General features: G+C 46.3%; 2 protein-coding genes across 2 annotated transcripts; both read right to left on the bottom strand.

Annotated features, from left to right (window-relative positions):
- Window positions 1-91,705: 91,705 nt before the first annotated feature.
- On the bottom strand, window positions 91,706-135,935 carry MRPS6 (mitochondrial ribosomal protein S6). Its single transcript, XM_088160508.1, has 3 exons — window positions 135,665-135,935; window positions 105,763-105,902; window positions 91,706-92,361 (listed from the first exon to the last, which is right to left on the bottom strand). Exons 1-3 carry the CDS (start codon window positions 135,707-135,709, stop codon window positions 92,181-92,183), a joined length of 366 nt encoding a protein of 121 aa, XP_088016634.1. The 5' UTR covers window positions 135,710-135,935; the 3' UTR covers window positions 91,706-92,180.
- On the bottom strand, window positions 114,449-125,377 carry SLC5A3 (solute carrier family 5 member 3). Its single transcript, XM_088160507.1, has one exon. It carries the CDS (start codon window positions 122,080-122,082, stop codon window positions 119,929-119,931), a length of 2,154 nt encoding a protein of 717 aa, XP_088016633.1. The 5' UTR covers window positions 122,083-125,377; the 3' UTR covers window positions 114,449-119,928.
- Window positions 135,936-143,659: the final 7,724 nt, after the last annotated feature.

The raw sequence follows: 143,659 nt of genomic DNA, 5'->3' as shown, positions 1-143,659 counted from the left end.
CCATCCCTGGAAATGTCCCAGGCCAGCTTGGACAGGGCTGGGAGCAGCCTGGGACAGTGGGAGGTGTCCCTGCCCTGTGTCCCTGGCTGGGCTTTAAGGTCCCTTCCAGCCCCGTTCCTGCAGTGACTCCACGATCTCCTGGTTTTCTTGACCTTGCAGGATAATTAGAATCCATCATTCCCCGCTGGGAAATGCCTGGATTTGTTATTTCTGTCACCCATGGGATGTCATTACTTCCTGTCAAACCTGTGTTGCCTCAGAAATTCCAGGTTTGTGTCTCATTGAGGTGGGAACAGCAAAAAAAAAAAAAAAAACCAAAAAAACTCGGGGATTTTATGGACAGTGACAGGAGACGAGAAATGGATGCAGAGCAGGGATGGCAGGATTTCAGGATTTCAGGATTTCAGGAGAAAATCCTGCAGAGCAGAGCTGGCAGCAGGCAGGGCTCTGGGATAAAACAAGGAAAGGGGAGTCTGAAAACAAAGAATTCCAGACTGCTTTGGGCTGAGAGCGACCTTAAATCCCATCCAGTCCTACCCTGTCCCACTCCCACTGTCCCAGGCTGCTCCAAGCCCTGTCCAGCCTGGCCTTGGGCACTGCCAGGGAGCCTGGAAGTGCTCTGGGAATTTTATTCCTCCCCACCCTGCCAGGGAACAATTCCTGCCCAATATCCCATCCAGCCCTGCCACTCCACAGCAAAATCAGCTCCAGATACAAATCCATGAGAAAGGAGGATCCATAATCTCACTTATCCATGGAACAGCAATGTCTGTATGTTAAAGGTGATTTTGTTCCCCATGTTCTCAGATTTTCCAGAACACAACCTCTTCTTCTGCCTCTAAATTCTGCCTGGATTTAGGATATTTTTGGGATATTTAGGATATTTTCAGGACTTGTTGAGTTTGTTTGGCTTTCTGGATTTGTGGTAGATACAGGGAGACCTGGCCATGCTTTTGTCCATCCCAGAGGTTCCCACTGTATCAATACTTCCAGAAAATTGTGCCTGACTGGGATCTTGCATTGCCTAGGACCTCTCCTGGCAGAGGAACCTCAGAGTTGTGAGTCAGAGCTGAGATGCCTCAACAAGTGCTTCATTCCTGCTCTTCCCACATAATGAAAGTGTTTGGGAAATGGTGGCTTTGCAGAATGTCCTGTGTCTCCCATGCTTCTGTGTTCTCATTCCAAATATCCATATTGTCATGCCCAGAAAACTGGAGAAGACAGGGAAGAGATTTCTATGGCTAACAAGGACATTCTGGGAGATTTTTCCATAATCCAAATGTGAAAAGTGATATTGAGATTTAAGGAACAGGAAAGGAGAGACAAAAAGTGATGGAAGCAGGGATGAGGGAATAGGAATTGTGAGGAGGATGGGAAGAGCCCAGGTCCAGTGGAGGAGCCATGGGCAAGGTGGGCAGGGAATTGGTTTGGGCAGAAGGATTTGGGCTCCTCTGGAATCTCATTTTCCACCAGGGAATGTTTGCTGTAAAGGAACGAGGGAAAAGCAAAGGAGGGGCTTGGAAAGCCTTTTATTCCAGAGGGGGTGGATCTGCTGGAATTTCTCCCTGGCAGCAGCAGGAGCAGGGCAGGGATTGTCCCCCAGGGCAGGGATTGTCCCCAAGGACAGGGATTGTCCCCAAGGGCTGGGATTGTCCCTAAAGACAGGGATTGTCCCCCAAGGGCAGGGATTGTCCCTCTGTGCTGGCACTGAGACCCTCGAGGGCTGTGTCCAGTTGTGGCTCCTGCAGGAGAGCCCTGGAGGGGCTGGAGGTGCCCAGGGCAGGGAAGGGAGCTGGGAAGGGGCTGGGGAATCAGGACTTCATGTGAGCAGGAATTTCCCCATGGAAAGGGAGCTCAGGCCTTGGCAGGGGCTGCCCAGGGAGCTTTGGAGTGCCCATCCCTGGAGGTGGCACCTGGAGGTGGCACTCAGGGTGCCAAGGTGGCCATGGGGCACAGCTGGGACTGCAGGGGCTGGGAGGGCTTTGCCAGCCCCGGGGATTTGGGATCCTGTGACTCAGCAGCCAGGCAAACAAACAAGTGAGGGTTTGTGTTTGCATTGCAGATGGACACAGGGAAATCCAGCTGCTCTCAGCCTCCACAGCTGTTGGATCCGAGCCTTTCCCGGCTCCCAGAGTGATGAGGTTTGGCCGGAGCTGGATCCCAGCAAGGAAAGGGTTAACCCCACACCTGTGGGCAGCTCCTGAGGTGTTTTTTCCCCTGAACACATAATTAAGCCGTGAGCTCATTTACAGCCCATAATGAGGTCATTATGATGCCACCGGGTCGATTTTTGCCAGAGCTGGCAATCCCTAATCTGCTTCCTCTGCAGCAGCTCCCAAAGGAAGGGAGAAACCCAAACACCCATCCCAGCTAACAATGCTTTTATTTGCACTGCTGGGGCCCCAAATTCCTTTGTTTATTCCCCCTCTTTCTGATGGGTTTTCCATAACAAGGAACACGCAGGAGATGCAGGCAGCACAAATCCACTCTGCCTGTTCCACTCCTTTGATTTTCTCTCCATCTCCTTGTTGGCTTCAGCTCCTGGAAAGCCTTAACTGGGTTCCTCCAGTGCTGAGACTTTTTGTGGTTCCTGAAGGGGGATCAAAAAGAAAATTCCAGCTCATGGAAAGGAGGACCCTGTAGGCAAGTGAAGACTGAAAGAGGAACAAGTCCCTCATGGGCTGCTGTTAAAGCAGATTCTTTCTCTTCTCTGGATTTATCTGTGGCACATCCTGCCCAGCAAGAGAGAAGAGGAATAATCTCAGAATTCCAGCAGAACCAGCCAAGGTGACTGTTGGAATGGCTTTGACCACTTAACTCCCTGGTGGGAACCCTCTGGAGCTGCAGATTCCAAGAGAAATGGGCACTGCAGGGTGGGGAATGAGGGAATCCAAAAATGGGAAATGTCCCTGCTCCATCCTTGGGGATTTTGGGAATCCCAAATGGGGAAATGTCCCTGCTCCATCTGTGGGGATTTTGGGAATCCCAAATGGGGAAATGTTCCTGCTCCACCCCTGGGTTTGTGTGGCTCACGTGGCCAAATCCTGGTCACATCCAGCCCAGAGTGGCCCTGGCAGTTGTAGGGTCCCTCCTGCTGACCCCACCTCACCTGCAGAGGGACTCTGGGATCTTTGGGATTTGTCCCAAAGCTGGGAACAGCTGGACTGGGACTCCGAGGAGCCCAGCAGGACATGAGGGATGTGCTCCCACCTGGGATGTTTGTCCTTCTTTGGGCTTGGAACTGTTCCCAGAGCCCCTGACCAGCACTGGAACTCCCCAAATCCTTCTGGAGATGCCTCCTCATCCTCCCTGAGAGCCAGGAATGCTGAATTTATCACTTACACCCCACACACGAGCACTAAATCCATCTTTTTCACCTGGACATGAGGGAGATCCACGGCCCAGCTTCCCTGGAAAAGCAAAACACATCCAGGGTCTCAACAAAACCCTTTTTGTGCTGCTCTGCTCCCTGACCAAAATGAAGCAGCACCTTCTTGTCCAGGCTGACATCCAGGCAGCTGGAAGCTCTCAGGAAAACTTGGGAGCTGCCAAGTCACCATTTCCAGGTGGGAAAGGGGCCATTCCCAGGGGGGAAAGGAGTGACAGATAAATAACCAAAATACCAGATGTGTGGCAGCCCTTCAGAGCAGGGAAACTGAGACTCCTGGGGAGGAATTTCAGCTGCAGCAGAGCTGCTCCAGGAGAGCTGGAGATGGATTTGGACAAAGGCTGGAGGGACACAGGGAGTGGCTTCCCACTGCCACAGGGCAGGGCTGGATGGGATTTTGGGAATTAGGAATTGTTCCCTGGCAGGGTGGGCAGGGCTGGCACAGGGTGCCCAGAGCGGCACATTATTATTAAACACTTAAAATACACTTTAAAAAATATCCTATGGATTTATCCTATCATTTGTAAATATCCAATAGGCAAAGGATCCTGTATTTTAAAATATATTTATATCCTCTTTATTCAGTATGACCTGAGTCCACGAAATAACCAAATTATTTTGTTACTGCATCATCTGAGCATTGCTGCTGCTGCATCTGCAGGCTTGGAGCCAGCTGGGTTTATGTGGCACTGGTGGCAGCACAAACTGGCCTTTGGAAAGATGGAACTTCTCTCCTTATCCTGCAAATTTGGTCAAGAAAACTCCACATTTAAAAGGAGCCAAAGCTGCAGCTTCAGGAATGACTGGAATGTCCCCTCCATGCCCCGAATTCCTTTCACATCCCTCTAGGTTAGAATTGTTTAAATTATCACTTTAAAAAGTGCTCATCTCAAAGAGTATCGTTGAGATGCCACCTGTGAATTGTGATTCCCATTTTCTGGATGGGTTTGAAGTCCTGGGATGGGAGCTTTGTTTGGGAAGTTCACCCACACCAGGAGCTGGCTGTGGTCCCCTGGTGCAGGAAGCCACCCTTGGCTTGGTGGCTGCTCAGGAGAGGAAAAACCTTCCAGCCCTGCTGGGCATCCCTTGGTCTCATCCTGCTGCTAAATCCCCCTCTGGAAAAGAAACCTCCCCCTCTGGAAGCTGATCCTCCCGAAAATCCCACGGGACTGGTGATCCTGGAAGTGCCAATTGGGGTTTTGTTATAGAAGGAAAGCAAAATGTCTTTATCTCCCCCCTCAAATAACATCATCAACGTTTCCACAGGATTGTTTGGATCACAAAATCCAATTAAAGCAGGCAGAGGTGTTGGACTGAGGGCTGCTGCCCCCGTTCCTGCCAGCACCTCCCAGCTCCCTTCCCTGGAAAAGCCAAAATTCATTTCCCCAGGTGGGAGCAGCTCCTCCCTGGAGGGTGGAGGAGTCCTGCAGCACCATCCCAGCATCTCCCTGTTCCCACATCCCACACTCCCTGCAAGCTGGAGCTGCTTGGAGATTTCTCTTTGGAATTGGAAGCAAATATTGCCCTGGGTGTGCTCCCAGCACAGCCACCAGCAGCTCCAGGAGTGCTCTGGCTGTTCTTCCAAACGTGATCCAGGGGCACAGCCAGATCCTGCAGAAGAGGAGGAGAAACCAACTGGAATTGCAACTGTATGGATACAGAAAGTCCTGGGTGGAATTTCACTGGAAACCTCTGGGTCTGAGCACCAGGAGGAGCTGCTGGCAGCACGCTGGAATTCCAGAATTCCAGCAGCATCCCAGCTCTGGGTTATGTGAAGCTCCCTGAGGTGTTTCCCAGCATCCAGAGCCTCCTTTTCACCCTGGAGGAATTTAGTGATGGGATTGTCCTGCCCCAGATGTGGGAAAAGGGAAAGGGTGGAGAGAAAAGAAGGGCAGGGCAGACAGAGAACCATGGAATTAGTTGGGATGGAAAGGATCTTAAAGATCACCCAGAGCCAGCCCTGCCATGGCAGGGACACCTCCCACTGTCCCAATGTCCAACCTGGAACTGAACATTCCAGGGATCCAGGGGCAGCCACAGCAAATCTGGGAATTCCATCCCAGGGAACAATTCCTAATTCCCAAAATCCCATCAAATCCTACTCTGAAGCCATTCCCTGGGTGCTGTCCCTCCATTCCCTGGGTGCTGTCCCTCCATTCCCTGTGTGCTGTCCCTCCATTCCCTGGGTGCTGTCCCTGCATTCCCTGGGTGCTGTCCCTCCATCCCTTGGCAATTGTCTCTCTCCATGGTTCCTGCAGCTCCTTCAGGCCCTGCAAGGCCACCCTGAGCTCAGCCCAAAGCTTCTCCTCTCCAGGCTGAACAATCCCAGCTGTGCCAGCCTTTCCTCCCAGCAGAGCTGCTCCATCCCTCTGCTCATCCTGCTGCCTCCTCTGGGCTCTCTGCAGCAGCTCCAGCTCCTCCCCAAGCTGGGACAGGGCTGGATGCAGGATCCAGGTGAGCTCTCACCTGGCTCTCACCCAGGGTTGGTTTTTGGGCCATTTCTCCTCAAGACCTGCAGTTTATTTCCCCTTTTATTTTATTTTACTGCCTGGCACCAGCTGCAGTTCTCTTTTTCCCGAAGTGCACCTGGATTGGGAGTTCCTAATGAACAGGATTTTTGTTGCTCTTGGCTCAGGAACGTGAGCAGCTTGCTCCAATATTTCTCTTTTTTTTTTTTTTTTTTTTTTATGTGAGTTTAATAAAGTTTGTTGTCTGCTCAAGCTCTGCTGTTGTCTCCTCACTTGTAGGGAAGTGGGAAGCTGTGCCAGGAGTTTTCCTGTGGAGGTCCAACAAAACCCTGAGCCACGGAGCCAAGGAATAACGGGGCCCCCATGGCCCTAAAGCAGCACTGGGAGCCTCATTAAAATTGATCTGGAATTCAGCAATTAATCAACACTCACCCAAAACAATGCAGTCAATTAATCAGGCACAAAATGCCCCATCCAGATCACAGGCCCAAGCTTTGGATAAAAACCAAGCCCAAGAGAAACTCTCAGTTCTTGGTGGATAGGGAAGGACCAGGATGTTTCAGCACATGTAATTAGCAATTAATTACTCATTAGAATTGCCCCACCAAGCAAACGTGGAGCACATCCAAGGGCTCTCATTCCCTTTGGATCACTGGGCCCTGATTTCATTTTTAAAAGCCCTTTTGGGATGTACAAAAGGCAAAGAGCTCCTTCAGGCCCAGGGGCTGTGGGGGTCATTCAGTGGGATATCATGGAATTATGGAATTCCTGAGGGAAGGGACCCCCAGGGATCATTGATCCCACCCTGCCCTGCCCAGACCCCCCCCAAAATCCCAGCCTGGGCATCCCTGGCAGCTCCTGGAGCTCTGTGCCCATTCCCTGGGGAGCCTGGGCAGTGCCCAGCACCCTCTGGGGGAAGAGCCTTGCCCTAAAATCCATCCTAAATCCCTCCTGGCACAGCTCCAGCCTCTCCCTGGGTGCTGCCAGAGATCAGAGCTGTCCCTCTGAGGAGCTGCAGCCCCAGGGAGCTCTGAGTCCCCTCAGCTCCTCTGCTCCCAGTCCTTGAGGATTTTCCCTTTCCTCGGTGGAAAATCCACCCTTCCTGCACAAATCCCAAAATTCCTGGGGATTCCAGACACCACATCAGGCAGAGAGAGGAGGGACACGTCCTCCATGGACTGTCCCAAGCTCCCAGGGCAGGGCTGGATGGGATTTTGGGCAGGAATTGTTCCCTGGGAAGGGGCTGGGATGGAATTCCCAGATTTGCTGTGGCTGCCCCTGGATCCCTGGAATGTTCAGTTCCAGGTTGGACATTGGGACAGTGGGAGGTGTCCCTGCCATGGCAGGGCTGGCTCTGGGTGGGATTTGAGGTCTCTTCCAACCCAAACCAGTCCATAATTCTGTTTTTCTTTTCTTCCTTTTGGAAACTGAATTCTCTGGCATTTTTTTGTGATTCCCTGTTCATGCCTGGAGATCCAGGACCTGCCAAGATCAGCCTGGGCCTGGATTTTCCAACCCTGATGGGGTGTCCATAATTCTAATGTCACCTTTCCATTCCATGCCCCACTCCTGTGATGCCTTTAGGCAAAGCTCCCCAGAAATCCTCCAGGCAGGAATTTAACCCATGAGGGCTGGAAAATAGACACAGATCAAGTATCTCACCCCTAAAAAAATCAATTCATAATGGGAAAAAAGAGGAAAAGAAAGGAACTTTGCCCCCTGGAATGTGAACCCCTACTCCCATACTCAGTGGCAGGAATTCTGTGGGAATCTCTGCTGGGTGCTGCCCAAATTTCGGGTTTTCCATGAAATCTGATTGCTATTCAGGAATTTCCTTGCAAAATCCACATTGCCCTGGAGAGTTAAACCAGGAGCACCCAGGAGCTGCTGCTTCAGGAAGGATGAGCTTAAACATTGGGATGGCTGGGTGGAATTCTTGGTGAAAATGGACTGTGAGATCCCATACCCAAAAAAATGAAAGCAAGCCAGTGCCAGAACTGGGAATTAGGAATCCTTCTGGGGAAAACCTGCAGTGCTGAGGAGTGCTGCTGGTCCTTAGGGGAATTCAGCAGCTGGGAAAACTTTTCCTCCTTCCAAAGGCTGAGTTTTGGATCTGGGATCCCCCTGGACCACCCAGGTGAGCCCAAGGTGCCTTTGCAGCCTCAGGGTTGGCACCATGGCCCCCCTAACCCAGGGAAAACTGCAGGAAAGGAGCTCAGCCAGCTGCCTCAGGGGGCTTTTTTATGTCCCTGCCTTTCAGATGGACACCAAAAAAAAAAAAAAAAAAAAAGGCAAAAATAAAATCCTTGGCCCCTCCTTTGTGAGGAGAACAGCCTGGGAATATTTATTATTAAAAGGAGTGATGGAGCAGTTTCCATTCTTCCATTGTTCCTGCTTTTTTCTTCTTTTCTCCTTGTAAAAATACCCGAATAAAAGCAATTTATTAAGAACTGGCCTCGCTTCAAAATAGTTCCCCTTAATGTGAATGCTCTTAGTGACACTGTAAAATTTATTTACAGTTTCTCTTTTTGCTCATTGTTTGGATGGACCATAGGACACCAATAAAAAAAAAAATCAAGGAATTATTTATCCTAAGCAGATGGAGCAGATGGAGCATTGGTGATAAGCAGCAGCTGGGCCTGATAAGCTGCCTTTGACTCGGGGTTTTCTTCATTTTTTGGAGCATTTTTTTTTTTTTTTCTGTCATCCAGCTCTCTTGGTATTAAAGGGAGGTTAAATGTGGAAATCTAAGTCCATATTACTGAAAGAGTGAAGAATAAAGGATGAGCATCACCCTCAAAGTGCTCCCTGAGCATCCTTGTGACTCCTGATGCCTTTCCCCACTTGGAAAGAAAAGCAAGACTGAAAAATAAAATCACAAAACCAAGGAGGGTTAAAAGCTCAGTGTGGAAAACCCCAACAGAGTGAGCAGGGAGTGGAAATCTTGCCTGGATTCACCTCCAGAGATGCCAAATAATGGAATTATGGAATATCCTGAGTGGGAATAAACCCCCAGGGATCATTGATCCCACCCTGCCCTGCCCAGACCCCCCCAAAATCCCAGCCTGGGCATCCCTGGCAGCTCCTGGAGCTCTGTGCCCATTCCCTGGGGAGCCTGGGCAGTGCCCAGCACCCTCTGGGGGAAGAGCCTTGCCCTAAAATCCATCCTAAATCCCTCCTGGCACAGCTCCAGCCTCTCCCTGGGTGCTGTCCCTGTGCAGGCAGTCAAGGACACAGAATTCCCACCTACAGGAGTTCCATGCTGGATTCATGATCCCTTCTCCCAGGAAGGAGCCAGGCCTGGCTGTGGGTGGTCTGAGTCACTCATCCCTCTCCAGCCAAGGACATCAGAGCAGGATCCAGCTGGACACTCCTGCCCACAATCCCTTCCATTGATGTCATTTGGAATATCCTAGAAAGGATCCATTGAACTGCGAGGGGAAGAAGAGGTGGATGGAAACAGAGAAAACAAAACTGCCACAATCAATTTGGTCACAAATTGTCCCGGGGAGAAAGCTGGGCCAGGTGCAGGGCTGTGATTAGGATCGAGTGTTGGGAATGGCTCCAAGGGATTCAGCTGAGCTGGCTGCGGGGGCTTTGGGGGCTGCAGACAATGAGGAAACTCATTCATCCTCAAACCTTCACCTTCCTGGCACATGAGTCATGGACTGGGGAAGGTCAGAGCCCTGGATTCTTGGAATAGAACAGAAGAACGAGATTATTGTGGGCTGAGACCCATCTTGGGATCAGCAAAGGGATTGGGATTGTGTCCCTGTGCCCCCTCAGGTGTGACCCCACCTGCAGAGCTGCCCCAGCCCTGTCCCAGCTTGGGGAGGAGCTGGAGCTGCTGCAGAGAGCCCAGAGGAGGCAGCAGGATGAGCAGAGGGATGGAGCAGCTCTGCTGGGAGGAAAGGCTGGCACAGCTGGGATTGTTCAGCCTGGAGAGGAGAAGCTTTGGGCTGAGCTCAGGGTGGCCTTGCAGGGCCTGAAGGAGCTGCAGGAACCATGGAGAGAGACAATTGCCAAGGGATGGAGGGACAGCACCCAGGGAATGGAGGGACAGCACCCAGGGAATGCAGGGACAGCACACAGGGAATGGCTTCAGAGTAGGATTTGATGGGATTTTGGGAATTAGGAATTGTTCCCTGGGATGGAATTCCCAGATTTGCTGTGGCTGCCCCTGGATCCCTGGAATGTTCAGTTCCAGGTTGGACATTGGCACAGTGGGAGGTGTCCCTGCCATGGCAGGGGTGGCTCTGGGTGGGATTTACCATCCCTTCCATCCCAAAGCATTCTGGAATTCCCTGACATTTTGAGTCCTGTTTCAAAGCACTGGGAGTTCCCAAGAGAACCATCAGGGTCAAAGTTGGCCTTTCTGTAGAGCTCCAACCATGCCAGAGGAGGAAATCAGCAGCTGGGACCAGGTTTTTGAGGGAGAAACAGGTGAGAGCAGGAATCCAGGTGTGTGCTGATATCCCTGACACGGGAGATGCACAGGAGGGTTTTGTTGGGAAAAGCAGGAGTGGAAAAAGAACCCAAAACTGAGAATTCCAAAGTGTTTTGTTTTTTTTTTTTTTGTATCCCACCTGCTGGCAATTCCCAGCTTGTCCTCCCAACAGAACTGGCTGGGAAAAGGTGTCAGGACAATTCTTGGGTAGAAAGAGCTGATAAATCTTATTAAAGACAATCAAAGGGGAAAAAAGGGATCAAATTATTCTAGATCCTTCCTCCTCTCAGGAAAGCAGGGAACATCCAGAACAGCTTCCAAATAATCCCTTGGATTTTCACTCCCCTCTTCCACCCCTTTGGTGTGGGGGCACTGGAAGGATTTCACTGCTTTTTTTTGTTATTTCAGTTGCAAGAAAATTCCCTGTGAAGGAAAAAAAAAAAAGGGTGAAAAGCATTTCAGATATTCCCAGCTTCTTATCTCCTTGGAAAAATTTGGGAGAGGGAGAATGGACCCCGGGCTCCTGGGCTGGATCTTCTTTCCTGAGGCATCTTTTGGTTCTTTTCCTCAATCCTTTGTTTGGGAGGCATCTCCACCCCTTTGGGACAGGAATTCAAACCAGAGGCTTTTCCCAGAATATTCACATTTCTGGAAGCTTCCCTTCCCCAGAGGAGAAGGAATCAAAACCTCAGGGATTGATTTAGAATTTTATGGAGCTGAGCCAGAAATTCTGAAGGAAAAAAAAAAAAAAAAAAAAAAAAGTTTTGTGTGGCCATAAATCAGCTGAGCTGGTGGATGTGAAGAGACAACTGATCAAAAGGGCAGGATGAGTGGAATTTCTGGGAAAGCCATGGAAAGAAAAATGTTTCATTTTTAAGAGTTGTTTCTTCATCATTTGGGTCATTCAGGTGCTTTTCCCTCAGGTGCTTTTTGTCCAATCTTGACTGATGGGGAAATATTCTGGAATTTTCTTGTCTCACAACGTGTTCCATTTCCATTGGGATAATTTGGATTGTTCAGCTGGAACCAAAGCTTTTGGCTTTTTGGTTTTTTTTTTTAAGTGCCCAACTCTTGGAATTCCAGTAATATAAAAAAGCTACTTCAACAGATTGAAAATGTTGATTAAACGCTGGGATAATTCCAATAATATTGGAAAAGCACAACCTTTGGAACTGGCAGGAATCCCTTCTTCCAGAGGTACATGGATGATTTCCATGCCTGAGTTTTCCAGCAGATCCTGCACAGAAGGAACAGAAATTCCACACTGGGGGGAGTTTAAAAGGCTCCATCCCAAGTCCCTTTGTCCTTCTGGCCCAGGAATTACTCGGAGTGAGTCACAAATTTATCACCTCCAACAGCCCAGTGCATCCAATCTTGGAAATGAGGGATTAGGAAAATCACCCAGCTCATCTCTGCACCAAATTCCCAAGCCCCAATAATTTTGGAGAGTTCCTGCCTGAGCTCCTGAGAGCAGAACTGCAGCCACTTTTCCTTTATTTTCCCCCATTTATCCCCTTTTTTTGTGCCTTTGATGAAATTTAAAAGGAGGAGAGGCAGTGGCAGCTGAACGTTTGAACACCCCTGGAATTCTCAGGATGGATCTCATTAACAAAGGTCTAAAATAAACCCAGGGATTTCATCAGGGGAATATTTATTCCTATTTATTCCTGCTCCATAACAAAGCCAAGAGCAGACCTTTCCTGCCTGGGAGAGGTTTTTTTTTTTTTTTTTGGAGCAGGATAATTCCCATGGGATGAACTGCAACAGGGGGATCCCAGTGTTTTTGTCACCCTCTGTGCTATGGCAGAGTGGGAGAGAGGGACAAATTCCTGCTGCTTGGAGGGGAGGTTTTGTCACTGCTCAGTTATTTCCTGACCATCAATCCCACCTACAGCCTTGGGAATGTGGGATCTCAACCAAAACCTCTTTGGAAGTGAAGTCCTTGGATTTTCAGGCTTTTCTGGGGAGTTGTGGCCCTAATGGAACAAAAGAAAAGATTCCTCACACTCCGAGGAAACGAAAAAAAAAACAAAAAACCTTTATTTACTTTTCGTGTGTGTTTACAGAATTCCAGCAATCACCTGACCCCATCACCAGTCCATCAATCCTCTCTTCCTCCAAAGAGAAATGCAAACCAATCATTATTGTTGGGAAAATTAATCCCCAAACACCAGGGGTTTTATGTCAAAAAAGGAGACAGAGGAATCCTTTTTGCTTTATTGGAATAAAGGCAGAGGCCATGGGACATTCCCCTGGGGTCTCTCAGATTTTTGGAGGCCTCACCTCCTTTTTATCCCAATTTCCCACCCACATTTCCCTCTCTCTTTCCCCATGGGCTGAGGTCCTTGAGAGGCACAGACTTCCCTAAGATTCCCCTCGAATGTACAACCCTCCCTTTTCATTTTTAATTCTTACAGAATTCATGGCTTTCCCCCATTGCTTCTTTCATCTTTCAATATCCAATTTCATTGATCAGCAAACCTTCAGTTTGTAAAAGGCAAATAACTTTTTTTTTTTTTTTTAATTCTTCAATCAGTGCAATCCATCCCATTGTTTCTTTTCTCTCTCAGTGCTGGATTTATCTCCCAGCAGATCCAGAGCTCGTTTGGAAAGACAAATTCAACATTGCTCTCATTATTTACAAGAAAGAGTGTGAGAAAATGTTAAATAAAAATAAAAAATCTGTCAACACCCAGAAGGCTGAAACACAAGGACAAGAGGGGAGGGAGTTTCACTTTTGCCAAGACAACCTGACCTTGTTTTATTCCAGCTCTCCTGGAGTCCTTTGGGACATTTTGGGAAATTGGGATGGACATCCTGGAGGCTGGACATGATTCCCATGGGATCAACCCAGGCCAGAATTATCTCCAGGCTTTGGGAAAAATCTGCTGCTCTCCAAAGGTTGTGAAGAATCCTAAAAAAAAAAAGCTGAAAGGTTCGTGAACTGCCCAGAATTTTCTGGAATTTTCCAGGAGTTCCCACTGGCTCCTCCAATCCTGAAATCCCAGCAGGAGAAGGGCCCTTGGATCTCCTGGATCACCCTTGAAATTCAAATAACTCCTGGGTTTTTTTTGCATCACTCCCAATTTTTTATTTAATTTTTTAATTTAAAAAAAAAAATTAATTATTTTTTAATTTTTATAATTTTTTTATTCTGGAATGAGCAAATCACAAATTAGGAATTCAGACTGGGATTTCTTCCTTCCCACTGACAAAACTTTCCTCAAATTATTGCCACAAATCCACCCAGAGCAAAACATTGGAATTAAAGAATGAAGGAAATGAACCTACTCGTGGAGGCTTTTAAATTATTATTATTATTTATTTTATTTTATTATTATTAATAGATAAATATATAAAAATATATTATTAATCATACTTTTCTATTATTATGTTCCAGTGTCTCCTGGGAACTTTTTCTTCTTCCCAAGGATTCAAAAGAAGGTCCTGAGACACCTGAAAAAGGAAGGAAAATCTGATTTAATAATATTTTTAATGTTTAAAAATATTCTTCTCGTTAATAAAGTGCTTAAAAATAGGGAAAGCAACCCCTTGGGAATTGCAAGGACATAAAGAACAATTTGGAATGGGCACCCTCAAAGATCAGGGCAGAGCTTTAATCCCTTAAAACATGGATTGCAGGAGGAAAATTTTCTGTATCATCTCTCCCTGGAGGGAAAATGTGGGATGTGATTCCATCTGGGACAGAAAAATACTAAAAATAAAAATAAAAATAAAAATAAAAATAAAAATAAAAATTAAAATTAAAATTAAAATAATAATAATAATAATAAAAAAGCTGTGTCTGTCTTCCTTCTATATATTAATAATTCGATTTATGGCTCTTTTTAAAAATAAAAGGAGTGACTTTTAAAATCGTGTGGAAATTTGAAAATATTCCTTTAATTGGTTTTTAGGGTGTGGAATTCATGTGGAATTATTGCTAAATTATTACAAAATATTACTAATTATTACTAAAGAGTTCTCAGCCAGGATGGCTCTTTATTTTTTACCAAATTAAGGTGGATAAAAAGATGAAAAGCCATCATTTGATAATTGACATGGAAAATAAAATACATTCCCTGTGAGTTGAAAAGAGAGAATGGGAATATCAGGCTGGAATAAAAGGGATTTTTCCTTAATTTTTCTTTTATTCTTCAGAACTTTGCATCAACTCAAGCAGCAGGAATGGCAGCGAGTTCCTGACACTCCAATTTTCCAATTATCAAATCCTTTTATCACTCCCAATCCAGCTGAAATTGGAATTTTTTTTCCCCTGTAATTTATTTGCAGCAAACCCAAACATTGAGACCTGGAAAACCCCAGAGGCCAAAGGGAAAAGTTGGATTTTACCCAAAGGGTGAAACAAATCCAGTTGATTGGAAATTAAACTCAGAGCTGTTTGTTATTGGGAATTGTAAAAATGGGGATGTTTCACTTTTTCACTTCAGGGCAGTCAAAATATTCCTGTTTTTTTTTTTCCCTCCCTCCCCCCCTTTTATTTTATTTTATTTTATTTTTTTTTTAAATCCTATTTGGGGTTTGTTTGTGTTTTTGGCTGAAGGGATTGGGTGAGTTTGACATGACACTTCATGAAGGCTGTGGGAAGGAAAATAGAAGGAAAAAAAGGGCCTGAGAATCATCCAGGGGTTGGCAAATAACTCTTGGAATGACAGGGAAGATGGATAGGCAATAGGAAATAACCCAGACTTCCCAGGTTTGGGAATATTTTTAATTTTTATTTTTAATTTATCTGTCTCCCAGTTTCCAGCACACACTCATTCCCAAAATCTCATCCCTGACTGGGTGAACAGGATCCTGAATCACCTCCTTGCCTTAGAGATGCAATAAATTCATTTTCCTTCTCCCAAAACCCTGGAATGAAGGGATGAATTTGTCATTAAATTTGGGGTTTTTTTTGCTGGGAAAAAAGTGGGGAGGAATGGAAAGCCGGGTGGGGAGATATAAAATGATATTAAAATTATATAAAATATTAGAAATCGGTTATAAAATAATTATTAAAATTCTAGAAATCATGTAAAAAAAAAGAAAGATGATACAAATTCTAGAAGTTCTGTAAAAAAATAAACCGTGAGGAAAACGGAACGAGAAGAGGCCCCACAAAAAAATCAGGAGGTGACAGAAAAGATGAGGGGACAAGAGGCAGAAATTGTCACCTGAAAACAAAATCCCTGCCCTGGAGCTGTCAGTGGAGCCAAAACACTCCTCCAAGTTGTTTTTAAGGAAATTTTGAAAGGAAAACGTTTGAAAAATCCCAATTTGCTCAAGGTCTGGATGTTCTGGAAGCTTTTGATTGGAAAGATGGAAAGAGTTTTAATTGGCACAGTCAGAATTAAAAATCAACCAAACAAAAAAACCCAAACCAAAGAAACAAATAAACACAAACACCTCCCTCCCCCCAAAAAAACCCACAAAACAACACCCCCCAAAACCCCAAAACAAAACAAAACAAAAAACCAAACATTTAATTTCCAAGGATTTTTATCAATCCCAGCTCTGTAAATCTCAACTCTGTGAATCTCAGCTCTGTAAATCCCAAAAATCCCAGCTCTGTAAATCCCAAAAATCCCAACTCTGTAAATCCCAGCTCTATAAATCCCAAAAATCTGTAAATCCCAACTCTATAAATCCTAATTCCAATTCTGTAAATCCTGACACTAAATCCCAGTTCTGTGAATCCCAGTTCTGTAAATCCCCAAAATCCCAACTCTGTAAATCCCAATTCTGTAAATCCCACAAGAAATCCCAGCTCTGTAAATCCCTTCTTGGTAAATCCCAAAAATCTCCACTCTGCAAATCCCAACTCTGCAAATCCCAGCTCTGTGAATCCCAATTCTGTAAATCCCAGCTCTATAAATCCCCAAACCCCCCACACTAAATCCCAGCTCTGCAAATCTCAACTCTGTAAATCCCCAGCTCTGAAAATCTCAAAAATCTGTAAATAATGTAAATCTCAGCTCTGTAAATCCCCACACTAAATCCCAACTCTGTAAATCCCCACTCTGTAAATCCCAGCTCTATCAATTCCAAAAATCTGTAAATCCTAACTCTATAAATCCTAGAAATCCCCACACTAAATCCCAGCTCTGCAAATCTCAGCTCTGTAAATCCCGCTCTGTAAATCCCAAAAATCTGTAAATCAATGTAAATCCCAAAAATCTGTAAATCAATGTAAATCCCAGCTCTATAAATTCCAAAAATCTGTAAATCCCAGCTCTATAAATCCTAGAAATCCCCACACTAAATCCCAGCTCTGTAAATCCCAACTCAGTGAATCCCAGCTCTGTAAATCTCCACACGAAATCCCAGCTCTGTAAATCCCAGCTCTGTAAATCCCAGCTCTGTAAATCCCAGTTTTGTGAGTCCCAGCTCTGTAAATCCCAGTTTTGTAAATCCCAGCTCTGTAAATCCCAACTCTGTAAATCCCAGTTTTGTAAATCCCAGCTCTGTAAATCCCAGCTCTATAAATCCCCTCACTGCAAATCCCAACTCTCCAACCTCTCTTCTTTAAAGAGGAACCCCAGGGAGGAAGAATTTGGAGAAGATTTGGGAAGAGGGAAGGCTGGGATTGCAGGGAGGGATTTTGTGGAATGTCCCTGCCCCTGGAAGGAGGTGGGAATGGATGATCCATCAGCCTAAATCATTCAGCAGTGATCCTGGAAAAAAAAAAAAAAAAAAAAAAGAAACTGGGACCTCATCATTCCCTGGGAGCTTCCAAAGCAAAATGTGCAGGGAAAACCCAAAATTTATCAGGGTTCATCCTGCTGATCCCACCTGGAATAAAATACAAGAACAAACTGCTCCCTGCTGGATTTTCTTTCCTTGAAATCCAGGGTGGAAAGCAGCAGGTAACATTTTCCTCTGGTGGCTGGACACATCTCAGGGAAAGAGAATTCCTTGGTGTTTCTGAGGAATTTGAAAAGATGACTTCTGGGGAAAAGGGAGCAAAGAATTCCAGAAGAGGAAGGAACTCCGTGGAAACTGCTATCAAATCTCTGCCTTCAGCTATCACACGAGGGAAAAAAAAAATAACCAAGATAGAGGAAAAAAAAGGAATCAGTTGGAAGCAGAATCAGGAACTGAGGGGGGAAATGGAGCAAAATGTAAAGAGGGAAAGGAGTGCAGGAGGAAAAGGAAGGAACAGGGATGAAGCAGGAACAGATGTGAGGAATGAATTGCTGGACAATGCCCAGAAACATCTGAGAACTGGGAAAAGAGGCAGAAAAAGGAAGGGAAAGAAGCCAAGAAGCACAAGAGCACTGTTTTTATCTCCTCGGGATTTGTTTGTAGCTCTTCTGTCCACCTGCCTTTGCTCTCCAGAACCACTGAGGAATTTTGCTGGAAGCTGCAGCCACCAGGGACCAATTCCCACCTCCAGGAGCTTCTCCTGGTGTTAATCCCACTCCTGCCGTGGTGTCCCCACTCCTCCAGGACTGCTCCGTGGAGATTTTCCCTGTGCTGTGGGAGCAGGAGGAATCCAAACCAGCTCCACTCCTGGCTAACAATTAATGAATTAACATTAATGAGATGTGGGCAGCAGGCACAGAACCAGCTCTTCCCTGCATCCAGGTTTTTTTATGTCCCGAATTCCTCGTCCCCTTTAGCAGGACAAGGGAAATCTCCTGGGACTCTGCAGCTGGAGAAACATCCTGACACACAAAGGAACTTCTTTATTTTCCCTTTGAATTCTGCACATTTGTGTCTCTGTCAAGTAATTCCTCATCCCAGTTATTCCAGAGGGTGGAAATTTTTTGTTCCTTTTGAGGATTTTCCTCAAGCTGGGAGATTTTTTTTTAGCCTCTGTAGTTAAAAAACCACCCAAACACACACACACCCACCCCCATAATTTGGGATTTAATCATCATTGGAGTCATGGAATCACTGAATGGCTTTGCAGGGATGTTAAGGATCATCCCAGCCCAGCCAAGGCAGGGACACCTTCACTGTCCCAGGTTGCTCCAAGCCCTGTCCAAGCTGGCCTGGGACATTTCCAGGGATCCAGGGGCAGCCTCAGCTTCTCTGGGAAACCTCTCAGTTCTCCCCAAACCCAATTTAAATTAAATTTAAATTGCTTTCCACCAATTTCTTTCCTTCCATGAGGCCTCAGCTCCCCCAGAGGTGACGAAACACTTGACAAATTAAAATCAATCTTTTGAAGAGCTCTCAGCTCCGGGTGCTGGGCCTGTTCACTTCTTTGCCAGAAGTGTTTATGGGATAAATGGGATTTAAAAAGTACAGCCTGAAAATCTGGGCAAAAAAAAAATAAAAAAAAAAATAAAAATCCTTGGATCTCCAGGGAGCCCCTGTGTGATCCTCGTGCTCTCCTTGCAGAGGGTTTGTCCTGGAGCTGTGTGACACAAATCTGTGAGGAGCAGGATTCTGTGTCTTTCCAGGTGCAGCTGGAATACTGCAGAGCCTTCCTGGGATTCATTAGCCCAGGTGTTAACGAGTTTTTGTTTGCATTGCACGTTCAAGACACAATTCCAGCCCTGCTTGTAAGCCAGGGGTTAAAGTGAGTCTGTCATTTTGTGGGGAAATGAAATTCTGGTTTTTCCTCCAGGCACTTCAAAAACCCTTCCTCCCCTTCCAAGGACTTTCCTGACACTCTGGAGGAGATCATGCAAACCAGATTTGCATGGAATCATGGAATGGGTTGGGATGGGAGGGATTTTAAGGATTTTAGGGATCATCCCATCCCACCCCTGCCATGGCAGGGACACCTTCCACCATCCCAGGCTGCTCCAACCCCAATGTCCAACCTGGAATTGAACATTCCAGGGATCCAGGGTTTGGGAATTCCATCCCAGCCCCTCCCAGGAAACAATTCCTAATTCCCAAAATCCCATCAAATCCTGCTTTGAAGCCATTCCCTGTGTCCTGTAAGGGTCTGACAGAGAGACAGAGGCTTCAGGCAGCTCTGAAAATGCTGTTTGTGGCACAGCCCAGGTGACAGCAGTTGGGGGTGCTGGGGGAGCCCAGAGCTGCTGGCTGTGGCCAAGCCCTGTGTCCTGGAGCCCCTCTAGCTCTGGTTACAGTGCATTGGGAACTTTTCATTGCAGAGCATCTGAATCCATGGCTGCCAATCAGCATCACACCCAGCACCTTTTCCATGGACACACAGCCCATCCAAACTGCTGAAATCACCACATTATGTCAGGGACAGCCAATCTTTGCAGTTAGTGGTCACATGGTAAACTTTGGGATTGTTCTGCTGTGGAGATTTCTGAGATCTTTTCTCCACTTGCAGCATTGGCTTTCTTGTTTGCCCGTGAAAATCCTTTTGTTTGGTAAAAACATCTTTTGTTTGAGGTGCGTTTATCCTTTGCTCTAAGCCATAAAAGCCCCTCCCAACTCACTTTGCTCTTTGCCTGCTCGTTCCCCAGTCAGACTGTGGTCACTGCACTGCAAAGAGAGAGAAAGGACAGCAACACACACAGAGCTCTTTGGGGAAAAAAAAACCAATTTATTGTACAGCCAGCCCGGATTTAAAGTGTGTCAGTGCAGCCAGGACATGACAGGAGCTCATTGGACAATTGGGAAAAACATCCTTGGGACAGCACCTCAGGATGTGTCCCACGGGAAAGACACCAGGGGTTAATGTTGGTGATGAATTCCACTCTGTTTGTCACCGTGTTGTCACCCTGGGAGACTCCTCCCTAACTGAAGCTGCAGTCAGCTTGTCAGCCTGGGAATGGAGCTGAGAGTCAGGAGAAATCCAGGCCTGGAGAGAATTCCCAAGCTGGAATTCCCCAGCTCTCTGAATGTGTGTGTCCACATCAGACTGGCTCAGCAATTCTGTTCTTCCATATCAAAACTTGGCTTTCATTCCTATGGAACCTTCTAATTAAATCGAATTAAATTCTCACCTTTCCCAATGTCAGGAAAATTAATCCACAAACACCAGAGGTTTATGTCCAAAAAGGAGACAGAGGAGTCCTTTTTGCTTTATTCGAATAAAGGGAGAGGCCATGGGACATTCCCCTGGGATCTCTCAAATTTTCGGAGGACGCAGCCTCCTTTTTATCCTATTTTCCCGGCCGCATTTCCCTCTCTCTTTCCCCATTGGCTTAGGTACTTGAGAGGCACAGACTTCCCGGAACGCCTGATACCTGAAATTCCCCTCTAATGTATAACCCTCCCTTTTAATTTTTAATTCTTATAGAATTCATAGTTTTCCCCCCGTTGCTTCTTTCATCTTTCGATATCCAATTTCATTTATCAGCAGCCCTACAGTTTGTTTGTAAAGGCAAATATCTCTTTCCATTCATCAATCAGTGGAATCCATCCCATTGTTTCTTTTATCTCTCAGTGCTAGCCTTATCTACAGGCTGATCCACAACTCATTTGTAAAGACAAATTTAACATTCCTCTCAATCCCTCCTCTTTTATTTATAATAATTGTCTTTACAAACTTTAGCTATCATTGACTTAATTTCTTGTTCCTGAGTTCTTTTTGGTTTTGTAATTATTTGGAGTGACATCAATTTCTATCCTTTTGTAACCATTTCTGGATCAGTAGGCGTGGCTATTACCTGCATTCCTTTGATCACATGTTGAATAAGTTGTACTAAGCAAGGGATCGTGCATGGTAAAAAGATTAGAGTTGCTACAGCACATAAGAGGAAAAAAAGTAATTGTTTAACCTATAGTCCACCAGGTAGCCAAGAAAACATGTCCCATTCCCATAAAGGTTTTTGCTACTTTTTCTCCTAAGGTCAAAACAATTATTTTCCCATTTTTGGCTCCAACCTAACTGATAATATAAAGGTAACATTATTAGGAGAAACATTCTGATTGTGTAATCTAATTTCCTAACTTAATTTTTACTTTCACGTTGTCTTTCACACCACTTGTGGCGAGTGAAGGCACAGAAACGGCTTAATATAAAGAAAACAATGACAGCAAGGGTTGGCCCCCAGTGCCTGGAGATCTGAGAGGAGGGATGCCCACACAAACTATTTCAGCAGGCACTCTGTGGGTGGGCACACGAGGCTTCCCCCGATGTCGACGCACTGGCTGCTGCTCCAGTCCACTCCTGTGGAGTGTCAGTCGCGGCTTCCCGTCCTTCTCCTCTAGTTGAGATGTCCAAATCTCTGGGGCTGCAGAGACCTTGGCCCGAGTGTGATGGGTCCACCCGTGTTCAGCTGTCTTGACGGCTATTTCTGTGGTCAGCAACACCTGGAAAGGTCCACGCCACTTGGCCACCAGTGGTGCTTCTTCCCACTCCTTAACCAGGACCCAGTCTCCCGGTTGGATGTTGTGAACAGCAAAAGTCCAAAGGCAAGGTTTGTGCCAGCTGAGCTTCCTGTCAAAGAGATTTCACAAGAGACAGTATCCGAGCCATATATTGTTTTAAATACACATCATTTATCTTTATCCCCCCACTCGGCTGAGAATTACAAGGGTAAGGAATTCCAAAGATCAATTCAAAGGGAGATAATTGAATATCTTCCCTGGGTCTGGCTCTTATCCTTGCTAAAGCCGGGGGCAGGAGCCGTACCTACGGCATCTTAGTTTCTATTACCAGCTTCAGGAGATGTTTCTTTATTTCTCCATTCATCCTCTCAACCTGGCCCGAACTTTGTGGGTGCCAGGGGGTATGGAGGTTCCACCGTATTCCTAAAGCAGTCATAACTCCTTGAAGAATTTTTCCTGTAAAATGAGTTTCCCTATCTGAATCTATCGCTTCCACCATCCCTTATCTTGGAATTTTTTTTTTGTTCCAAAAATATTTTAACAACTGATCCTGTAGTTGCTGACACAGTTGGAAATGCTTCTGGCCACCCGGTTAATTGACATACTATTACCAGAAGATATTTAAATCTTGCCACTCGAGGCATTTCAGTAAAATCCACCCGGCATCTCTGGAAGGGACGTACTGCCCAACGCCTCCCTCCCCTGGCCAGTTTCTTTGTAACTTTGTTGTTGGTTTTAGCACAAGTCAAACAGCCTTCAGTGGCTCGCTTTGCCAGACTAAAGAGACCAACAGCAGCGTTCATTTTGAGGAAGGCTTCTGCCAGTCCTCGGGAGCCCCAATGACTCCCTTCATGAAGTTGTTTTAACAATTGTAAGGCTAGAGCTTTTGGTATCCACTGCTTACCATCCCTTGTAAACCAATTATTTTCTCTTTTCTCTGTCCCACTTTTTTTTTTTTAATTATCTCAAGTTCCTCTGGTGGAAAAGAGAGTTTCTCTGGCAGCGGTGCAGTTACTGGGAGCAAAGGCAGGATCTTAGAGACTTCTGGCAACAATTCAGCTTTGCGAGCTTCTTCATCAGCCAGTCGGTTTCCTATTGCCTCTTCCGACCATCCTGCCTGATGCCCCTTAATGTGGATTATCGCCACCTTTTTTTTGGTAAATTCACTGCCTCCAATAGGCGAGAGATTAAGTTCTCGTGAGCTAATGTCTGTCCTCTGCAGCTTAATAAACCTCTTTCTTCCCATAGTTTTCCAAATGCATGTATTACCGCATATGCATATTTAGAATCAGTAAAGATATTTACTGTCTTGTCCTGGTATAATTCACAGGCTCTCACAAGCGCATACAGCTCTGCTGTCTGAGCTGACCAGGTGTGTGGTAACCTCCCCCCTTCCTTTAATTGTTTCCCATTCACGATAGAGTATCCTGTAAATCGTTTCCCTTCTACCACCTTGGAGGACCCATCAATGAACACATTCTCTCCCTCAGGCCAGGGAATATCCCGTAGATCTTCTCTAACCCGTGTCTGGAGGTCTATAACCTGGATACAATCATGGATTTCTTCCTGGCCCCCCTTTTCTCCAGGGCCATTTAAATAAGAGGCTGGATTAAAAATTTCCCCACCTTTAAATTCTAAATCCTCCTGTTCCATTAAACAAGATCCATACTGTAATAATCGAGCACTCGTCATCCACTTAGAGGCTCTCTCAGTTAACAAAGCTTTAATCTGATGTGGGACTTTAACAATGAGATACCCTCCCCTTGTCAGCTTTCGGGCCTCAGCCACCATCAGAGCTGTGGCTGCACAGTTCTGCAGACAATGGGGCCAGCCTCTGGCACCGGGTCTAACAACTTAGAAAAACAGGCAACAGGCCTCCGTGTTCCCCTATGCTCTTGCACCAAAATTCCTTTAGCATGACCCTGTTTGACATCCACATATAGCTGAAATTCTTTTTCTGCGTCTTGAAGAGCCAAGACTGGGGCCTTAACCAATTTGTCTTTTAATTTCTTAAAGCTTTTTTTCTCCTTCTGGTGTCCATACCACAACATTAGGACTGTTTTGAGTTAAAAAGTTATATAAAGGTCTGGCCACCACAGAAAAATCCTAGATCCATGCTCTACAGTACCCCACCAACCCTAAAAACTGCCGTAACTCCTTTTTAGTCTGGGGTAATGGTACCTGTAAAATCCCTTGTATCCTTTCTGGATCAATACACCGTAACCCTTCGGACAGAATGTGTCCCAAATATTTGACCTTCTTTTCTACCAACTGTGCTTTCTTTTTGGATACTCTAAGTCCCTTTTTTGCAAGAAAATTAAGCAGCTTTACAGTAGCCTCTTCAACCACCTTTTCCTGTTCCCCTGATAAGAGCAAATCATCTACACACTGCAACAACTTGACTCCTAAGGGTGGAGTAAACTCTCTTAATATTTTCTGCAAAGCTTGCCCAAACAGAACTGGTGACTCTGTATATCCTTGAGGGAGTACTGTCCATGTCAATTGTTGTTTTATCATTTTCCCTCCTTCCTCCTGTTCCCACTCAAAAGCAAAATACTGTTTACTATCTTCTGTGATTGGACACCCCCAGAAAGCATCCTTCAAATCCAGTACAGAATAATACTGATGTGAAGAAGGGATTTGATTTAGGATTGTGTATGGATCTGGAACTGTGGGATGCCTTGGTTTGACAATCTCATTTATTATTCTTAAATCCTGCACCATTCTGTAAGTTCCATCCGGTTTCTTAACCGGCAGGATAGGGGTGTTATAGGGAGACATACACGGGTTTAAAAGACCTGCTTTTAGCAGGGACTCAATAACAGGCTGTAACCCCTTCTTTCCCTCCCTTGAAAGAGGGTATTGCTTTTTAGACACCACTTGTCCTGGTTGCTTCAAAGTAATTTGGAGAGGCTCTATGTCCAGTTTCCCATATTTCCCTGGAGCTGCCCATACTTCGGATTTATTTTAGCATAAGCCTTTTCAGACATTTTACACAAAGATATCACAGTTTCGGACTCCGTGTCACTTCGTACAATACTAATTTGCATTCCATTCTAGCCATCAAATCTCTTCCCAGTAAATTACAATCACAATTAGGAACAAACAAGAATTAATGCAGTTCAAATCTGTCCCCCACATCTATTAACAGCGGTTGAATAAAATGCACTCGCTCATCCTTCCCGCTTACTCCTTGAATAACCAAGGATCTTTTTGACAATTTCCCCCCCTTAGGTATAAAATTTAAGGTGGACCGAGAGGCCCCCGTGTCTACCAAAAAACACACCTCCTCTCGATCCGGACCCACCTTAAAAGTTATTAAGGGCTCTTGAGTGGTGGGTCTTTGGTATAATAGGAGCCCCTGACACCCCTAACAATCCATTTCTTTTATTCTCTGGACTTCCTCCTCCTGAGGGTCCAGTTGTTTTTGCGGACACTCGTTTTTCCAATGCCCTTCTGCCCTGCAGACAGCACACTGGTTCTTCCCCAGCCGCTGTTTGGGTCGGCTGTCCCCTGCCGAGGAGGGAATCCCTCTGCCACTTCCTTGTGGCCGACCCCGTCCCCTCTGTCCCTGGGGACCCCTTGGACCCTGTGGTTTATTCCTCTGGGGCTGCAAAAACTCTGCCATCATCTTTGCTTTAGCTTCTGCCTTTTCCTCATCCCTTCTTACACATATCTGCTGCGGTTTTCTAACCAATTCCTTTAGAGGCTTATTTTGCCACTTTTTATCTTTTTGTACCCCTTCCGTATATCAGGCCAGGTTTTAGTAACAAATTGTACTTTAAGCAATGTGTTGAAGGCTGGCCCTTCAGGATCCATCCCCCCGTGCTTCCTCAAGGCATCTCTAATCCTCTCCAACCAATGAGGGCTTTCCTGTTTCTCCTGTTCTAACGACATAGCCTTAGCTATGTTGTTAGTTCTGGGAGCCGCAGACTTGATTGCCCTGATCAAATAAGCACGGCAATCACGGTGAGCCAGACTGGCCTGGTTATTTGGGTCCCACTGGGGGTCTGCCTGGGGGATGGCATCACCCACCGTAGGTGCATTGGGTCCAGCCCCCCCTGCTGCTTGTGGATGTTCATCCTCCCACAGCTGCCGAGCTTTCAGCAAAATCATTCGTTTCTCTGATGACTCAAACAAAATTCCCAAAAGAAAATCCCAATCCTTCCATGTATAATCCGCATTTCCCAAATATTCCTCTATCTTTTCCCCCACCCCTATGGGATCATCCAAATATGGGGGTAATTCTTTTTTTCAACCCTCTTATATCCTGGGTAGTGAGTGGTACAATTACAAACCCAAATCCTCCCCCTTGACCCCCCCAAAGGAACTTGACAGAGTGGCATCTGGTGTACCCCTGTCTCTTGGGGGGCTTCTGATGCCCTAAACTGAGTTCCTCTTCTAGTTCTGGGGGGTGATACAACATGCTGCTCCCCTCCCCCTACACCATTATCCTTTTCAGGTGGGGCTGTAGGAATAACATTTCCCTGATCCCCTTGCTCTGAAAGTTGAGGATACAGACGACCTGCAGCTGGCTCTGGGTCAGCTAGCAACACTGGAGGACAAGACGGGGGAAGGTGCTGAAAAACATTCCAATCCTCACCACTTTCCTCTAAATACCTTCACAAAATTCGACACAAATGAATTTTATCTGTTCCATAAGTAGCCATATAAGTCCCCTTGCCAACTTATACTCTGGCCACACAAAATAACAATATTTTACCATAATTTCCATAGTTACTTCTGGGTGAATATACAATCTTTCCCAAGACCTCAGCATTCACCCCAAGGGACTCTCCGGGGGTATTATGGGATCGTCATCCCATTTGCCGGGGCCCCTTCGCGGCTTTACCTTTCCAACCCTCTCTGGGTGCCCCGTTTTACCTGTGCTACCCTCCATGGGTGCCCTCCCAGGTTTACCTGTGCTACCCTCCATGGGTGCCCTCCCAGGTTTGCTCCCCGAAGATCCCATTTTACTCACCGGTGAGATTTTCAGTGGTCCTTCCCTGCGGACTCTTCATGGACCCCCCTGGTCCGCCACTCGTCTGTCTCCTGGACAGTCTCGGGAACCCAATCAATCGCCCGGTGCCGGCCGGCACCAAGGGGAGCTGATCACCCAAACTGGGTGAGGCGCCTTCAGCTCCGCTCGCCGCCCGCCGCCCCGGACGGTGGAAAGATCCCGGACGAGCCCCCAAATTGTCAGGAAAATTAATCCACAAACACCAGAGGTTTATGTCCAAAAAGGAGACAGAGGAGTCCTTTTTGCTTTATTCGAATAAAGGGAGAGGCCATGGGACATTCCCATGGGATCTCTCAAATTTTCGGAGGACGCAGCCTCCTTTTTATCCTATTTTCCCGGCCGCATTTCCCTCTCTCTTTTCCCATTGGCTGAGGTACTTGAGAGGCACAGACTTCCCGGAACGCCTGATACCTGAAATTCCCCTCTAATGTATAACCCTCTCTTTTAATTTTTAATTCTTATAGAATTCATAGTTTTCCCCCCGTTGCTTCTTTCATCTTTCGATATCCAATTTCATTTATCAGCAGCCCTACAGTTTGTTTGTAAAGGCAAATATGTCTTTCCATTCATCAATCAGTGGAATCCATCCCATTGTTTCTTTTATCTCTCAGTGCTAGCCTTATCTACAGGCTGATCCACAACTCATTTGTAAAGACAAATTTAACATTCCTCTCACCAACATCCCTCCTGCCTTGTCCCCAGTCCCTCCCCAGCTCTCCTGGAGCCCCTTTAGGTCCTGGAAGGGCTCTGAGCTCTCCCTGGATCCTTCTCCTCTCCAGCTGAGCATCCACGTGGGCCAGAATCCCCCTGAGGGGACAGGACCTGTTTCCATCTCCAGAATTTAAACAACATCAAAAATGAGGAAAATCAGCTTGGCCCCAAACCCCTCGTTGTGTTTAATTAGCCTGTTAATTACCGAAATCCTTTTATCCGTGAGGAATATCCCATCACTTTTATGTGAGGGTTTTATAATTTGGAAGATCCTGTTTAAAAAAATGAAATTAAAATGAGCTGGTTTTTTTCAGGGAATTGTCCCATGCTTGGAGATGTTTGTGTGTCCTGCTGAGCTGCTGTTTGTGAGAATTATTTGCTGCCTCCAATGCCAAATAAAGCTGTTATTTCTTATCTCTGATGAGAATTAATTAAAATAAATCAATAAAATAATCCCATTTTCATCCTGCTCTTCTCCCACAACCAAAAATGATTTAAAATGTAATTATTTTATGCAAAGCATTGCTGTAAAAAATAGACTATAAATAATAATTTAAAAAAAACGAATTTGCAAAGACTTTTCAATTTTCTAAACTTCCTGATTCTGCTGATTTCTCGGAATCCACTTAATTTTTTCCTTAGGGGAGGAAATTCAAGATATATTTCAAATTTCTAAATTTCCTGTCACCCTAATTTATAAAATATAAGTTAATTTTCTTAAAATCATTACAGATGTCTGTGATATCAATAATAAACCACTGGGTTAATTACAGAAATGGCTGCATAAATTAATTTTAAATGAAATTTTTATCCCACTTTTTAAATGGAAACCACACTTGTGTATTCACTGACTCTGCATTCTCACTGCAACCTTTTGAAAGAAACTGGACAGAAATTTCCAAGATATTCAATTCCCCCAGAATTCCATGGCTGGCAGGGAAGGAAAATCTTGAATTAATGTGAATAACTCCAAGGGATTGTCAAGAATCCCCAAAAAAAGATGGAGCAGGGAATAAAATTCCTTCTCTGTTTTCAGGATAAAAATAATTTCTTTGTGTCTCTCCATAATTCCCCCCCTTTTTTTTTTATTTTTTATTTTTTAACAGAGCAGAATATTACTGAAAGTCCCTGTGATTGAAAAGTTCATTTTGGACTCCAGCACCAACATATCAACGTTTTCCATTGTTGTTTCTCTTGGAGTGGGAAGGAAATTCAGTCATTCCCAGGGAACTGGGTAAATTCTGGGATGGAACAAGAGATTCCTTGGATCCCCTCCCTCCTGCTCCTTTTTTTGGGATTGCTGATGCCTCCTGGGCAGAGAAGTGTCCAGCTTGGATTAGAGCATGGAATTCTTGTGGAAAAAAAATAATAGAAACAAAATAAAATAAAGTAAAATAAAATAAAATAAAAATGAAATAAAAAAGTAAAAATAAAAAATAAAACTAAAAAATGAAAATGAAAATATAAATATAAATATAAATATAAATATAAATATAAATATAAATATAAATATAAATATAAATAAATAGACCCAGCCTAATTCCAATATCCTCAGGGCTAAAAAGTCCTTAATTAATCCAGGGCAGAGTTGAGGCATCTGGAACTGAGATCGTGCTTATCCCAACAATGGGAATCTCCTCAAAAGGTGTTTGGGAATCTCCTCCAGGGATATTTGGGAATCTCCTCCAGGGATATTTGGGAATCTCCTCCAGGGATGTTTATCCCAGTGGGAGTCTCTTCAGAATAGAGAGGAAATTTTGGATGAGCCCAGGAGAGGGCTGGCAGCTGCTTTGGAACAACAAATCCAACTTTTAATATTCCCTCAGCTCAGCCTGTAGCTCCTTTGAGTTATTCCAGCGGCCAGTTGGAATTTCTGGGAATTCTGAACTCTCAGAACAAGAGGCTCCTTGGTATGTTTAAAGAGGGATTTATTTAAATACTGGGATGTTGTTCCTGACTGGGAGAGGGGAAACTCAGCACAGAACCCCAGACTGGGATTGGGAGAGCCTTCCCTTCCCTTCCCTTCCCTTCCCTTCCCTTCCCTTCCCTTCCCTTCCCTTCCCTTCCCTTCCCTTCCCTTCCCTTCCCTTCCCTTCCCTTCCCTTCCCTTCCCTTCCCTTCCCTTCCCTTCCCTTCCCTTCCCTTCCCTTCCCTTCCCTTCCCTTCCCTTCCCTTCCCTTCCCTTCCCTTCCCTTCCCTGAACTTCCCTGAACTTCCCTGAACTTCCCTGAACTTCCCTGAACTTCCCTTCCCTTCCCCAGCTGTTCACCCAGCTGTGGCAGTGATCCTGATCTCTGTGGGGATCTCTGCTGTTCATGTTCCAGCTGTTCACCCAGCTGTGGCAGTGATCCTGATCTCTGTGGGGATCTCTGCTGTTCATGTTCCAGCTGTTCACCCAGCTGTTGCAGTGTTCTTTATCTTGCCCACAGCCCATCCTCCCTCCAGGAGATCTCTCCTGTCCATGGCCATGCAGTCCCAGGGCAGGGCTGATCAAATTCCATCATCCCATTGGGAGATGCTCCAGCCAGGGCAGGAGCCGAGCATTTCCTACCCAGATCAAAGGGGAGATTTGGAACAGCAGAGCAGCCTTTTCCCACTGCATCCCAGAGGAAAACCAGAGCCTTGCACATCATCCCTGCAGCTTTGGAGGAAAACTGCACCTTGTGCAGGAGCCCTGCTCCAGCAGAACCACATCTGGCACTGCAGGAGGATGCAGCCACCATGGAATGGGACTGCACCAACCCTGCCTGACTGACGGGGGCACCTTGGATTCTCACTCTGACACTGCTTTTCTTTTTTGTATCACTGTATTTTTATTTTCATTTTCCTAGTAAAGAACTGTTATTCCTATTCCCATATCTTTGCCTGAGAGCCCCTTAATTTCAAAATGAAAATAATTTGGATGGAGGGGGTTTACATTCTCCATTTCAAGAGAGGCTCCTGCCTTTCTTAACCAACACCTGTCTTTCAAACCAAGTCACCTTCCTTCCCTTCCTTCCCTTGGATAATTTTGCAGGTTTTGCTTCCAGGCCTGTTTTCCTTGGATTTTCAGGAACTGAGGATGCTCAGCAGCATTTTTATGAAATGAAGTTAACGGCGATATTTTATTTATCTTCTTTTTAGTGCTGTTGCAATTTCCCTCTTGGACAAATGCACCAAAGAATTATTTCTTAGTGGGACGGGATAATTCCATGCAGGAACTCTGTTCCAGAGGAAAGGTTGAGCCCAGAGTTTTATACAACACAGTTGGACTGGTAAAATACCAAAATTCGAGATAAAAATTATGAGTTTTGCCCACAAATTATATTCATCTGTACATAAAAATATTGGATTTTGTAGGAATTTTGTCCAGCTACAAAATCAGGCTTGAAAAAAGACTAAGAAGAATTTCAGAGTCTTTTATTTCATTTAAAGGCTCACAATTAGCCCATTTACCTAATAAAACTATCCTTAGTGGTCTCCCATCTCTTCCATCCCAGTTTTTTACCATTGGGCTGCTTCCCTGGGCTACTCCAAAAAAAAAAAAAAAAAAACCAGGAGTGAAATTGGAGTTATTGTGTGGTTTTTTCTCTATTTTTCCATTTTTTTTTTCCTGGTGTTAAAGCCCCCAAATTGCCTCGAGCCACAAAGGCCAGGCTTTGGCAGGTTAGGGCATATGGCTCCTCATTCCCTGTGGGAATACAGCCAGAAATTCAGCCAGAAAATCCAGATTCCCCTAATTAACAACAGCCAAACATTTGGCTAAAAAAAAATCAGGCGGTTTTTTTTGCTGTTGTTCGTTTTGTGTTGTTTTGTGTTGGTCTTGTGTGGCTTTCTACCCATTTATCTCTCTTTATTTTTTAAGGGGAAAAATAAAAAAAAAAAACAGGAAAAAACCCACACCACTCTGGGATTGATGGAGCAAATGATGTTGCAATTATCCTAATGATGTCCTTGTGATTTTTTTTTTGGAAAATATTTGGTTTTCACTATGACCCTCCTTGGATTTGCCATGGATTTCAAGAAGAATTGAAATAAATTTCATTGCTTATAAATAATCATTTGGGGACTTTTTTTTTTTTTTTGAGGGAAGCCAAACCACTCTTAGATAGTCCAGAAGAGGCCACAAAATTGGGGATCCCACTGGGAAATTGGGAAGGCTGGAGTGCCTCTAATAAAGAAAAAAATGAGAGAGTTGGGGTTGGAAAAGAAAAGGCTCCAAGGAGAATTTCTGCACTTCCAATCTATGAAGGATGTTCCTAAAAAAGATGGACAAAGCCATTTTCCCAAGGATTGACAACAAGCAAATTTAAACAGGACATGAGCAGGATATTTTTGGGGATGAGAATGGAGACACTCTGGAACAGTTCCAGCTGTGGCTGCCCCTGGATCCCTGGAATGTTCAATTCCAGGTTGGACATTGGGGACAGTGGGAGGTGTCCCTGCCATGGCAGGGGTGGAATCAAAGGATCTTTGAAGGCCTTTTCCAAACCAAACCATCCCAAAAAAACCAGAGTCTCCCTGGGATTGCCACAAAAAAGGGAACATGAAAGGTTGGTGTTGCAGTTTTGCTTTAACTGGGTGGAAATATTAATTTTGTGTAGTGATTCGGGTTTATTAATTTGAAATTTTTGGGGTGTGGGATCGGATTATCAGTAAAAATTTCAAAAATCTTTGCAAACTACCACATTTAGGAATATGACCAAGAGGAGCAGCTGAGAGGGATTTTAACAGCCCTGATTACCTTGGACATGGATAAACTGGGACATGGATAATCCTGGGCATGGATAAATCCTGGATTTCCTCCTCCCTGGCCTGTCAGACCTGCTCCAGGTCATCCCTTCCCCTCCCTCTCAGCAGGACACAGGTGACTACCAGGCAAAGGTGGAGCAGGTGGAAAGCTCTGGAATGTGCAGGGAGCTCCAAACCACGGCTGGGAAGGTTCCTTCACACCCCAGTGGCAAAGAAACCCCAAAACTGCTTTATCAGAGCCTGCAAGGATGGAGCTGAGCCCATCTGAACATCATTCCCTGCTGGAATTCCCTTCTGCACCGTTCCCCTTCCTCCTCAGTGACCTCCTCTTCCTCACAGAGCAGAGTTCCAAGCCCAGGAATGATTCAGCAAATCAGGCAGTGCAAATTCCCAGCTCCTCGTTGGATGTGGAGAGCAAATGTTATTCACATTCCCAGTAGTTCATTAAAAAAAAAAAAGCAAAAAAAAAAAAGCTAAATCAAGATGTTGCCGGGCTTTATTTTCAGTTTGTTGCTTCCAAAGGCTTAATAAGAAAATGTTGGTTTCCTTAGGGATGATTCACTCAGGCTTTGGAGGCTCTGGAAGGGACAGAGGCAGCAGCAGTGATTTGTGAGCTCTGGAAGGGAAAGGCAGCAGTGGAGTCCTGATCCCAGCCTGGAATGCTCCTAATAAATAATCCTGAGCTCCAAGCCAAGTCCCAGGAGCTCTCCCAAGCTCTCCCTCCACGGCAACCCCATGGGCCCTGGAAGAACCTGGCGAGCTCAGCTCTCCCTGCCCTCCTGCACAGCCTGGCTGCCAGTGCTCTGGAATAAACCCCTAAATCCCTTCCTTTGTCTCTTCCCATCATAAACCCCTAAATCCCTGTGCTTTGTCTCTTCCCATAATAAACCCTTAAATCCCTGTCCTTTTTCTCCTCCTATGATAAACCCCCAAATCTTCTCTTCTCTTCTCTTCTCTTCTCTTCTCTTCTCTTCTCTTCTCTTCTCTTCTCTTCTCTTCTCTTCTCTTCTCTTCTCTTCTCTTCTCTTCTCTTCTCTTCTCTTCTCTTCTCTTCTCTTCTCTTCTCTTCTCTTCTCTTCTCTTCTCTTCTCTTCTCTTCTCTTCTCTTCTCTTCTCTTCTCTTCTCTTCTCTCCTCTCCTCTCCTCTCCTCTCCTCTCCTCTCCTCTCCTCTCCTCTCCTCTCCTCTCCTCTCCTCTCCTCTCCTCTCCTCTCCTCTCCTCTCCCTCAGAGGGGCCTGACTGGGCACCTGCTGAGGTCACAGGAATTTTCTCCCAAAAAAGCAGGAATTTGGTCCCACTCCTTTGTCCCAGCAAAGGCTGTGCCCTTCCCAGTAGGATCTGGGCACTTCTTCCATTCCCAGCTCACCAGGCTGGGGTGGAGCTGGATGATTTTCAAGGCTCTTTCCAACCCAAATCATTCTGGGATTCTCTGATTCTCCTTCCCTGATGCATCCCAACATCTTCCTATTCCATGTGCCCCTGGATCCCTGGAATGTTCAATTCCAGGTTGGACATTGGGGCTGGGAGCAGCCTGGGACAGTGGGAGGTGTCCCTGCCATGGCAGGGGTGGCTCTGGGTGGGCTTTAAAGCCCCCTTCCAATCCAATCCAATCCAATCCAATCCAATCCAATCCATTCCATGATTCCAGCCTCAGTGATCCTGGGATTTTGGGATTCAGGAGTGACACACATTGCTGTGCCCATCCATGCCTGTGGCCAACCAGGAACATGGAAACCCATCCTGTCCCTGCCTTCCAGCCCCTGACCCAAAGTTCCAGAACAAACCCCAACCCTCATTTCAGCCTCCCCATAACCCAGGTGGGGATTTGTGGGATTTTTTTTTTTTTTTGGGAGGGGGGGAACCCAAACCAAACAAGTTATTCTTGCAGATTTGATGAAAGGTTCTTGGGCCAAAGGGTTTTGCCTGAAACCCAGGAATTTTTCCTTCCCTGCTCCAACTCCAACAGCAGCCAATTGTGTGTGGTTCGTGCTGTTGCTGTGAACATTCTCTGGCTGTACAAGAGCAGGGCTAATTAAACTCTCACAGCTATACATTAATTAATAATCACCATAAATAATCATAAAAGCATCACTCTTTGATGGCAAGACCTGACCGATTCCAGCAGGGTTTGGCCCAATGGAGCATTCGAAGAATTTGGCCAGAATCTGCTTTTTTTGCCAACCTTTAAAGGAGTTCTTTCCATGCTAAGCATGTTTTTCTTCAAGAGATTATCCTCCTTCCAAGCCAATTAACTGCATTCCAACAAAAACAGGGAGAATTTGAAATAAATGATACCAGGCTGTTCATAAAGAAAGAGAGAGGGGGAATGAGAAGACAATTGAGAGTCTGAAATTGTGGTCACTTAAATCAATCCCCTTCTGTGCACAGCTGAAAACGTTTTCTCCCCTCAAATCCTGACATTTTACCACAGGAGAAGGAACAAGGGCATTAAATCTTCCAGGGGTTTTCACTTGTTTGGGTTTCCAGAGTGGCTCTGGTGCTGCCTCACGTTCTGAATGTTTTAAGAAAGACATTAATTACCCAATTCAGGGACAGAACAATCAGGGGAAAACAGAAAAAAAAAAAAAAAAGAAGGAGAGCACAAAAATATTCTGAGCTGGAAGGGACCCACAGGATCATTGAGAGCAACTCTTGAGTATGGGGATCAAATCCAGTCTTTTGTGGAATCACAGCTGAACAAAGTGCAGGATAAAAACCTGCAGGAATTTGGGAACAGTAGCTGAAGGGATCCCTCACCTTCCCAACACCTGAAGTGAACCCAAAAAATGACACTGGGGGTCTGGCACAAGGTGTTCACACAGCCATGACCCAGGAGAGGACACCAGCACTTGGATATTCCAAAAGGAATTTGGATATTCCAAGGGAATTGTTCCAGGAGAGGCTGGGATGGAATTCCCAGAGAACCTGGATCCCTGGAAGTGCCCAAGGCCAGGTTGGACACTGGGGACAGTGGGAGGTGTCCCTGCCATGGCAGGGGTGGCTCTGGGGGGGATTTAAGTTTTCCCCCATCCCATTCCACGATTCCATGAACTCTCTGGTGGCACCCAAAGGAGCTCCTGGTGTCCCCTCTGTGGGACACAGAGCAGCTGCCTCAGGAGTGAAATTCTTCAGGAAGCAGCTCCCAGAGGAATTTGAGCCACAAAGAGGATGAGAACCAACCCCAGCCTGGAGCACTGAGGAGAAAGAGGCCACTGGAAACTCTGCCAGGCTTTTCCATGCAGGTCTGGTTGAGCACAAGGCAGATGCAGCTGGATTCCCTTCCCAAAGCCACCAGGCTGAGCTGGGAGCACCCTGGAGTTCTTTTCCAATGCCTTCCCATCTCCAGAATTCCCAAAGGTGCAGCATTTCCATCGAGAAACGCTGCCAGAATCCTTGGGAGAGGATTCTCACCTGGCATGGAGCAGGTTTGGATATCAACACTCAGCTCTCAGGGTGGATTTTTGGGACTTCAAATTCCCATCCTCAATGGAGAGCTCTCTGCTGCTCTCCCTTTCCTCCTCCCCTGTCACATGGATCCACCAGGACTCCTATCCCCATGTCCAAAAGTTGCATCCAAACAGGGTTTTAAAAAGTTTTCCAGGTCTTTCTTAGGTGAAATCCCAGCCTGGTGTGTTCCACATCCATGCTGTGAGGAGCCCCTCTGGAAAGGGGAGGATTCCTGCTGCTGTTATTTCCATTCCCTCAACACTCTCAGGGTCCCTTTATTTTAGGAATTGTCCAAACAAATTCTTTCACCAATCCTTCCCTCGGGGGCTCCTCAAATAGGAGAGCCTGAAATCCTTCAGGCTTGTCTGGCCCTCCCACTTCCTCCAGAACATCTGCTTCCATCAGGATTTATGGATGTGAGAAAATAGCTGCAGTTCCTCCTGGCTGAGCCTGGGTTCCCAGCAGCTCTCCCTGAATTCATCCATGGAGCATTCCCAGCTCCAATCCTGGCTGGGGTGGCCACCAGGATGTTCCTCGCTGGGATTTCCCTCATTGTGGCTCTGCAAGGGGAGCCACGTCAGGGCCAATTCCCAGTTCTGGGCAGGAATAAACTGCAAATCCTGGGAGAAAAAAAACCAAAAAAAATAAAACAAAAACACATCTCAGGGGTTTTACCTCCCTGCCAGCACAAAGAAGGCACAGTGAGGAACAGGGAACATTCTTGGAAGTGCCCAAAGCCAGGTTGGATGGGACAGTGAGAATATCCCTGTGCATGGAACGAGATAATCTTCAAAATCCCTCCCAGTCCAAACCATTCCATGGCTCTCCAAGCTCTTCAAGCCTCATATTTTATTGGTGGATTTCAAGCACCTTTCCCTGTGCTCCCCGTGCAGGAGCTCAAGGTCCCCAGGCTCAGCTCCCAGCTCAAAGAAGAGCTCCCAGATCTGGACACCCAAACTTCTCTTCAGCACCTTGGATTCCAGGGAATTTTCACTCAGGAACCCCTGGTTCCCTCTCTTGGCCAGCCTGGAAGTTCTAACAAAGCCTCTTCTGGCCAATTTTTCTTCATTCCCACCCCAGCAATTAGCTGGACAGCCTCCCTGGATTCCTGCATTATCCTCTTGTTTGCTGAGGCAAATTTAATCAAGTTTCCAGGAGAAAACATCTCCCAGACCAAGCTCCAGTTGCTTTTTTGCCTTTGATGCCTCCCAGGAGCAAGTCTGGACTAACAGAGCTCCCAGCAATTGAATTCCACCTTTTTTTTTTTATTTTTTTTTTTTTTTTTTAAATTTTTTGTCTGCTTCCCTTCCCGGGGAGCTGCTCCAAAGGGAGTTTCAGTCTCCCTGGCAAATTCCACAGCTGTGTGAAGAGTTCTCAGCCTCCTTCCACATCTGGGGCTGCAAATCCGAGCCCAGCTCAACATCCACAGATTGCTTCATTTATCTTGGAAAAGCTCCTGGAACCTAAATTTTCTCAACTCCTCACTTCTGATGTGCCCCCCCACCCTTTTTTTAAATTTTTTTTTTTACTTCTCCCATCAAGAATTGAAGCCAAATATAGAGATTTCTTATCTAAATAAAAAACCGGGCCACAAATCATATTTTTGAGTTTTTTTCCTTCAAGCAACTTGTGGGGTTTTTTTTTCCCCCTGAGCAAATTCTCTCTCACTCTTCGAATCAGTTGCTCTTGGGCTTGTTTACAGCAGGAGGGGGAAAAAAAAAACCCCAAAAATCAGTGACAGCTTCAGAGAGATCCTTTTGTGAGATCCTATTTACAAACTGTGCCCACCAAGTCCTGCTTCCCAGGAAAAAAAAAACAAGCAGGAACCAATGGCAGAAAATTCCTGCTCACAGTTCCTGAGTCTCCCCTTCTTGTCAGTCCTGTTTGTTTTTTTTTTTTTTTTCAGGACACATTTAACTATTTCTGGGGGTTTCTTGCTTTTTCTCTTGCTTTGGAGGAATGAAATCACCCCACTTATCTATTTTTTTTTTTCCTCCCATGGAACTTCCTCCAGATCAAAGCTTTTGCCTCCAGGCCAGAAGGAAAACCTTGCTCTGAACAGTTCAATATTCTGCAAAATCCAGCTCTTCCTCCAGCCCTTCCATCCCTAAACTCAGTTTTAATCCCTCAAACATTTCCTGGCTTTACACAAAACAACCTGATCACGATCCAGGGTCTGACTGGGCACAGCTTGGGCATGAACCTCAAAAAAAAAAAAAACAAAAAAACCAAAAAAAAACCAACAAAAAAACCTGGATTTGAGTTTCTGACACACAGGAATTAAGTTTTGTTGGCTTTTTTGAGATTTGAGTTTCTGACACGCAGGAATTAAGTTTTGTTGGCTTTTTTGAGATTTGAGGTTTCTGACACACAGGAATTTCTGTGTGCCCCAAGTGGGGCAGGGATTTTCCTGATTTCTGAGTAGATCAAATCCTGCACCTGCCTCTGAAATCAGAACCTCTGCCAAGTTTTCTGCTGCTCCCAAATCCAAGTCTGGAAAATCAGTTTTTGTTTTGGATAGTTCTTTCTGTGGTTATTTCTGGAATATTTCTAGAAAATTTGGAATAAAAAGGGGGAAAAAAAACCCCAAACCCCAAAGTGCTGCTGGAGCAGGGAGGTGGCACCAGGTGACCACTGGGGGCTCTTCCAATCTCCCCCATCCTGGGATTTTCTGCAATAATTTTTTTTTTTTTTTTGCCTTCAGAAATATTCCTCAAATCGTGCATCAAACCCTCGGTCAGGATTAGGGAATGTTGGTTTTTCCCAGAGAAATCAGCAATCCCTGAGCCAGGCTTTTCTCACAGACAACTGCTGTGCATTGCAGGATCCATGCCAGCCTCCAATAGGTGTTTAAATTTGGGCAAGAAAATCGAAATTTATTTTAAAATCGTATTTAAATTAAGGCAAGAAAGTCGAAGTTTCATTTCTTTAAAAACTGTATTTCAATTAAGGCAAGAAAGTTGAAATCTAATTTATTTTAGGGACTGTCTTGAAAATACAGGCAATAAGAGTTTCGATTTAATTTGTTCTAAAATTGTATTTTAATTTGGGCAAGAAAGTTGCAATTTAACGTATTGAAAAAATAGCATTTCGATTTGGGCAAGAAAGTTGAAATTTAATTTATTTAACGACTTTATTGAAATTTGGCCAAGCTGCCTCTGCTGGAAGAGATATTTCCCACCCAAACTTTGGAAGTTCCCATTTCCAGACACTTTTCAGCTGGCTCAGTTCACCCACAAGCCTCAGAAAAAAAAAAAAAAAAAAAAAAAAAAAAAAAAAAAAAAAAAAAAAGATAATATTTCAACTGGGCTTGTATTTCTTCTTTTTTTTCCCTCCAAATTTCAGGTTTATATCACAGAGATCTGGGGGGAAAAAAATAAATCTTCAGGGGTTAATAAAGATGGAAACGTCCTCACCTGGCTGAATTCCAACCCAAGAGCTCCCCCAGACCTTTGTCACCTCCTCACACAAAGCTTCACTCCCAAATCAAATAATACTCAATCAAGCCCCTTGGAGGACTCTGAAATAAATAATTTGCAGCATTTTAGCCCAAAATTACTGCTATTTACTCCCTATTATTGTTCAAACAACTCCCAGGACATCACCAGGGTTTTATAAACACAAAGCAGGGAGATCTCAGCCCATAAAAGCTCCGGATGGGAACAAAAGGGAGCAATAAATGAAGGCAGGCTCGGGAGTGGGGGCTGAGGGAATGTTACAGCCACCATGGATCGTTTGGTGGAGCTGTAAAAAATAAAATCGTGCCTTTCTCCGTTGATATTTCTGGCTTTTAACGCTTGAAAAGATTCTTCCTGAAAGCTTCTGGGTTTATTTGCAGGGAAACATTTGCTCCATCAGAGTCAAGAGGCTGCAGGATTGGCCTCAAGTCCCTGTTTTAAGGAGAATTTCCAGCTTAGAGCATCCAGACTCTTGGGAGCAGCCAGGGAATGCTGAGCCCAGGCCAAGCCCAGGTTGTGTCCCAAGGCTCTTGGAGTGGAGCTGTCCTTGGAAAAACCCTGCTCTTGTTTCCCAATTGTCAGGAAAATGAATCCACAAACACCAGGGGTTTTATGTCAAAAAGGAGACAGAGGAATCCTTTTTGCTTTATTGGAATCAAGGGAGAGGCCATGGGACATTCCCCTGGGGTCTCTCAGATTTTTGGAGGACTCAGCCTCCTTTTATCCCAATTTCCCATCCACATTTCCCTCTCTCTTTCCCCATGGGCTGAGGTCCTTGAGAGGCACAGACTTCCCTAAGATTCCCCTCTGATGTCCAACCCTCCCTTTTCATTTTTAATTCTTACAGAATTCATGGCTTTCCCCCATTGCTTCTTTCATCTTTCAATATCCAATTTCATTGATCAGCAGCCCCACAGTTTGTTTGTAAAGGCAAATCTTTTTATTTCCATTATCAATCAGTGCAATCCATCCCATTGTTTCTTTTCTCTCTCAGTGCTGGATTTATCTCCCAGCAGATCCCCAGCTCGTTTGGAAAGACAAATTCAACATTGCTCTCACCATCAACCTGGCTGAGGAGGGAAGGGGATGGAAAGAGGGAGATTCAGGTGAGAGAGGAGAGAAAATATTCCCTGGAAGAGTGGCCAGGCCTTGGGCTGAGCTGCCCAGGGAGGTTTGGAGTCACTGGAATCATCCCAGAGCAGGCTGGATGTGGCCCTTGGGGACAGGGTTTTGGGGGATGCTGGGATGATCCTGAAGGGTTTTTCCAACTCTGGGATTCCTGGAATTCTGCAGAGTCACTGCCCTGGGAGTGTCACCAGCTCAGCCCTGTCCTTACCACAGCAGTGACAAAAAAATCACCTTTTGCAGTAACAGATGGCAACGATTTAAATTCATTTTAATCCATAATATTAAATGGCCTAAATATGGTAATTCAATATGGTCAGATGATCTTTTCTGATTAGAAATAAGGTTGAATCCTGAATCCTGCAGCTTGTGACACACATCCCCTTTTCCCACAACTTCCAAGGCCACCCTGATGTCACAGCTTGCCCTCAGGATTGGCCTGGGACAGGGATTCTTCCCTAAATTCCAAAGATTCCCTCAGTGCTGGGATAACCACAGGGATGAGGAAATACGAGCAGGTCTGTGCAGAGCATGGTGGTGACCCCTGAAATTCCCCAGTCTGGAGATGATTCCCAGAGTTTTCCTTCCAAAAAAATTCCATGACAACCTCCCCTGTCACCTTGGTAGAGTGGTCCTGCTGATTCTCCCAGTGATGGAATCACAGAATTATGGGATCATGGAATGGTTTGGGTCGGAATGGACCTTAAAGCTCATCTCATCCCAGGCTGCTCCAAGCCCCATCCAAGCTGGCCTTGGATGCTTCCAAGGATCCAGGAGCAGCCACAGAAGATTGGTCAAAGCTTCTCTTCCCCTCATAAAACACGAGGTTGAAGCTCCCCAGTACTCCAAGGGCTGCTGGAATTCTCTTTGGAGAGCCTGGCCCAGAGCAGGAGCTTTTCCAGAAGGGTGAGGTTTATCTCAGCACTTCCCTGCTCCAGAAATCAAAGCAAAGTGGAGCAAACCCATCAGGGAGGAATCTCTGCAGGGTTTGGAGCAAATGAGGGCTGGGAACGACCTGGGAACAAGGCAGAGCTGCCACGGGCACCAGGTCACAGAAAACAGGGACACCACAGTGGGATGGAGAACACACAACCACATCAATTCCTTTCTCCATCCCAGTCTTCCCCATTTCCCTTTCCCAGTCTGCAGGTGCCCTACAGGTTTGCCCCCCACCTTCCCCAAGGCCAGCTCTGAGCAACACCCAAGCCCACCCTGGGGCAATCAAGGATCATTCCAGGTGGGACACGTGGAAATATTTCCATGGTGGCAGCCGTGCTGAGCACACAGCCCCTGGGAGAAGCAGGGCTACAAAGATTTTTGGCAAGAGAGTTTTTAGTTCAAAACCCAGCACGGTCCCAAATCCTTCCTTTGGATCTGTAGGAGCTCATTCCACCTGCCTGGGAGGGCCTGGGACACTCAGGGCAAAGTTCTGGCAGTTGGAGAACATCAATAATTCAAAACCTGTGTGTGACTCACGCTGCCCAACCCATCCCCCTAAGGTTACTTGGACTTAATATTCACAGAAGGCACATTGTTATTTCTTCTTCCAAAAAGTCATGAATAATTTACCATTCATTACCCAAAAACTTCTCTTTTTTTTTAAATGATTTTTTTTTAACAATTGGCTTCGTCCAAAAGAATGAGAAAGCAGAGAAAATGTTCATTTCCCAATCTCTTCTTAGTTCATTGTTGTTGAACATAAAAGTATCCCTCAGAAATCTTTAGCTAGCAAAAGATGACATTTTTGGGGTTTCATTTGAAGAACTGCGTTTGTTTGGGAAGCAAAATTCACCTCTGCTCTGAAAAAAAAGTGACCATGGGGGGAAAAAAAAGGCAAAAAAAAAAAAAGCTGGATATTTGGACAGAGCTCTGAGGGACAGGGTGGGATTTTTGGGAAGTCAGTTCAGGACTGGATGATCCATGTGGGTCCTCCCCATGGCTCAGGATATTCCATGATTCTAAAGGAATGCATCAGAATTCCTCAGGCTACCAGAGGAACACGAACTGCTGGAATCTTGTTTCCCCTGCTTGGCAGAAGTTGACAAATCCTCCAGAATTCCACGTGGGATGATTGGAAATGTCCCAAGCCAGAGCAGCTTCCTCTGCCTGCTGCATGGCCTTGGGATCAGGTGGGGTCTGGCACCTGCTGGGTTTATGTGTGGGAATCACCCCTGATCCCACTGGGAGTCATCCCTGATCCCATTGGGAATGGCACTGGTGCCACTAGGAATGGCACTGATCCCACTGAGAATGGCACCTGGTCCCACTGGGAATCACCCCTGACCCCACTGGGAGTCATCCCTGATCCCACTGAGAATGGCACCTGATCCTACTGGGAATCAGACCTCATCCCATTGGGAATGACACCTGATCCTGCTGGGGATTACATCTGATCCCATAGGAATGGCACCTGTTTCCCCTGGAAATGGCACCTGACCCTACTGGGAATGGCACCTGATCCCATTGGGAATCACCCCTGATCCCACTGGGAATCACACCTGGTCCTGTGGGAATGACACCTGATCCTACTGGGAATCACACCCAATCCCACTGGGAATGATACCTGATCCCACTGGGAATCACACCCAATCCCATTGGGAATGGCATGTGATCCTGCTGGGAATCACATCTGATCCTACTGGAAATGGCACCTGATCCTACAGGGAATGACACCTGACCCCATTGGGAATGGCATGTGATCCCATTGGGAATCACACCCAATCCCATTGGGAATGGCATGTGATCCTACTGGGAATCACACCCGATCCCATTGGGAATGGCATCTGATCCTACAGGGAATGGCACCTGATCCCATTGGGAATCACACCCAATCCCATTGGGAATGGCACCTGATCCTACAGGGAATGGCACCTGATCCCATTGGGAATCACACCCAATCCCATTGGGAATGGCACCTGATCCTACAGGGAATGGCACCTGATCCTACAGGGAATGGCACCTGATCCCACTGGGAGTGACACCTGCAGCGTGGGGCCTGCAGCAGTTCCCACACAAACTGATTTTCATGGAATTGCTCCCCCTGGCTGAGCTGAACTCATTTCCCAGAGTTTTCACTGTGGTGTCCAGACAAGTTGATGGCTTTGGGATGGGATCAGGGCCCTGTTCCACCATCACTGCCAGCCAAAAATCCCCCCCCAAAAAAGAGTCTTGCCCTCAGCCCCCAGGCTTATCCCAAACCTTCAATTCCTCCTGCAGGATTCCTGTGGGGAATCCAGCTGGGATGCTGCCCTGGTTCAAAGACACTTCTCCTTTTAGAGGGAGAGTGAACCTGGAGCAGTTCCCAACCCTGCAATCCATTGTTCAGAGCATCCCAGGGAGGGCATGGGAGCACTGGAGCAGGGAAAGGTTTCATTCCCTGATTCCTGCCAGGATAAAACGATCCTGGGACCAAAAGCACTCCTGGCATGTTTATCTGAGTTTGCCTCCCTTCATGGATCTAGTCTCAGATTTTTAAATTTTTCTAGGCACTTAAATCTGACCTACCTCTAAAATTTTAGCTGCTCGTTAATGAGCAAATTAATTGATGTTCACCACTGCTTGACACAGCCCAGGGAGGATCTTCCCCATGATTTTCCCTGTAAATCCTGCAGGAAGGGAAGGAATAGTTGTACTGGTTTAAAAACAAGACCAGTGGGAGACTCCAAGTCAGAATTACAATTTAATAGGAAAAAAAGAGGAAAATAAAATACATGCAATAGTAGAAAAGAAAAGCAGTGGCAGGGTCAGAATCCAAGCTGGCACTCTGCTGGTCAGGGTGGTGGGAGCAGCCCAGGTGAAGGGATCTGGTTGGAGCAGTGATCCTGGAGAAAGGCTCTGGTTTTCCTCTGGGATCCAGTGGGAAAAGGCTGCTCTGCTGTTCCAAATCTCCTGGAATCACGGATTCATGGAATCCTGGAATACTGGAATCACAGAATCCTGGAATCAGAGAATCCTGGAATCACGGAATCATGGAATCCTGGAATACTGGAATCATGGAATCCTGGAATCACGGAATCCTGGAATCACAGAATCATGAAATCCTGGAATCGTGGAATCACGGAATCCTGGAATCCTGGAATCACAGAATCCAGGAATTACAGAATCCTGGAGTCCTAGAATCAGGGAATCCTGGAATCCAGGAATCATAGAATGATGGAATCCTGGAATCCTGGAATCCTGGAATCACGGAATCCTGGAACCTGGAATCATGGAATCACAGAAGCCTGAAATCACAGAATCCTGGAACCCTGGAATCACGGAATCCTGGAATCATGGAATCATTTAATAACAGAATCCTGGAATCCTGGAATCCTGGAATCCTGAAATCCTGGAATCCTGGAATCCTGGAATCACGGAATCCTGAAATAATGGAATCCTAGAATCACAGAATCCTGGAATCCCGAAATCCTGGAATCATGGAATCCTGGAATCCGGGAATCCTGGAATCCTGGAATCCTGGAATCCTGAAATCATGGAATCCTGAAATCACAGAATCCTGGAATCCTGGAATCACAGAATCCTGGAATCCAGGAAACATAACATCGTGGAATCACAGAATCCCAGAATCCTGGAATCATGGAATCATGGTATCCTGGAATCCTGGAATCCTGGAATCATGAAATCACGGAATCCTGAAATCACAGAATCCTGGAATCCTGAAATCATGGTAAACTGAAATCATGGAATCATTGAATCCTGGAATCCTGGAATCATTGAATCATGGAATCACGGAATCCTGGAATCACAGAATCCGGAAATCCTGGAAACCTGGAACCCTGGAACCCTGGAACCCTGGAACCCTGGAACCCTGGAATCCTGGAACCCTGGAATCATGGAATTCTGGAATCCTGGAATCCTGGAACACTGGAATCCTGGAATCACAGCATCCTGGAATCACAGAATCCTGGAATCATGGATTCATGGAATCCTGGAATAACAGAATCCTGGAATCACGGAATCACGGAATCCTGGAATCACGGAATCACAGAATCCTGGAATCACTGAATCCTGGAATCCTGGAATCACTGAATCCTGGAATCATGGAATCACAGAATCCTGGAATAATGGAATCATGGAGTCTAGGAATCATGGAATCCTGGAATCCTGGAATCATGAAATCCTGGAATGACAGAATCCTGGAATGCTGGAATCCTGGAATCCTGGAAACACAGCATCCTGGAATCACTGAATCCTGGAATCATGGAATGCTGGAATCCTGGAATCATGGAATGCTGGAATCCTGGAATCGCGGAATCCTCGAATCACAGAATCCTGGAATCCTGGAATCTTGGAATCCTGGAACCCTGCAATCCTAGAATCCTGGAATCACTGAATCATGGAATCATGGAATCACGGAATCCTGGAATCATGGAATCATGAAATCCTGGAATGACGGAATCCTGGAATGCTGGAATCACAGAATCCAGGAATCATGGAATACTGGAATCCTGTAATGCTGGAAATCTGGAACCGTGGAATCCTGGAATCATGCAATCCTGGAATCCTAGAATCCTGGAATCATGGAATCATGGAATCCTGGAATCACAGCATCCTGGAATCACTGAATCCTGGAATCCTGGAATCACGGAATCCTGGAAACATGGAATCCTGAAATCCTGGAATGACGGAATCCTGGAATCATGGAATCCTGGAATCCTGGAATCCTGGAATCCTGGAACCCTGGAATCATGGAATCCTGGAATCCTGGAATCACTGAATTCTGGAATCATGGATTCATGAAATCCTGGAATGACGCTGGAATCACGGAATCCTGGCATCACAGAATCCGGGAATCACTGAATCCTGAAATCCTGGAATCCTAGAATCCTAGAATCCTAGAATCCTAGAATCCTGGAATCACGGAATCCTGGAATCCTGGAATCGTGGAATCATGGACTCATGGAATCTTCGAATCACTGAATCCTGGAATGTCGGAATCCTGGAATCCTGGAATGATGGAATCCTGGAATCACAGAATCCCGGAATCATGGAATATTAGAATCTGAGAATCCTGGAATGCTGGAATCCTGGAATCATGGAATCCTCGAATCACAGAATCCTGGAATGAGAGAATCCTGGAATCCTGGAATGCTGGAATCCTGGAACCCTGAAATCCTGGAATCCTGGAATGATGGAATCCTGGAATGCTGGAATCCTGGAATGCTGGAATCCTGGAATCACAGCATCATAGAATCACTGAATCCTGATATCATGGAATGCTGGAATGCTGGAATTACAGAATCCAGGAATCCTGGAATCACGGAATCCTGGAATCCTGGAATCCTGGAATCCTGGAATCCTGGAATCCTGGAATCCTGGAATCACGGAATCCTGGAATCCTGGAATCCTGAAATCATGGAATCATAGAATCACGGAATTCTGGAATCACAGAATCCTGGAATCCTGGAATCCTGGAATCCTGGAATCCTGGAATCACGGAATCCTGGAATGCTGGAATCCTCGAATCACAGAATCCTGGAATGCTGGAATCCTGGAATCCTGGAATCACGGAATCACAGAATCCTGGAATCCTGGAATCACGGAATCCTGGAAACATGGAATCATGGAATCACAGAATCCTGGAATCATGAAATCCTGGAATGACGGAATCCTGGAATCATGGAACCCTGGAATCATGGAATCATTTAATAACAGAATCCTGGAATCACGGAATCCTGGCATCACAGAATCCTGGAATCACAGAATCCTGGAATCCTGGAATCACATAATCACAGAATCCTGGAATCCTGTAATCCTGGTATCATGGAATCCTGGAATCCTGGAATCCTGGAATCCTGGAATCCTCGAATCACGGAATCCTGGAATCATGGAATATTGGAATCTGAGAATCCTGGAATCCTGGAATTCTGGAATCACAGAAACCTGGAATCCTGGAATCATGGAATCCTGGAATCCTGGAATCACGGAATCCCGGAATCATGGAATATTGGAATCTGAGAATCCTGCAATCATGGAATCCTGGAATCATGGAATCCTGAAATCCTGGAATCACAGAATCACGGAATCCTGGAATACTGGAATGCTGGAATGCTGGAATGCTGGAATCCTGGAATGCTGGAATCCTGGAACCCTGGAATCACGGAATCACAGAATCCTGGAATCATGGAACCCTGGAATCATGGAATCATTTAATAACGGAATCCTGGAATCCTGGAATGATGGAATCCTGGAATCATGGAATCCTGGAATCCTGGAATCACAGAATCCTGGAATCCTGGAATCACATAATCACAGAATCCTGGAATCCTGTAATCCTGGTATCATGGAATCATGGAATCCTGGAATCCTCGAATCACGGAATCCTGGAATCATGGAATATTGGAATCTGAGAATCCTGGAATCCTGGAATCCTGGAATTCTGGAATCACAGAAACCTGGAATCCTGGAATCATGGAGTCCTGGAATCCTGGAATCACGGAATCCCGGAATCACGGAATATTGGAATCTGAGAATCCTGGAATCATGGAATCCTGGAATCCTGGAATCACGGAATCCCGGAATCACAGAATCCTGGAATCCTGGAATCCTGGAATTCTGGAATCCTGGAATCCTGGAATCCTGGAATCCTGGAATCACGGAATCCTGGAATCCTGGAATCACGGAATCCTGGAATCCTGGAATCCTGGAATCACGGAATCCTGGATTTCTGGAATCCTGGAATGCTGGAATCCTGGAACCCTGGAATCACGGAATCACAGAATCCTGGAATCATGGAACCCTGGAATCATGGAATCATTTAATAACGGAATCCTGGAATCACGGAATCCTGGAATCACGGAATCATGGAATCCCTGCATCCTGGAATCCTGGAATCCTTTGGGTAGGAAAGGACCTTCAAAATCATCCAGTTCCATCCAGGGACACTTCCACTGTCCCAGGCTGCTCCAAACCATCCCACCTGGCCTTGACCTTTCCAGGGATCCAGGGGCAGCCACAGCTGCTCTGGGATCCATCCTTGGAGCCTTTGCCAGAGGAAAGCCCCAGGAGGAGAGGGATTTCCTCCTCCTTCAGTAAAGAAAAGGCCCAGAAATTTTAATTTAATTTAGTTTAGTTTAGTTTTGTTTTATTTGTCACCTGAGCAGAACACGAGCTGAGCACAGAGGGAATGGCTGTGCTGGCTCTGGCTCTGCTCAAATCCTTCTCCCTCAGCTTTATCCTGGTTGGATTTTCCCCTCTCCATCTGCTGCTGTGCCTCATCAGCCCTGGAGTGACACAATTCCTGCATCAGCCCTTGGCTCCGAGCAAGCAGAGCCTCCTGCTCCTCATATAAATAAAAATAAAAATAAAAATAAAAATAAAAATAAAAATAAAAATAAAAATAAAAATAAAAATAAAAATAAAAATAAAAATAAAAATAAAAATAAAAAATAAATATAAATATAAATATAAATATAAATATAAATATAAATATAAATATAAATATAAATATAAATATAAATATAAATATAAATATAAATATAATTACATTATATTTTCTCTATATTACACACTATATAAATATATATATTATATATTATTCTATTATTCTATTAATTAGATATATAATAAATAGAAATATAATATACTTCTCATATAAATAAACATGGGCACCTTCCACTGTCCCAGGCTGCTCCAAGCCCCAATGTCCACCCTGGCCTTGGACTCTTCCAGGAATGAGGAATACAGGAAAATTATTTTCTAAGCAATTGTGGCTTTTAATTTGTCTCCTACCATCACTAAACCCTGAAAATCTGTGCCACATTATCACTGTAAATATGGGATAAATCTACTTTACCAGTGACACACCACTGTAACAGCCAGGTCACTTTTAAATTTATATATTAATAGACATCCCACAGATCTTTATATACAGACATACAAATAAACTCCTTTTTTTCTTTATGCTATGGACCTTTTTTTTTTTTTAAATAAACCTGTCCCATTGCTTTCAGCAAAAATCAGCAGTTCAGTATCATAGCAGAGGCTGCTTGGCTGTGAATTTCATTTTTTTTGATGCAAATTTTCATTTTTTAAATGTTACTTTTCTTTTTTTTTTTAATGCTACTGTATAGTTTTTGTTTAATATGGGGGGTACCAAGCACCAGTTTAGATTCTTGTTTAGATTTTCCTCTTTAGCTTCCACAAAGAAAAAAAAACTGAGCACAGCACTCGGACTATTCAGATTTAAAACCTGGCCAAATTAAAACCAGATTAAAACTCCTCACCAGCACTTTCCTAGGGATGAGCCAGCATTTTCCAAGGAGTGCCAAGGATGGAAGGAAGAGAAATATCCATAAATTCCCTTCCAGGGAGCACAAATCCCAGAGTCAGCTGAGATCCAGTGGGATTTTCAATCAAGTCAGAGGGATCTGAGCCTGGAAGGAGGAGAATGGACAAAATTTGGGATGTAAATTTAGATTAATTCGGGAAGTAAATTTCCTTGGAATGTTGAAGCTTGGGCAGTTTGGAAACCTGAATGGTTTTTAGAACCTGAGTGGTTTTTAGGGTCTGACTGGTTTTTAAAACCTGACTGGATTTTAAAACCTGACTGGTTTTTAGGACCTGAATGGTTTTTAGGACCTGACTGGTCTTTAGGTCCTGACTGGTTTTTAGAACCTGACTGTTTTTAAAAGTCTGACTGGTTTTTAAAACCTGACTGGTTTTTAAAGTCTGACTGGTTTTTAAAACCTGACTGGTTTTTAAAATCTGGCTTTTTTTTAAACCTGACTGGTTTTTAGGACCTGAATGGTTTTTAGGACCTGACTGGTTTTTAGAACCTGACTGTTTTTAAAAGTCTGACTGGTTTTTAAAACCTGACTGGTTTTTAGGACCTGACTGGTTTTTAAAATCTGACTGGTTTTTAGGACCTGAATGGTTTTTAGGACCTGACTGGTCTTTAGGTCCTGACTGGTTTTTAGGGCCCGACTGGTTTTTAGAACCTGACTATTTTTAAAAGTCTGACTGTTTTTTAAAACCTGACTGGTTTTTAGGTCCTGACTGGTTTTTAGGGCCTGACTGGTTTTTAGGTCCTGACTGGTTTTTAGGTCCTGACTGGTTTTTAGGGCCTGACTGGTTTTTAGGGTCTGACTGGTTTCTAGAACCTGACTGGTTTTTAGGTCCTGACTGGTCTTTAGGTCCTGACTGGTTTTTAGGGCCTGACTGGTTTTTAGAACCTGACTGGTTTTTAGGTCCTGACTGGTCTTTAGGTCCTGACTGGTTTTTAGGGCCTGACTGGTTTTTAGAACCTGACTGGTTTTTAGGTCCTGACTGGTCTTTAGGTCCTGACTGGTTTTTAGGACCTGACTGGTTTAGGGCCTGACTGTTTTTTAAACATTCTGAGCCTGACATTCCCTGCCTGGAGGGTGTGGGCTCAGAAGGCCCAGCACAGGCAGGATGCAGTGCCAGGAGCAGCAATTTTCCATCTTTTTGGAATAACCCAACTCACCCCTCGTGCCTTTGCCTGAAAAACATCCAAGTGCTTTCCAAATCCACGTGAAGCAATTCCCAGTGGGGTGCCCAAATTCTCCAGCCTGTGCTGGGGCACGTTCCCAACAGTGAGGACCTGCAGGGGCAATTCCCAATAAAAAGTGTTTTTATTGCCTGCTTTTCCCAGCTGGGAAATGGGATGGAACTCCTGCAGTGGCAGCTCAGGGTATGGAGTGTTTAGAAGAAGCTCCCAAGATTTTTTGTCTTCTGTGAAGACACAGCTCCTTGTTTTTTGTTTTTTTTCCATGTTTAATGGTTCTTTAAAAGAGGATAAATCACATTTTTACCTCTGCTGATTAGCAGAGAGCTCACGTGCAAAAATCAGGAATTATAAACAGAATTAATTCCCAAATCCTGCTCTGGAGTAGTTTACCACTTAGCAATCCAGACAGCTCTTAGGAGGTGTCAAATAGGGATGAGTTTTGGGATCAACCAGCAGGAAATCTGCTCTGGGACCATGCAGCCAGGTTTAGATTTAGCCTTGTTTAGATTTTCTCAGGTGGGCGAGATTAAACAAGACTGGGGGTAAATCTGCATTAATTGGAGGTAAATCTGCATTAATTGGAGGTATAAATCAAACCTTGAGAACACTGAGCACACCCTGAGCCTGTAAATAATGACACAACACAATAAAAATTCCTCTGGGCTGCCCTTAAGACAGAAAAGCTCCCGAGGTGGGATGAAGGAGTAGAAAAGAACCAGCAAAGTTCAGTCCCCAGGGTGGAAAAAAAAAAAAAAACAAGGAATGAAACAAATGGGAATAACCTTGAGGTGTGCAGAGCTCCCTGATCTTTCTCAGCTTTTCATAAATAATGAAAAGAAGGCTCTGGAACTCTTCCACAACAAAACAGTTTCCAGGTATCCCATCAGCAAGAGCAGCTCCCAACATTTATCCTGGAGATAAAGCAGGAAAAACATGGCTCAGGCTGAATCCCATTGGGCACAATAAGATCAAAACCCAAACCAACCTCAACTCAACTGTTTTGTTCTACATTGGAATTTCTGAGCCTTTTTTTGAGGTGGAGTGGAGAGCTCCACTGCCTTCCCAGTTAGTCAAAACACTGTTATCTGGGATAACAGGACATGGACACAATGGCTAAAGAAATAAAAATAAAAAAGTTTTTTGAATTTTCCCCCCCAGAGAGATTCACAGGGGGTTTTGTCCTCTTCAAACTCCAAATGAGGGCCAGGGCTTGGTTTGATCTGAGTGAGGGGGAAAAAAAAGGGATGGACAAATCTCCATAATTCTTCTACCACCCAAAAAAATTGCCTCAATTTGAATTTCTGGAGGCCCCAGCCTCTTTTTTCTGCCCTCAGCCTCTGTGCCAAACACGACAGCATTCCCAAGCCACCTCCAAACTTCCCCATAGCTCCTGAAGTCGTGCTCTGAACCTTCCTCAGGGATGAGTTTTCTAAACCTCTCCACTGGCTACACACATCTGTCAAATTTTGGGAGTGAGACAAACAGGGGCAATTTATCCTGGAAAAATAGCAGAAGGTGTGGCCCTGACCCCACGGCATCCCATTGTGAAATCCAGGCGTGGAAACACCAAAATTCTCAGCAGAACCTCGGCAAGAATTTTGTTTTTTAATGCAGCACGGAGAAATCAACATCATTTTTATTCTTGGGAATGATTGAACTCATCCAGGCAAAGCCTTCCCCAAAACCATCACTGTGAGGTGGCTGCTTGACCCAGAACCACTGAAACTGCCCAAGATTTTTAAAAACCTGGAAGATGCAGGAGAATTTCCTGTGTTCTACCTGCCCATGCACATCCCCGTGCCTGTCACGAGAGGGAATCAACAACAAAAACAAAACCAAAGCCAGGCTGCTCTGGCACCCTTTGGGTTCCTCCCCAGCTCTTTGGCATCCCAGCAGTGTCCTGGGGTAGCAGGAGAGCTTGGAGCACACCCAGGTTTCACCCCAGGGGCTCCGGGGATGCTCACAAACACATCCGAGGGGAGAGGTGCTGCCAATGCCAACAATTCCAGAGCAGGGAAGCACCCCAAAAACTTGGAGGAGGGAGTGTATGGGAAAACCAGACAGGCCTGGCACGCTGAGAGCTTTCTTTGGGCAGGAATTGTTCCCTGGGATGGAATTCCCAGATTTGCTGTGGCTGCCCCTGGATCCCTGGAATGTTCAGTTCCAGGTTGGACATTGGGACAGTGGGAGGTGTCCCTGCCATGGCAGGGCTGGCTCTGGGTGGGATTTGGGATCCTCCCAACCCAAACCAATCTGGGATTTGTTGATTCTCCCACTGGGTTGAGACCTCCCAGAGCCAAAAGGAGAAGGCAGAGCTTTTCCCTGCCCCCAGTTCCACTGGGAATCGCCCTCTGGAGATTCCCTGGAGCAGTGGAACCATCCACACCTGCTCCACGGTCCTGGTGCGTTTTGTTGCTGTCACAGCTCTCAGAAATTCCAGCTGGGAATTCCTCCCTTCAGCAGCTCCCGGGGTCAATGTTCCCGAGGAAAGGCAGCACTGTCTCCAGGATTGTTCAATGTCCCCACAGGGAGTGGGAATAAAGGAATAAACACCTCAAAAGGAGAGGGAATTCCACAGGAGTTCTATCCCTAAGCTCTGCTGGAGGGAGAATTCCCAGGTATTCCCTCTCCCTCGTCTCTCCAGCTGTGCACTCCACTTATTCAGAGCTCTCTTTTCCTATTTCTTCCATTCAGCATCTCATTTCTGAGGGGCAGCACAGCACAGGAAATCCCAGCCTTGTTTTCCACAGGGAAGCGTGTGTGGAGTCAGAAAGAAGCGAAGCATGTAAAAATCCTGCCCTGAACCCTCTCCCTGCAGCTGGATCTCTCCAATTTTCCACTGCTGGATGCTGCTGCCAGGGTGAGAGGAGCTCCCAGAGCCAGCCCAGTACTTTTCCATGGAAGGATGAAATCCCTAAGAATAACAATTTATCAGAGGAGCTGTGGCTGTTTGACCTGGCTCGTTTTCAGAGATTAGGAACCAACGAGCTCCTGATGAATTGTGGTGACTTTGTTGGTTGGGTTGTTTTTTTGTTTTGTTTTGGGTTTTTTTTTTTTTTTTTTTTTTTTTCCCCTAAGAAGTGATTTTCATGTTTCATCAGTTCTCATCAGGGAAGGGAGGGAGTGTGTGTGTGGGGGGGAAGGAATGCACATCTGTCTTCCCAAGTGGATCAGGGAGAGGATAATAACAAATAATGATAACTCACCCACGTGGAGGCCCTTTCATCCTGCAGGAGCCCAGGAATGCTGCAGCCCTGGAGTCTGGGGATTTCAGGGACAGCAGGAGCATCACACAGGGCAGGGCAGAATCCCTGGAATCCTGCAGGTATCCTCTGGGAATCTCCATAGGTATCAGTGGGAAAAGAGGTGTTTTTAGCAGAATTTTCATATTCCTGCTCTCCTGGAGCAGATTTTTTCTACAGGAACAACTTTGTATTCAATGCTGCCTGCAGAGCAGGTGAGGGGAAAGGAATGGGAGATATCCCTGCTGTGATGGAGGAGACAGAGATGGAATGGGCTTGGAAAACCCTCGGGATGTCAGTGAGTGACAGGGTCACTGTCACCATCTCACTGCCAGGAACAGCCCCTGGCCATTCCTGCAGGATCCCACCTGGGCTGGGCTGGCCAAACCCCAAAGATGTGGATGCACACAGAGCCAGGCTCAAATCATGGAATGGTTTGGGTTGGAATGGACTAAAACCCACCCAGAGCCAGCCCTGCCATGGCAGGGTCACCTCCCACTGTCCCAATGTCCAACCTGGCCTTGGGCACTGCCAGGGATCCAGAGGCAGCCACAGCTGCTCTGGGCACCCTGTGCCAGCCCTGCCCACCCTGCCAGGGAACAATTCCTAATTCCCAAAATCCCATCCAGCCCTGCCCTCTGGCACTGGGAGCCATTCCCTGGGTGCTGTCCCTCCATTCCCTGGGTGCTGTCCCTCCATTCCCTGTGTCCTGTCCCTCCTTTCCTCCCAGCAGAGCTCCTCCATCCTCCTAAAGGGTTGAAGATTTTATTTTCAAGATCTGTTCTGGCTCTACTTGGGTCAAGCAAACAGCTCCATGTTCACTTCTGCACCTTAAAAATCAAGAGATTAAATTCCCCAAAGCTCTGGTTAAAACAAAATAACGTTGAATCCTAAAAGATCCCAGAATCCTGGAATGGTTTGGGTTGGGAGGGACCCCAAATCCCACCCAGAGCCAGCCCTGCCATGGCAGGGACACCTCCCACTGTCCCAATGTCCAACCTGGAACTGAACATTCCAGGGATCCAGGGGCAGCCACAGCTGCTCCCAGCCCCTCCCAGGGAACAATTCCTGCCCAAAATCCCATCAAATCCTGCTTGGGAGCCATTCCCTGTTCCTGTCCCTCCAGTTCCAGATGAATTATCCCTTTCCATGTTCCCTGAAGCCCCTTCAGACCCTGGAATTTGCTGTGATGTCTCCACACCACCTCCTCTTCTCCAGGCTGGACATTCCCAGCTCTCCCAGCCTGGCTCCACAGCTCCTGCTCCAGTCCCCGCTGTGCCCCCCTCTGGATTTGCTCCATTCTCCACATCCTTCTGTGCTGGATTATTCCCACTATTCCAGGTGGGATCTCAGGAGGGCAGAGCAGAGGGGCAGGATCCCCTCCTTGCCCTGCTGCACACGTGGCTTTGTGTGTTTTTTTTGTCCACACGTGGCTTTTTGTGGTTTTTTTTTGTCCACACGTGGCTTTTTTTGGCTTTTTGTCCAGCCCAGGACACAGGAAAAGCCTCAAACTCCTCACAGGTTTTACCAGGCAAATCCTGCCTCCAATGGACAACCAAAAGAGCAGAAAAGGACATTTCTGGATGCCTCCAGTGAGATGGAAAAAACAAAATCTGCCCCCCTGGTCAGGAACCTGCTGCACTTCAGACATTTCCCAGCTGTCTCCACCGAGCTGAAAATATCAACGTTAAACTAATGAGCTGCACATTCCAGCACTTTCCCAACTCCAGCCTTGCCTACTGGGATGACTCAGAAATGCCAGGTGCAACTTCAAAGCAACCACCAGGCTTGGTTGTTGTGATAGGACCACCAGATGAGATCCTGAGGATACACAAATTAAAAATACAACAGCGGGTGATGAAGACATGGATGTGCAGCTTGGGAGAAATTGCTGGAAAATCCACCCAGCTTCAGTGCTGGAGAAGGATTTCCATGGGTTGAATTTTCCTAATAAGCAGGGAAAACTTCTTTCCCATCTCATGGACGTCTGTCCAACAAAATGGGGAATGTTTTTAAGGCCTCTGCCAAATTTAGCTGCTGTTTGCTCCTTCCTGGCCCTCCCCAGCACTGCAGAGGTCCCATGAGAAATGGTTCTCACAGCACAACACCAAGTGGATCCTCCTCCTGTCCAGGATAATCCCAGGCTCCCCATTCCCTCCAGGAAAACCCTGTCTACGTGCTGGGATGCCACAAACCCCCGTGCAGAGCTAAATTTGTCCAGGGCTCAACATCTGGGAGATGTTCACAGGCACAGAGAGCAGAGGGAGGAGCTCCACCGAGCTCCATTTGCCAGGAAAGCAGCCCCTGTGAGCACACAAAAGGTGAAATCCCAACCCAAATCTGCCTCTGGAAAAATTGTCACCATCTCCTGCAGCTGCTGATCCTTCAGGGGGAGTGGGAGCAGTGGGGCTCTGGCAATAGGAGCCCAAAAAAATGTGGGGAGAATCCTTGCAGGAGGTGGCCACCAATCTCCTACACCTTGGGGACACTTTGGCAAAGCCCAGGGAGAATTCCAAATCGATGGAGCCCTTTGGAAAATACTCCTGGCTCATCATTCACCAGTAAAATCCAGTTTGGTGGGGATGGGGCTCTTTTCTCATCTTTCCAGATGTTTCTGGGATATTTTTTGTGGGGATTTTCTTTTCAGTGATTCATGTAATAATCAGAAAAAACTCAGAATATGTTACTGGAGTGCAAAAAAACTCAACCAATGGTGCCTCCCACACCCTGAGCCCAGCTTTGTTAAGACACACTCAGACCTGAATTACAAAGGTATTTAAGGGTGGCAGAGCAGGTCAGGATTGCTCAATTCAGTTCCAAACAATGCTCCATCCTCCCTCCAGAAGCATCTTCCAGAATGGTCCCATCTTCTCTTGGGGTCTCTGCTCAGGGAATGTTGTGGTGGAATGACAAACCCTGATTGTCCTTGGGAATTTGGAGACTGGAAGGATGTGATGAGTGAGGGGGGATTGAACTTTAAGGCACCTTCTAACCCTGGCTCAGGGCTGGTTTTGCCTTCCTATATCATGGAATTACAGAATGGTTGGTGTTGGAAGGGATTTTAAGGATCATCCCATCCCACCCCATCCGTAACAGGGACACCTCCCACTGTCCCAATGTCCAACCTGGAACTGAACATTCCAGGGATCCAGGGGCAGCCACAGCAAATCTGGGAATTCCATCCCAGGGAACAATTCCTAATTCCCAAAATCCCATCAAATCCTGCTTGGAAGCCATTCCCTGGGTGCTGTCCCTCCATTCCCTGGGTGCTGTCCCTCCATCCCTTGGCAATTGTCTCTCTCCATGGTTCCTGCAGCTCCTTCAGGCCCTGCAAGGCCACCCTGAGCTCAGCCCAAAGCTTCTCCTCTCCAGGCTGAACAATCCCAGCTGTGCCAGCCTTTCCTCCCAGCAGAGCTGCTCCATCCCTCTGCTCATCCTGCTGCCTCCTCTGGGCTCTCTGCAGCAGGTCAAAGGATATCCCAGCTCCAGTCCAGTGAAATTTGAATTTGAAGTCTCAATTCCAGAGCAGGCAGGGACTAATCCAAAGAGGATTAAAGGTGAACAAGCTGGAGGGGCTTGTTCTTTGAAACGAGTGGTTCTTAGAACATTTGGAGTTGACCCCTGATTTGTTCCATTTTTACATTAAGCTGGGAAAAGTAAATGGATTTTCCAATCCAATAATATTTATTTTGTTCTGGCCTGTTATAAAGAGCTTGTGCTGCCCTGAAGGCAGCTCTGCATCCAGGACTCCATTTCAGAGCTGCTGGTTTCCAAGAGAGAAGCAGGGATTGACTGTGATGTTTTGTAGCCCCTGGCTACAGAATGATTCCTGAGATCTCCTCTCCTGCAAGGAAAGGAACCCTCTGGCTGTCAGCAAAGTGAGTGGAAAAATTTTAACATTTTAACATCCACCAAAACTTTTGGTGATTGGAAAAAAAAAAACAAAACAACACATTCTCAGAGTTTGGGATGTCTGAGCACACAGGGAGACCCCAGGATAAGCAAAGAATTCTGTGTAGTGTTCACATCCCTGCTGCTCCCACCTCCTTGGGAAGGTGAATTCCCCAAGACTGATCAAACATGGAACAGCTCCTGTGACCTGACAGCACCCAGGGAGAGGCTGGAGCTGGGCCAGGAGGGATTTAGGATGGATTTTAGGGCAAGGCTCTTCCCCCAGAGGCTGCTGGCACTGCCCAGGCTCCCCAGGGAATGGGCACAGAGCTCCAGGAGCTGCCAGGGATGCCCAGGCTGGGATTTTGGGGGGGTCTGGGCAGGGCAGGGTGGGACTGGGTGATCCCTGGGGGTTTATTCCAGCTCAGGATATTCTGGGATTCTGGGATTCTCTGAACCAGCTCAAAGCTGAGCACGCAGGACAGTGGGGAAGCAGTGTGGACACACACATTCACAGAGCTGGGGAATTCCAGCTTGGAAATTCCTTTCAGGCCTGGATTTCTCCTGACTCTCAGCTCCATTCCCAGGCTGACAAGCTGACTGCAGCTTCAGTTAGGGAGGAGTCTCCCAGGGTGACAACACGGTGACAAACAGAGTGGAATTCATCACCAACATTAACCCCTGGTGTCTTTCCCGTGGGACACATCCTGAGGTGCTGTCCCAAGGATGTTTTTCCCAATTGTCCAATGAGCTCCTGTCCTGTCCTGGCTGCACTGACACACTTTAAATACAAACTGTCTGTACAATAAATTGGTTTTTTTTCCCCACAGAGCTCCGTGGGTGTTGCTGTCCTTTCTCTTTGCAGAGCAGTGACCACAAAGCAGAAATTCCCCATTTTGGGGTTTTCTCCTGGTGCTGCTCCCAAGACTGGCAGAGCAGGAACATCCCAATTCCTGGACCACAGAGAACATCCCTGTCCCCACCACAGCCACCAACCTGGGCTGGGACAAGGCCAACACCCCCCAGCAGCACTCACCTGTGTGCTCCTTCATCCAGGGATGTATTCCCGAGGGGTTGGTCCAGCTCCTGCCCCACTGGGATCCCTGCACACACCACAGACCCCATCAGGATCATCCCATTCCCATTCCAGGAGGCCCAGCTGGGTAATTCCTCCATGCTCCTGAGACTGGGAATTCCCACTGAGGACACATCAGGCACTCCCTGTGTTATAAGTACATAATATATTATTGGTTTTTTGCAAATATTCAAATGTATGTATCATGTTGGAAAACTTTGCTGTATGAATATATTTTATTTTAGTTCTGCTATTAACAAATCTTGGAAATAATAGTATGATAATTTTTTATTCTTGGACATGGTGATGTAGAAAGCTTTTGTTCATGTAACTCACTCAGAGAATGGTAAAAAGATAATCAGGAAATTCTTCACATCCTTGGATTATCTGGTTGAATATAGGGGTGATGGAACCAGAACTCCAGGGAAGGAATTTATTGATCAGGGAGTGTGCAACAGGATAGAGCCACAAAGAAAGAAAGAAAAAAAAATAGATTTACAGGCTGGGGGGGGATTTATTTTGAATAATGCATGAAGGTCTATGAATATGCAACAGGTTGATGCATTTAAGGAAGTGTTTTCTGAGTTAGGGTGTGCTCTTGCCTAAATGCCCAGCACCCAGCCATTAACCCTTTGCTTTATTGTTCTGGTCTCCTATTTGTCTTTTTTTTTTTTTTTTTTTTATTAAACCTTTTAAAATTCCCAGGAAAGTGAAGCTCGTTTTTCACACCTGGGAGGAGCAAGAAGGATTAGGATGAAGTTGGAAGCTCCTAAGCAGGACACTGAGCTGAGTCTGAGCTCTCACTCTGCCCTTCTCATTCCCAATTTCACTTCCATCCCAATTTCCTCATGGCCACAGGGTTCCCTTTCCACACCTGTAATTCCCCATCCCTCAGCTGATGGACAAAGCCTCAGGAATTGCTGAAATTTCCCCACATTCCTGATTTCACACATCTGGGAAGGCCTCTCTTCCCATCTGTACTGGTTTGAAAGCAAAACTAGTGAGAGACTCCAAATCAGAAATACAATTTAATAAGAAAAAAAGAGAAAAATAAAATACATGCAATAATACAAAAAAGAAAAGCAGTGTCAGAGTGAGAATCCAAGCTGGCACTCTGCTGGTCAGGGTGGTGGGAGCAGCCCAGGTGAAGGGATCTGGTTGGAGCAGTGATCCTGGAGAAAGGCTCTGGTTTTCCTCTGGGATGCAGTGGGAAAAGGCTGCTCTGCTGTTCCAAATCTCCCCTTTGATCTGGGTAGGAAATGCTCGGCTCCTGCCCTGGCTGGAGCATCTCCCAATGGGATGATGGAATTTGATCAGCCCTGCCCTGGGACTGCATGGCCATGGACAGGAGAGATCTCCTGGAGGGAGGATGGGCTGTGGGGAAGAGAAAGAACCCTGCAACAGCTGGGTGAACAGCTGGAACATGAACAGCAGAGATCCCCACAGAGATCAGGATCACTGCCACAGCTGGGTGAACAGCTGGAACATGAACAGCAGAGATCCCCACAGAGATCAGGATCACTGCCACAGCTGGGTGAACAGCTGGAACATGAACAGCAGAGATCCCCACAGAGATCAGGATCACTGCCACAGCTGGGTGAACACATGGGGACAGAATCCAGACTTTGGACCCATCTTTACAGTGTCACCCAGGACACCATCCCTCACCAGGAGAAAATCATGGAGGCTCCAAAGTTTTTCCATGAAATCATGGAATGGTTTGGAAGGGATTTTCTAGTCCAGTCTCCCCTCTGTAATAAACAGAAACACCTCCAAGATCCTAAAACTCCATCCATGTGGGTGAGGCATCCACAACCCCTCTGGACAATATTTTCCAGTATTTTTCCACCTTCACTGTAAAAAAAAAATTCTTCTTTATATCTGATCTGAAATAACTTTTAATTTAAACCCCTCACCCTGTGTCCTACAGGCCCTGTTATTAAGCCTGTCCTTGAAATTCCTTGAGATATTTCATTTTTCTGTAGGATTGAGGTCCAAGTGCAATCCCAAAGTGAGGAATAATTTGCTTGAAGTGTTTTGGAGGTGATTGTGAAGGGCAGGGATTAAATTCAGCCCCCAAGTTCAACAGGTGGTTGTTTTTTGGATGATCTTTTACATCCCTTCCAACCCAAACCATTCTGTGATTCCTTATTCTCTTCAGCCTGATTCCAAGAATATGGAAGTGGGAAACAAATAAAGAGGGTGAAAAAAAAAAAAAAAGTGAAGGAATCCACACTAAACATATATTAAAATATTTTAAAATATTTTGAGCAGTGTAAGAAGGGAAAAGGATCAAAAATAATCCCAGAAGAAGAGAGAGGTGACCAAGGGACACCCAGACATGCTCTGAGAGGACATTTTTATTCTAGCTCTGTTTAACAGAGAAAAAAATCTGGAAAAATCACCCAATTTCTTAATCTGTAAATAGAAATTTGACTTGCCCAAAACCATAACCTTGAGCAAAAGAAAAATTCCTGGTGAAACTGAGCCTGGGCTCTTCATTTGCAGGATTATTATCCTTAAATGAAAGATTTCAGGGATGTTCCAGAGCCTGGCCCCAAGTGCAGCTCTGCAAAATCCACCTGGGAAAATCCACAGTGGGAGGAAACCATTCCCATTAGGAATCAGATTTTTTTTTTTTTTTTTATTTAAGCAGAAGCAAAAGGAGCTGTTTCCCCCTTAAATTAGGAATCTGCTAATTGAGAAGGAGAGAGAGCTTTAATTGCAGGAATTTTAGTGGGATAATCCAGGGCTCTTTTTGTGTTGTTGGTGGTTACAAAGCAAACAACAACAAAACCAAAACAAACCCAAGAAAAGAAGAGGGAGAGAAGTTTTAGGGATTAATTTCTCCAAACATCAGTTTCCTCTGGGTTTCTGTAGCTCTGGGGAGCTCAGGGACACGATGGAGAGCAGGATTTGGATTATCCAGTGGGGAGATCATTCCTTAAAGGCCCAACATGGTCAAAAATCACAATTTAGAGCAGCACTACAGGAAGGAAAAGCAGGAATAATCGTGGAGGTTCATCCAGGAGAGAGAGATCCATGATTCAAAAAAAAAAAAAAAAAAAAAAAAGGAGATTGTTGGTTAAAACAGGTTAAAAAGCTGGGAAAAAAAAAAAGCTGGTAAAAAAGCTGGAAAAAATGGAAAAATGGCATCAATCTCACTTTAAAAAAGCTCCTAAAAACCAGTTTAAAAAGGAGGGAAGGACAAAGGAGTTTTCCCAGGAATATCTGATGGGACATGGAAAACTCTTGGACAAGGAATTCCATGGGAAAAGTGCCTGGAGCAGCTGAGGGCAGCTCGGGATGGGATTTGGAGAAGGTTGGGGTGGCTTGGCTGGGCCTTTTGCCCAATTCCAAACGAGGGACAAGTGACAAACTGGGAGATAACTGGGATGAAGGGACAGAGTTCAGTATTCCAAGGAAAAGGAATTGTGGGAACAGCAGCAAAGAAATAACATGGAACTCAAGAGATCAGAGTCCAGCAGCTGGAAGGAATTTTCTAGGAGGAAAATTGGGAATAGTGATGGATAGTCCATTAAAAGTGCACTGGAAAGCCACAGAATTCCAAAGAAAATTCTGGATGCAACCTCTGGATGCAAAATGGAGCCCAGAACATCAAACGGGGCTCGTGCACATTTTGGGAGTCAAAACAGAGCTAAGGATGAGTGGAGTGGAGCAGGGAAAGCTCAGGAATCCATGGGAACGTTGAGTGATGAGGGATAAAGGTGATAAAAATAAATTAGAGGAGTAAAATTGATGTTTTTCCAAGCAGGAATGTGGGAAATCCCAGGGAGGTGTGAGATCTGTGGGGATTTAATTTGTGTGTTCACAGAGAGAGAGGTAACTCAGATTTAATATTCCCAGGGAAAAGACAAGGTGGAAAGCACAGATTAAGAAGATTTCTGACAAATTATGGATTTCTGACTAATTAGGGATTTCTATCAAATAGTGGATTTCTAAAGGATTATTGATTTCTAACAAATTAAGGATTTCTGGAAAAATTAAAGATTTCCAAAGCATCAGGATATGAGGAAATCCCTGGTATGAGAAGGAGACAGCACCAGGAATCTGAGAATTCCCTGGAAAAAATGATGGGGAATTACAGAGCTGCCAGCAAGACAGGAAGGCCTGGGAAACAGAAAATTCCTGTTAAATAAAATTCCCATTTTTTTACTTCCTAGAAGATGATCCTGAGCAATTTCACTGAGCTTGGCCAGAACAAATTGGGCCAAATTATTGAAATTCCAGCTTTAAAAACGGGAATAGATGTGGTTTGGGGTGGAAGGGATTTTAAGGATCATCCAATTCCATGGGCAGGGACACCTCCCACTGTCCCAGGCTGCTCCCAGCCCCAATGTCCCAACCTGGAATTGAACATTCCAGGGATCCAGGGGCAGCCACAGCTGCTCTGGGAATCTCTGGGAATTCCATCCCAGTCCCTCAGCACCTTCCCAGGGAGGAATTTCTTCCCAACATTCAGTGTAAGGGAGGAATGATGATGCTGTGAGGCACAAAAATGCCAGAAATGATAAAGAATTCCAGGGAAACACATCCTGGGAGTAGACACAGAATCCTAATATTTTGGAAATTATTATCTTGTCACACCACCTTTCCCTTTATTTCTCTCACACAGAAAAAAAAAACCCCACACAGAACAATTTTATCCAACCTAATTTAATTAACAAATCCCTGCAGCAAATCCCAAATCCCAGTGATCCCACAAAACATCTTCATTCTATTCCTTACCTAATCCCGTTTTTCTCAGGGAGTCAAACCAACACAGGATGTCTCAAAGCATCCAAATTTTCACAGCAGATGGGAAAGGGGAGGGGAGAGGTTCTTCCAAAAGGAAGTTGGGAGCAGGAGCCTGATTCTCGTGTCCAGGATCGTGCTGGGCAGCAGGTTTTCACTCTGGATCCCAGAGCCAGCCTAAAATTAGTCTGAATTAATGTTGTTCCAGCAGAAACTAAGCCAGGGATTATTTTCAGGACACTCTTGGAGTTCCAGGTTTGGTTTATGTTAAAAAAGCCATATTTGCTAAATTTGTTACATTTACACACATGTTTTAATTCATTTGAATTCAATTCATTTTCAGTCTTCCACTGATTTTTTTAATCCTCTCCATGGATTCTTTTCCAGTTTTCCACGATAAAAATAAAATATAATCCCAAAAATCCAGGCAGGCAGATGACAAGGAGCAGTTTGTGTAAATTTAGGCACAGTCAAGACTTTTTAGCTCTGTTTTCCCCATGGAAGACAAGAAAATGGAATTAAAACCTGATATTTTTACCAAGGAAATTCAAGGGCTTCATTGAAAAAAAAACCACTTTGACTTTCAAATTCCAGGAATGAGGAGCCTTCCAAATAAATGCACTTTTATATTGTTGGATTATTCTTATTCTGCTCAGCCTGGAGGAGAGGAGAGGAGAGGAGAGGAGAGAAGAGAAGAGAAGAGAAGAGAAGAGAAGAGAAGAGAAGAGAAGAGAAGAGAAGAGAAGAGAAGAGAAGAGAAGAGAAGAGAAGAGAAGAGAAGAGAAGAGAAGAGAAGAGAAGATTCAAAGGAGAGCTCAGAGCCCCTGGCAGGGCCTGAAGGGGCTCCAGGAGAGCTGGAGAGGGACTGGGGACAAGGATGGAGGGACAGCACACAGGGAATGGCTTCAAAGCAGGATTTGATGGGATTTTGGGAATTAGGAATTGTTCCCTGGGATGGAATTCCCAGATTTGCTGTGGCTGCCCCTGGATCCCTGGAATGTTCAGTTCCAGGTTGGACACTGGGACAGTGGGAGGTGTCCCTGCCATGGCAGGGGTGGCTCTGGGGGGGATTTGGGGTCTCTCCCAAACCAGTCTGGGATTCTCTGAAGTTGGATTCTGCAGATGAGCAGAGGATGATGCTGCAAGGTCACACCTTCCCCTGGCCTCTCCTTTCCCCTGGAATGCTCCTGGAATCGATGGCCCTGCAGCTGCAGCTGGGCCTGATGGATCCTCTGAGAACCAACCAAGCTGGGGGAAAATCTGTGTGCAGCTGGATTAGAGAAACACGGGATTATGGATGGGCTGGGCTGGGAGGGATTTTAGGGATCATCCCATCCCAGCCCTGCCATGGCAGGGACACCTCCCACTGTCCCAATGTCCCACCTGGAACTGAACATTCCAGGGATCCAGGGGCAGCCACAGCTGCTCTGGGCACCCTGTGCCAGCCCTGCCCACCCTGCCAGGGAGGAATATTTTCCCAGAATATTTGATAATTCACCATTAACCTGGCTTTCCACATCCCACCTCTGGAAACTGGGTTAAACTGGGAGTGCTTTTAGCACAAATCATGACCAGGCCAAAGGAGAAATAATCAATGGAATTGGTCTTTATAAACAGCTGATAATTCAGTGCTCAAGGCTGATTCTCCTCCCACGAAATTCCACGACAAATCTATCCCTGTTTGCAGAAAGGGAGAGGAAACCTGGAGAACTCAGGGGAGGTTTCTGCTCCTCATTCTGTTCATAATATTGTGCTCAGTGTGCACTGAGCCAGGCAAGTGGACTCAGCAAACAAATTGAGGAAAGGAAAGCCACACTCAGGATTGGAGTGGATTTTTGTTTGCCCTCATTTCCACACGGAAAAGCCAGAGAATTCCCAGAGGATTTGCAGCTGCATGGTGAAAAGCTCCAGGGCTGGGTGTCCCACTGTCCTCTCCCTGCCAGCAGCCCAAGGATGGGAGATTTCCTCAAATCTCCTCAAATCCCAACCCCAGTGTGGATACTTGGGAAAGCCAGGCATGCCAAGAGCTGTCCAAAAGCAGCAGAAATCCAGGTGGATGCTTCCTTCCTCCTCCTCCTCCTCCTCCTCCTTCCATGGATCCAGCAGGGCTGCCCAAGGAACAAACATTTCCCTCTCTTTTCCAATAACGAAAAAGCCAAAAAGGGAAGGAAAGGAGCTCCAAAGCCCTTCACTAACACACACACACACACACACCTCCCAGTGCAAACCCAGCCAGAAGCACATCCCGAATTCCAGCAGCCACAGCAACTGAGAGAATGGGATTTGGGGCAGCCAAACCCTCCTTTGTCTCCGTTCCAGCTGCTCTTCAGCCTCTCCAGATGTGGCAATCACAAAAGGAGGGGCTGGGGACAGGGAAAGATGGGATGGATGGAGACTCATTCGAATTGATCTCAAAACACGAAGACCTTTCTTTCCCAGCATCGCTTCCATTTTCAGTTCTTCTTACATTTAAACGTTTGTCTTGTGGCAGGAATTTCTCCCTGCCCTGTCCCCCAGAGCAGCTCTGCCTTTCCATGGGCAGCCTGGGGATGTGCCAGCCTCCAGCAGCTCGACTTGCCCATGGAGCCACTCACCAAACCACCCCTGGCTCTGATTCCTCCCAAATTTCTGTCTCTGCATGAACCCAGGGAATCTTTAGTGATGCCCCATTAGCCAGGCACGAATCCTTTGCCGTTTAACAAACTCGGACTGCAGCTGCAACAGGAGAGAAATTCCCTGGTTTGCATTTCCAAGAAGGCTCCTTTTTTTCCATCTCTAGTAGTGAAAGAGGGCCTTAAGTAGACTTTACACCAAGTAGTTGCCACAGAGGCATGAATAAACACGAGGAGCTCCCTCTCCTTTGTGTTTGCACAAGAAAATTATGATTTTTCTGCTGGCTGGCAGCAAATCCCAAGGATTCTGCTGTAAATAGACAGGGCAGAAGTGAAGTACTCAGGGAAGATGGAACAAATCCATTGTTTGCAGTGATTCTCCCAAGTTCCAAACCAGACCCTGCAATTAATTTGCTTTGATAGACCCGTGGTTTTCGTTAGAGTTCCTCATATTTAATTATGTCCTAATCCACCTCCAAGAAAGCAGAGGGAGCTGAACAGAGAAGCATTACCTACAAACAGGAGTGGGAGCCAAGCATTTGAAATCCAGTTATTGATAGAAAACAGAAGGCAGGCTTCCAGCTCAAGCAGCCCCTCGGGTTTAATCTGAAGATCTATCAGGAAAAAATCTCTTCTTTTTCCCACTGGAGGCTTTCATCTCTTCCCAGGAGGGAGCAATCATCTTCCCAACCCCTCCCTCGTGGTCCTAATTGTCCAAAGGGAGTCTTTGTGTTTGTGCACTTAATGAATTTACTGAGGGAAGATTGGATCTGCCACGGGACAGCTCCTGAGCTGTGGCAGGGTGTGATTCCCGACCTTGTGTCCTGGAAAAATCCCCTCCCACGGAGCCAGAATCCTGGAGAAATTGCTGCTCAGTTCTCAAAGCTCAGTTTGTCACCAGCTCAGGGACACCCCCAAGGTTTAAAGTTTCTTCCAGGTAAAAATTTTGCTCCTCACCTGGGATTCAGAGTTGTCCAAACCAGGGCTGGGAGGATCCTTTGGGAATTGACACAATTTCAGGGAAGGAGAAAAACCTTTCCCTGCAGGTGGGAGGTGTCCAGTTGTGTAAAGGGTTGGAGCAGGAGAAGCTGGAAGTGCCCAAGGCCAGGTTGGACATTGGGACATTGGGAGGTGTCCCTGCCATGGCAGGGGTGGCACTGGGTGGGATTTGTGTCCTTCCCAGTCCAAACCAGTCTGGAATTCTGTGACATGTCCTGGGTGAAGCAGTTCCCATGGAGCCAGAACCCTGGAGAAATTGTCACCAGCTCAGAGACACCCCCAAGGTTTAAAGTTTCCTCCAGGTAAAATTTTGCTCCTCACCTGTGATTCAGAGTTGTCCAAGGGAGGATCCTTAGGGAATTGAAACAAATTTAGGGAATTAAAAAAAAACAAACCCTTCCCTGGCAGATGGGATTTCTGCAGTTTTGTAGGGGCTGTGGTGGTGGGGTGGGAGAAGCTGGAGGTGCCCAAGCCCAGCTTGGACAAGGCTGGGAGCACCTGGGACAGTGGGAGGTGTCCCTGCCATGGCAGGGCTGGGATGGGAAGATCCTTCAGGTCCTTCCAAACCATTCCATGGCACTGCAGCCTTGCAGGGAGATGTCACCACAACTGCCCAACCTCAGCTGCTCCAATCCTGTTGGCTTAAATGCCCTGGAAAAAGTGGATTTCTCCCAAGATTTCCAGTTTTCCATGGTGAGGCTGAGAATCTGCCCTCTGTAATCCAGTTCCAATCCTCAGAGATGGATCCTGCATGGAATGGTTGGTGTTCTGCAGCATTCCCTCAGGAATTCTTGTCCAGGATGGTTTGGTGGAAGGTCACTCGTTTAAAAGCCTCGTGGTCAACCCCAAATTTGCTTTTAGAGGAATGAAATAATTTTGGGTGGGAATGGCAAATATGGGTGTTGAATTCTCCTAAAAGAGCCCAATTTTTGGGGCAGCTCAGTGATCTCCATTCCAGGATAAAATACACCTGGAAATGCTGAGCTCTTACAGCAGTGAGCAGAACATGGTTGTGGGTACCAAGACTTTCAGATCCCACTCCTTCAATAAATCTCCATGGAAATGAATCCAACAGCAAGAGGTTGGAACCCAGGAGGTTCCAGGACCTTCCAAGCAGGTTCATTAAATTCCACCCATCCCAAAAAAAAAAAACCCTGTCTCTTTTCCAGAGGCTTCTCTCTGCCTGCAGAAGCCACAGGCCTAAATCCTCTCCTCCTGTTTGGCATTTCCACTCATCCACCTGGACACAATAAATAATTATTGTCCCACAATAAGGGGACATCATCCCTGCCCCATTTTCATCCAGTGGCTCTTCAGTTATTGAATTCCTGCAGGGTCTGGATTGGAATTGAGAGCAATGTTGAATTTGTCTTTCCAAACGAGCTGGGGATCTGCTGGGAGATAAATCCAGCACTGAGGGATAAAAGAAACAATGGGATGGATTGCACTGATTGATAATGGAAATAAAGAGATTTGCCTTTACAAACAAACTGTGGGGCTGCTGATCAATGAAATTGGATATTGAAAGATGAAAGAAGCAATGGGGGAAAGCCATGAATTCTGTAAGAATTAAAAATGAAAAGGGAGGGTTGTACATTAGAGGGGAATCTTAGGGAAGTCTGTGCCTCTCAAGGACCTCAGCCCATGGGGAAAGAGAGAGGGAAATGTGGATGGGAAATTGGGATAAAAGGAGGCTGAGTCCTCCAAAAATCTGAGAGACTCCAGGGGAATGTCCCATGGCCTCTCCCTTGATTCCAATAAAGTAAAAAGGATTCCTCTGTCTCCTTTTTGGACATAAAACCTCTGGTGTTTGTGGATTAATTTTCCTGACAGAATTGAGTTAAGGATCTCCACTTTAGGCTCAGGGAGATAATATTGCTGTTCCCTAACCCTGGGCACCCAAATATCTTTAAGATCCAGCCCTTGCCACCCCAGAATTCTCAGAATTCCCCCCAACTGTGATTCCCACACCTTTGGAGATGGTTAAGAGGGACCGAGGTCTTTTGAAGTGAAATTCTTTGAACTGAAACGAAAATATTTTAGTACCTGATAAATATCTGGACTTCCCCTCTGATCAGAAAATATCCCCAGGGATTTCAGCCTATTCTCCATTCTTTTTGAGGGAATGAGTCACGATTTTGGATCTCTTCCAGTTTGTAGGAAGGATAAGGACACAGCCCCTGAACGTTTGCAAAGCTGCTGGGAGGTTTGGGAGACTTAAACGAATTTTTCTGAGCTCAGGTAGAGCCGTGCTCAGCCCAAAACTGCAAAAATAAATCCACCCCTGGTGGAGTCTGAGGCACATCCAGCTCGTGGTGATCAGATTCCAAGGGAAGGGCTGGAGCTGCTTGGATCTGCTGATAGCCCAGACCAAGGAAAGAAGAGGCTGGAAGAGCAGGGAAGGCCAAAATGCCCCATGCACAGCCACACACACATTTGGAATGTTCCTCAGCAGGGACGCTCCCAAAATCATTGTTGGGAGAACAAAGGCGAGTTTGGGATGACAGACGTTTCAAACAACAGAAAAGTTGGAGGGGAGCAATAAGAAAAACAATTGGAATGGGAAAGGATTAAGTGGTCAACAGAAAACAACAAAAGGAAAATTAACATCTTTTCAAAACTCACAAAGCAGGGGGAGAACAGTAAAAAACCCCAAATTATGCACAGTTTAACAGCAAAGCTCACAAAGAAATGAATGACTCCTGCAGAGAAAGGGTGTGGGGAGAGTTTATAAACTGACCACATTCCAAAGAGGAATAAAAAAGCAATTCTCACACACACGGCCTGGGAGGCAGCCAGGCCCACTTGGGGCCGTGAGTTTGGAATTAAAAAAAAAAAAAAAAAATTCTGAAATGCATCTCAAACCCCAAGGGTTCTGCAAAGGGGGAAGCTGGAAGAGAAACCAACATCCACCAGGTCCAACTGGGACTGGGAGAAGTTGCCAAGGAGTGACACAGCACAAGGGGATTTTCTGGATCTGTCACCACAGCAAAGTTCAACGATTTGGGATGAAAATTGAGTGTGACAGGCACGGAGCTCAGGTAAAATTGTAAAATTCCGTTTCCTGTTTGTTCTGAAAGGTTCAGCTGATTTCCTTGTGCTGTTTCCCAGGAGGAGAGTTGGAGGTGGTAAATCATCATATCACTGGAAGGAATTTTCCTCTGGAGAGCTTTGCTATTCCCAAGATATTAAAATTTAACTGAAGCCTGGAATTCAGTTTATCTGTGCCACGGTTTTATCTTCTGCCATCAATCCGAGGGAATTTCATTCTAAATCTTGGGGAGAACACACATCCTTAGGAGAGCCTTCCTCAATTTCAGCACTGAAATGTTCATGGAATTCCAGAATTCCCGTTCCCTCTCCTCCTGTCCCTGTTCCCTGGGGCTGATCCCACCTGGCTCCATCTCCCCACACAATCCCTTTCTTTATTATTTTCCAAACAAGCCAGGACTCTGCACGGGGAATGACTCCCTTCAAACCCACAGCAGGGTTGCAGAACCTCGTTTCCCTCATTTATCAACACCCCCCGGATTAGAGGTTTTAATTTCACAACCCTGGGAGGTTTTTCCTCCAGCCCATGCTCTCTCCACACGTGGCACCAGCCACACTCTCCCAACAACTTTTCCAAAGTTTGTTTTCCCACAACCATGCACGGTGTCAGCAAACATTATTTACAGCACACAGCTCCCATTGCCTCCAAAGAAATTCCTTATCTCCCACACTAAACTTCCTCATTCCCTTAAATATGCACTTGTTCACTTCCTTACTGCTTTTTTTTTTTTTTTTGGATGTCATTCCAAGGCTTTTCCAAGGCCTGGAGACTCCTCAGTTTCTCCAGGAGCCCAGAAATGCAGCCAGAGGTTTAAATGGAGTTTGGAATAAGGAGGCCCAGCATGGCTGGGAGTGTTTGTTTCTCTTGCCCTACATATCCATCTGTACTTGAACAAACACCTCTGAAAAGCTGCTCCTCTGGCCTTGCACAACTGCAATCCCTTCGTTTTCACAACTGCCATTCCTTTATTTTCCCAACTGCCATTCCTTTATTTTCACAACGCTGCCCTCAGGGCAGGGCAGACAATGTTGTTCCCTCTTAGGAAATTGGGGCGATGAAAGTGTCTGGGCAGAGCTGGAGAGGGGCAGGAATTGCTCTCCTTGGAACTCCACTGGCAGCAGCTCCTGCTGGGTCCCACAGGAGCCCCTGGCCTCAAATCCTTTGGGAAAAGTGAGAGCTGGTGCTGAACCTGGACTGGGATAACCCTGGGATGAATCCAGGCTGGGATGAGCAGATGGAGCAGCCCTGGGAGAGCTGGACCTGCCCCAGCCCAGAGCCCCCCGTGCCCAGTGTGGGATCAGCAAAGGGATTGGGATTGTGTCCCTGTGCCCCCTCAGGTGTGACCCCACCTGCAGAGCTGCCCCAGCCCTGTCCCAGCTTGGGGAGGAGCTGGAGCTGCTGCAGAGAGCCCAGAGGAGGCAGCAGGATGAGCAGAGGGATGGAGCAGCTCTGCTGGGAGGAAAGGCTGGCACAGCTGGGATTGTTCAGCCTGGAGAGGAGAAGCTTTGGGCTGAGCTCAGGGTGGCCTTGCAGGGCCTGAAGGAGCTGCAGGAACCATGGAGAGAGACAATTGCCAAGGGATGGAGGGACAGCACCCAGGGAATGGAGGGACAGCACCCAGGGAATGGAGGGACAGCACACAGGGAATGGAGGGACAGCACCCAGGGAATGGAGGGACAGCACCCAGGGAATGCAGGGACAGCACCCAGGGAATGCAGGGACAGCACACAGAGAATGGAGGGACAGCACCCAGGGAATGGAGGGACAGCACACAGGGAATGCAGGGACAGCACACAGGGAATGGCTTCAGAGCAGGATTTGATGGGATTTTGGGAATTAGGAATTGTTCCCTGGGATGGAATTCCCAGATTTGCTGTGGCTGCCCCTGGATCCCTGGCAGTGTCCCAGACAAAGCTGGGATAGGGAGTGACATCCCCACCTATGGCAGAGTTGGACTCTCTCTTCCATCCCAAACCCTTCCATGATCCCCCCATTCCATGATTCTCCCAAGCTGACCTTTCCCCACCATTGAAATTCCCCTGGGATTTGCTCCCAGCCCTCAGGGAATCTGTGCCCAGCTCACCTGGATTCCAACACAGCTTTTTTTCCCCATCTGAGCCAACATTTCTGGAGCACAAAGGGCAAAGAACAAGATCCCTGTGCCATCCAGCTCAGCCTGCAATCAGGTCTGAACTGCTCCAAACTTTGTGGCCAAATGCAGCAAAAATTGAGACTGGCACTTGAAGTGCAGCCCAGGATGTCCCCATGGTGTCACATTGTCACAGATTGGCCACAAATGGATTTAACCCCAAGTTTAAACCTCATGAGTGATTTAACAAAGGCCTCCCATCCTGATATTTGGATTTTTCAGCTGCAGCATGACTGTGCACAAATGTGTGGGATGAGAGGGCCACAATTCAGGTTGCAGACTGATGGCATTTCTCCAACTCATTCCTCTCCCCAGGAAAAAAAAAAAAAAAAACAACCAAAAAACCTGCTATTTTCTAGATTTCAATTTTCTGGACACAAATGATATTAAAAACGTCATCCTGCTTGATGGGATTTAAGAGCAGGATTAGAGCAAGATTGAAAAACTGCATTCTGTTGGAGAAAATCACTCCCTCCTCACCACATTTGTGCTTTGCTGCTGCTCAGGAGATGATGATAGCCCCAAAAATAACACATTAATACCCACAGGGTCCTGCAGCCCATGGGGAGCCACAGGCACACCCTGGAGGAAATTCCAGCTCCATCCATTTGGGATTAGGAAAGGAAATATTTCCCAAAGAGGTCCAGAACCAGCCTGGAGAATTTTCTCGTTGGGGCAAAGAGCACAGCCATATTTTGGGAAAACCAGGATCATTTTCTGGACGTTTTTGGAGATAAGGAAGAGGGTGACCCACACTTTTTTTTTTTTTTTTCCAGTCCTGTTGGGGCCTTCCATGAGGAGAGGCAGTTCCAGAAATCCAGCACTGGGCTCTGCTTGGTGAAGTCTAAATGCACATCTCCAAAAATCTACTTTAAAATTTCCACTGAGCCTGGCAGAGTCAGTCCAGGGCAGGATTCAGCTCTGGAGAAGGCTGAGGTCAAGCTGGAAGTAAAATATTGATGGAGCTCAAGGCCTGCAAATCCCAGAAGCAGCAGAGGAGAGTTCATGGAAATGCTAAATCCTGTGGGAAATGCTAAATCCTGTGGGATAGCCTTGCTTAGGAGCTTGGAGCCCTCTTGGGCTCTAATGGAATGTGAAAAGCTCTTGAAAAGAAAATTTCTGGTGCAACCCAAGCCCAGAGAGCCAAGGCTGGTGTAGGAACTGTTATCAGCAATGGAATTGATAAGGAGCTGATAACAAACAGGGACCAGCTCTGCTGCCAGACAGAGAAGAGAGGTTAAAAATGGGAAATTCCACAGAATCCCCAAATCCCCGAGGTTGGCAAAGCCCTCCCAGCCCCTGCAGTCCCAGCTGTGCCCCATGGCCACCTTGGCACCCTGAGTGCCACCTCCAGGTGCCACCTGCAGGGATGGGCACTCCAAAGCTCCCTGGGCAGCCCCTGCCAAGGCCTGAGCTCCCTTTCCATGGGGAAATTCCTGCTGCTGTCCAAGCTGAGCCTGCCCTGGCCCAGCCTGAGGCCGTTCCCTCTCCTCCTGTCCCTGTTCCCTGGAGCACAGCCCGACCCCCCCTCCCTGCCCCTCCTGCCAGGGACTTGTGCAGAGCCACAAGGTCCCCCCTGAGCCTCCTTTTCTCCAGCCTCAGCCCCTTTCCCAGCTCCCTCAGCCCCTCCTGGGGCTCCAGCCCCTTCCCAGCTCCCTTCCCTGCCCTGGGCACCTCCAGCCCCTCCAGGGCTCTCCTGCAGGAGCCACAACTGGACACAGCCCTCGAGGGTCTCAGTGCCAGCACAGAGGGACAATCCCTGCCCTGCTCCTGCTGGACACACAATTCCTCATCCAGCCCAGCTGCCAGTGGCCCCTTGCCCACCTGGGCACCCCTGGGCTCGTGTCCAGCCCCTGGCACCAGCACCCCCAGGGCTTTTCCAGCTTTTCCAGCCCCTCTGCCCAGCCTGGAGCTCCTTGGAGGGTTCTTGTGACCCACGGGCAGGACCCAGCACCGTTGACACCCACTCACCTCAGAACAATTCCAGCAACACCCTCTGTGTGTGGAGCCCCAGGGATTTGTCCTCCCTGACTCCAGGACAGATCCAAGTGGGACAAGAACATCCCTCCCCACCACCCCCCTGCTCGGGACAAAAGCCAGGGTGGAGGTTTGGAGGTTTCCCACCCGTGGGTGCAGAGCCAAACTCCCTGAAGGGTCCATCCCAACCCCAGCATTTCCAGCCTGGACACCTTCCCTGCAATCCTGGATTTCCTGCACTCAGTGCCAGGGAGGGGCAGCCCTGGGGGATCCATTCCCACCTCAGGCAGGATTTCTGTCCCATCCCAGGGACATTCCCACACCTTCCTCAGCAGCACCAGCCTCATTCCCTGCCTTTCCCACCCTGGCTCCCCCATTTTCCTGCACTCCCCCCCCCCCTCCCAGTGTGGGATTTTAGGCTCAGACAAGGCAGGAGACAGGACAGAAACAGGAACACCAGAAAAGGTGGGAAATGCTGCACTCACTTCCCTGCAGATGAACCTTCTGCTTTCCTCATTGTCCCAATGAGGGAATTTCAATGTTTGGCAGAGCAAATCTTAAAATAAAATTCCCCAGCTGCATTGTCCCAGCCAGGAGCACCCTCCTGCCCAGCACATCCACTGGCAGGAATTCCCACTGTGGGGCTGTGGCTCCTGCAGGACCTGGAAGGGCTGGAGGTGTCCAGGGAAGGGGCTGAGAATTCCAGAGGGAGCTGGGAAAGGGCTGAGAATTCCAGAAGGAGCTGGAAAAGGGGTTCAGCCTGGAGAAAAGGAGGCTCAGGGGGGACCTTGTGGCTCTGCACGGTTTTCCACCATTCCCAGCCCCATCTGCATCACTCCCCTGCCACCAGGAACCCAGAAAGGATTTTGGGATTCAGCAAATTCCCACTGTGAGGCAGCACAACCCCAATTTCAACCCCAGGAGCTCCAGATCCCCATCCCTGCCCAGAGCACTTTTCCTGCCTCATATCCCTGTGGAGTTTGGCCCAGGCCACAGGGAAAAACCCAAACTCCTGAAAAACCCTCCCAGTCCTTCCCAGTTTATATCAGAACACTGACACTGCCTGCAGCTCCCCGTTTATGAGCACCAGGGAGGTAACAACTATTATTATTATTATTATTATTATTATTATTATTATTATTATCATTATCATCATCATCATCATCAGTAATAACTCAATAATAACTCAAAATAATCATAATCACAATAACAAGGAAAAAGATAATAAAGAGAGTAGTAATAATAATAATAATAATAATAATAATAATAATAATAATAATAAAAAACAACTACTGTTCCCAGATAATCAGCTGTCAAATCGTGCAGGCTGGAATGTTCAAATCCACCTCCAAACCACTCTGAAAAGGGAATTTGGAGAGTCCTGAGCTGCTGGGCAGCCAAGGAGGGCAGGTTCTAAATATCTTCTGTCACCTTAAAATGGAAATAAAAGGCCCTTGGATAAGCAGAACCCCTTAAGGTGGAGCACATGGTGAGGAGAGCTCAGAAAAGATCTTAAACCCCAAATTATGGGAGCTCAGGAAGCTCCAAGTCCTCCTCCATTGATTCCTTCTCCGTGGCTGAGCCAGAAATTTCCCAGCTCATTTCCTGGGATCAGGGGGTTGAAAACCATCCCAGCTCCACTGTCCCCTGACACTTCCCACATGGATTCTCCCCCAGCTCGGTGCCAGCGAGTGCAGCTCCTGGGAAAGCTGCCACCACTTCTTCCAATCAATTGTTTTAAGATGCCACCACTTCGCAAAGGACTGGAAGTGCCACTCTTGGGGGGAACATCTGAAAAGAATTCCTCTTTTTTTTTTTTTTTTTTTTTTTTTTTTTTTTTTTTTTTTTAGGTCAAGCATTGCCCTCCAGCAGCACGGAGCCCACATGACAGGAGGAAGCTGAAGGGAGAAGTGGCCAGCTCTGGAATTGAGATGCCCAGCACAGAGCTCCTGGTGTGGTCCAGGCTGGAATGTCATTGAAAATCCAAGGCACTGAGGTTTGGAGTCCAGGGGATGAGCTGGATCCAACCTCTGCTCAGGGGGCAAGGGAGGGGAGAGCAGCAGTTTGGGTTTCAACCTCAAGTGATACCTCATTCATTTAGGGGAAAAAAAAAAACAAAACCATGAGGGGATGTGAGGCTTGAGATTCCTCGGGAAATTTAAAAAAAAAAAAAAAAAAAAAGGAAAAAAATCCAGCAGTCCAAAGCCCAATCCATGAGCTGTGACAGCTCTTTATCAGCCCATAAAGGAGCAATGAACACAATAATTCAATTTTGCCTCAGGAAAGGCTCAGCTGGAAGGGAAACCTGAGCTTGTTACAATTTTCCCTCTGAACAACAGGAAAAATGCAGCCAGGATGGAAGATCTGGAATGCCTGGGATGAGGCATCCAATCACAGCCTTAATTAGAGCCCAACTGGAGAAAATTGGGCTGGATTGTCTCAGACAGCATTCCCAGGAATGGGATCAAACACACAGAGCCAAGCAGGAAGAGCAGGAGCCAAAATCCTCACCCTGGTCTGCTGGGAGCCCCAAATAATCCCCCAGGAGCAGATATAAAAATCCCCCTCTGTCTCAGAGCTCCCCAAATCCTTCACCCTAAAAATCAGGGGAAAACACCTCAGGAATTGGCTCCTTCTCAATCCCACCCCAGGCACACTCACCAGGATATTTTTGTTCCCAACCAAAGCAGGATTTTTTTTAGGGAAGTAAAAATTTTCTGACATTTTTACAGAATATTTACAGAAGTAAAATTTTTCAGAATTCCTTGCAATGTCTTTTTGGTGCCTTCCAGCCCCCAGCTGCTCCCAGCCACGTCCATGAGCACAACCAAGGCTTTAGTTAAGCTGCTGTTGTAGGCAGGCCTAAAATTATAAAATCGTGGAATGCTTTGAGTTGGGAAGGACCTTAAAGCTCAATTCCATGGGCAGGGACACCTCCCACTGTCCCAGTGTCCAACCTGGCCTGGGACACTGTCAGGGATCCAGGGAGAATTCCATCCCATCCCATCCCATCCCATCCCATCCCATCCCATCCCATCCCATCCCATCCCAGGGAACAATTCCTAATTCCCAAAATCCCATCAAATCCTGCTCTGAAGCCATTCCCTGTGTGCTGTCCCTCCATCCTTGTCCCCAGTCCCTCTCCAGCTCTCCTGGAGCCCCTTCAGGCCCTGCCAGGGGCTCTGAGCTCTCCCTGGAGCTTCTCCTGTCCAGGTGAGCACCCCCAGGTGTCCCAGCCTGGCTCCAGAGGGGCTCCAGCAGCTCCTTGGATCCTCTGGGCTTGTTCCAAGAGCTCCACATCCTTCCTGTGGAGAAAATCAAGCAATTCTGATTTCATGTTAGAACTGGGATTCCAAATTCAGGCTGTCTTTATCCACGTTCTGGATAGGAGGCTGCAAAGGGTGAGCAGGAAGATGCCAGAGCATCCAGAATTTTCCAGGGAGGAATCCAGTCCTTCCCAGGACTCCCAGTCCCAATGAAATGTTCCCAGAGAACCATCCATGGGATTGTGCAGGCTGGGGATGTGCAAATCCACCCCCAAAGGAATCTGTGCCCTCTGGAAAGGGAACTTGGGAAAGTCTGAGCTCAGGGCTGGCCAAGGAGGGCAAATCCCAAACGTGTTCTACAACCTTAGACTGACAATAAAGGCACCTGGAGAAATTCTCATTTCCAAGGTCACTTTGGATGGGACTTGGGGACACCTGGGACAGTGGGAGGTGTCCCTGCCCGTGGCAGGGGTGGCACTGGGTGATCCTTACACCCCTCCCAACCCAAACCCTGCTGGGATTCTGCGATTCCCTCTGAGATTTTCCTGCCTGCTGAGCTGCCTTCCCTCCCCTGAGAGGGCAGACAGGAACCTGAGCCTCCATCCAGGGGAGGTGTCCCAGCCCTGCTCCAGCCCCTGGAACATTCCAGGAGCCCCTTCCAGCCCCTGGAACATTCCAGGAGCCCCTTCCAGCCCCTCATTCCAGGCAGGAAGCAGCTGACAGTAATTGCTTGTCCTGCTTTGCTTCCAAGCCGAGGAGAATGAGGAGCGGGGAACAATAGAGGAGAAATGACACTTGTGGAACAAGGCTGCTCAACTCAATAATCAACCCTGACAAAGACGTCCCCAAATGTCCCATTGTTCCAGGGGGACTCTGTGTTCAGACTCACAAATCAGCGAAATGAGGGAACACGAAACGCACCTGGGGCCACCCCGAGTCATCACCGAGGGGAGTTCATTAATAAAGGGCCTAAGGAGAGAACAAATGGATCCATGGGGAACTCCAGGAGGGGATTTAGGCTGCCCTAGCAGGCAGTGGCATGTTTGGAAAATTACTCCTAATGAAGGGAATGATAAATGACTGGGAGCAAGAGAGAAGAGGGAGATGAGAAGAGCCGAACTGGAGCTTGAAAAATAAAGAGCTCAAAATATTCAAACAAGTCAGCTCGAGGTCTGTGCAGGATTTTCCTCCATTTGAGCTTTGGTTCAGGTCAGGAGAAGGGTTTGGAGCAAAGCTCTTCATCTGCACTTGGTGTGCTCTGCTCCTGGCGTGGAGCAACCATGGAAATGCTGCCCAGACCCCACCCCTGCGTGTCCCTGGGTGTCCCTGTCTGTCTGTCTGTCCCTGGGTGTCCCTGGGTGTCCCTGTCTGTCCCTGTCTGTCTGTCTGTCCCTGGGTGTCTCTGTCTCTCCGTCTGTCTATCCCTGTCTGTCTGTCCATGGATGTGCCTGGGTGTTCCTGTCTGTCCCTGTCTGTCTGTCTGTCCCTGGGTGTCCCTGTCTGTCCATATCTGTCCCTGGGTGTCCCTGTCTGTCTGTCTGTCCCTGGTTGTCCCTGTCTGTCCCTGGGTGTCTCCACGTGTCTCTGTCTGTCCATCTGTCTATCCCTGTCTGTCTGTCCATGGATGTCCATGGGTGTCCTTGGGTGTCCCTGTCTGTCTGTCTGTCCCTGTGTGTCTGTCTGTCCCTGTGTGTCCCTGGGTGTCCCTGTGTGTCTGTCTGTCCCTGTCTGTCTGTCAGTCCCTGTGTGTCTGTCCCTGTCCATCCCTGTCTGTCTGTCCCTGGGTGTTCCTGGGTGTCCCTGTCTGTCCCTGTCTGTCTGTCTGTCCCTGGGTGTTCCTGGGTGTCTCTGTCTGTCCGTCTGTCTATCCCTGTCTGTCTGTACATGGATGTCCATGGGTGTCCTTGGGTGTCCCCGTGTGTCCCTGTCTGTCCCTGGGTTTCCCTGTCTGTCTGTCCATCCCTGTCTGTCTGTCCCTGTCTGTCTGTCTGTCTCTGGGTGTCTCCACGTGTCCCTGTGTGTCCCTGTGTGTCCCTGTGTGTCTCTGTCTGTCTGTTTGTCCCTGGGTGTCCCTGGGTGTCCCTGGGGTCCCTGGGTGTCTCTGTGTGTCCCTGTGTGTCTGTCCATCCCTGTCTGTGTGTCCCTGTCTGTCCCTGTGTGTCCCTGTGTGTGTGTCCCTGTGTGCAGAAGGGTCAGAGCACTCCCAGGCTCTGCTCCATCACTGTCCCATTGTCCAGGGGCTGAGCCCAGCAATTCCCCCTGCACAGGAGGCACAACTTCTGTGCTGGGCAGGGAGCAGAGAGGGGCTGGAGTCTCCTCCCTGGGGATATCCCAGAATATCCACAGTCCTGTGCCCTGTGCTGTCCAGCCTGACCCCTCCCAGCATTCTGGGACTTCACGGGTTTGCCTTGCTGAGCCTGGCTGAAATCACGTCAGGTCCTCACAGAAATCAATAAATCCATGGAACCCAGGATCCATAAATCCTGTTTCAAGGCCTGGGAGGCTGCACAATTCTGGATTATTTTCAGGAAGCTGAACCAAGCCAAACAACACCAGAGCTCGCAGTTAAACCAGTTTGGAAAAAAGATCTTCCCAGAACTTCACTCAAATGGAGTCGTGCAAAAATTCCAGTGAGGGTAGGAAGGGGCTGGGATGGAATTCCCAGATTTGCTGTGGCTGCCCCTGGATCCCTGGAATGTTCAGTTCCAGGTGGGACATTGGCACAGTGGGAGGTGTCCCTGCCATGGCAGGGCTGGGATGGGATGATCCCTAAAATCCCTCCCAGCCCAGCCCATCCATAATCCCGTGTTTCTCTAATCCAGCTGCACACAGATTTTCCCCCAGCTTGGTTGGTTCTCAGAGGATCCATCAGGCCCAGCTGCAGCTGCAGGGCCATCGATTCCAGGAGCATTCCAGGGGAAAGGAGAGGCCAGGGGAAGGTGTGACCTTGCAGCATCATCCTCTGCTCATCTGCAGAATCCAACTTCAGAGAATCCCAGACTGGTTTGGGTTGGGAGAGACCCCAAATCCCCCCCAGAGCCACCCCTGCCATGGCAGGGACACCTCCCACTGTCCCAGTGTCCAACCTGGAACTGAACATTCCAGGGATCCAGGGGCAGCCACAGCTTTTTGGGGCATTATGAAATCATAAAACATGGATAAGAAATAGAAAATCAGTTGGGATCATCTTTTGACTGAAGTTCCAACCACAAATTTTCCTTTCAGAGCTGACCAAAACTCCCAACTGCTTTTCTCATCAGTGTTGTGATATTTTTAATTTTGGGATCAATCCAAGTATTAAAGCAGAGGGAGAGGCTGGAGCTGGGCCAGGAGGGATTTAGGATGGATTTTAGGGCAAGGCTCTTCCCCCAGAGGGTGCTGGCACTGCCCAGGCTCCCCAGGGAATGGGCACAGAGCTCCAGGAGCTGCCAGGGATGCCCAGGCTGGGATTGTTGGATCAAAGATCCCTCTGGAATTATTCCAGCTCAGGTTTTCCACGATTCCATGAAAGTTTTTCAGCAATTTCCCAAGAAATGCCCAATCCAGAAGAAAACAAGAAGCAAACTTTTAATTTTAAAAAATAATTTTTTTAAAAAAATTGCTTCAATTAAACCTGGCTCTCAGAGTCTATAATCCTTTCAATCTTCATTTTAAACTATATCCTGTCTTATAGAAACTCTTACTTCATATTTTCCCCTGATTTCATGACTAATCAATGGAATTATGCACTGACTAATACCAGGATGTCATAACATGACACAGCATCATTGAAATCTCCTTCTCTTTTACCCAAAAACGCTATTTTTAATAGCATTAAGGGCAGTTGCTGCCTGGCACTGATCAAAACATCTTTTTTTTTTTTCCCCCCTCTGAGGATAGTTTGGTGCTTTGACACAGAAAAGAAAGGAAGATGAAATATTTCAGTCAGCTCTCAGCAGAAGTTACTCCAAATTGTTTTGAGAATCGAATAAAAGATGTTTGAACTGGGTGTCACTCTGTGTGTACAACACCACACACAGTACCCAGAAATAGCTGAAAACTGGGAAAAATACAAAATAAAACACGATAAAAAGATTTTTAAATCAAAACCCCCCACTACTATTATATAAAATAAAGTTATTTCCCCAACAATTCCCAGAAATGGCTGAAAACCCTGAAAAAATACAAAGTAAAACAGAATAAAAATAATTTTTAAATAAAAAACCCAGTACAAATATGGAAACTGAGGTTGTTTCTTGCACAAAAGGTGCAGCAGGAAGAAAGAGCAATTTTTTAATCCCAAATCTGGCTCCATCTGGGTGGTAAAAGCCTCTCCCTTTGAAGCTGGATTGGTCACTTCTGGGAGAGCAGCAAGAAAAAAGGAATTGGCCTGGGAATTGTGTCCCTGAAAGGGAAGGAAATGATTAAAAAAAAAAAATCCATGATTCCAAATTCTCCTCATTTCTGCAAAAATTCTCTGTCACTCCTCATGAACAACCAGCTCTTATCTCCAAAGTTGCCCTCCAGGTGACCTGGGATCATTGGGAATTCCAGGAGAACTGGAATCCATCTGCAGCCTCTCCTGGACTCTTTCTTTGTAGGGAAAGATTTTCCTGGAATTCCAGAATATCCTGAATGGAAAGGACCCACAGGGATCACCCAGTCCCACTCCAGGCCCTGCATGGGCATCCCAAAATCCCACCTTGTCCAAATGCTCCTGGAGCTTTTTTTAATTAGGCTTTTATGATAAAATCAAGGTGCAGGTTTCCAGGCACTCAAACATCCTTTGGAATGTGGGCAGTGATGTGGAGCCACCATCACATTTCCCAGGATCTGACCAGGATTTTCCAAACTGATGTCCTCAGCAATTAAAAGAGAATAAAAGAGGTAAAATTAAAAAATAAATCAATCTGGGACAGTGGGAGGTGTCCCTGCCCATGGCAAGGGGTTGGAAGGAGATGAGCTTTAAGGTTCCTTCCAACCCAAAGTGTTCCATGGTCCCCAATTTTCCCACCTGGAAGAGGAAGGGTTTGTGAGGATAAGTGGAAGGAGAGAGGGAAAAGGGAAGGAGAGAGGAAAGGAAAAGGAAAAGGAAAAGGAAAAGGAAAAGGAAAAGGAAAAGGAAAAGGAAAAGGAAAAGGAAAAGGAAAAGGAAAAGGAAAAGGAAAGTGTTTATTATGGGAAGGGGAGAGGGAAGGGAAGGGAGAAGAGAGAAAAGAGAAGAGAGGAGAGAGAAAGAAGAGAAGAGAAGAGAAGAGAAGAGAAGAGAAGAGAAGAGAAGAGAAGAGAAGAGAAGAGAAGAGAAGAGAAGAGAAGAGAAGAGAAGAGAAGAGAAGAGAAGAGAAGAGAAGAGAAGAGAAGAGAAGGAGCAGCTCAGCTCTGTGGTCGAGGCTGGATTAGCAGAAGCTGCTCCAGGCAGATTCCAGAGGGGGATGGGATCAAGGACAGTGACAGCAGAACCCAACAGCATCTCAGGAGGAAACAAACCCTGGAGGCTGCCTGATTTATATCTTAATATTGCCCTGATTTCACAGGAAATCATTCCAATAAAAAAGGGGCTTGCTGGGAACTGAGAGGCACCTGATCTGCTCCATAATCTCTGCAGGGAATATCCCAGAATCCCAGAAACACTGAGGTGGGAAAAGCCCTCAGGATCCTCCAGTGCCACCCCAGTGCCAGCAGCATCCCCCAAACCCTGTCCCCAAGGGCCACATCCAGCCTGCTCCTGAACACTCCCACAGACAGTGACTGCAAACCTCCCTGGGCAGCTCATCCCAAGGCCTGACCACTCTGCCAGGGAAATTTTCTTTGCCAATCTCCACCCTGAGCCTGCCCTGCTGCAATTTGAGGCCATTTCCTCTCCTCCTTTGCCTGCCCCTCCTGGCAGGGACTTGTGCAGAGCCACAAGGTCCCCCCTGAGCCTCCTTTTCTCCCCTTTCCCAGCTCCCTCTGGAATTCTCCAGCCCATTCCCAGCTCTGTGCCCTTCCTTGGACACCTCCAGCCCTTCCAGGTCTTTCCTGCAGGAGCCACAGCTGGACCCTCCTGTCAGGGAGTTGAAATTTTATTTCCACCTCATTGATTTTTCCTTGGATCTGCAGGGGAACCTGGGCTCACTTTGCTTTCCCTGTTGATTTCACTCCAACTCAACAACTCCCTTGATTCCATCCAGCTCCAAAAATCAGAGATTTCTGCAGGGTTCCCCTGAAAGATTCCTAACAAACATTCCTTGGAAAAGAATGAAAAAGCAACTCTTGGCAAAGAGAAAACTTTCCAGGTGGCCAATTAACTTGAACGAGTTTCCTGCCCTTTTTTGCCCCTTATTTGAAAATACCTCGTGGAGTTGTTTGGGAGCCTTCTGGAGTTTTGGGATGGCTGCAGTGATTTAGGGAAGCTTAGGGAGAGATGAGGATTTTCTCTGAGTTCAGATAAAAAACAGATTCCATTTGTTTGTGACACCTCTCAAAGAGCCTGGGAGCTCAGACAGGACTGAGATGGAAATGCCTGGATCCTCTAAAAAAAGAAAAAAAAAAAGAGGTTCCTTTTAGGTTTTTCTCTTGTGCTTTTTTTTTATTTTTTTGGTACAAAGAAGTTCAATTTTAGTTTTTAATTTGAGCCTCACTGTCAGGAACCAAACCAATCCTCTTCCTATGACAGGAAAATGCACTTTTGGAGGGATTTGCACTTCCTTTGCTTTCAATCTGTATCAGGTGTCTCCTATAATTAAATTAATTCCCACCTATTCTTCTTCACTTCTCTCATCTCTCCTTCAGTGCATTCCTGAAGCAATTGCAGCTTTTTGGAATTCTTCTCATTGGCTCAAGGAATGTTCTGGGATTTCTGGGGATGATTTCATTTGGTGAAAACATTGTGACTTCCACCTGAAACCTTCTGCTCCGGAGCCAAGGATGCTCTGCAAAAGCGGGAGGAGTTAAAAATTAAAGCTGTGCTCCTCAAAATGTGCTGGGGAAGGTTTTTAACTCGAGTTCAGCTTTGTCTTTGTCCTGCCTCGCTGTCCTTGGGCAGCAGGGTGGGAATCAGAGCTGTGTGTCCAGAGCCACATCTGATCCATGAAAATTCCTCTCAGACAAGGGAGAGATGGCTCAGAGCAGGCTGGGTAGGGCAAGAGGATCAGGAGGAGGAATTGTGTGTCCAGCAGGAGCAGGGCAGGGATTGGGATTGTCCCCAAGGGCTGGGATTGTCCCCAAGGGCTGGGATTGTCCCCAAGGACTGGGATTGTCCCTCTGTGCTGGCACTGAGACCCTCGAGGGCTGTGTCCAGTTGTGGCTCCTGCAGGAGAGCCCTGGAGGGGCTGGAGGTGTCCAGGGCAGGGAAGGGAGCTGGGAAGGGGCTGGGGAATCAGGACTTACTGTGAGCAGGAATTTCCCCATGGAAAGGGAGCTCAGGCCTTGGCAGGGGCTGCCCAGGGAGCTTTGGAGTGCCCATCCCTGCAGGTGGCACCTGGAGGTGGCACTCAGGGTGCCAAGGTGGCCATGGGGCACAGCTGGGACTGCAGGGGCTGGGAGGGCTTTGCCAGCCTCGGGGATTCTGGAATTCCATGAACATTTCAGTGCTGAAATTGAGGAAGGCTCTCCTAAGGATGTGTGTTCTCCCCAAGATTTAGAATGAAATTCCCTCGGATTGATGGCAGAAGATAAAACCGTGGCACAGATAAACTGAATTCCAGGCTTTAGTTAAATGTTAAGATGCTGGGAATAGCAAAACTCTCCAGAGGAAAATTCCTTCCAGTGATAGGGGAGCTGGGAGGGCTTTTCCAGCCTCGGGGATTTGGGGATTTTGTGAAAACAAAGCCCTGCACGTGCCTGCAGGAGCGAGGCACCTTGGTGAACCCCTGGACTTGATTTCATCCTCCCAAAATTCCCTCAGCAAATATTTCTGGTCAAACCACCCCCTGCCCTGGGACTCCAGCTGGGCTCTGTGGTTTGGCCTGAGAGGAGCCCTCACATTTCTGTGGATTCTCACATGAGGAACACCACTATTGTCCTTTCCTAAATACCAGCGTTTAGGGACTGTGTAATTCCCACCAGAATAACCCTGGCAGGGGGCTCGTGCTCCTCACAGTGCAATTAAGGAGGGGTTTGAGACCACAACTGTTTTTAGAGCTCCCCAAGGTCGGCAGGAATGTCCTGGGCAGTGGGGATTGGGATACTGGGATTTACAGCCCTCGCCCTCTCACTGGGATTACTCAGAGTCAGCAGAGGCTGAGGAGCAGAAAATCCTACACGGGGAGAAATGTTGGATTTGTCAGCAGTGATTCACCCTCCCAGCACAGAGAAATCAGGAAAATCAACACCTAAAGGGATCCAGGAGAGCTGGAGAGGGACTGGGGACAAGGAATGGAGGGACAGCACACAGGGAATGGCTTCAAAGCAGGATTTGATGGGATTTTGGGAATTAGGAATTGTTCCCTGGGCTGGGATGGAATTCCCAGACCCTGGATCCCTGGAATGTTCAGTTCCAGGTGGGACATTGGGACAGTGGGAGGTGTCCCTGCCATGGCAGGGCTGGGATGGGATGATCCCTAAAATCCCTCCCAGCCCAGCCCATCCATAATCCCGTGTTTCTCTAATCCAGCTGCACACAGATTTTCCCCCAGCTTGGTTGGTTCTCAGAGGATCCATCAGGCCCAGCTGCAGCTGCAGGGCCATCGATTCCAGGAGCATTCCAGGGGAAAGGAGAGGCCAGGGGAAGGTGTGACTGTAAGAGCCAAAAATGAGGGATAGAGGCTCCAGGTGGCTCTTTAAAATGCTATTTATTGTATCCAAACGATACAGCCATTTATTTATTATTTTAAATGCTGTTCATTGTATCCAAACGATCCAGCAATTTATTTATTATTTTAAATGCTGTTCATTGTATCCAGAGGATGCAGCAATTCCCAGGTAGTGACAAGAGCCCAGCCCACACCTGTCAGCCACAGCTGGGGGTTTGTGTGAAGCCTCTCTAGTTCTGGTTCCAATGCATTCTGGACTTTTCATTGCAGAGCATCTGAATACCTGACAACCAATCAATACCTTCACTATCACCTACAGCCTGTCCTAACTGCTGGCATTACCAAATTCATGTTATTATTGCCAATCACAAAAGGTCAGTGTGTCACAGTTTAAGTTGAAAGTTGTTTTTCAGTTTTTTTGCAATAGAAAATACTGAGGTCTTTTCTCTACTTGCAACATTGGCTTTTTTGTTTGTCTGTGAAAATCTTTTTGCTTGGTAAAAATATATTTTGTTTAAAGTGGATTTATCCTTTGCTCTAAGTCAAAAAAAGCCTCTTCCAATTCACTTTGCTCTTTGCCTTCTGGTTCCCCAGTCAGACTGGCCCAGCAATTCTGTTCTTCTATATCAAAACTTGCTTTCATTTTTATTCCTTCTTCAGATTTTACATTGAAGGATCTTTCTGTGACACACACACATCTGTGAGACCTTCCTGTCCAATCCTTCTCCTTCCCAACACGTCACCTTGCAGCATCCTCTGCTCATCTGCAAATCCAACTTCAGAGAATTCCAGAATCCTGGACTGGTTTGGGATTGGAGGGGCCTCGAATCCCTCCCATTCCCCCCCTGCCATGGCAGGGACAGCTCCCAGTGTCCAACCTGGGCATTTCCAGGGATGAGGAGCTGAGCATGACCCACCACACCCAACTCCCACCCCCAGCTCTGCCCACGCCCTGCAGGACAAACCAAACCTTTGGCTCTGGAGTTTCTTGGAAATCTCCTTTTCCAGCCCAAGATTCTGCAGCTTTGCCTTCCCCATGATTGTCCTGCTCCCCCTGCCAGCAATCCCAAACGATCTGAGCAGCACCAGGGCGGTTTTGGTTTCGTTTCTCTTCCCTTTTGGGCTGGGTGCAGCTCTTCTGGAGTTGCTTTTTCTCAGCAGAGGGCAGGGAATTATTTATAGGGGATTCCAGGGGTTATCAAATCGAACTCTTTGCACTTTCCAGTGGCTGGGACAATTGGGGATATCCTGCCCTCAGAGTGAGCACCTTGGAGGATCCTTCATGCCCATGCCAGGAGCACTCCTAAATTTCCTTAATATTTAAGGAATGGGAATATTTCACTCCCTGAGCAGAAGGGTGGGAATGCTGCCTGTGCATCATTAGGATAATGAGCATCCTGCTCCTGGATCCCTCCTGTCAGGAAAATTAATCCCCAAACACCAGAGGTTTATGTCCAAAAAGGAGACAGAGGAATCCTTTTTGCTTTATTGGAATAAAGGCAGAGGCCATGGGACATTCCCCTGGGGTCTCTCAGATTTTTGGAGGACTCAGCCTCGTTTTATCCCAATTTCCCATCCCCATTTCCCTCTCTCTTTCCCCATGGGCTGAGGTCCTTGAGAGGCACAGACTTCCCTAAGATTCCCCTCTGATGTCCAACCCTCCCTTTTCATTTTTAATTCTTACAGAATTCATGGCTTTCCCCCATTGCTTCTTTCATCTTTCAATATCCAATTTCATTGATCAGCAGCCCCACAGTTTGTTTGTAAAGGCAAATCTCTTTATTTCCATTATCAATCAGTGCAATCCATCCCATTGTTTCTTTTCTCTCTCAGTGCTGGATTTATCTCCCAGCAGATCCCCAGCTCGTTTGGAAAGACAAATTTAACATTGCTCTCAACTCCTGTCTGTCCCAAATCCCACAGATGGAATGACCCCATTTGCATCCTGCTCATCACCCCCAAACAGGGAACAGCCTGTGAGGACACTGAGTGTGCCCCGAGCCTCCTCTGGGGAGCTGGGGAGGGAAAATCCAAGGGAAATCCAATTTTCCTCCCTCCCTGTGACCTTCACAGCAGCCCTCAGCACAAAACTGAGCTGAGCTGAGCTCTGGAGAGCCCGGCAGGAGTTGGAAATTCCCCCAGGGGATGTCGGACACGGCTCCACCAGACTCTGCACAGAAACTTCAGCAGCAGAATTCCCAACTCTGAAACCCTGCCGAGGTGATTCCTCTTGGGATCAAGTGCATTGTAGAGTCAGGATGCACGGAATGATGGAATGGTTTGGGTAGGGAGGGAATTTCAACCCTCCCCATCCCATTCCTGGCACCTTCCACTGCCCCAGGCTGCTCCAAACCCCGTCCAAGCCGACCTTGGGCATTTCCAGGGAGCAGCCACAACTTCCCTGAGAATCCCCAACTCCTCTGCTCCTACAAAACTCACCCAGGGGCCTCTTAAGGATTCAGTGGGATCTCACCATCCCACAGAACTCCCCTCAGGATTTTCCTAAGCCAGGTTCCCTCTGTGCCAGCAGCACCTTCCACACACGTCCCACTTGGCAGCCCAAGCACAAACCCAGCCCCAGCAGGGATTAAACCCTGCCTTGTTCCCAGCATCCCTCCCTTCCCAGGAAAACATCCTTGAAGAACCTGCAACACTCCAGGAGTGGAATCTGACATCTGGAATCTGGTGCCTCCTTATCCAGCATCTCATTTGTTGGAGTTTGTGTTTTTCCAAGGGCTCCTCGATGGGATGTTCCAGGAAAATCCTGCCAGCACCCAAATTGGAGAGGAGTGAATCATAAAATCTCCAAGGCCAATTAAAACCACTCACATTTTAAACAATGCTGATGATTTTTAAGCTCGTGCTTCCAGGCTGTAAGTTGAAAATAGCTGGGGGAGGTTGTCTTAAAATTGCAGCTTTCCAGAACCTGAAAGGAGCCTGAAAAATGGAATGGATTCAAACTGACAGGGAGGAGATTTAGATGGGATATTGGGAAAAAAATTCTCTATTCTGAGAGTGGGCAGGGCTGGCACAGGGTGCCCAGAGCAGCCCCTGGATCCCTGGAATGTTCAATTCCAGGACATTGGGACAGTGGGAGGTGTCCCTGCCATGGCAGGGCTGGGATGGGATGATCCCTAAAATCCCTCCCCACCCAAACCAGTCTGGGATTCCATGGAGATCCTGGCAGTGCTGGACACATCCTGGGAGGATCTTTGGGCAGGAATAACCTGATCCCATCCTAAGAGAAATTCCTGACTTTATATCCCAAACAAACAAAGCAAACAGAGCAGATCCCACCGAGGCACAGGGATGAATTTCAGGGATCAAATCCCACATCCAGCTGCAGGAGCCCATCAGCCACCCTGATTTTTGTCATTCCAACCTTTCCCATCCCTGGCTGCTGATTCCAGGCTCCTCCTGCAGCTCCCCAGGCAGGAGAGGATTTCCAGAGTGAAACACAAGATCCCAAAATTCTTGATGCTCACTTTGCCAACAAAAGGGATTTTGGTGCACTCTGGCTTCAGGGAAAAAAAAAAATCCTCAAATTTCCCAGGATCAGGGCAGTGGAATTCTGTGATGGTTGGAGAAAACTCCAAGGTGCAACATTCCCCCATGGGAGAGAAAAGATGAGGAAAAGGGAGGGATTGAGGACAGGGCCAAGATCTTCCCCATTTGTTGGCTGAGCAAACCTTTCCAAGCCCGTTGTTATTTGAATCCTTTTCCCAAGGCTTTGTATTCCCAAAATCCACCAGCAAGAAACCCAGAGGATTTAGGAGCAGAAAAAAAAAAAACAAACAAAAAAAACCCCACTCCTCAATTTTTCTACCCTCAGAAAACCTGAGGAAAGGTTGAGGAGCTTCACTCTTGGATTCTTTGGGAAATAAAAGATAAAAAGATAAAAATCCTGGCATTCCACCAGGAATGGGAATGGCCATAGAATGGGACAGTGCAGGCCAGGCTTTGGCTCTTCAGTCTCCTGAAATTTTAATTCTGGGACATCCAGAACCTCTCAGAGCTCACGGGAAAAATTAAAAATATGGAAAATCCAAAAGGCTGGAACACATCCCGAGGTTTCCCTCCCTCCACAGGGATTTATGATCCCTCAGGGTACAAATATCCTTTTTTTTTTTTTTTTTCCCCTGTTACAAGTGTTTGATCCCCTCACCTCCATTCTTTTTTTTTCTTTTTTTTTTTTTTTAAGCTTCCCAAAATATCCAACTCTTGGTCTGGGAGTTGACTGGGCTCAACAAATTGCAAATTGCACTTTACCTCGTATTAAAACAACCAAAAAAAAAAAAAAATTAAAAATCCCTATTAAAAGCTATCAATTATGAGGAAAATAGAACCTGCAGTTGTGGTTTATAAATAAATCAGCTCCTTTTTTTTTTTGGGGGAATTTTAGTAGGTTGGATTTGGATGATGGATTTTGTGAGTATATTTTATTTCGAGGTAGGATTGTTGTTTGATTTGTTGGTTTATTGTTGGATTTTTTTTACTGATGGATTTAATGTGAGGTTTTAATGTGGATTTTTAGTGTAAGATTTTATTAAATTAAACCCCAGGTTTCTGGGATCCAAAACTCAGCCTGGAAGGCTTTGGGGATCAACCTTGAAATTGGGACAAATTAAAAATCCACCAAAAAAACTGAGAAAGGACAAATAATCAACATTTTTACATTGGCAGCCTCTGCTGAGCTTTGTGTGGTGGAGTTGAAATCTTAATTATTCCCCTTCCTATTCAATCCAAATCCAGGGCCCAGAGGTAAAATCTCATTAAAGCCCAGGATTTTTGTCCATTTTTTTTTTTTTTTGTTTCAGAAAACCTTCAGAGAAACCCCCTGAGCAAGACACATTCTACACCAAAAAAAAAAAAAAAAAAAGGAGAATGAAAAGAAAAAAAAAAGAAAATTCAATTTAAATTAAAAAAAAAGATTCATGATGAAAATATCCCCAAATAAACTCACAAATGCAGACATTCATAACTCTGAAAGATGTAGAGGAAAAGAAAATGGTTTTTTTTTTTTTTCCTGATTATTTTATTTTTAAAAAGAAGATATTCAGAAGAACTGGTTTCTTTTCCTCTCCAAAATTTCACATCCAAAAAAAAAAAAAAAAAAAATAAAAAAGAGCAAAACTTCCCTAGGAATGATCCAACCACAGAATTTACAGCAGAAAACAGGAGGTCTTGATTTATAACAATAATATCACTGATTTTTTTCTCCTGTTTTCAACAAAAAAAAAAAAAAGACCAAAAAAAAAAAAAAAAGAACAAGTGAACAATTTATCCTGATGTTTTTCCCAGTTGGAAAACAAAATAACTTTGATTCTCCTGCTCCTACCAAACCCACCTGGAATTTTCTGGCCTTACCTAAAAAAGAATTTTTTTACCTGTGCTTTGAACATTATTTACCTCGAGGACCATGAGGTGGCTTTTGGCAGGGAAAGTTTTGGGGATTTTTTTTATATTTATATGAAAAAAAAAAAAAAAAGAGTCAGGTTTTATTTTTAACCACATTTTTATTGCCTTTTTTTTTTTTTTTTCCCCTCAAAACAAACCCACAGCAAATCACATCCTAGATTTTTATATTTACACTGCAGACTTTCTCAATCTCTCATGTAAATATCCATATTCCTGAGTAATCTCTGGCAAAAAAAAAAAAAAAAAAAGCTATTTATAGCATCCTGCTGCTGGAGAAATCTTCATTATCAATGTAATGCTCCATGAGAAAAGCAAATCAATTTGCAGACTTGTCAAATACCAAGATAAGCACCCAGATTCAAACAATTCCAATTATTTGAAACAAAAAGAAACCTGAATTGTTACAATAATTAAGATAACGTGATAGACCACACACACATCCCGTGACCAAAAGTGAATTTTTTTTTTAATTTTTTTTTTTTGATGGACAGGAGTTATCCCAATTCTTTTTTCGCAGCAGCAATTAAAAATGGATTAAAAAAAAAATTTTTTTTTAGTTTTTCTTGGCAGAGAGTTTCTCTTCAGGGCTGAGTGGGATGATGCCTCTGCATTCCTCTGCCTTGGCCGAGGGGTGTTTGACAAAAACTCTCCTGATGACATCGATGTCCCTTCCCAAATGATCCAGCATGGGGGACACCATGGAAGGGGGGGCCTCCAAGTCAATCAAAAAATACCTGCAATGAGAAAGACAACAAATAAAGCAAAATATCTGCCATGGGATTAAAGAAATTAAAATATTTGGGTTGGGAGAAAAGAAATTAAAATATCTGGGTTGGGATAAAATAAATCAAAATACCTGGGTTGGAATAAAATACTTGGATCCCAAAATACTTGGGATGGAATAAAAGAAATCAAAATACCTGGGCTGGGATAAAAGAAATCAAAATATCTGGGTTGGGATAAAATAAATCAAAATATCTGGGATGGAATAAAAGAAATCAAAATATCTGGGTTGGGACAAAAGAAATCAAAATATATGGGCTGGGACAATGGAAATCAAGATACCTGTGTTGGAATAAAAGAAATCAAAATATCTGGGCTGGGATAAAATAAATCAGAATATCTGGGTTGGGACAAAATAAATCAAAATACCTGGGTTGCAATTTAAGGAATTTTTCTGGGGGGGGTTTCTTAAATGAGAATTCCTAAGTTTATTTTGCTCCTGTGGTTTTTTATTTGTTTGTTTTGGTTTTTTGTTTGGGTTTTTGTTTTTTTTTTAAATTTTTTTAATGAGAATTCCCAAGTTTTTTCTTGCATTTTGGTACCTGGATTGTTTGAAATGAAAGCTCAGTGTTGGCTGGATTTGAGAGATGAGAATTCAGTTGGAATCGTGGAATATCCTGAGCTGGAAGGGACCCTCAGGGATCCTCCAGGCCCTGCACAGACACCCAACAATCCCAGATTTTCCCTGGGAATGTTGTCCCAACAATCCTGGAGCTCTGCTGACCCAAGGAAATTGAAGAATTTTGCTTTTTCCTCTTTTATTCATTCCCACATCCTGACTTGGACAATTTTTAAGACAAGGTAGGAGGAGACAGGAGCAGAATTTTCCTCGAATTCCTGATGGGTTTTTTAGGGGAACAGATGGGAAACATCTCAACTCATTCACACACACACACACACACACAGTTTTCCAGGAGGATTTTCCAGCTCCAACACAGCTGAGGGAGCAAAGGGATGTCCTGAATTTCCTGTCCTGTTCCAGCCAGGGGACACAACAGACCCTGTGCACCAATTCCTGCCCAAGATCCCATCCAGCAGTGGGATATTCTTCTTATTCTTATTCTTATTCTTATTCTTATTCTTATTCTTATTCTTATTCTTATTCTTATTCTACTTCTTCTTCTTCTTCTTCTTCTTCTTCTTCTTCTTCTTCTACTTATTCTACTTATTCTTATTCTTCTTATTATTCTTATTCTTCTTCTTATTATTATTCTTATTATTATTCTTATTCTTATTTTTCTATCCCTCTGGCAGTGGGAAGCCATTCCCTGTGTCCTGTCCTTCCATCCCTGGGAATTGTCTCTCCAAACCAGAGAAAGTGATGGAAAAATTCTGGTTGCAGCTTTATTGGCACTGCTGGTTCATTTACAACAAGGGCTGGATGGGATTTTGGGAATTAGGAATTGTTCCCTGGGATGGAATTCCCAGATTTGCTGGGGCTGCCCCTGGATCCCTGGAATGTTCATTTCCAGGTTGGGACATTGGGACACTGGGAGGTGTCCCTGCCAACCCAAACCATCCCATGGATGGGTTTTAAGGTCCCTCCCAACCCAAACCATTCCAGAATCCCACAATTCTCCAAGCCCACCTCCCCATGGAGCACCACACGACCCCAAAAGCGACATCCCATAAACGCAGGCACATTATCCAAGCGGGATCAGACATCCCAGAGTCACCCCAAAACTGCCCCTGACACAGAGGACTTTGCTCTGCAGGAATTTTGGATTCTTCCAAAGTCAACAGCAGCAGGAGCCTCCCATGTTCACAAAGGGGATCCTGGAGGGAAAATCCCCAAGGGCAGAAGGGACTTGGGGATCTGAAGGGGAAATGGAGCCATGGACAAACCCCTGCTCGTGTCCTTCAGGCCGCACTGGGTTCGTGTTTTGCCATCCCACCCCAAATGTTGCACCCCAAGAGCCCCGTGGGGGTCGGGAATGGCTCAGGCAGAGCTGCTGGATCGCAGGTGCAGCCCTGGCACAGGTGGGGGAATCGTTTTCCCCATCGAGCTCAGCTCGGCCCCAAATCCCTCCCTCAACCTCCGGGATCCTGGGGGGGAATGGTAAAAAATAAAACCCAAATCCACCTGGAGACCCTGATGGCAAGGCAGCAGTGACAACCCGTGCCAATCTATGCCAATCTGTGCCAATCCGTGCCAATCCATGCCAATCCATGCCAATCCATGCCAGTCCATGACAATCCATGCCAATCCATGCCAGCCCATGCCAATCCATGCCAATCCATGCCAGCCCATGCCAATCCATGCCAGCCCATGCCAATCCATGCCAATCTGTGCCAACCCATGTCAATCCATGCCAACCCGTGCCAATCCATGCCAATCCGTGCCAATCCATGCCAGCCCATGCCAGTCCATGCCAATCCATGCCAGCCCATGCCAATCTGTGCCAACCCATGCCAATCCATGCCAATCCATGCCAGTCCATGCCAATCCATGCCAGTCCATGCCAATCCATGCCAGCCCATGCCAATCCATGCCAGCCCATGCCAACCCATGCCAATCCGTGCCAATCCACGCCAATCCACGCCAACCCATGCCAATCCATGCCAGTCCATGCCAGTCCATGCCAGCCCATGCCAGCCCATGCCAATCCATGCCAGCCCATGCCAATCCATGCCAATCCATGCCAACCCGTGCCAATCCCAGAGTGCCCAAGCACCAGGTCCCAGGGATTTGGGGGAACTCTGCCCCACAGCAACAAAATTTGTTTGTTTGTTTGTTTTTTTTTGGGAAATTGGGCTGCCCACTTGTGGGCTCCAGAACACAGAGCTGCCACCAGGGTTGGCCTTTAGGGACATTTCCCATTTTTTTGGGGAGTGCAGCCCAGCAGGATTTGAGGATGCAGGCCCTGAAATCCTGGGGGGATTCTCTGCTGAAGCCATCCCAGCTCAGGGGTGAATTGAGCAGATGCCAACTTGAAGTGCCCTCCTTGGGAAGCTGCTTTCCAAAAACTCTCACCTTGCAGGAAGGAGGATGGGGAGGGAGGAATTCCAGAATTCCAGCCCCCTTCCCTCTCACCCTGATCCCATCCCCATCCCAGCTTTTCATGCAGGATTTAATTCCATTTTTGCCCAGCTCTCGTTTGCTGCTTTCCATTGTGCTCCTTAAACGGCAAGAGGGTTGTTTTCTTTTTTTTTTTTTATTTTTAATTATTTTTTTTTTATTTATTTTATTTTTTTCTCCTTCCCTCCAAAGGCTGCCTTGCAACTTTGTGCTTTCTCTTTGCCATTAGCAAAGGGTGGAAATTTCCACTGACGCACTGTTGATAAGCCAAGGAGGAGCCAGGAGGGGGGAAGGGAGGATGAGCTGTTCCAGCAAATCTCTCTGACTCCTCTCAGGAAAGGTATTTTATCAAAACTGGGAACAAGGTGGCGTTTCAAAAAAAAAAAAAAAACAAAAAAAAACACAACCGACGTGAGCCACAACACACACACAAAACAAAAAAAAAAAAAAAAAAGAGAGAGAGAGAAGGGAGAAAGAAGCGGCGTAAAATAAAAAAAAAAATTTAAAAAAAAATTGGATTTCTTCAGGAAAGAAAAAGAAGAAAGGCTGGAAAAACAATGAGCAAAACAATGGACAATGAAATCCCTGAGGAAATGTGAACCCCCCCTTCCCTCCCCTCAAATCTCCCCCCTGGGATCAGCTGGGGGGGGGAAGTTTTTAAAAACCCTCCAAGCTTTGCTGCAGGCGATGATTTCTGATGATCTGTGACCCCACAACGCTGCCGTTCGTGGAATAAACAACCCCAAATCCCCAAATCCCAACCACACAAAGCCAGGGAAAAATACAGGAATGCAGCAGGGAAAACACACCTCGTTCTTACAAAGACAAAATGCAAAAAAAAAAAAAAAAAAAAAAAAAAAAAAGCATTTGTGCTCTCTAGGAGTCACCAAGGGGGGAGAAATGCAGGAAAATTCCACTGATTCACCAGGAGCCCACGGTTATTTTTGTCCTCCTGCTCGATTGCAAACACGAGGATGATTTAAATGCAGGGGAGCAGATTGGAACACATGAAAACAATACATTAACTCCACCAAAAAAAAAAAAATAATAATAAAAAAAAAAAAATTAAAATATGAGATGGTCTCAAATGAAGGAGGACGTGCCTTTCTTTGCACATGAGGGAAATTTAAAAAATAGGGGGTGGGGGGGGGAAAAAAAAAGAGCCAGGTTTAATTTCTCAAATTTCTCGTGTTCAAGCCAGAAATTGTTTGAATTTTGAGTCCTAAGGATGCTCAAATCTCAGATGAGACCAAGGTGGGACTTCAAGGAACCTGGGTGAGAATTCCCTTTGAAATCCTCCAGGAATACAGCACTGAAGGTATGGGGGGCTTGGAAGAAGCTGTGGGGGGGTCCCCAAATTTTTTCCTTGTGTGGAGGTGGAAGATCCAAGAGAAATAAAATGTTCTGAGGAGCAGCAGAGGTGAAATGAGAAAAAAAACACCTGGAGGAAACCACAGCAGGTGCACGTTGTCCTCACTGAGGTAATTCCACAAAAATAATTTCTTTTTTTTTTTTTTTTTTTAATTTAATTTTTTTTTTTTTTTTTTTTTTTTGCTAGGTGAATTTTTAGGACCATGGAAATGGAGGAATTTGCTTTGCTCCATCTCAGCAGGGCAAGTTCATGATCAAGAAGAAGCAGGACAAGTGTTGATTTTGGCTTTTTAAAAAAAAAAAAATATCCAGTGGAATTTGCTTGAAAATCTGGGAAGGAGCAGCTCAAAAACCAAAAGTTGGATTTTAGTGACCAAAGTGTGACATTTCAGGAATGGCATTTCCCAAATTCCATCACCTGATTTTCAGATAATGAAATCCTGGGAAGAATTTTCCACGGAATCATGAAATTTGGAAAAGATATTCAAGGTGAGCTGTGCCTTGTCCAGCATAAACCCAATTAAATGGAACATTTCAAGAGAATGAAGAAAAGATTAAAATGAAAATTTTAATTGAATCCACCTCTCCAATTCAAATGGTGGCTGGGTTGGTTGTCACCTCACCAAGGTTCAGTGGAGGAGTTTGCACAAAGATTTGGGACATTATCAATTTTGCTCAAGGCCCTCTTAAAAAAAAAACAAAAAAAAAAACCAAAAAAAAAAAAACAAAAAAAAAAAAAAAAAAAAAAAAACCCAACCAAACAAAAAAAAAACCAAAAAACAAACAAAAAAACCCACAAAAAAACAAAAAAAACCCAAAAAAACCAAAACAAACATACAAAAAAAAAAAAAACCAAAAAAACCAAAACAAAACAAAAAAAACCCCAAAAAAACCCCACAAAACAAACAAAAAAAAACCCCACCAAAATTCCAAAGTGCACTTCCACAGGTGAGGTGGAAAAAAAAACCAAACCAAAACAAAACAAAAACCCCAAAAAAACCCAATTTCAGGGCTTTGATCCACACTTAGAAGAGGAAAAAAAAAATTCAAGTGATCAATGAAGAAAGCCCCATCTAGTGGAAGAACACAATTAATGGAGCAGAAAATGTTTCAAATGTTCATAAATCCACAAATATTCCTGCTGCTGCTTTTTTTTTTTTTTTTGTCCAAACAGCTCAAGAGGTTCAAAAATCCAAGCAGCAAAGAGAATTTTGAGTCGGGAGTTAATTTTCAAATTTTTTTTTTAATTTTTTTTTTTTTTTTTTTTTTTTTTTTGGGGGGGGGTGGATTAAGAAAGGGAAAAAAATTGCAGCTCCTTTTTTCTGGTTTGGTTTTTAAGAGGAATGAAAAGAGAGGCTGGACTTGGGTAAATTTGGAGAATAAAATATTTTAGTTGTGAATAATTTGGATTCAATAAAAGGTTGGGGAGAGAGGGGTTTGTTCTAACCTGTGAAAGCTCCATAATTTCAAATTAAAAAAAAAAAAAAAAATCAAATTAATCAAAAATTAATCAAAGTAATCAAAGTAATCAAAGTAATCAAATCCCTGTCCTCTCCCATCCACGTGGAAAATTTCATATCCTGCCACCACAAAGAAGAAAGATGAAAAAAAAAAAAATGAAAAAAAAAAAAAATGAATTGTGCAATATCCTGAGCTCAGCTGCTTGGTGGGGAAAGAGGCAAAGGCTGAAAAATTAAAAAAAAAAAAAAATTAAAAAAAAAAAAAATGGAACAAAATTTCCAATAAAATAATAAATAAAGAATTAAAAAAAAAAAAAAAAAATAAAAATAAGGGGTGTGTTCAGAGAAGTTTTTGGATTCCTGGAAATGTCCAGCTTGGATGAGATTTGGAGCAAACCTGAGGGAATTTTTAGGATTCCTTCCAGCCCAAACCATGCAGTGAAGTTGGGGTTAAATATTGAATTTTTTTTTTTTTTTTTTACTCAATCAGAGGCCATTCCTGCTGGTTTGGGGTCTGGTTTTTTTTTTGGCAAAGCCACCTGGAATTTCTGTCCCCATGACCCCACCCCTGGAATTTCTTTTTTATTCCTCGATCCTCAGGATCCTGCAGAAAATCCCCCGGGAACGTGTGAAAATAAAATTCCCCAAACTGGATGAGAATTCCTGAAAAATTCCCCAGATTGGATAAAAATTCCTGAAAAATTCCCCCCAAAAATGCAATTCCTGGATGAGAATTCCTGATAAATTCCCAAAATTAAATTCCTGGATAATAATTCCTGAGAAATTCCCAAAATTAAATTCCTGGATAATAATTCCTGATAAATTTCCCAAAATGCAATTTCTGGATGAGAATTCCTGAGAAATTCCCCAAAATGTAATTTTTGGATGAGAATTCCTGATAAATTCCCAAAATTAAATTCCTGGGTAATAATTCCTGATAAATTCCCAAAATTAAAATTCCTGGATAATAATTCCTGATAAATTCCCAAAATTAAAATTCCTGGATGAGAATTCCTGATAAATTTCCCAAAATTAAATTCCTGGATGATAATTCCTGATAAATTCCCCAAAATGTAATTTTTGGATGAGAATTCCTGAGAAATTCCCCAAGAACAAAGGCAAGCCCTGGGTTTGCTGTTTTTGGGGGCTGGGAATGAAAACAAAAGAAACCAAAAAAGATGAAAAGGCAAAAGCAAGAAAATAACAAAAAAAAAAAAAAAAAAATTGTCATTTTTTTCAAATTCAAATTTGAAAGAAAGGAAAATAAAAAAAAAAAAACCAAACAACAAAGCAATGGAAAACTGGCAAACAGAGCATGGAAATTGTTCTGAAAAATCAGAGTTTTGCTGGAGAAATCAGAAATTATGGAATGGTTTGGGATGGGAGGGAATTAAAAATAATTTAGGTCATGGCAGGGACAATTCCCAATGATCCAGGCTGCTCCAACCTGGAATTGGGATTTTTAAATAGAAATAAAATAGAAAATGAAAATAGAAAGAAATGTGCAAGTCAATGATAAAATGAATGAAATGATAAAAATGGGAATTCAACAAATCCTAAAATCAAGGAGAAGGAAAAAAGTCCCTGGAGCTCCAGGAATTGTCAAAGCCTGAGCAAATAAAATAAAATAAAATACAATAAAATAAAATAAAATACAGTACAATACAATACAATACAATAAAATAAAATAAAATAAAATACAGTACAATACAATACAATACAATAAAATACAAAAAAATACAACACAAAACAATAAAATAAAATACAATAAAATACAATAAAATAAAATAAAATAAAATAAATAAAATACAATAAAATAAAATAAAATACAATAAAATAAAATAAAATAAAATACAAAAAAAAATACAATACAATACAATACAAAAAAATAAAATAAAATACAATACAATAAAATAAAATACAAAAAAAAATACAATACAATACAATACAAAAAAATAAAATAAAATACAATAAAATAAAATAAAATAAAATACAATACAATACAATAAAATAAAATAAAATAAAATAAAATACAATACAATAAAATAAAATAAAATAAAAATGGAAACAGCATTGGACAGGAGCAAAAAACCATTAAAAACTCTGAAATTCCAACCCCCACTATTCCAAGTTCCTCCTCTCCCCAAAGGAATGTGGGAATCCTGGATTTTTAAAATATTTTTTTATTATTATTTTTTATTTTATTTTTGGGGGGTTTTTTTCTTTGTTTTTTTGTTTCTTTTTTTTTCCTTTGTTGTTGTTCTTTTTTTTTTTTTTTTTTTTTTTGTTTGTTTGTTTTGTTTTGTTTTTTGGGGTTTTTTTTGGTTTTTTTTTTGGTTTTTTGTGGGTTTTCTTGTTGTGTTTTTGTTTTTTAGTTTTGGGTTTTTTTGGTTCGTTTGTTTTTGGGTTTTTTTTTTGCTTGTGTTTTTTTTGTGTGTGTTTTTGAGGTTTTTTTTGTTTTGGTTTTTTGGGGTTTTTTTGGGTTTTTTGGATTTTTTGAGTGTGTTTTTGTGGGGTTTTTTTGTGGGTTTTTTTTGGTGTGTTTTGGGGTTTTTTTGGGGAGGTTTTTTGGGTTTTTTTGTTTTTTTTTTGTTTTTTGTTATTGTTGGGTTTTTTTTTGTTTTTTTGGTTTGTGGTTTTTTGCGTGTGTTTTTGTGTATTTTTTTGTGGGTTTTTTTGGTTTTTTTTTTGTTTTTTGTATTTGTTTTTGTGTGGTTTTATTTGTTTTTTGTTTTGTGTTTTGTGGTTTTTTTCTGTTTTTTTCTGTTTGTTTGTTTTTGGGGTTTTCTTGTTTTTTTTTTTTTTTTTTTTTTTTTAATTTTTTTTTTTTCTTTTTTTTTTTTTTGTTGCAGGACCACAGCAAACACAAAATTCCAAAATTCCACTCCCAATTTCCTTCTCTCACTTTTCCAACCTGTTGAAATTTCCTCCAGCTCAGCCCTGAGCAAATCCAGGAGCAAACAAAGCCAGATCCTCATTTAAATAATTTCATTTTCTTTGTGCCAGCCACAAACACCCCTGGAACCAAAAAAAAAACCAAAAAAAAACCCAAAAAAACCTTAAAAGTGATTTAAAGGCAGCTCATTAATAACGAGTAAAATAAATGTTTGGTTGCCCAGCAGGAGAGAAATGTTGAAAATCTTGATTTAAATACATTTTTTTCCTGTTTTTTCCTTTTTTTTTTTTTTTTTTTCCACTAGCCAGGGCTCAAAGTCTCACTGAAGTTTCTATACCTGGAACCTTGTCACATTTTATTCACTCAGCAGATAAATTGTTAAAATTTCAAATTATTCTCTGAAATATTAAAAAAAAAAAAACCCAAAATATTCGTGTTCCATTATGAATAAAATGAACGTGAATGAGTGGTTAATTCAATTTAAAGATCAGGAAATCAAGGATTGAAAAGTTTGATTCTTTAGATGAATCCACACAATTCCCAAAATTCAATTTTCATCATGAGCTGCAGGCAAAAAAAAACCTGTCAATGTTAGGTCTTGTCAAAAAAAAAAAATAAAATAAAACAAAAGGAGGAAGATGCTTAAAATCTAAATTTTAACACCTCCTCAATGAGCAGAATCTCCTGAGAGGGAATAAATTCCATTTTTTTTTTTTTTTTGTTTGTGGGATCTGAGATTTTCAGGAGAAATAAAATCGTTCCTGCCACTGCAAATCAGTTTTACACAGCAATTGTCAGAAAAATTCCTTTTCTCTGCGAAATCTCTTGGAAATTGTGAATTTTCTAACAAAACCTGTAATGCAACTTTATATCCACAATATCCCAAAAGATGCTGGAGCACTCCAGAACTCAGGGAAAAAAAAAAAATTAAAAAAAAAAATTCCTTTTTTAAGGACAAACCATCCCATCCTGCTGATTTATGAATTTCTATTTTCTACTTCAACTTTTTCCCAATCTCTAAAATCACCACCAAAACCTGCACAAGCTTTGCCCTGAAAATCAGGGTTTGGGTTGGGAGGGAATTTAAAAATCATTCCATGCCCAGCTTAGTCCATTCCATTCATTTTTATCTAATTATAGGAGATTAATTTGCATATAATTCACCAGCTCAGAGATCCAAGGAAATAATGGATTGAGTGTCAATCCTAAATCTCCAACTAATTGCATGTTATAGGAAAATAAAGAGATAATATATATAAATAAATGAATTAATTAATGATTTATAAATAAATGAATAAATAAATAAAAAGTTAAAGCTCTAAAAGTAATAATAATAATAATAATAATAATAATAATAATAATAATAATAATAATAATAATGAAATAAACTAAAAATATGAAAACCTCAAAGAAGTAAAAAAAAAAATTTAAAGTTTTGGAAGATTCAAGGTTCTCCCCCCAGACCCTCATTTGAATTCTCACAGAAGCCTCTTAAATCCATTCCAAATAAGCCAAAACTAAGGAAAGGTGAAATATTCTGGATTATCCAATATCCCATTCCACACCAAGCTGCTCCAAAAGGGACACAGGAGAATTAAAAATTAATTTGGAGGGAGGAAAAAATTCCAGGATTTCATGGTAAGTCCAGGAGCCTATGGAACATATGGAAAAGTTGTTTATTTTCTTAAAAAAAAAAAAAAAAAGATTTTTTTTTTTACAGCTGCTGTAAAGCAGAACTGGCTGATTTTATAGAATGGCTCAAAACCTGATTTATCACTTCCTATTGATGGATGATGTTTGATTTCCTGAATATTTTCTTTTTCCCATCTAAAACACTGCGTGCAATCCACACTGCCTGCCCACGGAGCTGCAAATTCCGCAGGAAATTCTGCAGGAATGCAATCCCTGGAATTCCCAGCTGCTGCCACTGCAATTTGAGATCCCAAAGAAAAGCACACAGAGCATTTCCTGCAGCATCTCCCTCAATCCTTTCTCCATTTTTACAAACCAAGGGATCCAGTGAGGATCTGTCACATCCTGGGACTGAGATCCAAGGGAAAAGCTGAGAAATATTTGGGGACACCTGAGCTGGGAGGAGGAGGAGGAGGAGGAGGAGGAGCAGAGGAGGAAGCTTTGATCTCATGGTTTCCTGCCTGAAGGTTGCAATTCTTGGTTATTAAAGCCTTGTTTTTACTCAGCACATAAAATAAAACCTGAGGGCTCTGCACACAGGAGGGGTTTGCTCAGGGATCTCTGGGAGAAGGATTTGGAAATGTTGGGGGTGAGATTTTGGGGGGTGAGAGCTGGACCTGTCCCAGCCCAGAGCCCCCCCTGTGGGAGCAGGAAAAGGATTGGGATTGAGTTTGGGATTGGGATTGTGTCCCTGTGCCCCACTCAGGTGTGACCTCACCTGAAGGAGCTGCAGGAACCATGGAGAGAGAAAATTCCCAAGGGATGGAGGGACAGCACCCAGGGAATGGAGGGACAGCACCCAGGGAATGGAGGGACAGCACACAGGGAATGGAGGGACAGCACACAGGGAATGCAGGGACAGCACCCAGGGGATGGCTTCAGAGCAGGATTTGATGGGATTTTGGGAATTAGGAATTGTTCCCTGGGATGGAATTCCCAGATTTGCTGTGGCTGCCCCTGGATCCCTGGAATGTTCAGTTCCAGGTTGGACATTGGGACAGTGGGAGGTGTCCCTGCCATGGCAGGGGTGGCTCTGGGTGGGATTTGGGGTCTCTCCCAAGCCAAAGCAATCCCTGACTCCACTCCAGGCACTGCCACTCTGCCCATGCCTGTTTTGCTCTCCTGCTCCATATGGGTTATTTTTTTTTTTTTTTTTCTCCAGCCATGGCTTGACTCTGCCAGTTTTGCAATGCAGGATGAAATCCTGTTGTGTGCCCATGGGAGCTGAGAAATTCTTGTCTCAAGACAGAATTAGTGATTACCTCATCCTGCTGTCAGAGCAGACACATTTTATAAACATTAAAGCTTTTTCCAAGGGCAGAACAAGGAGCTGGTGCTTCTCTCCTTGTGCCAGTGGGGAGCTGAGGCAGAGGGAAGAAATTCCTTTGATTTTTGGCTGCTCTGGTGGAGATGTTGGGTGACAGATTTTGCCTTGGGTGGCAGCAATTCTGCGGGTCAGGTTTTGAGTTCAACAAAAATCCAGGAACCAACATCTGCAGGACTTTGGAGAAGGGATGAAGAGGAGCACAGGGGATGTGTGCCAGGGCATCATCACCTCCACAGGGAGGAATTCCTCCCCAGTGCCCCATCCAACCCTGCCCTCTGGCAGTGGGAACCCACCCCAATGTCTGTCACTGCATTTTCTTGGGGAGAAGTCCCCTTCCCTCCTTTTCCAAGTGTTCCTGAAGCTTCTGAAAGGGCTCCCTGAAGTTTCTCCTCCCCTGGCTGATGGAACAGGAGTGTGCTGGACATTCCCCCTTCCCCTGGCAGCTCTCACCATTCCCATTCGGCAGGAGCACCACAAAGTGCTCAGAAGAGGGAATGGAACCAGGAATCACCCCCAGAGTGTTGATCCAAGAAGGATTTCACAGCTCTGGAGTCCCCTGAAGGAAGAGCAGGGCTGGCCAAGCTCCCCTGGATCGCTGCAGGATGGGGAGGAGCTCGTTAATTGTTATAATTGCTGCAATTGTAATAATTGGTTTTTTGATTTTTTTTTTTTTTTTTTGGATTAGGCAGCCCCAGCAGTGGGGGTTGCTTAGCAACATCTCCAGGATTTGGGAGAGGCAGAAGCCATCTCAGAGCTCCCTCTGCACTCTGGGGCAGCCCAGCGTTCCTTCATTCCCATTCCTTGTGTTTCCATAAAACACAGGAATACCTAAAACATCCTGCAGTGAGGGGCTGGGACAGGAGAAACTCCAGGGAGAGCTCAGAGCCCCTGGCAGGGATCCCCAGAGGGATTTGGGATAAGGGATGGAGGGACAGCACCCAGGGAATGGCTTCAAAGCAGGATTTGATGAGATTTTGGGAATTAGGAATTGTTCCCTGGGATGGAATTCCCAGATTTGCTGTGGCTGCCCCTGGATCCCTGGAATGTTCAGTTCCAGGTTGGACATTGGGACAGTGGGAGGTGTCCCTGCCATGGCAGGGCTGGCACTGGGTGAGCTTTAAAATCCCTCCCAACCCAAACCATTCCATGATTCTGGACTTTATCAAACCCAAAAACTGGATCAGAAACACAACCAAGTCTTTCCAGGGCACCTGAATTTGATAAATAACATTGGAGGAAAGGAACCCATCCTGCCAACCAGCAGATTAAGTTCAGTTTTTATCAGGAAACCGCCTAAAAATAGTTATTTAAAAAATAATAATACTACTGTTTATATTGGGGGAAAGTTCTGCAGGCCTGAGGCTACAAAAACACGAGTGAAAACACTCAGAAAAATGACACCACTCAGAATAAAACACACAAAACACTCCAAGCAGGACACACACACACACACACACATCCCAACAACCACCCAGCACTCCCAGGTCCCACCTGCAACCCAAAAAAATAAAAAAAATCACCAGGAAGCCCAAAAAGTTGTTCCTGATTTTGCAGGAGCAGCATTTTAGCAATGGCATCACCACTCACCCTCCTCTCTTGTGACGTTCCTTGTGCTTGGAGATTTTGTAAGGCAGGGATCTCTCCCCCAGATTTTCCAGGTTCCTCACGATGGCTCCTCTCTCCAGCAGAGCCTCAATGCTGCGTTTGAGCACAGCAGCTGTCTCAGGCTGGAGGGGAAAAAAAAAAAAAAAAAAAAAAAAAAAGAGGAAGAAAAGTGAGAAATTCATAAAAATCTGGTTCTTTCGTGGGGTAGAAAGGACACCTGCACTTGTACAGCTCAGCACTTGGTGCTGCAAGGCAAGAAGATAAAGTTGGAAGCATTTGGGAGAGAATTTTTTATTCCTCAGCGAAATTTGTTGCCATTTCCAAGAAAATGAGCAAATGAGTTCATGGATTTGACTCACCTTGGTCTGAGCCAATCAATGTTCCTAGCAAAGGAAAATGATGGATTTGGAAAAGTTTTGGGGTCCTTGCACCGTTATTGTTCATTAATATTTAAAGTGAACAATGTGGGGAAAACACAAATCCACGGCTTGATATGGAGACAACAATTAGCACGAAATGATTTCTGTTGTTATTTACAGTGCAGGGGTGTGATGCCAGAGAACCATGGAATATCCTGGGCTGGAAGGGACCCACAGGGATCCCTGACCCAGCTCCCCAACGATCCCATTCTGTCCCTGGAGTGTTGTCCTAAGGCTGCTGGAGCTCTGTGCCCATTCCACAACCTCATTTCACATTTCAGGCAGTTGTGGAGAGGTCCCCCCCCCCTTGACAAACCTTTCTTAACCTCCATGCAGATCGAAATTAAATTAAATTCAATATTGTTGGGTAAACTCCCTCAGCCCCCAAATGACACAGAAGCTTTTTTGTGCCTTTTCCACATGGCCAGGGATCAGCACATTCCCTGAGTGCCAACCTGAGGTGCAATTTCTGAACACAACGAAGCCAAAGCTTTGAGCCCCGTGTATTTAAAAACAAAACCAGAGAGAAAGAACAAGAAAAGAAAGCCACAGATTTCTACATTCAGGATTGTAAAATTTGCAACCTTCCCCACTTGTGGCCATACTCTGAAAACATCAACTAATTGTTGGGTTGGGAAGCTTGTCACTGTAATCCCTCTCATTCTCCCTCTCCCAAAATTGCCATGGTTTATCCTGGCTTGCCTAAAGCCATCACCCAAACTAAAAATAAGCTGAACTCTGCTAACCAAAAGATCCACAGACACAGGTTCCTTGGTTTGCCTCAGAGCCAGCCCATCTGGGGACAGAGGAAATGGGAGCCTGCCTGGCTCCCAACTCAGGAGCCACAACATTATTTCCTGAACAGCCAGCACTAATTCCAGTCCCAGAGCCCAGCACTAATTCCAGTCCCAGAGCCCAGCACTAATTCCAGTCCCAGAGCCCAGCACTAATTCCAGTCCCAAATCCCAGCACTAATTCCAGTCCCAGAGCCCAGCACTAATTCCAGTCCCAAATCCCAGCTCTAATCCCAGTCCCAAATCCCAGCTCTAATTCCAGTCCCAGAGCCCAGCTCTAATTCCAGTCCCAGAGCCCAGCTCTAATTCCAGTCCCAAAGCCCAGCTCTAATTCCAGTCCCAAAGCCCAGCTCTAATCCCAGTCCCAAAGCCCAGCACTAATCCCAGTCCCAAAGCCCAGCTCTAATCCCAGTCCCAAATCCCAGCACTAATTCCAGTCCCAGAGCCCAGCTCTAATCCCAGTCCCAGAGCCCAGCTCTAATCCCAGTCCCAGAGCCCAGCTCTAATCCCAGTCCCAGAGCCCAGCTCTAATTCCAGTCCCAAAGCCCAGCTCTAATCCCAGTCCCAGAGCCCAGCTCTAATCCCAGTCCCAAAGCCCAGCTCTAATCCCAGTCCCAAAGCCCAGCTCTAATCCCAGTCCCCCAGACGTGGGGAGGGAAGAGGAGACAATGGAGCTGCTGCTCCAGAGGGGACAAGGCAGAGCTCCAAGAGCAGGGATGGGCTGGTTTGCAATCCCAGCTCTGGACACCCCTCCTGCCCCCAGGGGCAAAGCAGAGCCATTCCCAACTGGTGTCAGCCCTGGTGGGCTCTGGCAGTGACCTCGGGCCACATCAGTGGCTCACAGGTTGTCACCTTGTTCTGGAAAGGTGCAGAATGCTGGGAGGGGTCAGGCTGGACAGCACAGGGCACAGGACTGTGGATATTCTGGGATATCCCCAGGGAGGAGACTCCAGCCCCTCTCTGCTCCCTGCCCAGGACAGAAGTTGTGCCTCCTGTGCAGGGGGAATTGCTGGGCTCAGCCCCTGGACAATGGGACAGTGATGGAGCAGAGCCTGGGAGTGCTCTGACCCTTCTGCACACGGGGACACACACAGGGATGGACAGACAGGGACAGACAGACAGACAGGGACCCCAGGGGCTGAGGGCTCCTGAAGAAGGAACCAAAGGATTTTTATCTACAGATCCAAACTCCCCACTCCTCCACCTCCACGTGTTTCAGACCTGCCCAGAAGAAATGTTGACTCCACAGCTCCCACCAAGTCAAACACAGCCCCAGGTGTCACACCAGCCACAGGTGAGGGGACACCCTGAGCACTTTGTCCCCACCTCCAAACCTGTGTCCAGCTGTGGCTCCTGCAGGAGAGCCCTGGAGGGGCTGGAGGTGTCCAGGGCAGGGAAGGGAGCTGGGAAGGGGCTGGAGCCCCAGGAGGGGCTGAGGGAGCTGGGAAAGGGGCTGAGGCTGGAGAAAAGGAGGCTCAGGGGGGACCTTGTGGCTCTGCACAAGTCCCTGGCAGGAGGGGCAGGGAGGGGGGGTCGGGCTGTGCTCCAGGGAACAGGGACAGGAGGAGAGGGAACGGCCTCAGGCTGGGCCAGGGCAGGCTCAGCTTGGACAGCAGCAGGAATTTCCCCATGGAAAGGGAGCTCAGGCTTTGGCAGGGGCTGCCCAGGGAGCTTTGGAGTGCCCATCCCTGCAGGTGGCCCAGAAATGTGGGGCTGTGGCCCCTGAGAATGGGGTTTAAAGGTGAGCACATCACTGGGGCTGGTCCATGGCTGGACTGCATCATCCCAAAGGTTTTTCTCCAAGCTCAGCATTCTGTGATTGTGGCTTTTCCCTCTCTCCTCACAGGTCTGTCAGCTCAGCACAATCCCACCCAAGAGCAGGAAGCTGTTCCATGCACTGCTGGGGTGCCCCATCCCTTCTCCCCCAGGATTAAAATCACCAAAGCAGCACCAAGCACCTCGTCCTGAGGGGATGTTGTGTATCAGAGGGAATCAAAATCCTCCCATGGGTTTTATCAGTCCCACAGGACTCACCTGGCAACCAGGAAAGGTATAAAGAAATGGGAACTGGGGAAAAAAATGGGAATTCACTGGTGGCAAAGTGGCTTCAGGCATTGATCATCAGCCACGGAGCTCAAAGAGCAGCTTGGAGACAAAGTGAATGTGGAAATCAAACCTTTGGAATTCTGGTGCTTCCTAAAAAATGAGGAGCCACCCACCTGGAACTAGAGCTGGGTGAAAAGACTCAGCTCCACACTGCTCCTTTTTCCATCTCATTTCCCTAAAAAAAATTCCAAGAGACAGAAAATCCAGCACTGGCTACGAAAAAAGTTTTGCCAACCACCAAAAGCTCCTCCAAGAAGAGTCTTTGTTGAGAGGAAGGAAGGAAACACCAAATCCTCAGGACTTTTAGGGCTAGGACAGTTCCCAGGTTCTTCTGGCCACTTGCTCAGTCCAACAGGAAGCATTTAAAGTCAGTGGGTTCATCCCAAATTATAAACAGGAATAACTCCATCCCAATTATTTGATTGTCCCTTCAGTGTAGTAACAGGAGCAGGATAAAATTATGTCTTTTTTTTGGTTGCTCAGCAGTTACAAAAGGTTGGTGTGGGATTATTTACTGAGGTGGAAATCAAAGAAGGCAAAATCCATCTTTAGAAGGAAGCTGCAATTCCAAGCAGCAAAATTAAGGGAAAAAAACCCCATTTCCTTGCTGTCATTTACTACTTAATAAAACATTAGAAATTATTAGTGAAAATGATTAAAAACTCTGCAATTAGTGTAAAAGCATCCAGAACCCAGAGCAGCAGCTCCAGGTTGGGTACAGGCAGGAAAGATCAAAATGCAGAAAAATGCAGCATTCCAGGGAAACAGAAGATGGGGGAACTGGGCTGAACCCCTGGGAAAAAATGGAGCAGGCTGGCTGGAAATGGAGCCATGGAAATGGGAGGACTCCCAAAACCTGCCTGGAAGTTCAGGGCTGGGGAGGGATCCCAGACTGGTTTGGGTTGGGAGGGATCTCAAATCCCACCCTGCCCTCAAATCCCAAATCCCAAATTCTGTCCCAATGTCCAACCTGGCCTTGGGCACTGCCAGGGATCCAGGGGCTGCTCTGGGAATTCCATCCCAGGGAACAATTCCTAATTCCCAAAATCCCATCAAATCCTGCTTTGAAGCCATTCCCTGTGTGCTGTCCCTCCATCCCTTATCCCAAATCCCTCTGGGGATCCCTGCCAGGGGCTCTGAGCTCTCCCTGGATCCTTCTCCTGTCCCAGCCTGGCTCCAGAGCAGAGGAGAAGCTCCATGGCCTCCTCTGGACTCATTCCAACATTTCCACACCTTTCTTCTTCAATTTAGGGACAGCTGGATGCAGGGCCAGAGGTTTCTTCCCAAGACACCATAAGGGATAAATGGGAAAGCCCATGGGAATGGCCATGACAACCTTTCCATGCTCCCATCCCACACTGGGTGAACACAAAAGCAGGAGACACTCATCCAGAAATGGCAAATAAAACGTTACAGCAGGCACATCACCAAAAAATAACCTGGGGGAAAAATGATCAAAACGATTTCTGAATTCAAATGAACACCCCTTTCCTCAAAATAATTTGAATTAGCATTTGAATTGTGTGTAAGCCAAAGAAGCAGATGTGAATTCAAAGCCATCAGACCTGGATGGAGAAGAAGAAACTTTGAAACTCAAAGTGATGCCTGAACTCTTTTGTTCCCAAGTCCACCTTTTTTCTTCAAAGAATCTAAATTCTATGATGGATCTTTAAAAATTTTAACTCAACTTTTAAGATCAAAGGAAATTGTAGAAGAAATTAAACTAAAATCTAAGGAATACACTCTATAAATACCGACTCACAGCTAAATTAAAACATCAATCCCAACACTGATTTTAATTCATTTTAGAGAGCTGAAAGTCTTGAGAATTTCTAAAAACAAGCCTAAAAAGGTGCCTTTAAAATCTGAAATAAACAGCAACCAAATCTTCCATGATTTAGGGCCATTTCAATGGTTTATTACTAGAAACAGTTAAAGTAACAATTGGCCACAATGTCACAGAAGGGTTTGGGTTGGAAGGGATTTTAGGGATCATCCAGTGCCACCTCAGCCATGGCAGAGACAACTTCCACTGTCCCAGGCTGTTCCAAACCCTGTCCAGCCTGGCCTGGGACACTGCCAGGGATGGGGAGTCCTCAACCTTCCAGGCACAAACCATTCAGAATCAGTTAAAATTCAGAATTAATTAAAAACCTTCCTTAAAACTCCAGAAACTCTTCACTTCTTCTGACCACAATGCATTTTAATAAAGGTTTCAAGGTAACACTGCAAAATTCTCCTCAACAGAAACTGAGAAAGGAGCTCCCCAGGAACTCCAAACTGTGTTCCCACCATGATGTGAATGTATTTCATCAAGTTTATTTTGTATGTTCATTAAGCTTAAATAATGAAATTAAAACAAAAAAAAAAAAAATATGGAGGGAGCATCCCTCCTTCTTCCCCAGTTTTACAGACTGGGCTGGGATGTCCCCATGGTCAGCTGGGGTCCCCATGGTCTGGGAAGTGCCCACTCAGCCAATTTCCCAGAATTAGAGAATCCCCAAATCCCCGAGGCTGGCAAAGCCCTCCCAGCCCCTGCAGTCCCAGCTGTGCCCCGTGGCCACCTTGTCACCCTGAGTGCCACCTCCAGGTGCCACCTCCAGGGATGGGCACTCCAAAGCTCCCTGGGCAGCCCCTGCCAAGGCCTGAGCTCCCTTTCCATGGGGAAATTCCTGCTCACATGAAGTTCTGATTCCCCAGCCCCTTCCCAGCTCCCTTCCCTGCCCTGGACACCTCCAGCCCCTCCAGGGCTCTCCTGCAGGAGCCACAACTGGACACAGCCCTCGAGGGTCTCAGTGCCAGCACAGAGGGACAATCCCAGCCCTTGGGGACAATCCCAGTCCTTGGGGACAATCCCTGCCCTTGGGGACAATCCCAGTCCTTGGGGACAATCCCAATCCCTGCCCTGCTCCTGCTGGACACACAATTCCTCCTCCTGATCCTCTTGCCCTACCCAGCCTGCTCTGAGCCATCTCTCCCTTGTCTGAGAGGAATTTTCATGGATCAGATGTGGCTCTGGACACACAGCTCTGATTCCCACCCTGCTGCCCAAGGACAGCGAGGCAGGACAAAGGCAAAGCTGAGCTCGAGTAAAAAACCTTCCCCAGCACATTTCGAGGAGCACAGCTTTAATTTTTAACTCCTCCCGCTTTTGCAGAGCATCCTTGGCTCCGGAGCAGAAGGTTTCAGGTGGAAGTCACAATGTTTTCACCAAGTGAAGAGGAAATCTTGTCAATTCCTTGCTCAAATTCTGCCAGATCGATCCTGGGATACACGAAGCTGCCTCACAAACAGGGGTCAGGTAAATATTAAAAATCACTGCTGACAAATGGTTATAAACAGAACAACCTGAATTATCTTCAATCACTCCACCAACACCTCAGAAATAAAGCCCAAAAGACCCAAAAATCAAATCCCTGAGTACAACCTGATTAAAGTGGAGAGAGAGAAGGTCCAGGGGTGAAACCTCCTGGCTCTTTCCCTTTCCCAACACCACAACATCCACGGGGAAACTGGGGCAGCCACATCCCAGGAGAGGAATTCATTCCCTGCAGGAAAAAAATGTCCTCATTGGCACCATCTCCGTGGGATTTTCCACACAAATCCTGCCCAGAACCCACCTGGGCCAGGTTCCCCTCACCCAGAGGAACCTGAAATCCCAAAAAAAAAAAAAAAAAAAAAAAAAAGCAGGAAATTGGGGAGTGAGGCTTGGCCAACACAAACAGAAGCAGCTGGTGACAAAGAGGCTGCTTGAACCTCTTTGAGAATCACTGACCTGGAAAGCTGCTCACTGAGCAAACACCTAATAAACTAATTACAGAACCAGTTAATTAATAGTTAACTCATGAAAACGCTCCCCCTTGGAAATCACAAATCCAAACTAAGTTTGTAAGGCAGGAAAACGCTTCTTTTTCATCCCAAATCCAAAGTTTCCTCTCAAAAAACGTTCCTTACCCACTCCTCGAAACAAACAGCCAAACTCCCATTTTCCTTTTACAGCACAGCAGCAAAAGAAGAGAATAAACGAAAAATTCGGGTTAAATCATTTTTCCCTGCAGCTGAAATTCTGGGTTTGACATCCTTGCCACAGTTTTTTGCCAAAGGAATGTGAACCCCTGATTTAACACCAGGCTTGCCCCTCTCCTTGCTGAACCACCACCAAGGAATTCCTGATTCCCAGCACAATTCCCAAGTTCATCACGTCCTGATGGGGGGGACAGGGATGAGGAGAAGGCAGTGGCAGATGCAGGGCTCTGCTCACACAACGTGCTGATGTTTTAATTCCAGAATCAATAAGAAAGTGTTGGTCCCACTCAAGAACTGCTGAAGCAGCAGCTGAACAGGATATTTGAAGATAAAACGAAAAAAAAAAAACCATAAAAACTGGAGTTTTGCACAATATCCAAGCAGATTCCTTGGCTAAAGGGGGGGGGTTCACTCGTGTTTTGTGCCCTGGGCTCAGCCCAGTCCATCCCAGTCCCACCTCCCAAAACCAAACTCAGGATTTGGGATCCTCGAGTTCTCCCTGCAGTTTCAAAGAACCCAGTCTGGCTTTGCCTTTGGAATAACCTGGAATCGTTTTTCCCTAACAGGGACGCAGGTTTTACTGAAAGTAAAATACTCCAAAACAGCTCCACAAATCTTTGTTCTGTTGGGTTGGTCGGTTTGGTGTTTGTTTTGTTTTTGGTTTTTTTTTTTGTTTGTTTGTTTTTTTTTTCTCTATTTTTATTGAAACTTTGTACAGAAGTTTGAAACATTTCCATACAATACTTTGAGACAGGACAAAATGCCATGGTAAAGGAATGTAAACTGCAAGAAACACAGTCTGAAAGTATCCAAATACTCTCTAATAAGAGTTTTAGTTTGAAGACTAATGCAGGAGGCAAAATAATATGCATACAGTATACAAAGAACAGTATACACAGGGCCAGCAATGCTAACTATGAAAATTTTGCATCAGATTTACTTCAAAGATTGATAGCAATATGATAATTCTATACACTAGACCAAAATTAATTTATCATACATCGTTTCTATGACAAAAAGCTTGTCATTAAGGACAGTAGCAACTTACAATATAATTAAGCTGTATTAATCTCATTAACACTTCTAAATCTATATTCCTACTACAGTAAAGGTTTTTTTTTTTTTTTCAGTATATTGTCTTATAAGATCTTAACAGACCTTTAAATAACACTTTACCAAAAGAGACCTGGATCCATTATAGTGATCTTATCTACATGCCCATTTGGCTTATTTCCAAAAAAACAACCAAGGGACAAGGAAAAAGGCAGGTTTCAAATGCTATATGGTATCATTTGGTTTTGGTCTGAAATGTATTTTAGAGAGTTAAAAAAAAAAAACAAAAAACAACAGAAAAAAGGCAGTTCATTAACTGGTATTTTATATAAAATCTGCAGAAAAATACAACAGCAACAAAAAACCCAAAAATACTTCACAGATATCTAAAAAAACATTTTTTTTTTTTTTCTCAGAGATACAAGGTAAAGCAGCATCACTTTGACACTGTGCTTTAAAAAAGAAGATGATGAATGAAAAGACTGCTCGAGTGAGATTAGAAAAATTTTGCTTTCTTCTTGAAGAAGACTACTAACATTTTGCACAGCAACTATTTTTATAACCACCTCATTTTTAAAATTCCTAGACACAGAATTGTCATTTCACCGCCAGTTTTGCTCAAAGTGTCTGACTTTACACAGTGGAAACTGAGAATGCCAAGTGTCACCAGATGTCACTATACCATGAGTTCAAGATTGGAACAGAAGTGAAGCAAATGCCTTGAAACCAACACCAGGAAAGAAATGAAAGTGTTTTGTAAACAAAACAAAACCACTTTGCAAAAAAAAATAAAACAACAACAACAAAAAAAAAATAAAACCAGAAAAACCGAGAGTTCAGAGATCTCACAGTGAAATCAGAAATTCTAATTATGTATGTTTTTACATTCTAGGACTACTCTTTACCTTAGGCCAATTAAAGCACATTAAACCATTTAATTATATACAAACATTTTCTTTAAGAAAACAAAACGAAACAAAAAAATTTAAAACATTGCACAGAAGTCTGCTTTTAACATCACATAACAAGGTTAGTTTTATTTTCAAAACAATTACATTTAAGGGCACAGAACATACAGAATACCAAATTAACAGATGAATAATTTTGCTTCTCTGTACATGCTAAATCCAAAGATTTCCTTGAGAAAGCTGGAGCTTGGCAACTCCAACTTCTTCCACGTCTCCTGTTCTCTGAAAGGGAGCAATTCCCAACACCTCCTCTATCTCAGGATTTAAAAAAATAGATATATAAAAAAAATAAAGCTGTTTTAAAGTCGTAAGCATCTTTTTTAAGTGCTGGCAGAGCTCCCTGGGTGGCTCTGCCCCCTTCCACTGTAACCTCGTGGAAAGAAATTCTTTTTTTTCTCCTCGGTTACAGGGCTCATGACTCTCATCAGAAGTCTCATCTTGGCCCTTCTGGGATTAAGGAACACACAAGTGGAGAAGTAAAAAATACACAATATAAGGAATATATACTGAAGGCCATTTTTATTTCTTACAATCTCGCACTGTTTCCTTTCCCTAAAAGCTAAACAGGAAAAATTATTTGAAAAAAAAAATTAATAAAAAAACCCTCTAAACTTTGGCAGAGAATAGCATCAAATCAGCCATTTAAAAAAAAAAAAAAAAACTTAAATAAAAACAGTCTCCCAAAATGTACTATTAAATTCTCAAGAAGCCTCTTCTTTTTTTATTTTCTTTTTTTTTTTTTTTTTTTTTTTAAATAAAAGGCTTCTACCATTTCCAGGAGCAAAATTCAAATATCTTACCAGAAAAAAAATAAGTTAAGGGAAATAACAAGAAGAAAAAAAAAGCTGTCATTCCAAACTCAGTTTTCCAAGACTTGTCATCCTAAGCTCAAGGCAATATAATAAATAAACCCATTGCTGCAAGACACAAGCACAACCAGCCCCTCCCAGGGGGAGGAGACCAGGCAACAAAATTCATGGAACTGACTGTCCATGGTGGGAAACACTCTTGTGGTTCTGCTGGACCAAAAAAATGGGTTTTTAACCCCAAATTCATCAGTTTCCCCCTCAGCAAAGGCTTGTTTACGCTATAAGAAAAAAAAAAAAATAAAATCCCTTCTCCTACACAAGGTCCTTTTTGCCAGCAGGCAGCTTGCTTGGAACCTTAGAAATATCTTTATTTAATAATAAAGGCCTTTTATTAAGTGGTTTTATGCAGCAAAGAACATCAGCAATTTCCAGGACCTCTAGGACACAACGAGGCTGAAGAGCAGCACACGAAAACACCTGAAGAGAAAAAAAAGCACTGGAGAAAAAAAATTCGATTCAAAGCTTCACAACACCAGGTCCAAAGATTGGGTTAGGGGGGGGAGACAGATTAATAATCCATGATGATCCTGCCTGCTAATTAGTGTGATTAACGTGGCAGCTCGTTAGCAAAAGGGACAAGAGATGGGAGTGGGAGCTGGAGCACCTGGGGCTGTGCAGAGCTTTCCTGAAGGACAAGAGTCCCTTCCCAGCCAAGGGTGGTGTCCCCATGGATGTCACCGAGCAGGACACAGGGTCCTGGCTGCCAGCTTTTCCAATGTCCCCATGGATGTGACAGAGCAGGACACTGGGTCCTGGCTGCCAGCTTTTCCCATGTCCCATGGATGTGACAGAGCAGGACACTGGGTTCTGGCTCTCAGCTTTCCCCATGTCCCATGGATGTGACAGAGCAGGACACTGGGTCCTGGCTCTCAGCTTTTCCAATGTCCCCATGGATGTGACAGAGCAGGACACTGGGTCCTGGCTCTCAGCTTTTCCAATGTCCCCATGGATGTGACAGAACAGGACACTGGGTCCTGGCTCTCAGCTTTTCCAATCCCCCATGGATGTGACACTGAGGTCCTGCCTGGTAACTGCTCCCAGTGTCCCCTGTGAGGAGCGAGGGGCTCGGGGAGGGATGAGGAGCAGGGAGGAGCCGTGGGAAGCGCTGGCAGAGCCTCCTCCAGCCGTGCCTTCGGCTGCCCCACGTAAGGCACCCTGGGGAACAGCACAGGGGGGCGATGGAGCCGAGCCAAAGGGTCCCTGAGCTAACCTGGCTTCCCAGGTGGTGGCAAAGCCTTGGACATGGAGGGTGAGGAGGAGGAGCAGCCTGGAAAATCCCAGTGCCAGGCGCTGCTCCCGAGTGGTGCCGAGTTCCGAACACGAATCTCCTTCCCTGGGCCAAATCTGGGTGTTTGAGCCACATCCCAACCTTCTCAAGAGGATATTGTTGGGCTGAGAATTTTCTTTACCCTCTACAAGTTGTTATTTTTCATCTCCCCTAGGATCAAACGTTGCCCTAAATTATTTTTATCCTGTATGGAAACAATTCCCCGCGTTTTACATCATCCTTCACAGCTCAGCCCACTAATGAAGCAATTTGAGATGCCATTCATTTCACACACCAGGATTTCACCCTTAAATAGGATTTAAAATGTTTTCCCAAACCAATCGTGAGAAAATGTGTCCCATTGGTAGCAACATCAACACTAGGTATGGTGATTCCTCTCTACAAATATTGCAACAACACTCCCAAGTTTTCCACTCTGGAGTAGTTCTACTTCTCAGCAGCAACAACGAAGCCAAGTGGAGAAAAGTGGGGCAGCTCAGCCTCTGGTCAAAGTTTTGGAATGAATGAGATTTAATCGATATAAAAACACCACCAAAACAAACAAAAACACCCTAAAAATAGAAGTGAATCCTTTTATCCGCTAATGTGTTGTAAACGATCTGCTAAAAGCCACGTGGATGGCACCACTGGAAAAGCAAACTTTCTCCAGCAGTCAAAGGCAGGATTGACCCAAATTTCATCTCTACATAATGGTTTCCCCCACAGGAATTGGTTCTTGTTTGTGTGCCAAGGAAATGTTGCTGGACCCTGAACTGCTTTTGGTGAACGCTCACAATGGTCCCAGTTTTGGTTCGTGCTCTCCTGAATGAGCTCAGGAGCAAAGACAACTGGAGGAATTATTTCCATGGAAAGCCTGGACATGACCACTGTGTCCTGGAGAGAGAAGGAGTTGAATCCTGGTGGGTTCTGCTCCCAAAAAACCAGAACCCAGCTTGGCTTGGGGGAAGGATGAGAGCACCAAGCTGCTGCACACCTGGGAACTGCTCATCCATCCTTCAGCACCAAAGATCCTCTGGATGTGGAGACCTACAAACAGCTCTGACTGCCAGGGAGGAAATTGAGGTTTTTGGAAAAAAATCCTGAGGACAGGACAGACCTCAATTTGGCGACACAGATCGTGGCTGCACGCGTTCCCTGTCTCCTGACACCGCATCCCTGCGGATCCTTCCGAGGAGGGAGGGAGGGAAAGGAGGGAATTTCTTCACACAAAGGTCACTCATGGGAAGGGGCTGCCCACGGAGGTGTCCAAGGAATGTGGCACTCTGGGCTGGGTGACAAAGAGGGGATTGGGCACAGCTGGAACTCAATGACCAAGGTGGGCTCTTCCAAGCTCAAAAAAACCCCAAAAGTTTGACAGGGTGAAAGGGGAAGTGGGAGAAGACTTGAGGCAAAAGGACTCTGGAAAACAAGGAGCACTTTCACCTCCCTCTCCCATTTCCCCTTCCTTGCCTTCCCAGTTGTTCTCCCCCTGCAGCATCAGGGCAGAGGAAAAGCTTTCTGCAGGGTGAAAAAGGGTTTTTCAAGGCATGCAAAGCCTCATGTTTCTCTTTTTCCCATGTGGTAGAACCTACAAACAGATTTTCCCCCAGAAAGAAGCTAATCCTAACAATGTCCTAAAGGTTCAGAGGCTGAGTGAGTCTTTTTGGCCATTTACTGGAACTCAAGAAACTCCACCCAAACCTGAGGAAAAAATTCTTTCCACGGAGGTGGCAGAGGCCTGGAACAGCTTCCCAGGGACATCCCAAACCCATCCTAACAATTCTGGGGTTCTTCAATTTCAATATACTACAAACCCCACAGAAAGAATAGCTCTTTTTTTCTTCTCCTCCACTGACAGTTTGTCATCTCCAGGCTTATTTTTGTTTTAGTTTTTACGGTTTTTTTTTTTTAAATACAGCAACTTTTCAGTAATGGAATTTACAGTGAATAAAAATCAAACGAGAAAAATTTCCTTACAGAGAATTAAAAAAAAAAAAAGGCAGAAAGCTGCTAAGAGCTATCATGTTTTAAGTGCTATAAAATGAGACAAAACAGCTTCCTGTCGTTGCCAGAAGAAAAATGAGAAACTGAAAGAAAGAAAAAAAAAAGCAGCGAGTGCAATTAAAAAGCGCTAAGTTGGCCAAGGTAATTCAGTTATTTTATAAATGTGCATCACAGCTCTGCATTTAAAAATCTTTTGATACAGCTTTAATCACTCAGATTTTACACACTGCTAACTGATTACCTGTTATCTTCACTTAATGCTGACTGAGCTGTAACTGCCTGACTTCAAACACAGCCACCTGCCCGCCTTTGGTATATTTATACACAGAAAAACAAAAGGTTAGTGCTGCAAATGGAAAAAAAAAAACAAAACCAACAAACAAAAAAACAAAACAAACACAAAAGGGGAAAAAGAAAAAGCCACCACAGGACAGGTTCTGCTTGCAGCAGAGGGAGGACAACACATCTCAAATGGTCTCGAAATAGGCTAAAGCTGAGTTGATCTTACAATTATAGCGTAAACAATGCCTGGGTTGTGGTTATGTTGTTTGAAAAGAAAAGAAAAACCAAAAAAAAAAATCTCCAGAGACCTGTATCAACTTCTGTATGTTTAAGCCATACCCTTAAAAGTTCACTATTCACTCACAAAGAGAAGTAGACAAACATGAAGATTCCAATTGAACAGACACAGACCAGTCCAGTATTTAGTAATAGTTTAACTTTTGGAGTCTCTTCCAGCATTTGTAAACAAACAGTCTCTTCCTCGACCTCCCGAACCACTCTCTTGTTTATGTTTTTACTTTTAAAGCCACAGAACCAATCTATGAATTTCAAATGTCTCGCCCTGTCGTCAGTCCCCTCCTCCTCCTCCTCGTGCTTTTTCTCCCCCATCAGGGCGGCCTGTCCGTTGGAATAACAATCCACGGGCGTCTCCACCTCGGAGTGGCTCACCGAGATCACCGGGTTGCTGTCGTCCCTGCACGTCACCAGCAGGTTGATGTCCTCCGGCTTGACGTTTTTAATGATGTTCTCCTCCGACTTGCCGTTGGGGATGATGTGGTTGGCGTTCTCGTTGCACTTGAGGATGCTCTTCTCCTGCGCCTGGTACAGCTCCCCTTTGCCGGCGCTCTCGGGCACGCTGCGCTTCCTCAGGGCCCAGAACGTGGTGGTCCTCACCTGCTCCTTGGTGGGCGGCGGCGTCAGCAGGCTCACCACGACCGTCACCACGCCGGTGATCCAGAACAGGCCCGTGGCCACGTACATGTAATGGATGTTCTTGATGAAGCTGGGCCTGGTGTCGGGCTGGTCGCACTCGGGAGCGCGGTAGAAGAAGGCCAGGACCAGGCGGATGGCGCCCAGCACGAAGCCCGCCATGCCGCCGTAGAAAGCTCCTTGCTCGTTGCAACGCTTCCAGAAGATGGCCATGAGGAACAGGGCGGCCACCGGCGGCGTCAGGTAATCCGCCACCTCCTGGATGTACAGGTACATCTGCCCGCCCTGCATCTCCACGATGATGGGCACCCAGGCGATGCTGATCACCACCATGAAGGCCACGAAGACCCTGCCCACGATCATCAGCTCCCGGGAGGTCGCGCTCTTCCGCAGCAGTTTGTAGACGTCGAGGGTGAAGATGGTGCTGGCGCTGTTGAAGATGGAGTCCAGGTCGCTCATGAGGGCGGCGATCATCACGGCCATCATGAGCCCGCGCAGCCCCACGGGCACCAGGTTCATCACCAGGCGCGGGTAGGCGATGTTGGAGCAGCCGGCCCTGCTCCCGCACACCTGGAAGCAGTGCTCGGGGTTGATGCAGGCAATGTCATCCACAAACAGGATGCGGGAGATCATGCCCGGCACCACGATGATGAACATGGGCAGCAGCTTCAGGAAGCCGGCCATGAGGGTGGAGCCTTTGGCATGAGCGATGTTTTTGGCGGCCAGAACTCTCTGCACGATGACTTGGTCGGCGCACCAGTACCACACCGAGGCCGGGGTCTGTCCCAGCAGAAATCCGGGCCAGGGAATGTCCTCGTCCGTCGGCTCGCGCAGCATTTTCAGAGAGTCGGGCTTCGGGCTGACGTTGCAGGAGTTGGTGTTGGAGATGTTGTAGGTCAGCAGGATGGAGGTGATGTTTGGTGAGGCCAACATGTACCTCCTTTTCACTTCTTCAAACCCACCGACCTCCATGAGGCTTATGATCATGAGCGTGAGGGCCCCGACGATCATAAGCAGCGCCTGGAGGGTGTCCGTGTAGATGACGGCCACCAGCCCTCCGGTCACCGTCAGCAGCGCCGTCATTCCGATCAGCAGGATCACCGACAGGTACAGGTTCCACCCTAGGGACTCTTGGATAAAAAGCGCCCCTGAATACAAGTCAACCGAGAGTTTGGTGAAGATATAAAGGATTAGAGACAACGCTGCAAAATAGATTTGAATCCTATGCCCTCCGAACCGCTTGGACAAGTATTCGGGCATGGTGTACACTCCCGACCGGATGTAGACTGGCACGAAGACCCATCCCAAAAGCTGCAAAAGCATTAAGGCGTTGAACTCCCACGCGCCTACGGCGAATCCGCTCGCCGCTCCAGATCCTGCGAGCCCAATGAAATGTTCACTTCCAATATTGCTCACAAACAACGAGGCCCCGATAGCTACCCAGGTCATAGAACGCCCTGCCAAAAAGTAGCCACTCACGGTGCTCCGATTGCTTTTCCACATGGCAAAGAAACCTATGCACATTACAAGCACGAAGTACAGGGCCACAATGGCAATGTCTGCTGGCTCCAAAGAAGCCCTCATTTTTGTAACCAAAAAAAAGCTTTCGCTGACGTCCACTTCTCGCCCCCCAGCCAACGTCTCTTAAGCACCACGTGAACCAGTTTTAACCAAAATCAACACAGCGGGTCAAATTCTTTGTCCCTTGGTTTGCTGTCCTGATGCTGGTGGCAGTGGTACATTTACTTTTCTCCGCTTCTCAAATTTGGGAACTTAGCACGCACTTTTAATCCACATTCCACAAGAGCATCAGCCTTAACTCAGTTGATGTAGGAGAAATTCTTAGTTGCAGCTAAGTTTAGTGAGGCCTACTGTACCAACCCTGCAAGGCAGCAAAGACAAAAGACAAAGATTGAATTAGAGAGGAATTTCACGAAGTAATGAGAAAAAATTTGAAGTGTAGTAAAAACAAATCACTGAACACCACAGATTTTTCCCCCTTTATATTTCCTGCAATCCATAACAGACATCATTCAGTATTGGTAGGGCTGAGTGGGAAAAGCCTTTTACAAGTCAACTTCAATGGTTACAGGTACCTTTAGAGACGCAGCGATTCGGGACGATTGAGTGACCCAAATTCCTCAGAACATGGCAAGCAACAAAAATACATTTTCTTTTTCTTTACTCCGATGTCTCACAAGTCTCCTTTTCAAGCCACTAACCACATCTTCCTCTTTCAAGCAATCTTAGGAAAATAAAATTAAAATAACCCAACAAATAACAAGGCTACGGAGCCCAAACGTGGCTCAGCATTTCCTGCACTGCAACTCCCCCAAATGCTGGGAGATTCTGGCACCACAGGAATGCACTTGAGACAACAGCTGGCTGCTAGAAAAATCAGAATGAGGTCACAGCGCTGTCAAAAAACAACATTCATTTCAAATCAGCTGGAGAATCAAGGTTATTCCACAGGTTTTGAGGTGAGTTTGCTCCTGTCCGGGGTACAGATAATCACAGGGTTATTTTTCACTTGGAAAGAGCTCTCCATACACATCCAAGTGATCCAAAGGGAGAAAACATCCCATTCCAACAAGTGGCAGCAGCAAAACTCTGCCTGACATCCCATGTTAGGGCCAGAGCCTTTGGATACCCACAGCTGGGGTTTTGTGGGAGCACCAGAGGCTCAGGAAGGAACACTGGGTGCATTCTGGCAGCAGTGGCAGCTGGAAGGATGCCAGGAAATGCCCTTCCCAGCATCCATTCCCATCCCACCATGGAGAGGTGGAAGGTATGGAGGAAAAGCTTTCCCTGTCACCTCTTCCCCAATTCCCAATCCCAACCTGACAGCTCCCAAACACGCCAGGAAACAAATCCCATTTTGGCAAGCAGGACTGAAGCTCTGGGAGTGGAGGGATGGGGACAATAAAGCCTTGGTGGCAGAGGAAGGGGCACTGAGGAGCTGCATGGAGGCTCCCTGGTGGATTTGGGATGTGCTCCCATCTCCTGTTTATGCCTTGGGAGGTACCACAGAACCATGGAAGGGACCTTAAAGCCCATGGGCAGGGACACCTCCCACTGTCCCAATGTCCAACCTGGCCTTGGGCACTGCCAGGGATCCAGGGCCTGGCCACCCTCTACCAACCCAGAGGCTTCTAATGGGATCAGAGAGAGCTGGACATGGGATTCTCCCATGTCCTACACCCAACGGCCATGGGAAGGAAAGACCAAAGCAAGGAACAGGTTTAGTCTAGAGGTCAGAACACAAACGTTTAGCAGCAATAATGAGATTATTACAGAAGGTGAGGAACAGGGTCTGACTCCACTCCTCTTTCCCACCCACTGGTAAAGGCACAAGAAAACCAACACTGAATCTTTTTTCTGGCCATAAATTCTCCCAAATCCTCCAAGCATCAGCTCCAGGCATCCCCTTCCAGCTCATTCTCTGGCACGAGGCTGAAGCTCCCATTTCCCCATTAATTAATGATTAATACAAACAGCCTGATAGCATATTCTAATATTTGGTTGGTTTCTTGTTTAGCATCTCTGCCATATATTGGGTTTGTTTAAAGGATCAATAAAACCATTTCAAATTCCAAGAGAGTTAAGGTTGGAAATGCACACATGTTGAAGGCAGCAATGGTGCCGGGGTAAAAACGTGCAACTCCTCACAGATTTTAAAAATAGATCCCAGCAAGCCACAACTTCAACCTTAAGGAGAAATCCACCATAGTGTCATTTGTATGGTCCAGCTGTTTTTCAGAATTAAAAAAAAAAAGTAAAAAAATAATAAGGGTTCCCCCCCCCCAGCACCACAAACCCACTTGAGAATAGAGATATTCCTTCTGTTGGAATTACAGCCAATAATGAGAGACTAAGGAGCCATGGCACAAAACAGACTGATTACAGCACTGGGCTAAATTTATCATTCCTCTGAAGCCTCAAACCACAGATGTATTTTCAATTCTTCCACAGAAGAATTCACATTTCTCCCCACCCGCAAATACAGGAGTAGTTAAATGGTCTAATAGCTTAATCCAACCCAAAATTATAAACACTTCACATCAGATGACGCAATCAGAGCCAAGTTTAATGGACTATTCTTAGTTTTAAGCACTTTGGAGCAACACTTTAATAGTGTTGTGTCTTTTGCTATATTCAGCTAATTTTTCAACTACGTTATGTTTATACCAAAATTATAAATATTTGAAGGGAAAGGGAAGAAGAGATTTTTACTGAGATATGACAAAAAGAAAATCTGCTATACAGAAAACCAGATAAGGAAATGGTAATAATTAGTATTTTTAATGTTCTGTTGTCTTTCTTATTACTAAAAAATGTTTGATTTTAACTTGAGCTCACCCCCCACCATCTTCCCTGCAGGTTCATCAGTGACCTGTCACAAATATCCTCAAGAACAATATGGAAAAATCACAAAAATATCTGTTCAAATGAATTCTATTTGACACCAGAAGTATCCAGATATTCACAGGGAAGCTGTGGCTGCCCCTGGGAATGTCCAAGGCCAGGCTGGATGGGGCTTGGAGCCACCTGGGACAATGGAAGGTGTCCCTGCCCTGGGGGTGGCACTGGATGGGCTTGAAGGTCCCTGGGAATGCAAACCTTCTGTAATTCCAGGATCCAGACTCTCTGACAAGTGTGTCAGTATTAGATGCAGCTGCCCTCAAATAAATTGTGACATTGCTCAATTAAGTCACTTCAGCTCCAAGGGGCTCATTCCAAGCAAAATAAACAAAATGTGAAGTTGCTGGAACGTTTTCCATAGGAAGATACAGCCAGACCATGCACCTGAAATAATCAAATTTCTGAGAGCTGAACCCTGCCCTTTGTCACCAACACCTGAGGTTTTTTTTTTTGGTTTTTTTTGTTTTTTTTTTTTTTTTTTTTGGTTTTTTTTTTTTTTTTTTGCAGGGTTCAGTTTTTGCCTGAGCTGGAAAGTTTTCAGCAGCCACCACAAATTTGCTGCACTGTCACTAAATTACAGCACTGAAGTAGCTTCTTGTACCAGTTTCTTAGACCTAATTCCAAAATAACCCTGGAACTTTTCTTCATTAGGAAAATGAGACTCGTCCCTCTGAACTTTCAGCAAGTTCTGACCTCAAGTCTTACAAAGGACTTTTGAGATGCCCCATGTGAGTTTAATCCTGAGTTATTAGAACAGTGAACATTGTGGCACTGACAGAGGGAGGGAAAAAAAAAATAAAAAAAAAAAAAATAGAAGGCAGAAAGACAGTGCTGCTGCCAAGGACTGGGAATTTTCTTCCCTGAGGCTGTTTTCTGGCTGGATCATATCAAAGACACAGAACAATGTGCTTCCCTCTTGTCTGGAAATAGAGGCTGCAGCTCTGGTGAAACAATGCATATGTCTCTCCAACACCCAGCCTGTTCCTTAAGGGGAAAAAAAAAAATCCCAAGCAAATCCCTGAAGAGAGATTTCATAATGTGAAGCAGACCCAGGGTGGGATTTTTGAGGAGAAATTTGTACTATTGCTCTAAAGGAAAACTTTCTCCACAGTGCTTTTCTAATAAAATGGGTGTTTAAAACATGCCAGAGTCCAACTGCTCCAGCTCTGAAGCCACGATTTGTTCTCAGCTCCGTCGGCTTTTCGGCAGATGGGAAATTTCTGAGCTGACTTTCCTTTTCTCCTCACCAATCCTGATGTTTTAAGGGTTAATTTGGGGATGTAGATGCCCACCTATCCCACAGGAGTGTCCACTGTTAGCAAATTAAGTGCTTTGCTCACAGAGTTCCAAGTAGTTTTCAGTTTATTTCTTGGGAACAACATTTTCCCTCTCCACCTTCTTCAAGCAGGAGTATTTGAACTCAAACCTGCAGCACTTCACCTACTGAACAATTCTGTTCAGGGAAGAAATGTGCCCAGATTGGCAGGATGATGGAAAATATTAACTGTGCCACAGAAAAAATGAATAAATAACAAGAGGTCTGGTGCCTTGAGTGGGGTCTGTAGCATGTGCAACCCCCCGGGTGTGTTTTCCGGACTCCTCGCTCTCCTGGCCGTGGACACATCAGAGTTCCTACCTGTCCACTGCTCCACTGTGAACACAAGGGGAAAAAAAAAATAAAAAGAGGAAAAGCTTTGTTCCATTTACTGCAGCACTCCAGAACATAAAAAAGGAGCACTGAAGCTCTTCATGGAGTAAGTGATACATAAATTATGTAGCACATGCCCTTGAGGAAGCAGGGGCTATCCTTGGCAGCTGCTCAGCACAGCCCTCAGCATCCAGGGCAGCAGTTCCAGGCTTTTCCCTGAAAACCAGGAGCTGGGGCACAGCAATGTGCCAGGAACCCTCCTGGGACAGACAGGGAAGGCAGAAGTTGACCTGGAGCATCCAATAAATAATTTGAGCTGATGGGGATGCCAGGCCAGACCTGAACTCAAGAGGCTGCAGCAGGAAAGGGCCACATTTCCAGGTCACCTGAGCCAACCTGACTGAAGCTGTTGGTCACACTCTGCATCATCACCACATCAACCTCCTGCTGGTCTGGAGAACTCAGGAGCCAACTCTAAAAACCATCACTACCAAAAAAAAAAAAATCCAATTTGAGGTGCAAGGATCAAGTCACTCACTCAAAGGAGTTGTTATGAACACGTAAGGAACTTTTTTGGTCAGGAATCACTCCAGCTCTGCTCTTTGTTTTACTGCAGCAGCACAAAAAAAAAGCAGTTTGTTCCAGCATAAGTTCTTCTGGATTCTCTTCTACACAACTGCTGAGGGAGACATGAGAGAAATAAGTAACCCCAGAGCAAGAGACACAGAGAACTCACTGGGTTTGCCAGTCAGAAATGGGATGTCCAGGGGACAATCACAGAGCAGAAACTGGAGTGAAGAGAGGCCAACAGGAGCTCAAGGGCACTGGGACTGACACTGTTAGAGCAGGACAACATTTAGTTTTCGTTTTGGGGATTTTTAAACCATTTTTCACCCCTCATCCCAAGCAAATACACCTATTCCAGTGTCCCACCAAGTGACAAATTTCAGGAGTGGGAGAAGGCACAGGAAGGACACTGCAGCAGTCAGTGACACAAGAGAAGCTCCAGCCTTGCAAAGCAAGAAAAGATGGATTTTTTCACAATCTGCATCACCCTCCCCGAGCCACTTCATGCCACTGCCTGTGACATTCACACTTGGCTGGTTCTCTTTGCCAAGAGCCAGTCCCCAGCACTCCAGCAGGAAGAAGGAACTGATTTGCTTCCACTGTTCTTCCCAAAACTCCAAACACCTACAGGGCAAGGAGGGGGGTAAGCTGGGGACAGAGGGAAGGAGATGGAAAGTCTCTTTTTATCTGTTAAAATACAGAGATACCAAGAAGAATTTCTGTCTTCTCCAGACCTACCTAGACATGATGTAGCATCACACCCAGGAGATTAATCCATCAATTACCAATTTAAAGCAAATAAGGAGTTAATAACTTCCTTTTCCCCTTGTCAGCTCTAAGAATTGGCTTATGTTTCCAGGGGTGACAAATGTTATCTGGAGGAATTTCTTCACTGAAAGGAACTGGAAGAGGCTGCCCAGGGAGGTTTGGAGTCCCCAAGGAAGGCCTGGAGGTGGCACTCAGTGCTCTGGGCTGGGGACAAGGTGGGCATTGGGCACAGCTGGGACTCCATGGGCTGGGAAGGCTTTTCCAAGCTCTGGAATTCTGTGAAGGGAGCAGAAATTGCCAAGGAATTGAGCCTCTCTTCCCTGAGAAAAATCAGCAGAACCTTTCCTTCCTGGGCTGCAGCTCCAGCAGGGCCCTCCTGAGCTCAGTCTGTCAGCAGAAAAACCCCAGCAAGGAAACCACAGAGAGGTGACATCCACCCCTCCACAGGACACAGTTCTTTTCCACAGGAACTGAAAGCAAAAAAGGGGCAGAAGCCACGTGCTCAACAGCAAAACCAAGGGCAGCAGAGGGCAAAAAGCCAGACATTTTCAAGGAAGTGGGAAGGGGCTGGCAAAAACTGGAAAGTTCTGGCTTGACACAGCACCAGGCAAGATCCCCCCCCTGCCAGGTTACAGTGCACTGGAAGGTGCAGGAGGACACTGAGTCCCAAAAGGCTCAAATCCTTTCTTTATGGGAACCCCAAATGCAGCAGCATGAACATTTCACTGCCATGGCAGGAATGAAGGAGGGAAGCACTTGGTCACCAGAGCAGCAGCAAGAGATTGGGTCAAACAAGCCTCAACAGCCAAGAATTTGATTTCTGGAGTGGGTTTGGGAGCACTGCAGTTCTCTGGACAAGGTTATCACCTTTTTAGAAGTAAATATCAAAAATTCTGCAAGATTTCTGCCTCTACTGAAGATGCCCTTTCCTTCAGTTGGAGGTTCAAAGATGTGATGCAGCTGGTGGTGATCATCACTCAGCAGGGACTGGATAGTCCCAGCCTAAAAAATGTGCTGGTTCATCCCATTTGAGAAGGATTTTGGCTGGGAGAATGAAGAACTTATTTGGGAAATGAGAAAGAAGTAGTGGCAGTCCCCATGCAACTGGGCAAGATACCAGGAGGAAATTCTTCTTCAAATTTCTAGGAAGAACAAAAAAAAAAAACACCACAAAAAACCAGACTCATTAAGCTTCTTTAGGACTTCCCCAAATTCCCATCACATTTCTGACTGCCCACAATCTTTGGAAGAACATAAAGTATCCCCAGGACTCTTGATAGCTGAGACAGAAGAAGTTCAGGATCCTACATAATCCAAGAATTTCAGGTTCTCCAAGCTTCCCATTCAGCTGGATGCTCTTTCAAGACTTCTGATCCTTCCTGGAGATTTCAAGACACTAAAACCAGAGTTCAATAAAATTCTGTTGGTTATAAAACAATTAATTCTAATTACAAAGCTTGATGCAGTATATCTGTATTAAAAGCTACCAAACATTGATTTCTTTACCAATTTCACTAAACACATTCCCTCCCTGTATCCATCCTCTGCAAGGACCTGGCTTTTTAATATTCCCTGGATTTTTGCAGGACTGAACACAAGGATTGGCTTGCAAATGGACAAAGCAGGATTAAAAGCTGCAGAACAGCAATTCTTCTGCAGTTCCTCAATCCTATTTCTTGGGTTCATGACCCTCCCTTTATACCATCCACTTCCTTCCTGCCCTTCTCCTCACCAGGGATGAGGAATTTTCTGTAGAATCTCATTTTCAGCACCAATATTTCCACCAGTGCTCCACAGGACAGGTCCTTCACAACTTGCCTTACTTTCCATGTATTTACTTCCAATTTTTCCAGTTCCACTTCTCCATAATTAGTTATATTTTGCACCTATTTCTCTGCTTTTATTTTTACCTGCTTTCACCTTTCTATCAGCTCCTCAGTGTACACTGGGGATATTCCTGCTGCTCCATAGGGCAGGAATTTTCCAGGGAATACCCTGGTGCCCAGAGGTTCCTGCTGCCCTCAGGTAAGGGACACAGAGGGTGGGACACAAAACTCTATCAAGCAACTGCTTCCACATAAACAGCTCTTCCTTCATCCCACATTTGCAGCCAGGGAGGTGTGGGCAGCTGTGGTTTCAGGAATTATCAACCTGACAAATCACACAATCATGGAATGGTTTGGGTTGGAAAGACCTCAAAACCCATCCAGTGCCACCTCTGCTATGGGCAGCAGGGACACCTTCCACTGTCCCAGGGTGCTCCAACCTGGCCTTGGACACTTCCAGGGATCCAGGGGCAGCCACAGCTTCTCTGGGCAAAGAAAAAAAAAAAAAAGGGAAAATAAATTACTTGATCAACAACTTAACAACTTCCAAAGCAATTCTTCGTGTGGCAATTATGATTCTGGGACAAGGGAACTGGAGAAATCAACTCCTGAAAGAACACAGAGAAAACTTCTATCATTCCAAATTCCATGGAATTGATGAAGATTAGCAGACAGAAAACACAAACACACGGGAGCTGAAGGAGCAGCTCCTCCTCAGTGCTACAATTGACAAATTTCCAGGAGTCAGTCACGTTTCAGGGCTTTCCAACAATGGTGTTTGAGCACAAAGGCTGCTCCTGCCTCCTTTCCCAAGAGTTCAGGGACACAATCTGCTCCATGCTGAAGTTACCAACACCTCCCTGCTCACAGCCAGAACACATCAGGAACAAAACACAACCGGGAGCAAAGAGCTCATTGCTGAGGAGGAGCCAGGGGCAGCCTAAAGAAGTTTGAACTCAAAGGTTAACCCCACTGCTGTCCCCTGAAGAGGGACTGGCCAAATCCCACTGAAATCCCACCAGGGGCCTGCAAAAAACTGCAATTAGGCTTCAACTATTCTGCAGGAGAGAATAATCCTCTATGTCCCCTCAGACCCAGGCACGTATCCCACACTTGGCAACAATTCCAGCTTTTCCAAGACTGAAAATGTCAAATATCAGGCAAGAGGGTATCGTTCCCAAATGCTGTCTGCACCACTCTCTCCAAAATCCACTTCTTTTTATGGAATGCTCAAGGAAGAAAACAAACAGGTGACTCCTCCAGCAGAGTCAGTGCTGGATCTTGCTGTTTTCTGATCCTGTCTTTTAGTTCCAAGGCTTTGGTCTCCTTTCCAGCACCACCCCCGACTCCAGGATCCCTCCCTGCCAGGCTGAAGAGCCTGCTCCAGCCTACTAAAAATGCCAGTGGGAACAGAGGAAAAAAAAAAAAAAAAACTTTTGTGAAATTTTAACCTGCTCAGCTGAGAGGAGGGGCGGGGAAGATGCACAATTCCAGTGGAAGAGCAGGTGGTTCACGGGAAAGGAAATAAAATAAAATAAAATAAACCCTGTATCTTCCTGCTTCGTTTTCTTCCCCCTCCTTCCTGGCAACTGAGACATCAAAAGCCCAATTGCTGCAGCTGCCTACACAGCAATTAAATGGAATAGTCAAGATGTCAAGCAACACTACTGCCCATTTACTTTGGCTTTCCCAAAATAGCCAACAATCTCCACAGGGCAGGTAGGGAATTTTGGAAACACAGCAACCCACTCCAAAAGCAACAAACAGCTGCTGAAGACAAGTTGTGTTGTGAGAACATGGCTGGAGAAATGAGAGCCCACATTCACTGCAGAATTATTATTATTATTATTATTATTAGGAGGTGTCCAAGGCCAGGCTGGACAGGGCTTGGAGCAACCTGGAATAGCGAAAGGTGTCCCTGTTATGTGGAATAAGGTGATTTTTAAGACCCCTTCCAACCCAAACCACTCTGAGATTCCAGAAATGGGTGGATGGGTCTCCTAGTTCAGGTAATTGCTGCAAAAAAAAAAAAAAGTTAGGTTTTAGATTGTGACACTGTGTGTTTGAACTTTGTCACAGGTGAAATGAGCACAGTGCTAATAAAATATTGATAAATTTCCTCATTTTTAGTGAAATACTCGGAGTTATTCACAAGTGCCTGTTCAGTTCCAGTTACAAAGTGGTGCTGTTGAGGATGGCTGTCCCTGTGCTCTGCTCTGGGTGCCAAGTCCAAGGTTGGACTCCACCCTGGAGGTCTTTTCCAAGCTCAACGATTGTGGGATTCCCACTCTGTGTCCCAGTCCCCCCGGAGGTGTGGCACTGCCACCCCACAGTCACTGCACAAACGGCCTCAGAGCAGCAGGAAACCATTTCCAGCTCTTCCTTCCTTCCCTTTTCCCCTCACTTCCTTCGAGGGAGTTTCAGAGCTGCCTGCAGAGCCCTGCTCTCCTACCCGGTGAGAATTCCTGCACATTCCCTCCTGGGAATTCACTGCCCTTCCCTGCTGAAGGTGCTGCTCTACCACAATCCCCCCACTCGGAGAAAATCAGGAATCCTCAGCTTTTGTTATGAGCAAGGAATTCAGGCCACGGACAGCTGTATCTTCATTTTGCACTTTTCCCTCCAGCCCAACTGCAGGGTTTGGCTGGGGCAGGTAAAATTTGGTTTGCAAACACCTGGACACTGCTGAGAACAAATCTGCCACCAAGCTCCCCCCAGCATTTGTTCTTTCCATGCAGCAAAATGGGCAAAATGAATCATTTCACCTCAATGTGCTCACACCTTTCTCTGCCCAAATCCATAAACTCATATGCAGCAACACAAACCCCTCACCCTCCAAATACACCACAGAGTAGGGAGATTTATTTATTTCGGGGTGGCTTTTATTATTGTTGTTTTCCTAAGAGTCACCAACTGGGGGCTCTGCTGATGAAAAACTCTCTGTATATGCAGAGTACATAAAATATCCTGTGTTTTAGTATATAAAAACACAGTGGTTTTTAGTCCAGGTCCATTACCTCTCACAAATCAGGACAGAGAAGAGCTGCTCAGCTCTGACTTCAGAATGAAATCCTGACTTTTTGTGCAAAGTACACGCAGACAACCAGTGTGACAAAGGCTGGAAATTGAAACCAGTGCAAAGTGAAAGTTTTCTCTCATACCCCCACCATTCCCAAAGCTCTTGGGTGTTGTGTTTTTAAGGCACAAAAGGAGAGCTGAAGAGGCTCTGGAGCCTGCCAAGCCTGAGGATGGATGGGATGTGCTGCCCTGGGACCCTCCCAACAGACTCCAAACAGGAGCCACATGAAGGAAAAGAAAGGGAAAGGATCCCTGACTTGGACACCAGCAGGGTTTAAAGTAACAAAAACGAGCTGGAAAGACTTATTCTGCCTGGATCCCTGAAAATGCCAAGGGAATTATTAAAAGAAAGTTGTGGGTGGGGAAGACCCCACAGAAGCACCAAGTTTGCCTCTGTGGAGAGGCAGCAAAGTCTCCAGGCTGAGGTTTGCACCAAGCTGCCAGAGAGCTCTGAGAAATTCAGCAAAGCCAAGTGACAAAGGTTTGGTGGTTTGTTTTTTTCTGGAGGACAGGGGAGCTGCCACAGGTGAGGAAGGACATCACAGACACCAAAAGAAGAGCCAGCACTTGCTCAGACAGCACCAGGACACGCAGCCACCACAGAGGGACTGACAGGACAGGACAGGGAACACCTTCCCAGGTGCTGTCACCGGCGTGGAGAAGCAATGTCATTTCTTCTTCTACAGGAGGGAGTCATGGAATCAATTCCATTATTTCAGACTGGCTTATTATCCCCATAGCTTGCCTCATTTAATTCAGTATTACAGCCAGGATTATGCACATCTTACAGGGGTCATTAGAGCAACCCCTCAGCAGCACCACAGAGCATAAAACCACCCGAGGAAATATTTCCAAGTGTTCTCATGGCACAAGAAAGGCAGCAGCAGCAAAATATAGGGAAAACAAAAAAGCACCCAGATCTGGTGTGCTGAAAACAGCACGAAAATAGCAGCACCTACAGAACAGACTCCAAATTTTAGACTTACAACAAGGGTGGGTTAAAAACACCAGCACAAACTGAAATGTTTGGACATAATCACAGAGCTAAAAAAAACAAAAAACAAAAACCCTTAAAGATACATCCATGTGGAAAGAACATGCTGGAGAGCCCAACTTCAAAGAGGCAAAGGTTGCAGATGTTAAATCCCGAGTGCACTGACGCTCATTAGAAGCATCTTACAGCTAAAAGCTTATCCCTGCATCTCCGTGCTCAGATCCTAGAAACCAGAGAGCCTTTCCAGCAGAGAGCACTCCATGGCATCCTTTCAGAGAAGTCAGTTTATTCCTGCCTCAGTATTATGGCAGGTTTGTTATCCTTGCTGTCCTGCCCTGCACTCCGAGTGCCTGCCCAGCTTAATGCATCTCCCACATCAACGGCACGGCTACAAAAAGCACCTCTGCCTCATCCTCCCATGGGGAGAGGTGTGGAAAGAAACAAAACAAAACAAAAAAAAATCGGACAGAGATTATATATCGACAAGCAAGTGGAAAAGCAGTGTATTTTTGCCTGGCTGAGCCAGTGCAGCAATGTCACTCGGCTTTTTCCCCGCTGCTGTGTTTCTCCACTAGAGGACCCAGGTGAGATGTCTCTACTACAGCTTCTGCAGCTAAACCACGGGGAAAAATATATTATAAAAAAAAAAAAAAAAAAAAAAAAGCCAGCCCCGACATGTGGATGGTCCATGTAAAATGAATGGAAATGTACTAGTGCATGCGGCACACCAGACGTGCTCCCGTAATTCCCAAAAAACCACGGCCACGCTGCTGAGCTGCTGCTGCTCGGTGGGAAACGGTGCTGGTGGGAATGAAGGATAAATCCCGGACTATCCACACCGGGCTGGATCAGAGGGCTCCAGCCCAGCGCAAGTGCTGCTACATTCCAACACCAGCACCGCATATGAAGCTGGAAAGTAGCAGATAAACAATGGCTATAGAAGGTACTAGAGAAGGGCCAGTATCAGCTGTTATTTCCCAAATAAACCTCCCATCCACACGGAGATAACCCTATTTTATTATTATTATTTTTACGCACACACATCCCCATTCCACCCCCCCTCCCCGCCGCTTCCCCCACGTATTGACTCAGCTCCTGCCGAATGGGAAGAGCATCATTTAACCGAGCTCTGTTATCACCGCGCTGCCAAAAAACAGCGGCAACGGCTGCTGCCACCCCCAGCGCCCCTTCCCGGGGGCGATAGGGCCCAGCCTATCGGCCCCGCTCAACCGCTGCGGGCAAAACCCCGTCCTTGGCACTTCCCTGGCACACGGGGGGGAAGGTGGCACCCCGCGGTCGGGAGCTGGATGGAGCGAATCCTTGCTTTTCCCCCCCTTTTTCCCCTCGGCCCGAGGCTTGGCGGAGCCGAGGAGGTGCCCGGTGATGGCAGCGCAGGTGCGGGGAGGGGGGGATGGAAAGCGCTGGTGCTGCAGAGCGACAGGGGGATGGATGCGCTGGCACGGGCATGGGAAGGGCCGGCTTCACCTGCTCCAGGCACGGAGGGAGGGGATGGGCAAGGAAAAAAACCGCATCTCGGAAAGCGTGGGATCTGCTTACCTGCGGAGCGGAGGGGAGGGGGAGAGGGGACTGCGGCTCGGGGGCAGCGACTCAGCCAAGTGTCCGAGGGCGCGGGCAGGGAAGGGGGCGATGGGCGAGGGGCCGAGGAGCGGAGGAAGCCCCGCGGAGCCCGGGACACGCTGCGACACTGCGGGCGGACAGGGCCGGCCGGGCCACGCGGTGCGGCGGGGACAGCGGGCACCGAGGGGACACCGAGGGGACACCGCGGGCCAACAGGGCGGGGAGGAATCTGCCAGTCCCACCTGCTTCCCTCCCTTCCTCCCGCGTCTCCTCTCCCTCACTCACCCTCTGCATGGCTTTCACGATCAAAGCCAGTTCATAGCGGGGCATCTTAGAGCTGCCAGTGGCGGGAGGAGCGGGGCACGGGGTGGGGAGGAGGGGGCTGCGGCGAGGCCGGAGAGGAGGAGCAGGGGAAGGACAGGAGGAGGAAGATGAGGAAGGCGCAGTCCCGGCGCTGTGACGGCTCCTTCCCGCGCGGCTCCCGCGGCTCAGACGCCCGTACGGGCAGGGGCGGCGCGGCTTAAAGGGCGCAGGAGCTGCGCACGCTCGACCGGGCCGGCCCTGCCCGCGCCAAGCGCCGCCCCCGCCGGGCCGGGGCTGCCCCGCACCGCGGCCTGAGGGCCGGGACCCCCGCACGGGCACGGCCGGGCCCTCCCCGCGCTGCCCCCGCGGCCGGCGCCGCCCCCGGCCCCGCCGAGCCGCCCCAGCCGCCGCCGCTGCCGGCTGCTGCAGGGAGTGGAAATTTCCACTGCGCCGCCCCCTCGCTCCCCCCGCCGGGCCGCGCTCACACCCGGCCGGGGCCGCGCACGGAGCGCCGGGGGGGAGCTCGCGGCCGCGCCGCCGCGTGTGGCCCGCGCGTGGCGGGGGCGGCTGAGGCCGCGCCGGGCGTGTGGCGGGGACAGCCGGGGCGTGAGGGACACCTTGCTCGTGTGGGACACCCCGAGTGTGAGGGACAGACACCCCGTGTGGGACAGACACCCTGATCGTGTGGGACACGCCGAGTGTGAGGGACAGACACCCCGTGTGGGACAGACACCCTGCTCGTATGGGACACCCCGAGTGTCAGGGACACCCCGCTCGTATGGGACACCCCGCTCGTGAGGGACACCCCACTGGTGATGGACAGACACCCCACTAGTGTGGCAGGGACACCCCACTCGTGTGGGACACCCTGCTCATGGGGGACACCCCGCTGGTGAGGGACACCCCTCTCATGGCACCGAAAGGCTCGGGTGGGATGGCACACGTTCAATCCCCTGTCGTGGGCACGGACACCTTCCACCAGGCCAGGTTGATTCGAGCCCTGGCTAACCTGGCACCTTCCAGAACTTTCCTCATCCTCAGGACACCTCAGTGCGCCCCCAGGACTCTCCTGTTCTCAGAGCTCCTCGGTGCACAGCCAGGACCTTCTCCATCTGCAGAGTCCTTCAGTGCACCTCCAAAACTTCTCCATCCTCAGGGCACCCCAGTGCAGGCCCAGCACCTTCCCCATCCTCAGGGCATTGCCAGAACTTCTCCATCCTCAGAGCACCCCATCCTCAGAACTCCCCGATGCACAGACAGGACAATCCCCATTCTGAGAGCACCCCCAGGTCCTTCCTCATCCTCAGAGCATCCTCAGAACTCCTCCATCCTCAGAAGTCTCCAATGCACAGCCAGGACAATCCCCATCCTCAGAGCACTCCCAGGTCCTTCCCCATTCTCAGAACTCCCCAAGGCACAGCTAGGACCTTCCCCATTCTGAGAGCACCCCCAGGACCTTCCCCATCCTCTGGGCACCCCCAAGTCCTTCCCCATCCTCAGAGCACCCCCAGGTCCTTCCCCATCCTCAGGGCACCCCCAGGTCCTTCCCCATCCTCAGGGCACCCGCAGTCACAGCCATGGGGTGAGCAGCTCTCGGGTGGGTGTGCTGGGCTGTGGAGCAGCAGGGTGTCAGGAGCAGCAGGGTGGAGGTAAATCTTCATGTCTGGCCTTGGTGCCCGAATCCTCCCAGCGTTGGAGGCTCTGGACAGCATTTGCCAGCCTGGCACGCGCCCCTGGCGTGGTGCTCACGTGCGGCCACCAAGGTCAGTGACACAGATCCCTGCAGCTGCAGCACATCCGACACCAGCGTCCAGCCAGGCTGTGCTGGAAGCTGAACCACTTGCTGCCACTACAGAAAGTGTTTGAGGGGCCTGGGGGTTTGTTTGAACATTCTTTGTCTCATTTTCTTGTCTCTCCCTTCCCTCACACCGATGCCCAACAATCTGGCTTTGGGGAGACACAAATTTCTGCCCAAGCTGTTGAAGCCCTCGTTGCTCCGTCCTGCTGTGAGGAAAGAGGGATGAGAAAGCAGCCCCACCATGCCCAAGGGGAGGCAGAGAAAGCAGCAGATCTCGAGATGAAAAAAACTTTAATGAAATATCACTGGAATCCCAGCCCCAGAGAGGCCTCAACACCTTCCCTGGGAGCCCCAGCCGTGCCCTTTCCACAGCCAGGGTGCTTTGCTTCTGCTCTGCCTGCCCAGGGGAGGCTGCCACGCTCAGTGCCACGGGTCCTGAGGGCAGGAATGGAAATGGAAAACTTCTCCCAGCGCTTTTCAGCAGCACTTGCAGCTCAGGCAGCCCCGGTAGTGCTGTGGGCCTTCCTTGTCTCTGGCAGGTGTGAGCTGCCCGTGGTTCCCAACACATCCTGTGCCCTCCAGGCACGAGGGCCGTGGGAGTCCTGGGAGCTGTTTTGGGTACTGCTACAAGACAAATCGCCTGTGCAGAAGTGTTTACAGGTATTCCCAAGCTCCCACCCCTCCCTGCTCAGGCAGTAATTGCCAGGCAGCTGACAGGGAGAATTTACTGCCTGTTGGTGTTCACAATGCAAACTCTCCCCGGGTTTGCTTCCCTTTACTTTGTTTCCCTGTTTGTTTTCTAATGCAGTGTTGTTTGGCCTGAGCTTCTTCCTTATTATGAACATGTGCCTGGCAAGTTCAGGAGGAAATCCAGGTGAAGTGGGAATGCCCAGGTATCCCTGCCATTCCCACATCAGCCATTCTCACCCTCCAGGTGCTTCTTGCACAGCCACAGGTGACCCATGATGTTCTCTTTGTCACATTTGAAGCTGTCACGTTTTGGCCAGGGGCAGAAAGGAGTGGGGAGAGCTCTAATGCCCACTTCTTCCAATGCTCTACCTCCTCCAAACACTCCTCTGGCAGAAGAAAAGGAAACGTTCAATCCCTGTCCCTGCCATCTTCCCAGTGCTGCTTTCAAATGCCAATATCAGATTCCCAGTAGGATATAAACTTACAGTCACTGTTCATTCTCACTTCTAACTCCATTCCACATGGAATCTCCCTAAATACACATCTGCATGTGGCCAACTCTCCCCTTTTTTGGGAATCTCCCCCACCCTAGCTGTATTTAAAGCTGTCTCAAGACTCCCCAGACATCATCCCAAGCCTGAGTCCATTTTTGTCCGTGATGGGATTTGCTCCCAGCAGAAACATTTGGTCCTGAGACTCATAAACCCATTCCCAGGTGGATGCTTGATATCCTTGGAATGAGATCTGGGTGCCTGAGAGTCTCTCGTGCAACGTGGGTTGTGACTACTACACCTGTCTGTCACACGTGTGTGGGCATCTCATGGAGCATCCCAGAATCCCAGAGGCACCAGGAATGTGGGAAGAGCCCCTCAGGATGAGCCAGTGCCACCCCAGTGCCAGCAGCATCCCCCAAACCCTGTCCCCAAGGGCCACATCCAGCCTGCTCCTGAACACTCCCACAGACAGTGACTGCAAACCTCCCTGGGCAGCTCATCCCAAGGCCTGACCACTCTGCCAGGGAAATTTTCTTTGCCAATCTCCACCCTGAGCCTGCCCTGCTGCAATTTGAGGCCATTTCCTCTCCTCCTTTGCCTGCCCCTCCTGGCAGGGACTTGTGCAGAGCCACAAGGTCCCCCCTGAGCCTCCTTTTCCCCCCTTTCCCAGCTCCCCTCAGCCCTTTCCCAGCTCCATTCCCTGCCCTGGACACCTCCAGCCCTGCCCTTTCCTGCCCTGTCCATCCCTTTATGGAAGCTCAGGATGATCCCCAGATCTTTCACCACTGATCCAAGGTGTCCATCAGGTCTGACCTCCCTTGAATCACACAAGCTTGGTTTTTCCTGCAAGAGCATCCAAAGATTGCAGGAAATGTAATATTTAATATTTAAAAGCACAGGGTTAGAGAAGATGGTCTGAACGAGTGGTGCCCATGCCCTGAATACTCAGTAAGGAAATAAAAACTCCCCTAAGAGAGATTTTATTTACTTTATCTAAGTAATAAGTGTCATGCAAAATGTCCTGGCTTTTTCATGCTGGAATTTGGGCAAACCACCCTCTTTGCATCCTTCTGTCCCTATCCCAAAGAGCAGCACAGAGAGCATGGATGAATAATTCCACCCTTAATACCTCACCTTTTGTAATAAAGCACAAGATAAAAATATGTCCTCATGCATTCCATATACATATGCAAATGCAGGTTTTCTTTGGGAAAGATTTTGGGAATGTTTGGGGGTTGTAGCAGAGTGGGGATCTGCTCCCAGGGAACAGGGACAGGACAAGGAAAATGTCCTCAAGCTGTGCCAGGAGAGGCTCAGGTTGGACACCAGGAGCAATTTCTCCATGGAAAAGGTGGTCAGGCCTTGGAAGGGGGTCACAGCTTGGATTCCATGATCTGGGAGGGTTTTTCCAACCTCAATAATTCTGGAATTCCATGAAAAAATGTCCTGCAGTATCTCAGAGGCTCCTGAAAAAGAAACTGGCTGGGTGTGGCAGGGTTAAGGAGGAAAATGAAAGACAAAAAAATGGCACTTTTAGAAGCTGAAAATAACCAGTCAGAGCCTCTCCAACCACAGATATTTTGGGTTTTAGCAGTCTCTTGATTAGGCTGGACTAAACCTCATTTTGCAGCAGGCCCTCTGTGCACCACAGAAAGCCAATTGTCTCCTCTTACTAAAAACTTCAATTTCCAACTGTGACACGTTGCTCAATATCAAAATAAAATCAAAATTTATCACAGTTTTAGGACTGGGATGATGGTTACCTCCAGCCCAGGATCAGGAGAGATATTTGGAGGTGCTGGTAGAAAAGAGGAAAGAGGAATTGCCCTGCCAGGTGAGGTTTTGTTTGCCTGGCTATGGGCAGGAGTGTAGGACAGGTGCAGTCCTGTTCTTCCTGCAATTTCCTCATTTCTCCAGGAGGTTTGTCCATCAACACCACACATTTCAGGTGGGTTTAGCATTTAGGACTAGGATATAATGAGAGGATGTAAAAGAGAGGGAAAAAGAAAAGGGAGGAGAATAGATGGAAAAAGACTGAGAGAAAGAAAGGCTAGATTTGAGGAAGAGTAGGACATGGAAGATTAATGAGCTAAAAGATAGCAGGAAGAATCATGGATTTGTGTGTCCAGGATGAGCAGAGGGATGGAGCAGCTCTGCTGGGAGGAAAGGCTGGCACAGCTGGGATTGTTCAGCCTGGAGAGGAGAAGCTTTGGGCTGAGCTCAGCGTGGCCTTGCAGGGCCTGAAGGAGCTGCAGGAACCATGGAGAGAGACAATTGCCAAGGGATGGAGGGACAGCACCCAGGGAATGGAGGGACAGCACCCAGGGAATGGAGGGACAGCACCCAGGGAATGGAGGGACAGCACCCAGGGAATGGCTTCCCACTGCCAGAATATTGGATATTAGGAAGGAATTGTTCCCTGGGTTGGTAAAGAGGGGCTGGGATGGAATTCCCAGATTTGCTGTGGCTGCCCCTGGATCTCTGGAATGTTCAGTTCCAGGTTGGGACATTGGGGTTGGAGCAGCCTGGGACTGTGGGAGGTGTCCCTGTTATGGCAGGGGTGGGGTGGGATGGGCTGTGAGGTCTCTCCAAACCCAAACCATTCCATGGATCTGGGATCTTTCTTGTCACCTCCTTTCAGGCATTTCCCTTAGGTCACCCCAAAGCTTCTCCTCTCCAGGCTGAACAATCCCAGCTGTGCCAGCCTTTCCTCCCAGCAGAGCTGCTCCATCCCTCTGCTCATCCTGCTGCCTCCTCTGGAATTGCTCCAGCAGCTCTGTGTCCATCTGCCACAATGTGATGCTTGCACACCATGGAAGGAGTTCGGATTCTTTTCGCTGTTTACTTTTAAAAAGCTGCATAATTGCACACATCCAATCTGCTTTAAATGAGGACTAGGTTGCAAAATCAATACCACATAATGAGGAGCGTTATTTCTTCTTCCTCTCCTTTGCATCTGCATATGCAAAGCAGATAATTGCCTACTTTTCTTTTCCGTGGGCTCTGTGCCACATTTATTTTTCAGGGTGGAGCCACTCTGGAGCTGTGTCAGGATGACATAGTAGAGGAGGCTGCTGTCTCCAGAAGTTTTTTCCACATTTGTTTCAGCAGACAGAAGATGAGCAGTGAATTTGCAGGGAATGACGTGGGAAAGGATGAGCTCTTGGGTTTAAACCAGCTGGGATGTGCCTTAGGAAGGGATTGAATCCCTCCTTCCCTACTTGGGTGAGGCTGCACAAGTCAGTTAAACCACACTTCTTGCAGGTGGCCATGAATTTCACCCTCCCAGTTTCTGAGTATCTGAATTGACATTTTGTGGTCTCATTTGCAGAAGTGCTGAATGATCCCAGATGGAATAAATTCAATTGGTGCTACACATGTGAAGAGCTCTGAATGAGGAACGCAGCAACTTCTTGAAATACTCATTTGGGCTCTTCACTGAGGAACCACAACCTAAAGAACCTTCAATTGCAGGTGATTCCAGCCCAGCCCAAACCCATCACACCCAGGAGGAAACAAACCCACTTTATGGCTGATTGTTTTTTCCATGGAAAAGGAAGGAAGGGGAATCTTCTTGCTGTTTATCCTGATGTCCCAGAAGTGTCCTGCCCAAAAAAATCTAAGCCCAGGATGGTCAGGAAAGTTGATGTGACTCCCCTGCTCCTCTCAACCTTCTCCTGAGTGTAAATGGCTCTGCCAGGTGGGACCAGGAGTCTCCAAAATTCCTGACAGGAGGACACAGACAGAGAGGTCAGGCTCTGCTCCAGGGAACAGGGACAGGAGGAGAGGGAACGGCCTCAGGCTGGGCCAGGGCAGGCTCAGCTTGGACAGCAGCAGGAATTTCCCCATGGAAAGGGAGCTCAGGCCTTGGCAGGGGCTGCCCAGGGAGCTTTGGAGTGCCCATCCCTGCAGGTGGCACCTGGAGGTGGCACTCAGGGTGCCAAGGTGGCCATGGGGCACAGCTGGGACTGCAGGGGCTGGGAGGGCTTTGCCATCCTCGGGGATTTGGGGATTCTGAGAATTCCAGGGGGGTGGTGGTGGGAATGACTGTGGGGGGATCCCAGGCTCTGGGAGGACCCAGTTCTTGCAGAGAAAGCTCTGGCAGCCTGGGGGCTCTGAGTGCCAGGAGAGCCTGGGGGGAAAAGAAGGAGAAATGGCTAAATAAAGCTTTAAACTGGGAGAGAGGCAGGCCAATGACAGAGTCCAGAAATGATTGTAACAAATTGTAGTTTATATGGAATAAAAGGTAAGATTAGAGATACAAAATGAGATTAGATGGGGTAGTGGGCAGGAATTGTTCCCTGGGAGGGTGGGCAGGCCCTGGCACAGGGTGCCCAGCTCAGGTTGGGGAACCCTGTGGAAAGTTCCCTGTCCATGACAGGGATTGGGCTGGATGAGCTTCAAGATCCCTCCAACCCAAACCATCCCATTGTTCCCTGATGAGAGAACAGCTCTGAATGCAGAGGGAGACTCTGGGAGAAGCTGCAGAGCCACCACAGGCACACCTTTGGTTCCTGTGTCCCATCTTCAGGCCACAACTCAATTAAACCCCAATCAGTGGCTCATGAACCCTTCAGTGTGAGCAGACACTCCAGCCAGCTGGGAACAGCAATAAAAGCAGAAGGCTGTAAGAGTGAAAATGAATAAAATCAATGTAATCAGCAAAGGAAAGAGAAAATTCCAGGAAGGTGTGGCTGTCCTTTAGGAGTTAGAGCAAGAAAATGGTGAAAAACTGATGTGCTCTTCCTCCAGGATGGCAGGATGGGAAGAGGTGACACAGGGAATGCCAAAATGATTGATGGCTTTTTCTCCTCACTCCTCAGCAAGGAGGATGAACAATGGTCCATTGAGTAACCACGAAGAACAGACTGAACAGAGAAGAATATTTCAGTGAGTTGGGGTTTTTCCAGTCAGCCAGACCTGGCAGAAATCAGCTGAGAGGATGTGGGGGGACTGGCTGAATCCTAGAGAAATCCACAAGGAATCCCTTCCCAA

The sequence above is a fragment of the Sturnus vulgaris genome, chromosome 2 (assembly GCF_052056855.1).
Source record: "Sturnus vulgaris isolate bStuVul1 chromosome 2, bStuVul1.hap1, whole genome shotgun sequence".
Taxonomy (NCBI): Eukaryota; Metazoa; Chordata; class Aves; order Passeriformes; family Sturnidae; genus Sturnus; species Sturnus vulgaris.
Note: the sequence above shows the minus strand (reverse complement) of the source record. Positions and strands in the feature narration are given on the sequence as shown.

Bases quoted from the DNA above. Each gene is read 5' to 3' on its own strand.
- SLC5A3 (XM_088160507.1), bottom strand. From the start codon at position 122,082: ATGAGGGCTTCTTTGGAGCCAGCAGACATTGCCATTGTGGCCCTGTAC.
- MRPS6 (XM_088160508.1), bottom strand. From the start codon at position 135,709: ATGCCCCGCTATGAACTGGCTTTGATCGTGAAAGCCATGCAGAGG. The intron at 105,903-135,664 runs GTGAGTGAGGGA...TTTCCCCTCCAG, and splicing joins TCGTGAAAGCCATGCAGAGG to CCTGAGACAGCTGCTGTGCT. The intron at 92,362-105,762 runs GTGAGTGGTGAT...TTCTCATTGCAG, and splicing joins GAACGTCACAAGAGAGGAGG to GTATTTTTTGATTGACTTGG.